General features: G+C 42.6%; 3 protein-coding genes across 8 annotated transcripts; 2 read left to right on the top strand and 1 right to left on the bottom strand.

Annotated features, from left to right (window-relative positions):
- Window positions 1-10,167: 10,167 nt before the first annotated feature.
- tprg1 (tumor protein p63 regulated 1) lies at window positions 10,168-41,057 on the top strand. The gene is made up of 6 exons (XM_082523229.1): window positions 10,168-10,347; window positions 10,480-10,739; window positions 11,569-11,660; window positions 15,004-15,180; window positions 30,610-30,763; window positions 40,044-41,057. Exons 2-6 carry the CDS (start codon window positions 10,500-10,502, stop codon window positions 40,236-40,238), a joined length of 858 nt encoding a protein of 285 aa, XP_082379355.1. The 5' UTR covers window positions 10,168-10,347; window positions 10,480-10,499; the 3' UTR covers window positions 40,239-41,057.
- A 13,270-nt stretch (window positions 41,058-54,327) lies between these two features.
- On the top strand, window positions 54,328-115,916 carry tp63 (tumor protein p63). Of its 6 annotated transcripts, XM_082523206.1 has the most exons (15): window positions 54,328-54,430; window positions 55,030-55,092; window positions 55,195-55,325; window positions 90,215-90,344; window positions 100,554-100,811; window positions 108,236-108,422; window positions 108,511-108,626; window positions 108,919-109,028; window positions 109,111-109,247; window positions 109,435-109,517; window positions 109,600-109,724; window positions 112,950-113,095; window positions 113,349-113,496; window positions 114,369-114,462; window positions 114,561-115,916. In XM_082523206.1, the coding sequence occupies exons 4-15, from the start codon at window positions 90,303-90,305 to the stop codon at window positions 114,855-114,857; spliced, it is 1,743 nt and encodes a 580-aa protein (XP_082379332.1). In that variant the 5' UTR covers window positions 54,328-54,430; window positions 55,030-55,092; window positions 55,195-55,325; window positions 90,215-90,302; the 3' UTR covers window positions 114,858-115,916. The 6 variants fall into 6 exon arrangements, with proteins under 6 accessions (XP_082379332.1, XP_082379331.1, XP_082379330.1 ...); XM_082523205.1 differs by lacking the exons at window positions 54,328-54,430; window positions 55,030-55,092; window positions 55,195-55,325 and adding exons at window positions 80,255-80,322; window positions 85,585-85,719 and having other exon boundaries at window positions 109,111-109,235; XM_082523204.1 differs by lacking the exons at window positions 54,328-54,430; window positions 55,030-55,092; window positions 55,195-55,325 and adding exons at window positions 80,255-80,322; window positions 85,585-85,719.
- A 1,320-nt stretch (window positions 115,917-117,236) lies between these two features.
- On the bottom strand, window positions 117,237-129,408 carry zbtb11 (zinc finger and BTB domain containing 11). The gene is made up of 10 exons (XM_082523194.1): window positions 128,615-129,408; window positions 127,619-127,866; window positions 126,459-126,690; window positions 125,354-126,375; window positions 123,206-123,523; window positions 122,703-123,123; window positions 119,161-119,278; window positions 118,922-119,080; window positions 118,202-118,377; window positions 117,237-118,006 (listed from the first exon to the last, which is right to left on the bottom strand). The coding sequence occupies exons 1-10, from the start codon at window positions 128,922-128,924 to the stop codon at window positions 117,465-117,467; spliced, it is 3,546 nt and encodes a 1,181-aa protein (XP_082379320.1). The 5' UTR covers window positions 128,925-129,408; the 3' UTR covers window positions 117,237-117,464.
- Between the last annotated feature and the right edge of the window lie 14,771 nt (window positions 129,409-144,179).

The following is a 144,179-nucleotide window of genomic DNA, read 5'->3' as shown; positions in this document are numbered from 1 at the left end:
GCAAACAAGCCATACTTGTTTAGTCTGTTATGTGCGGACATGAACTTGCTACCTGAGGCCTGCAGAGGATGGTGACTGACTTGAATTCTTTCTAGTTTGTGAATAATCTTTGTCAGTGTGAAGTAGCAGACTGCAAATGGTTTAGAGAAATGGCCTTATAGACCTTCTGCAAGATTATTGCTGATGTCTTTTTGGTTCCTAGGGACCACCAAACTGTCAAAAAATCTGCTTTTATAGAGGTGCTCACACTTGCTGATGATCACTTAATCAAGTGCATCCGATCAGCAGCGCCTGGCTGCTACTTATCCTTTTGATTCCTACAGAAGCAGTTAAGGTGTACCTTGTTTTTCACACACTGCTTCTGCATTTTAGCCTAGTTTAAAAACATGGTGTAATGTCATACTGTATGGTATTGTTCACCTCAGGTTTTCCAGGCTGATGTGTTTCTGACGCTATCACCTTGCTTATAGTGTCAAACTCTGAAGCTGACCTGTTTCTGAATAATACCACCAAATGGTGCCAAAACAAAGAAAAAATGAATGCTGTTCCATTGGTGGGAAGCTGTTTTGCACTATTTTGCTGTCACAAACATGTCTACGCTAACTTTTAAGACTCTCCTTACAGTAAATTGAAGTAATCATGGCTTATATCCAATAAATAACAAGATTAAGACATTGTCTTAGGTCCAGACTAGGCCGAATCTGTTTCTTGGCTCTGATGTCAAACCCAGGAACAGTTCCCAAACTGTAACAACAGAAACATGTAGAGCTGTCGAACATGCTTCCATAGGCTTGTCTTGTGTGTTGATTACCAAATGATAACCACATTTATGGAGCACAGTGAGACTTTGAACTAACAGACCTGCTTTCAAGTCAATGCTTTGACAGGACAGTTCATTGTAAACATTATATAGAACTACTACAGCTTCTAATCTGTTCCCACATTGTTCATTCACCTAAGAATATCTAATAATAAATACATTAGCGCAAAAAAAAATAATCCAAAAAACAATTAGGTTAAAAACCAACTTTTGTTAATGTATTTTGAAGGTTTGTTAAGTAAAAGAAGAAGAAAGAATAGAAAACAAGAAGAGTAATGGCATGTCTTTTATAAATAAGACATTGTAGTCTTGTAAATATGTTTAATTATTGAGTAATTTGCTGTCACTGTGTTTTGGTGACCAGTAGCATAACAGCATGGCGGGTAACATCTGAACCCGTCCAAATTCTCAGATTATAAAACTGCTGTTTCACAATACCACAGGGTGTCCTCTGGTGTTAACAGGCCATCTGTTTTGCTAATACACGAGAGGAAAAGGTGAATTATAGTTTCTTTTGGTCCAAGTGGTGTAAACTTTGCAACTAGATGGAGAGCACGAGGCCCTGCTTAGATGTGTTTGAGGTAACATGGACATAACCCTTACAATGCACTACACATACGCACTCTAAAGAAGTATAACAGGAATGGCTACTCTGCAGTAGACTACGATTGCTGCTTAAGTTATCCACCTCTGCTGTAGCGTCAGACTAGGACAGACTGAACTCTCACAAACAAAGATAATATACAAATTTCACGAAATTGTTCTGTCAAATAAAATAAACTCATAACATACAGTTTTATTTTCTCAGTGAAAGTATTTCTACTCTGAGCTGAACACGGCAGTAGTGTTGCATGCTACTTCTTAACCCGAAATGTGAGCCTGTGACCCATGTGAAACTTTGTTTTAGATCTGGACTGAGAAGGTCGGGGCATTGAAGCTTTTATCTCTGAGAAATAACAGCCACCTGTCACTCTGATTTGTGTGTGTAATATCTCTTCTTGCTTGCCAGACAACAAACACACCTCCTGAAACGCTACATCGTTGACCTACAACTTCTTCTTGACCCATACAATTGGAGCCTCTAAGACGTAAACACCGTGGTCACAATGTGCTACACCTTCAACATACAACAATCCTCAACCGCGTTATTTACTGCAAAGCCAGGAAGTGTTCCCTACATAAGGCAGAAAGTAACCCGATGCCGCTTTGCATAGTATTCAAATCGTATGTTTGCACTGACTAAAAGGCACCTTTATTTTTGGTGTGTTTCCTATTATCTGTTTACCAGTGGTTGAAAAAGAAGTCAGGCCGTTTACCATGCCATGTGAAATTATAGTCCCTTAGTGGAGCTTTTGCTGGGCTAAAACATTTGAGGTTAGGAGTTTTCCACTTCATCAGGCTTCAGCTGAGTTAATGAACCCTCATGTCCCAGCCTCCGCGCTCTGGTCTGAACATTACTCACAGGCTAAGCAGGGGAAAAAAAGCTGCCACTGATTCTACGCCTCAGCAAGCCACCACACACACACACACACACACACACACACACAGATCATGACTTTGGAACTTACGGGGTCGTGGAGGTCTATGCAACATCTGCTTATCCCGTGTGATATCTCAGGGGAGCGAAATCAGGTTTTGCTGCGACATGGATAAACAAACACAAACGTGCTGGGACATAATTGAATTACTTCCATGCACATAAAGCACTGAAGATGAAGGGTGGGTTCCCGTGGACATCTTTGTGTGTCTTGTTCAAGCTGTAAGGTGATCTAATGTCATCTCACTGACAACTCTGTGGAAGCGTGTGCTGTCACATACGTAGCATTTTTGTTTCAAACACATGTAACGAGGCAATCATTGAGATATATAATTAATTCACTGTCTTTGTCGTGTCTGTTAATATTTTATATTGGATGCAAAGATGCAACTCAGAAGACAAAAAAACAACTAATTAAGACATTAAATTTAAATAAACCCATCCACTCATAAGTCCGCTCATTTAGTCACAGTATTATTTTTGCAGAGACTGGAAACAGGAAGAACGACCGCAGGCCTGATGCTGTCCTGAGAAACCTCACTTACTGACAGGTTACACTGTCCACTGCAGTTTGTACACTGTTAATACTGATAAAACAGCGTTTTTAGTTACATCATTTGCTTACACACTGCAAAAAAAAAGAAAAAGAAGAAGAAGCATTTCATTTTTACACATCCTATTTGAGAGCACTGTGGTTTGCACTTTGTTTGCTTTAATTTTGTATTGTATGCACTGTGTTTTTGCCCAAAGACTACTTGGTAAGGTTTAGAAAGAGGTTAAAACAAGTCCCAGCGCGTAAATACAATTTGCTGAAAAATAGTGCTGACCCAGAGCTTTTAAATGTAACAGCATCTCTATCTGACAAAGTGGGAGTTGGAAACTGTCTCACAGGACTTACACTTGTCTTTTGGCCAGTTTTAAGAGCCCAGTAGCTTTGACATAACAGCAGCATTTGATGCTCTGTGAATAAGAGCAGCTTGAGTCTTGGTCTCTGTAAATCTTTGCGGGAACTTGAACCTCTCATACGTGTTTTAAACATGTTGGTGACATATAAAGCTGATGCGGTGAACTGAATTTTTTCTGTTCTATGTTTGGTTAACAACTGTAGCACAAAGTGTTTTGAAATTCTTATCATACTGATTTGCATCAGTGACAGGCTGCTTCTCCACAGAGCTGCACTCGGGCTTGTGGGTACTGTAGTACTGTGGTATCTGCCATGGCAAAACAACACAGAACAAAACTTGTAGTATTTTTCCAACTAAACTGGTGACTACACCTTAAACCTGCGGGGTATTATTTCATTTCATTTCTATCTCTCTGTATAGGCCCCTCCCATCAGCTGCGCTTTCATGCAGTGTGTCATGATTTGACAAAAAATTAAACATATCTACTTGAAATGATGATAAAATGTCACCATCTCCCTTTGAGCTGAACACGGTGCATCCTCTGCAACAGTAAACACATAAAAGCATCTGAAAAATGCTACATACTCAAATCATTGGTGAACATAGCTACAAAGGTATGGAACGCCAGGACTGCCATAATGAATTAATTAAATACACCATTAAATAATTAATTAAATGTGGCAATAATTAATTAAAATTGGAATTAATTAATTAAATAAATAGTTATGACACATGTAATTAATTAATTATTGACACATTTAATTAATTATTTATGTATTTCACATTTTAATTAATTATTGACACATTTCATTAATTATTGACACATTTAATTAATTATTTAATGATATATTTATTTATTTCATTTTGGCAGTCCTGACGCCTGGCTCTCATCATGAAATAATTTTATCTGTCAGCCTCACCCATCAAACTCAGGGGGCGGGGTTAACGCTGATCGAGTCAAAACCATTGCTTTGGCCTGGTGGCCATTGTTTCTAGCACACAACAACCGGCATGTGGAAGCTAACAGAACTGAGCTTTGAAAAACCCTGTTTGTGTGTTACCAAATACCGTTTTAATATTTTTTTAGCCGAGAATGTAGTGGTTTAATCTTCATGTGTCTGGTCGGTTTGTCAAGATACAGCCTCTTTGCAAAAGTGTTTCGATGATTTCGGAGATGTCTGCCCAGTCTCACGGCAAAGCGTGGGATAGACCCGCTCGCCTCGCAAGCAATCCCACCGACAAAGCGCAGGCCCCGGTACACAGCTGTAGTAACCCCCGCTGACTTCTTTTACTGAGGTTATATTTATCGATGTTTTATTTCCTGATGTTCTTATGTGTCCTACGTGTTTCAGTCGCCAATTCTGAATTATAACTAACATTAAAAACATGTTTAAGGAGGAGAGAGAGCAAATAAATCTGTTTAACATCTGATCTTTGGGTTTTTGTTCAGTAATCAGCGTGACCTGTGTATAAACACATAAAAGAGATAACGTTGGTGTTTCCGTCATGTAGTAACTGCTGGCTTTAACTGTACAAAGGTTGTTCGACACTATGAAACACATACAGACTTCATGATGTTCGGCTAATATTTTTATTGTGAATATTAATCATGCTGACCTCGCTCTGTACACCACGCAGCGAGGTCAGCATATCCACGATATCCTCAGCTCCATGAGTTAACACAAAGTTTCCCAGCTGACTATCTAACTGCCAACTATTCCAGAGACGTGAAAATATACAGCATAAAGAAAAGTGTAAGAGACTCAGCAGCAGATTAGAATAACAGTTATACATTTAATAAATCACCAAATGAATCCAAGAAACGAGCAAACCTGTTCCGACAATTTGAATTTGTATTCCCTCAGCTGCAGACTCGCTGCTGTTTAAATGTTTGAAAAGGAAGATTAGATATAAACAAACGTCAAACATAGACTCAGTCTGCCTTCACATTTGATATGAGGCCAGCACGTATAGTGGCCTCAGCAGGCTATTACTGAAATACACGTGCTATATCATAAACTATGATATAAACAGGGAGGTCCTATTAACATGTTTAGTTTTAAAGGACACCTTCCTGCCTTTAGTCTCATTCATGAGCAGTATTAGTTTTCTTCTAACATCCAGAAGTCTGCACAATGTGTTTCATAGTTTGTAACAAGCCTTTGACAGGTAAACATAACATGACCGAAAAAGCAAAAAAAAAGAAAAAAAAAAGAGAGAGAGAGAGAGAGTGTTGACATAAGAAGAGAAAATTCTCTCAATTATGGAGACAGACAAATGGTTCATTTATGTTTGATGTGTGTTTATTCCTCCCTAAATATCGTCGGTGAAGTTCGCCATGCACGTCAGATTTTCCTGCGCATTTTTATACCTCTGCCAACAGAGAGAGAAAAAAAATCACATTCTAACAGACAGCTGGTGCTTAGAATACAGTTGAATAACTATTAAAAAACAGATGATATTTAGATGATAGTTCAGTCTAACACATGTGCCAGTGAACCATTAAACGTCTGTGAAACTATGCAGTTATGAAACGTAACTTTAACCTCAGCCAAACCGATTTGCTCAGTTGTAAATAAAACAGCGAAGTAAACGTGACCCGACAGACAGAACCTGAGTGAATGAAGTCCAGCGTTTAACCACTGAGAGCTAAAACTCAGCTGAGGTTTGAAAGCTGTGTGCCGGTGATTGGACATCAGCCGCTGATAAAGCTGTTCGCCTATAAAGTGCTCTGTAAGGAAACGAGCTCCAGCAGCTCAGCGCTCGGGGAAAACACTATATTTACTTATCTTGTGCAGAAAAATGCGCTGACATTGCTTTATATCGAGCACCGGCTGCCCAGTTAAACTGTGACTATCACCAGGTAACTAGGCGTGTTTCTTGAATTAGCAGCAGGTGTTAAACAGCTGACAGATGAGGAGGAGGATGCATGCAGGTAAACTGAGGGTCTGTTGAGCTGATCGCTGGTTTCGTGAGAAAAATGTCAGCTCGTTCTTTATGTTACAGAAACACAAGACCAGGCGGAAAGAGACGATCGTTCGGTGAAAATGAGAATCTGCGAATGCAACATGTGGAACACGGAGAGTGGAATATGTAAACAAACCGGTTAACGTAACCCCCTCGGTGCACTCTGCATGCTAACTGTTAGCAGAGCTAGTGAAATCTCTGAAAACATCTGAGCACTTTTGAAAACATGTTCTATGTTGACAACCTGACCAGACATACGTCGCGACATTCGCGGCTAAAACACTGTTAAAAGTGTAGCTGGTGACAGAAAAACGGGGTATTTTAAAACTACACCACCACCATTGCTGCCTGTGATTTGATCTGCATTCTGGGATAACTGGCTGCCCCAAGTCTACACAAGCAATCGATTTTCTAGGATCGACCTGTTTTGACTTACTTTGCACGGCAACCAATCAAATGTTAGAGAAGCTGCATGGGCAGCGTTAACCCCGCCCCTGAGTTTGATGGGTGAGGCTGACAGATAAAATTATTTCATGACGAGAGCCAGGCGTCAGGACTGCCAAAATGAAATAAATAAATATATCATTAAATAATTAATTAAATGTGTCAATAATTAATTAAATGTGTCAATAATTAATTAAAATGTGAAATACATAAATAATTAATTAAATGTGTCAATAATTAATTAATTACATGTGTCAATAATTAATTAAAATGTGAAATACATAAATAATTAATTAAATGTGTCAATAATTAATTAATTACATGTGTCAATAATTAATTAAAATGTGAAATACATAAATAATTAATTAAATGTGTCAATAATTAATTAATTACATGTGTCATAACTATTTATTTAATTAATTAATTCCAATTTTAATTAATTATTGCCACATTTAATTAATTATTTAATGGTGTATTTAATTAATTCATTATGGCAGTCCTGGCGTTCCATACAAAGGAGCACACGTGCTATGCAACTCACCATGCCATTATAGTGCATTTTAATGCGGCAATGTTTTAACTAAAACATTCACTAAAATATGGCATGTATTATTTAACTTATTATTAATTCATGGTCAGTTCCAGCACTGATAAACATGTGCGTCTTTGGAGAGCCCTGAAGAAGTGTACGTACAGGCTGAATCCGAAACTTAAAGAGACGTATGGTGCTGCCAAGTGGAATGCTTACAGCTTGGCACCAGTGAGCATTTCCTTATATGCAGTGTTGATTACTTGGCCTAGATACAACAATATGGATTATTCTTATCTTCACTCCTCCGAATGATGTGATGCATCGGGGGCACGGGGTTTCTAAGTTCACCGTTTTACGTAAAGCGTTTTAAAGAAGAATTGATATGTAGTGATATATTTCCTTAAGCCTGACACCAGCTCAGTGATTCAGTTATGCTCTGGTCTTTAGGTTATCTGTGAGATCAAGATTTACAATGAATACTGAATGTAGACTCTTACACCACACTTTTTTATTCTTTTCTTTTTTTTATTTTTTAGAAACTGATTATTAAACCATTGCTGAAAAGGGAGCTATGGATTGATTAGAGGTAATTACTTAACTGCAGGCCAGAAAAAGAAAAAAAAAGAGCTTTGGATTGAAAGCTACCGGCCATTCACTCGACACTAAAGAGCATGAAAATCTCAGCTGCAGTCTGTGGGAGTATATAAGCAGCCATGCAGAAAGGACGCCTTTAGAAATCTGTCTGCATTCCTTTGACGGCTGCAGATTATGACTGGATTGGTTTTAAACTCCTGACAAGGCGTTGGAAAAGCTCCCTGACAGAGTTATGATTGGGGCTGAGTGGCCTTAACAGTATGCTTTGTCAGAAAACATTAGCACACACGCAGACTGATGTTTAAATGGTGATGCTATTCAAGGATTTGTGGGAGGAAAAAGTCGTATTCGCTTTCAGTGATCTGGTTCATCCCACAATTGCTTGATTGTGTTATTGTCCAGCCAAATCACGAATGCCATTCACTGGTATTTTAGGAAAATGTCAAGACGGGAACATAAGCTCAGGAGAGGAAATTCAAAGCAATCTAACGCTTTTTTAAGCAGCAGAAAAACACAGTTTGACAAAAGAGCGGAGAGCCTAATCTAATCAGAAATCAACTTTTCCCACCAAGCTGCCTTTAAATACAACCAAAGCAACAATTCTGCAGTTTTCATCCTGCGATAGAAATATTGAGCAAACTAAAAGGATCGTGTTGAGCCTAACTGGTAGCTTCTTCACTTCTACGTTGTTCCTGATTGTAAACTTCAACAGGATTGTGATGATTACAATAACAAAACCTCCTTCCTCCACAGAACCAGCTCTTGGTTGCCTTTTTGTTCAGTACTCCTAGCTAAAACTAATGCAGTCTAATACACCAGTCCAATCATTGTGCATTGTATACTTGCATCCCCTTTATCAGACACACCTGTAAAGTCAAATATCACACCCCTGCATTATGGTTCATATTTACATACCACATACACTATGGTTCAGATATGTACAGTGCAGACTGAGCTGATTACACAAAGTACAGCAGTGTCAGCAAACCTTAAAGTTTTAACAGTAATTAAACATCCTTAAGCACATTAATGTGAAATGAATGTGTGTGTTTGTGTGCACTGTAGTTTCTGATAGCCAGGAGTGTCAGAAATGTCTATCAGAAATGAATACCAGCCCTAATCCCTCGAAACCTGGTTAGAGGTTCAGTGTGTTGTAATGACTTAAAGGCAGACCTCCTGTATAATAAATATGAAAACAGTACAGTCTAGTTTCAGCTGAGTTTCTACACTTGAAACAGGTCAAAGTAAAGACCAGTGTTTCACAGATCCCTGGTAAAAGACTGTTAAATAAAAGGGTCAGGAAACGGTTTGCATCTCTAATTAGAACTAAAACTTTCAGTGCACATTAATATCATTTTTCAATATTATGTTACATTTCAGCCCATTCTCACGGCAAATAAATTAGTCACGAAAAGTTATTCATGTTCAGGAACACAAACTGTCCCATTTTTTCATAACAGTTGGCACAACTGGAAAGGCAGGTACAGTAAACGAGGCTGCAATGCCGATACATCACCCTAGCAACCAAGAAAATTGAGCTGCTGAGGTTTTAAAGTGAAAGCCAGCCTCTTCAGTTTCGAAACATGTATTTTTTTACACCATTTAAAGCTGAAAACATTTCATTTTGTGTAGATGGACAAGAATCAGTATATATCAGACTGGTCCAAAACTCAAACCAGCTGTTTAAAAGCTGGGTCTATTTCACAAACCAACCAGCAAACAGTACCATGTAATTTATGGTGATGCACTGAGGAGGACAAAGTTTTCTTCAGAAAAATTACATCAATATAATTTTCATGTCAGTTATGCTGCCTCACTCCAGGGAGCACAACAAGCTAAGTGAATGGGGTGCCAAAATATTTGCTCTATGGACTCCTTAATTAAATCTGTCCATGCAATTTGTAAGTGAAGTCAGTCTGAGTTACAACAACAGGGGCGTGTCCAGGGGGGACACATGGGGTGACACCAGTCCCACTAATGCCACTGAGTTCGTTGACTACTGTTAATCTTTGGATGGATGAGTGCGTGGAACAACCAGTACAGCTGTATTTAGACTTATTTAATATTAATATTGCTTATTTAAAAATAGTTGGTTATTTAATCACAGTATATTTATATTTTAAAAGTTTTCAGATTTTAAAATATAAATAGACCGTTTTATAATGCTATATTATAAAAATAAAGCTACCTAGCTGTATATAAGCAATTTAAAGCATCTGCAGAGGATAAAATTATATATAATGAGTGAGCCATAACTTTGATCCAGTAATATCACACATATTATTGCGGATAATGAACTTCCATCTGATTTCCACTGGTCATTCTGTGCACTGCAGTTATAAATTATAAGATGAATTTGACTTTCCAGTGAGCTGCTGTCAGAAGCGCAGACCATGCGCCGTCTGTGTAAATCGGATGTGCGCAAACGTGAGCGCTGCTGTCCGCCGCCATTCAAAACAAACACTGGGCCCGGAACAAGGAAGTCGTGCACCTGTTGCTCCTGCCTTACTGTACCTTTCCACACGTACTGCGCTTTCTACAATCTAAGGTAAGAAACCTGTATTACCAGCTTCTAAGAATAACTCGACTTAAGTATCGATTCGGAAAAACTGCGTGCAGGAACCCGTCGCTGGGACAGAATCAGATCCAGACACATCAGTATTCTGACTTCTTTTAACAGAAGAGTTGTGAAGCCTCATCATGGCAGACGCGGAGGATGAAGTAGTTAAAGGAAGTGAAGAGCAGCAGCAGCAGGCGGAGGAGGAGGTTGATCTCAGCTCCTCTCCGACCCCTCCGGAGGACTCTCAGACAGCTGCTGGCCGCAAAGGGGACGCGCAGGAGCGGCCAGCGGAGAGCGTGGCCACCTCGACCCAGGGCCGTCACCTACTGGTGGAGCCCACTCTGGACCAGTTTAAACTAAGGAAGTTCTTCGTGTTAAGGGTAAAATATCATCAGCGTTTCCTCTTGACGCAAAGTGCTCCCAGTAATATGTCACACATTTCTGTAAGCGCACTGACGCCTGGGTTAGACTTTTATTTAGAATACTTTCATTTTTTTAATACACTATCTTCTTTATTTACTATATTTAAGAGACACAACATATAATTTGTCATTTCATAGGACTCCATATGAGAAAGTAGCTCATCTGGCTCGAAGGAGCAAACTTCTTCTTTATGTTAGAAAAAAATGAGTATATAGGTTGGAATACCTTTTTTTACTTAAAAAAAAGTACCAACAACAAGCTGAACGTTATCAGGATCGCTAAGATTCTGTTCATTGGAGGCCTGTTGTTTTGGATTTTGATGGGAAATCAGTCATACCTGCTATGTTGCCAGGCCAGCTCAGCACCATCCTCAGATTACAGAATGACTGTCAAGAGCACCTCAATATGAACTCCTAATCTTTTCACTCGCTCCAGCTTGGCATTGAAATAATAAAACATAAAGTGCAAGACTGGCAGAGCATTCAAAACCAGAAATGCTCACAGATGACAGTGTGTTCTGCGCTGGAGTGTTCCCTTGTGTGTTCAAATACCTGACTTACTCACATTTCTACACGCTCGGCTCTCTTCGTTCGCAGACATTTTCACACGCCCGGGCTTCATGCTTATGTTTATTGTGATTTCGTTTGACACGCACACACGCTGACATTTTACTAGTCCCAGCTGCACATCTGCCTCAAAGATTACCCCTTAAGCTTTCTGTGCACACGTTGTGATTGTCACAATGGAAAATTAGAAAGTGACACCCGTGCATTTCTGTCTCCTCAGCCTGGCACTCTGAATCAGGCCATCAAAGACGTTGAAGCTCTGGTGAATGAGGAGGTAGATGGCAGCGTTCTCAGCGTTTGGCTGATGGCAGAGTGAGTTCATGAGATCATGTTCTGTTATACACCTCCATGTTTGAGTGCGCGGCGCCTTGTGCGCCAAGTGAAAACCTTTTACCTTTACCCTCAACCCCACACCATCACCCACATTTAGCATTTAGAAACACTATTAAACATTGAATAAAAGGCTAATAATTCATTATAATATAGTAGTACACTTGTACCAAAAGAATTTAAAAGTCTTTTTTTGAATGCATTTGTTTTGTTATAACCAGACTGGACAAAAGAGGTGGCACTAAATGAGTTGTGACTAAACATAAGTTTGTTTCCCTGGACTAAAAGGGAAATAAACCCACAGTAGAAACCAAGTCAAACAAAGTAAAAGAGGTCATACATTAAAGAGCAGAAAGGAAACATGACACCCAAAGTGCTGCAACATGTATAAAAGGATGAGTTCTGCTAGTCAGGGCTGTTTGCTTTAACCTAAGCCTAAGTCATTTGTAAAATCCATTTAAATGTTGTATCAGCTTTTACGTTTGAGTTGTTTTTATATATCGAGGTCAGTCGTTCATTTTCCCAAGGGGCCCGTGAGAAGCTGGGGCTGTTGTGGAGGGCCGCACAAATAATCTAAACTCGATTCTGCTCAATATTCATTTTATTTATTGATAAGCTTCTTGGTCTTTGCTCTCTACTTTGTGAAAATTAATTAATTAATCGATGACTGAAAACCACTAGAATAAATGAGCAATTTCATATTGTGTTCATTCATATGAATTAATTCAAATCATATTCTGTTCTGTCCTGACCTAGCTAACTCAAACTTGAACACAGGTGTATTCCAGTTACCGTAAGTTTTTCATGTCTTTGAGAGAACGATGTGATCGATTTACTAGTGGATAGTCCATTTGCACTTATTTTGAAAGTTCAGTTGCTGCTAATTCGCTAGCCTTTCCTGTCTCACCACACGCAGGTTGATCAGCTAATAGGTGGCTGTGGCTCAGGAAGTAATGCGGGATTGAAGGATGGTGGTTTGATCCCCGGCTCCTCCAATCTGCATGCCAAAGTAGCCTCAGGCGAGATACTGAACCCCGAGTTGCTCCTAATGCGCTCATCAGAATGTGAATGTGTGGGGTTTTTACATCTAAAACACTTAGATGTAGGAAAAAGTGTTTGTATGAATGTGTGTGTGAATTGTGGAGTTTGTGTGCATCCGCAGGATAAAATGGAAAGACAGCTGATATTTTATTTTTGCTATATTTCCAAATGTTTCTGTTCTCATCAAAGCCAAGAAAAAAAACCCTCCTCGAATACCTCTTAATCTCAAGCAGAGATAGTGATTGAACACAGAGCAACACAAAGTGACTGCAAGACATTTACAAAGTGCACTCGATGTGATGTCAGGTTGCATCACTCCTGCACAAGCTTTCAGGAAACATTTAAAAGGCTGGCCATGTGAGAATGAATAATGCATCCCAGTTTATGCGGTTCTGGGTACATACACACACACACACATGCACGTTAACGCCTGTCCTACATCTGGCCCGCTGTTATCATGGCCATAGAAGCCAGCGTAGGACTTCAAGCAACAGAAAGAGTGCATCATGTGGTAATTTTGCGACTCTGCTGCAGAATTTGCCCCAAGGGAGGCCGAAGACTTATGTCAGCAAAGCATGAGAAATTCCTCAAATTTGGCTTAGCTGAAGGTTGTCATTTGCTTTACAAAAAGTCGTCTCAATTGCTGTACATTTCTTATAATAGGGCCATCTTTTAAAAATACACTAGGTGGTGTTTTTTATGTAGGAAAAATGAGAGAAATAATGTTAGTTACACTATTTTCCATCAGTTAATTTTCAGAAAAGCCCCGGAAGATTCTTTAAGTTACTTAAAGACATACTTTACATACTTTGGGTAAATCTGGGCAATTAAATGCTTCTTTTGATTGTCCAGAGATAAAACCTGGTCTGTCCTGTTTTCTAGCTGGCTTTACTTTTAGCATACATAGATCTCATTGTCTCAGGATAGACTTGTGTCTTTTTACAATCTTCATGACAAGCCAAGCCATTTAGAAGCCACTGTGCCTTCATATTTAGCTTAGAGTTGCATGCAACCATATTTCTAAAGGGGCGGCAGCAATGTGGCAACCAGAGATAAAGACATGTCTGGGAAATTGTGTGAATTGTGGTAATGATAGATAGATATTTATCTCAGTTTTAAGCAACGCAGTTGAGCTCATTGATCAGCCGCCGCTCACCAACTCCTTTGAGATTTTAAGCTATGCTAACAGTCTGCTAGCTGTAGCAAAAGCTAGCGGAAAGAAAACAAACAATTTTTCAAAATGTACCCTACCAAACAGTGTGCAGGGTCCTGCAGAGGTACTTCCTGTCGGTTTCTGTCCTGACCAACAGTTTGTTTTGTCAGGCTCGAGTGCTTAACAGCATGTCAGCCCACCCACAGTGTGCATCACATCTGTAGCATGCTTGCTGCCCCGTGCCCAGTCAAGGTTAACTCATTTCATCAGCACAGTCACAGCTCTTCACCCACACCTTTCTATAAAGCTTTGACTGTTCAGTGAACTGTCTTCTCTGGCTTACGGATGCCAGCAGCAATCAGGAGTGCTTCACTCTGAGGTGACCAAGTGCGCCCAGCTCAGTGGGCTGTAAGAAAGGGAGCTTCTCCAAGAGAATCCATGCCACCACGAATTAGCTGTTCGCACAGCGGTGAGGGATGGAGTGTGTGGATGAATGTGTGTTTAATGATGGTTTTTTTGTGATTTCAATTAGTACTGCAAACATTTTTGGAGACATTTTGAGGGCATAAAAGAAAGCCCATTTTTCCAGTAAAAATGTAGGGCTTCAGAAATGCTTACATCCATATTGTATGATCTTTGCCCAGGGCATTTTTATTTTACTTCGTGAACTGTAAGAGTACATAATTGAGCAGCTCTACAATATGTGTGCGTGTGTGTTAACTTTATATGACCTCCAGAATTCCAATCATTTTTGGCTATTTTTGCTTATTTTTTAAACTTGCTGATGAAAAATGTAAAACATTTCATTAAGTGTTTTGTTTTGAAAGGTTTTTAGTGAAGTAATAAATGAGTGAGGTTGATTTTCTTGTTGCTGTTTCCTAATACCGCAATGCTGCTAATCCATCTTTATAGCAGGTGAATAAACAAGTTAGTTTACTTGAAGAAGACTATGACGAGTCAGTGAAAGCAAAATAACTTAAGAATACCTTTTGTTGGAAGCGGTTTGAGTGCTGACATTGTAATATTTGAATACTGAAGCTGAAATATTTTTTTATTTAACATTTAAAAACCTGCTTTTTTCTGTTCTGTTTTTCTTTTTGTTCTTGCTCACACACTGTTTGGTTGTTTCAGAGTGGATCACTGGAACAATGAAAAGGAGCGCATTGTTCTCATCACAGAATTCTCTCTCCTGGTCTTCAAGTACGACTTCATGATGTTCAACTGTGACCAGATGCAGAGGATCCCGCTTAACTTTGTGGACCGCATCTCCCACGGCACCTTCAGCTTCCCAAAGCGCTCCCTGCTGGAGTAAGTCCGCTCATTTTGTCCAACAGTAAAACGTGCCTTCTAAGCTTTAAGCTTTAAGATTCGAGTTACTGAGTAGGGTTAGTGGACTGTAAAAATGACATTCAAAAACAATACGACTGTCAGTTGATTACTAATGCTTATCATCTACAGTCCTGTGCATTTCTTTGCATTTTTCTGGAAAATTTAAATTAGGTGCAGGAATTAATTGAAATGTGCAAACATACATGGAAATACTTTACATAAGGCAAAGACGGTGTTTGTACTATCCTGCCAAGCTTGAAAGTCAATATTTAGTCTGACTTTTATTCGTCAACACAGGCTGAACTTTGTTATTCAGCTTTTTTGTCATTTCTTTAGGTAGTCTTCTTTTAGGTAGGCTTCTTAAAGGACAATCAAAGCTCCTTTTTGGATGTTGGCTGCCTTTTGTTTTTTTCTCTATCATGGTGATTCCACACTGCTAAAACAATGTTGAGGTCTGGGCTCTGTGGAGGCCAGTCCATGACTGTTAGTGCTCCATTGTGTGTTTTTTCTATTCAGGTATGTCTTACTGCATTGGTAGTGTGTTTAAGATCATTTTCATGCTAAAAATTAAGCTGTTGCCAATCAGATGTTTTGCAGATGATGTTATCTGTCCATCCATTTGCTTCCGATTATCCTTTTCAGGGTCTTGGGGGGCGCTGGAGCCTATCCCAGCTGTCTTAGGGCGCGAGTCGGGGTACATACTGGACAGGTCACCAGTCTGTTGCATGGCTAACACATAGAGACAGACAACCATTTGCACTCACATTCACACCTATGGGCAATTTAGGGTTTCCAATTAGCCTATCCCCACTAAGTGCTTGTCTTTGGACTGTGGGAGGAAGCCGGTGTTTCTGGAGAGAACCCACGCAAACACGGGGAGAACATGCAAACTGCACACAGAAAGACCTCGGCCTGATAGTGGAATTGAACTCAGGACCTTCTTGCTATGAGGCAACAGTGCTATGGTGGATCAAAATCAAATCATACTTTTCAGCTGTTGTAATTTCATCAGTTTTGACAAGATTGATCTGAAACACAACCCAAACCACGACAGACCATGTTTTACAGATGGCTCTCTGTACATGCCTACTATGATTTGAACCGAAAATGTCAAATTTGGCTTTATCTCTCCATCAGACCTGTTGTTACTGGCTTTCAGTCCAGTTCTTGTGTCATTTGGCATTCCTCAGCCTTTCCTTCCTCTTTCCCTTCCTTAGGAATGACAGCTGTAAATTCTGCTGAGACCATTCCTGATTAGGCTTCTGTGAACCGTTGCTTCCTGTTTCTTAAGGACATGACTCTACGATACTGTGTGCTAGAGATAGTTTCTTAGGCCTGAAACTTCTTCTTTTGTCCTCCACTTGCCCAGTTTTCTTTTTTTATCGATTCAGCTAAATTAGAAATTAAAACATAAAGTAGTGGTTCTGTTGTTTAGTGGTTTACACGTTTGCCTAACAAGTGAAAGACCTTGAATCTAATGTTAACAAGGCCATTTCATGTAAAACAAATTTGCCAAATCATACAGAGCTACCTGCTGTGGTGAGCCTTTGTGAATAACAGATCAGCCAAAGTAGCTTTTTGCTATTAACGAATGCCCAAGGATGCAATTTAAAATCGTTTTTTGCTAAGTTGTCTGATTTGTTTGGGTTAGTTCAGAGAAAAAAGATCAAATAAAACCTCTGAAAATTGTCAGATGCAAGGACTGGACTGAAAATGGGAGAATAAGCAGCTAATGTCCATAGAGTAACTGAAAAAACAGAAGAACTATTGCTCAAGACCATTTTAAAAATGACTCCTTGTCTTGGTCCTAGGAAGCAAAATAAAAAGAGAAGGGGGAGCTCGAGAAATGTCCTGTATGCCTACAAATGTTTGCAGGAATTTCACATTGGTATTTAAACTGAGCAAACAGGGGTGTTAATTAAAGAAAAAAGCTTTTACTGTACAAAATTGAATGGGATTATGACGGTCATTTTAGTCCCTAAACTAGTTTGCTGACTTCAGGGTTAAATGCAGAAGTTTAGAGTGTCGTGGCTCTGAATCATAACCACGAAAGCTTCCTGACACTACATTAAACTACTCTTTGTGGGGTTTAGTCGGTCATTAACAAACGAAAATGTCTACCTGGAGAATTATAAATATTAGCTCCAATTATCTTCACTCTGCTCTAATTTGTTTCACAAAGCTCAATTCCCCGTGAAGAATAAGTCCCTTTGCTTCATCATTAACCGTTACGCCTTAACGTTAAACATGCCCGGTCACATTTGTGGCCGGTCTGTAATCATCTCACAGCTGATTTTAATCTAGTATCATATAACACGGTGTCAAATTTAAAGAAACATTAGAAGATGTAGGAGAAAGTGTGAAATGTGTGCGGCGGATCGGTGCAAGGAGCAAATGGGGACAGCATGGATGGCGAGAGTGTTTGCAGCAAGGTTTTTGAGGGTAAGGAGTGCAGAGCTGTCACTTGGAGCTGTCACTTAACTGATTAGTGGCAAAATTAATGCAGTCCTTTCATCTAAACCTTTTAAAGACGGCTCAGGGGATACCAAACCAACTAAAACTAATTTGATGAATAAAACGTAATGTGCTGTGAAGAGCTTAGAGAGCACGGCCTTTATTGGAGGTTTTATCTCCGCGCATTACATTAAATTATACATAAAATGCTCGTGGAAGCCACCCGGGAGTCCGGCAGTAAAGAGACGGTTTCAAATGAGAAAGACTGGAGCCTCAAACATTTCCTCTTTCTGTCTTCATCTTCAGCACTCCTTCCCTTTCATTCCCCGTCTTCCTCTTCGTCTCTCCCCCAGGAAGTGTCTTCTTTTTTTTTTGTCTAGGTCGTTCCTATTTTGAGAGAAGCCGATCTACAGTAATGTTCATGTATATATGGAAATGAATCTTCCTGCTTCGCTCCTCTTTTGACGCTTCACGAAAACTTTGTTTCCACACGACACCTTAATACGAGGCCAGCTGGGGAGATGAGCTGCAGTGTTAATGATTCGTTTCTGAGTGATGGAGGAGCTCAGTGGCGAACAGAGAGAAGACAGAGCCAAAGTCATGACGTCATGTCCCCATAGCTCCTCTATGAGTTTCTGTTCACTCGAAACATGTGTCTCGCTAACACCCCAGGGCTTATGGGAAATGGTGTTCACTTAAGGTTGCATAAAACATGAATTTATAAAAAATAAACAACAATCTTAGGCGACTACAGTCGTATTGCGAAAGTCTTTATTGCAGTGCTGTACTTTGAGCTACCAATGTAAAAGTCAGAGAATCTTCTGTGTGGAGCCGATGTCCAGAGGAACACATCCATGTGACCTGCAGTACATATTTGGCTTAAGCCATGTGTTTTTGAATTGTGTCGTGACTTCACATCTTTGGACACAAAACAAAGCTGTGAAACTATTTAACTGTGATCTGCTGCTGGCAAATTTAATGCAGGTGTTCTAGTTACTTCCTGTGTATTTAAAATAGGGCTGCCACGATTTGTCGACTAGTCACGATTACGTCGACTATCAAAATCGTCGACGACTGATTTAATAGTCGACGCGTCGTTTGAAGCTTTGTAAGATCCCAAAAGACGCAGGAATAAGTAGCAGGATTTAAGAGTGTAATAACGGACTGAAACAGAAGATGGCAGCACTGCATGTACAAGGATGCCAGCTGCCGTTAAACCCCGAAGAAGAAGAAGAAGCAGCTGTGTCCCAGAAATCATAGCGCGGCCCAGCTTAGTTTCCAACAATGGCGGCAGCTAGTTAGTTTTAATATTACTCTTATTATTCTTTCTGGGTCAGAAAATAAACGTTTAACGTATTTTCAGGCGAGAATGTAGCTGTGTAAACCTCAAATATCGGCTCAGTTTATCAGGACACCACATATTTTCAAAAGCGCTCCTACGTTTTCGGAGACGTCTGTTACCCACTAGCTCGATAGCTAGCCGGGGGCTAGGTCACTAGCGCCGTGAGAACACCGGACTCCCGGCAAATTGTTTTCAAACCCACCGCCGTCTTTCGCTACTCAGGTTAAATATATATGAGTCACTTAGATAAATTAAAAATGTTGTTGTTTGGCTTTTTTTTTTTTGTATTTTATTTGTTCCTGAGTAAATCGGTTTGTCTGAGATTAAAGTTATAGTTTTTACACAGCTGAATAAACGTCAAGCAGACAGCTGATTATCAAAAGTGTGAGATGCTGGAGAATATACTCCGTTGTCCTGTTATATTTTAGATAGCAAGGAGTTCATTAAACTTCACTGAAACAATCTGCAAATTTCATTAAAATTGAATAAACTATCATCTTGTCTTTATTTTTAGTTAGCACCTTAAACACTTAAAGCTGTAAGCTAATGATAGTTATATAAGAGCAGATGCTGCTGGTGCAATAAGCTGTAGTTTTACGTCCAGTGGATGATGATCTGATTAGTCGACTAATCGCATAAATAATCGGTGACTAGTCGACTATCAAAATAATCGTTTGTGGCAGCCCTAATTTAAAAACACAAACAATAATGCGGGGAAGTAATGATGGTGCAGTTTGCAGCGTTGTCGCCTTGCGTCTTACATCAGGAAGGTTCCTAGTTGGAATGTCTCTGCTCTCCCTGTAACAGACTAACCCAGGGGCCCCCAATCTCAGTCCACAAGGGCCGGTGTCCCTGCAGGTTTTAGATCTCACCTTGAGTCAACACACCTGAATCACATGATTAGTTCATTACCAGGCCTCTGGAGAACTTTAAGACATGTTGAGAAGGTAATTTATCCATTTAAATCAGCTGTGATGGATCAAGGACACATCTAAAAACTGCAGGGACACCAGCCCTCGTGTACTGGGGATTGGGGACCCCTGGACTAACCCAAAGTCAGCTGGGATTGTTTCCAGCACCTTTCTAGAAACCTTTGAATATACAGGTGGTCCAGAAAGTACTATATGTGTGGGTGAATTAGGGTGACCAGATTAAAAAATGCTGTAGTCATCGTTCCATCCACTGGGATACAAAGTGCTCGCCGTATGTTCACTGCATTTACTTAACGCAGGAGCTGGGAAAATTACATTCAAATACCTGCACCTATTTGTTTGCATTGTCTGTTGGGATCTGCTCACTATAGTGTAAACGAGCTTTGGATGGTCAGTATGACTGGAAAAGCACCCTTTAAATGCCTGTTGGTTCACATTCCCTTATCAGGAATATGCAATGCTCCACCTCCGTCTGCAATGTTGATCCCACCCAGCGGGGCTGCATTAATCAAATACAAAGGCTTCTTCTTCCTTTATAAATCAAAAAGCTCACAGAGTGATGAAACAATTCTTTTACTGACCTAGAGCAGAGAAATTCTGCTACCTGTGTGATTTTGTGCTGTTGTTCTTCGAGGCAGCCGCAGCGTGATTTGAATGCTGACAGTTGTCATATGACCACTTGATGTCAGTGTGCACCCTTGGTGAAGGGAAGGTTCAAGTCAGGAGCACGCCACATCACATTTCTTCATGTCATGTCATCATGGATGATGATAGGATCACGTCCAAACCCCTTTCATGGTATGGGATACGGCTCTGGCAAAAAATCAGCACATTGTCTGACCGCAGTGAGGCAGTTTGTGGCATTAAATGTACTACTGTTGGCTACATTTCTATATCAAAGGCACGGTATCAGAGAGATGACATCAAAGGATGACTCTTTAATTTGATTATTTCCATTTTTAGTCTGATTGCCTAAAAGTAATAATACAATTAAAGTTCCTGAGTGAAAGCACTTCTCTTAACAATTGACCTCAAGTGTTCCCAACCTCCTCAGAAATAAGCACATTGTGTGTGTGTGTGTGTGTGTGTGTGTGTGTGTGTGTGTGTGTGTGTGTGTGTGCACCCCACCAGTCTCCCGAAACCTTGATGATGTCACTGGAAACCGTGGAGGGAGTGTCAGTATTTTTAGTCCTGATTATTGTGTTTTCTTCACACATTCTCCAGGTGCACCCGTGAAGAAAAAGCACAGTTTCTTCTGCATCTGTGGGGAAAGATGTGTTTTAAGTGCCTTCTTTCCAAACTGTCTAGACAATCTAATTACCCAGCACATCATCTATTTTTTTTATTCCCGTCTGAGAGAGCTGGGTGTGGAGGTTTAAAGAAGCCCCGCTAGAGGTTGCTTCAGTAACTGTTGTAAGAAAAAATATATATTTAAGAGGGCTAGAAGTAATCCCAGCTCTGCTCTCCTTTGCTTCTCATCTGGTCGGATACTTTTCTCTCTATAAGGCTTCAGAATGTGTGTAGCCAACTATTATTTAGCCCCCATCTTCATCTGCTCAAGTTAGTTTTAATAAATAAAATGCTTCCTCATTAATACATGCGAGGTAATTAACTTGTTACAGATGAATGGTGTGTCAAACGTCTTTCTTCTGCTTTTAGGCTGTAGTGAAGTCATTCGACCACACCTATACAAACTAAAGCAGCATATACATTCAGACAGCAGGTGGCAGGCAGTACAAAGTAGGTACTTAATGTATCATCAGCAAAACACACAGTTGCAGACCTCATGAGATGAGCATTAAGTGAAAGCAGCTGCAGCTGTTGTAAACCAAAGCAGGCTAATTCCATATATTTGTATTATAACTCAGCTAGATTTTTCAATCTGTACATTTATCATAAAGAAAAATAAGAAAGTCTTTTGAACGTTACCTTTTGAACTCAAACTTGATGGGCAAATGTTCTATAGTTAGTCACATAAATACAAATTTGCAAAAATTGGAAGAGGAGGGAGGTTTTTCACATTTGTATCAGTAAAATTATGGAGAAAAGTGTTAAATAAATTTGTGCAAGTGCCACAGTCAACATCAAGTATGCAGTAAATGTTTGCTGAGCTTGCATGGTCCACCAGTGGATCCTTTATTTCCATTAAGGTGAAGTTACGGTGCTGCAGACATCTTTTTTTTGGTCTATGGTGTTGATGCTATGAATAGGTAGAATTTGGATTCATTGAAAAGTGAACAGGAAAGAAAACAGAAGCAGAGTTCACCACAGACACAAGAGAAGCACTAAAAATATCATGAGATGGACTATCAACTCATTACCAGGACCAGGACTTAGGAATGTGTTCAGTCTGTAGTCTTTTTAGATCAAGCTAAACAGTAAACCTGAAACACGTGCAAAAAAGGTTCAGTGGGCTTTGCCATAATTGCACTTTTAAAAACGCAAACTGTCCTCTGCATAAAATGCAAAATTAAAAAACAATCAGATTTGAATTTGCACAAGTGAAACAAAGCCCAGCAAAATCACATACGTAACTGTAAGAATATAATGCCTAGCTTTGTAGCTCTACCTGTACTGCAAGTCTTGTTCCAACTGTAAATACAACAGGAAACAAACAAGCTAAGAAGCCCAAAGCATAAATGAGGAGCAGAGTGTGTACGCAGGTTGCACCCGTGGTGTACAGTATGAATTAATAAACGGCAGTAGACTCAGACTCATGGTTTGGGGCAGGCCGCTGTAAATTCAAACACCTGGGGAGCAGCTTTCAGCCTGTGGACTCTGCTTTTTCACGGTGGAAACATCATTGCCAACAGCCTGCAGCTATGATATCGCAGCGTATGCACGACTGTATGTACAGTATCACGGCTGTGTGTTTTAGGCTTCAGAGGTTGCATAAGCAGTCTGATCATGTGTGCAGCTCAATTCCCCATCTTCTCTTTGTTTTTCTACGTACCAATCCACCTTTGCTTTTCATCTGTTTTTAGTCCTTTCAGTGCAACCTTGTTTGATGGATACATCTATGGATGGCTGACAAACCCGCAGGCTGTGTTGAGCAATCAGACCAGATTTGTTTATGTGCTCTTAGACAATGTGGGACACTTGCCATGATAACTGGAGCTGGGATTGATATTTATCTTGCATGTTGACTTATGAGTCCGAAGCGCTTGAAAGCCCAGTGAGGAATTTATCGTCACCTGCCCTAAAGCTCAGAAAACACATGCGTCTCTTAGGCATGTGTGCATTTTGTATAAACACTGTGTATTAAGTGGAACTGCAATGGGAAGGTGGATTTCCCCAGTTTGACCTTTTTCTCGCCTTTATTTTGGTGCAAACCTTGAATCGGCCCTGATTGCCTGTTTTTCCAGTTGTGTGATTCGGTGGCTGTAACGAAATGAGGTGCAGTGAAAGTCCAACCCCAGCTCTGCCAAATAAACACAGTGAAAACTTCCAAGGCCTCTGGCTGGAAAGCCCAGCCCTGCTCTGCCTGTTTGGGCTGGTCCCTCTCACAGTGATAACTTACCTGTGGAATTCTCCAAAGCTTTTTTATATCCTCATTGATACTCGGGCAATAGGTGCGCACTTTTACAAAGGGCAGTGTGTACAAACCTAACTCCACCATCCTCACCCTTGGAGCTGAAATATAATCAGTCTTTTAGGCTGGGCTTTGCCTTTGTGCCATTTTTTCTTTTTCTACCTGCACAACATTTGCTCAGGAGGAGGCACAAAGTGTTCAGCAGCCACATTGTCATTTTGAAAGCACTTGTGTAAACAGGGCTAGATGATTGCATTATGATGCAGCCCCTCCCTGGGACCGTGACATATCAACAGCTACACCACTATTGTTTAGCCTCAGGTGTTTAATTCTGGTTGGCAGGAAGTGCTCTGTTGCACAAGGCATGTGGTAAAATGAGCACATAGGCATGACAGGTCATTAAGGAAACGAGAACACTGTTGGGAAATCATCTCCATCCTGATTTATTTCTCCTCTTTGTCGCCTTTTATTATATGCAAACCAGCAGGTACGTTTGCCACCAAAAACTGCGACCACTCACGCCACCTTGAGCCGTGACAGCCGCTGACAGAATCGCAGGATCCGTCTCAGGCTGCGTTCTACAGTTGCACTTTGCAAGCGACAGTTTGCAGTTTTTATTTAGTAAATTGCGCAAGTTGCCTCTTGAAATCTGTCTTCACTTCAGGGTCTCTGCATGGTGTTGAACACTGAAAAAACCTGAGTGTTTGTGCTTCCACGCATCCGTGCTACTTAAGCAGCGATCAGTAATGTGTGGGTTCAGTGTTATTTCATACCTGATTGTCAGTGTTAAAAATGTGCAGAAGGTTAATGAGTTAAATCCACAGTGTGGTGCAAATCGTCACGGGAATCTGTGATAGCGGGGGTGGTGTGTGGGCATTTGTCTTATCTCCAGTGATCATATCTGCCTTCCAAGAAAAAGTGAAAAACGCATCAGCTGCATATAAACAACATTACAAAAAAGCGTATAACTATAGAGGGGTGTTTAACAAAGAAACGCTAAAAGTTGGACTTGGAAAAATTTAATACAATGGGGTTTTTTTCAGGAATATATTCCGTCATCATAAAAGAAATCTTTAAACCACAGTAGACCAGCCATTGCATTAGACACTAACCCCAACAGTTATACAAATAATCAAGCCATTAAATGTTTTACTTTCAGATTCAAAATGATAACTAAATTTCCATTCAGTTCAATTTTATTTATATCATAGACCTTACAAAATTAGAGGGAAAACGCCCAAACCTCCCTCAGACAATATCAGTTTCATTTATTCCAGCATCAGCTTGAAAACAGATTTTGTTTTTTTTTTGACAAAAACCCTAAAAACTGTAACGAGATCTCACATTTTACACAAAATAACTTCACACTATACCTTCAAATGACTCAGATCCAAAAGTACTTGGGGCAGCATCTCTCCCCCACCCAAGAGTGAGCAATCCAGTGGTTTCCAGCAGAAAACCTTGGTGCTGACATGGGTGATTGGGACCAACAGATGGGTCAACGGGAATGCAAGCATTGTACTAGGAGGAAGAGAAAGATTAGTCTTAAGCTTTCACAGTCTTACACAGTCTTATCTATTTTCCAACTCTGAGATCATGAGATCTGGATGAAGACCAATAGAATAAGGCCACAGGTACAGCGCCGTAATGAGGTGGGGCTCAACCTTGGAAATAGAACGAGGTGGAAAATCATAGTAAATTTACTGCTTCCTCTTGTTTAGTGGAGCTAGTTGTTTTTCGGGTATTTGACAAGGATTTCTGCTGCACACCTACCTTCGGAGGTTATCCAGGCGGGGAGGTTATATATCATCTGGCCTAGGAACGCCTCAGGATCCCCGAGGAGGAACTGTCAAATGTTACTGGGAAAAGGACGGCTGGAATGCTACCATGACGTGTCTTTGGTTCAGGGGAAGATGAATGAATGTATGGATGATTGGATGATTGGTAGTAACTTCTTTCATACATTTCCAACAGGCAAACTGAGCATAGCTTTAGTTCTGTATGGTCACAGAGTTAATCCAAGCCTGCAATCCCCACCAATCATCTGATGGATCCTCTCATGTCCTTTTGAAAAATGCAATACAGGATGCACTATGCAAGTTGTCTTAGCCTGCCTACAATTTTTGGTGGCCCTGCAAACAGGTTTGCAACCCACCCCAACCTCAGCTCCTCTGTTTCATTTCTTATTTGTGCCATTTTGACTTACTTATTTACTCTGTGTTATGAGGGTCTTAATGCTGTTCACGGTGCTTTAGGCTTTCAGTGGGTGTTTGTGTGAAAGTGCAGTTAATCCCAGAAATGAAACCACCAAACATGAATGACTGCAAGTAAAGACTGTGATATCGTTTTGACTAAAGCAGTCTTCACAGAGCTTCTGGTCTTCTTTCACTTTTGGTTGCCTTCACTGTGTAGCTGTTTATGTCTTGCTTTCATGATTTATTGTGTAATGCTTTATGTGTAGTGTTTCTAACTTGCATGTCCTGCAGAACAGGAACCTTCTGCAAACTAGTTTAAACTCAGTCAGTTGACTTAAATGTTCAATGTTACCTGAACTTCTCCTGACATAAAAATGGTGATGCCACCATTTTTGCTTTTGTTCTACTGACGAAATGTTCTGAAGAAAAAGCAAAACATATACAGCAGTTAATTCCCCGCTGCTTTTCTTCTTAATTATCTTTAGAAGGATAATGAAGCTGCTGCAACAGTATTCTTTTTGTTGTTCAACCGCAGATGCAATGGACGGAGTAGTCAAACCTGTTGCAGCAAGTTTGTCAAGCCGCTGTTTTGAGTAAATGTTTATTTGGTACCTGCTGTGTTAAACAGACACTACAAAAAAACAGGGATGGTTGTGTAGCTGGTTTTGTATGTATGGTTATGTAAATCCCTCAACTGTGTTCTAGTTCAGTAGGTCAAATAAGCTCAAAACAACTCTGTTGCAATTACTGCGCAAGTAGATCAGACTTTAAAAAATAAATGTTCATGCCTTCATTTTTTTATTATGTAGCCCCAGTGTTAACTCCAGTACCTCCTCTCTAAAGCTGCAGTCCTGCCCACCTACAACACCATCCGATTTTTACATTTTTAAACCTTTCTTTATCAGACTGCATACATTCTGCTCTGAATCAATTATCTGGGCTTTCACAGTGTGATGGTCTCGCCTCACTTTTCAGCAGATATTGGGGATCTTATGCCTCCTGTTTATCTGCTAAATGATCTTTCTTCCTCCTCACACTGCAAGAAAACACTTTAACTCGCTCGTTAAAGTGGAAGAACATCTGTAAGTAATGTTTCCTTTAAATAAACCATCACTTACCAGAGACTGAGACTCAGTGTATCAACCTGCATAATAATCCGAAACACATTGTTTTACTTATTACACCGCAGTAATCACATTATTGGCAAATTCAGCCGCCACAAATACTGTTGCTTTACATCTATTCTTCTGCTCTTTAAAGCTCTCTGCAAGTAGTCGTGCATTTTTCCAAGCAACGCGCCATCAGAGAGATTTTAGTGCTGCGGGGAACACTGTTACTCCTCCGTGTTCGCTGAGGTAACATCAGGGGTTAAAGTGGGATTTGGCAGGTTGGAGCCACCTGGGTGCAGCAGGGAAACAAAACATACACCCAAAATAACTCCAAATTATTTTGTACTGTGACATCCAGTAGAGTTTTTCTTGGAGCAGCGCCTTTAACAATAATCAGGTGTTTAATTTGTTCTCCTGTCTCACCTCTCGTCTTGGCAAAGCAGCAAATTAATTTCTTTACTAATTAAATACTTAGGAGAGAAGGAAATGTCCCTGGATATTTGTTTTTTACTCCTAGATGTGAAGAAAGGAGAACAAATGTAGGTGTCGGATCTGTACAAAGGAGAAGATCTCAAAGAGTAACATGCAGCATCCTTGTTAATTGCCTTAGCTCTGCTGTATCGATGTTCAGTTTCTAAAAGATATGTGTAAGCTTTTTGCTATTGATGTTGTTTTTTTAAGCTTGCACTTAAATTTTCATTTCCATGGATACCTCAAAACGTTACCAGGTGTTTTTCACAGAGGTTTTGAAATGAATGAAGTCATGTGTAAATTTTCTTAGATATATTTATGATTTGATTTGACTTTCTGAAAGGTGCAGAGGGGCTGCGTGGGACTCTCTTTGACCTTGTTCCTTTTGAGTAGTAGCAGCAGTACTATTAGTGAGTCCTCTGTAGCAGAGTAAACAGAGAATTATAGCGATCTTTGCAAAATGTGGAGCAACACTACCATCATTTCAAAGACGGGATCTGTGAGTGTTTAGACGCCTGTTTGCTCTCAGTCTTCTGAGGTTTCATTAAACAGAAAATATATGACTAGAGGGCTTTTTCATTAAAACCTACAGTATTTACTTTAGAAGGACTAAAGAAAGAACAGCAGAATAAAGAGAATATGATGAGCACGCTGTGGATTACCTCTGAGCGTGGCAAACATGAGATTGCCCTCACATTAAGTATTTACCCCGAGGACAGATCAGTGCAGATTTGTATTATTCTAACGTTGTTAATACGAAACCAGCAGGTCTGCTTGTCCCCTTTAGGGACATAAGTGAAACAAAATGATACACGAATATGTAGGAATTAAATATCAGAAGGTTGCTGTGTGTTTTATTTGTGCATGTAAAATGTTTACTGTACAGTGTTTGGCAGGTTTTTTTGGGTACACCTCAGAGCTTTATTTGTTTTTTGAGGCAGATTATTCATCAGCTAAAAATCACTGCAGTAGATAAAATCTAATCAGAACAAAAAATGTTTTGTTTTTTTTCAGTTTAACAGGCTAATTTCTTAAGAAAATAACTTTTTAATGCTTGATAATAATCTAATTTACGGATTAATACAACCCACTTCCTCTATAACACTTGATATCCTGTTTGTTTGCTTTTAATTGAAGGAGTAAAAAACTGGCGATATAATAAAAACAGAACTTTAATCTATATTACTTTAAACCTTTTTACATTGTTTCAGAGCTAACCAGTTAGCTTAGTTGTAGATTATGTTATAATATATCTTATTAACAGCAATTTTGATTTTGATCTCAGCGTGTCACAGATTTCTTTTTTATGGTCATCTTCTACACAAAGAACCTCTAATATGATGGAGAACTCCAACCCTCTGGACTTCCTGTTTCACTGATCTAACCTGTGACCACGAAGACAACAGCCTGCTGTACAGCAGTCCAAATTAGTTTAGCCTAAACTAAACTACTGTACACTTCCTAGTAGGGCTGTGCGATATGACCAAACTCTCATATCCCGATATAAGAATTCTATCGTCCGATAACGATATAAATCACAAAAATGTAACAAAATCTGTAAATTCTGTGAATCTCGGGCAGCTCGACTTGCGGGAAGTGTTTCCAGCTGCGCGTCATGTAGCTGGAGTCGAGTGTTTTAACCGATGCATGAAACTATACATTTTTAGACATAAGTTGTAACGGCCGCCGTTTTATTTGTGAGTATTTATTACACGGCGGGAAAAGCCTGTTCTAACGTTTGAGTCTAAGGTTTATTTTTTAGCACCTGGCGGCTCTTTTTTACTTCTCATCCGTAAACAATCTGCTCTTTCACGTGATCCAGTTTATTTTGAAAAGTCTGAACAGGATCTTGAGCTTTATTGTGAAAGGTTTATGTGGAACATAAACAAGCGGACACGCGATGCTGTTACCATCGTTGTTGCTAACCACAAGCATAAAAACAGGCACTTGTCCATCCACAGTGTGGTTATATAAGATAAAAGAGAAAGAGAGAACTTTAAGAAATTTATATAGCCACTACAGTGACCATCAAAACGATTAAAAAATATTGCCGTAAACTGTTTATTTTGCGACACCACGAAACAAACAATAGCGTAAAATGAAACAATAGACGTTTTTACATCGTCATCCGATACATATCGTTATATCGAACAGCCCTAATTCCTAGCATTTTCATTGGATTGTTGTCATTGTTTGAAGCACCGCACTGGAGATTACCTGCCACTCTGCACAGAGCTATTCCATTTATGCTCCTTCCACTTTCATTTTTTATGTTTTAGTAAACTAAAATTTTGAAACATTTGGGTTAACATGCAAAAAAACCCCAAACATTTGTTTATTTTCCATAAATTTTTAAACTGTAACTGAGATTTAATACAAACTCCACTAGGTTTACTAGAAACTGCCAGTTGATCGCTAATAGAACAGAATTAATTGGCTGACTGACAGATCAAACCCCACCCCCCAGGTGTGTGAGGCTGCACTGAGCTGAGGATTTCCCCTCACAGCTGACAGGTTTACTGGATGATGATTTTGGATAAAATTTATGCTGTTTATTTGCATCTTATGCAAGAGAAATGTGTGATAAACATTTTTCAGATACAGTTCTGAGAGATATTTGCAGACAGTGAAGCTAAGATAACAAACATTGGAAATATTGGAAAGTCCAGTTGTTCTTGATGGCGTCAGTGCTCGGCTGTTTTTGTGTGTAGCCGGGATTCGTCACATATGCTGAATTTCCACAACTTTATTGACATCTGCGTGCATGAATGCGTTGCAGGGATGAGAAAGAAACACTGTATATGGTATAAGCGGGACTGTGGGATGAGGGTAGCAAGTGTCTCCACACCATGAAAAATAAACCTGCTTGACATTATTTTGTATTTAACTGACCATCAGATTTGACTGACGGTGCTGGAACACAATTCTGGATCATTCTCTCTCACTTTGTCCTCGGGCTGTGTGCCTATGAAAAAGAGTAATCGAGAAAGTGTGACTGAGGGTTCTGGTCCACCGATTGCTGAGTAAAAACACCACTACGGCTGACACGATTCAGTATTACCCAGCCCGAATGCAGTTAATGCTCATTTGGCTTGATTAGGAACTTTAACACTATTTACCTCAGTTAAAACCTGTAAGCAAAAAAATGAGTCAGTGTTTTTTAAGTGTCACCTGTAATTGTCACCTGTAAGCATCTATGGTATCTGTCTCTGTTTGTGCAGTGAGGCAGCGAAGCATGGCTCCCAGCGCAAAATAACACAAGGACTTGTTTGTTTGAACGCAGCCCTTTTATCACTCATCTGATGAAGGTTCAGTCGGTTGTCACTGGCAGAGGAGAACACTTTTTCATGTTTGCGTTTTGGTGCGTTTTCAGGAGAAACGGAGAAGGGGTGCGAGTCTTCTGGGACCGGCTGAGAGAGCCTTCCTTTACCTCCAGGTGGAACCCCTTCGCCACTGACTTCCCCTTCATCACATTCACGTACCACCCCGTGAGAAAGATCAGCGATGTCTTCACTGCTCTCACTGATGTAAGTTGATTAAGCATGCATGGATCTCTATAGATCACACACAAAACATTTTCCAGTTTATCTCGTGATGTAAGTAGATGTGGTTTATTTGGAGTTTATTTCCAGTAGCAGTGTCCTGGTTCTATGCAGTGCTTTGCATGCTTTTTGAAGTATCCCCCTGTGTAGGTTTCAGTCTGTACCCTATAGACGTGGGTCCAAGCACTGCACCTTCAATTCCACGTAATCTTCTTTAATCTTAATGTAAACATTTTCCAATAGGAGCTTTTCCTGTGAAGGCTGGCACAGGGTGAGGACTCAGATTTCTCAAAACAGTTCAAGTGTGCAGCTGCATGACTCCCTTCTGTGAGTGCAACATACCTATTTGTAATTTGGATGAATTGATCCATCAAGTGAACAAAAATGAAACCGTGTGCTGGGAGTCCCTGTCTGGCGAAATGAGTCAGCACTGCGAAATAACTAGCTGGAATTAGCCATCAGATAACACCTGATGTGTAATTCATCATTTTCAACACCTAATGAGCTACTGAAGATAAACACCCATCTGAATCTATGCAGCGGTTAAAGTTGAATTTGGCAGGTGGAAGAATCCTAACCCTCACCCCTAGTTAATAGAAAGCAGTGGAATTTGTCAAGTGAGGCAAAACTGATCTAATCTAAGAGTGAGCACAGACACCACAACCGGTTCTTCACCACTCCAACACATTGCATTACTGCAGATTACAGTACCATGCAAGGGTCTGAAGTCATCCCTCATTTCTATGTATTTTACTTCCAATCAGCCATACTTACTCTTTTAATTTAAAAGTGGTCCAGAGCAATCGTTCTTCAGGCTTTCTAATGGTCCTTCTTTGGACACTGGCTGCTTTTTCACTCATTTTGGTTCCAATCCTTGTCCCTTGTCCCTTTTAAAAGCGACAAATCAAAGAACAGTTTTTAGAAAACGTTGTTAATCCACCTTGACACTGACCTATGAATTATTCAAACACAAAAAAGCCGACACATAACAAACAGCTTGGCAGTTTTAAATTGTAAAAACGGTCTCCTAACAGCAGTTTGTTGTGAATTACATTTGATGGTATGAAATCACCAGATAATACCAGCAGCACATCGTGTCCTGATGCGCTGTCTGATTAATAAAGATCTGTAAAAGGAATCGCTTTAAATTTACAGCTCATAAAATGTGAGTTCTTAACTTGTGCAACTAATCTCACAGGTCTCTCCCGCGTCCTTTCACTCTTGCATCTTTCCCCATCTCTGAGTTGCATTATCATACATTAACATTTTATTTATCAAATACAGCCTCTGTACTTTCAGCTCACTGACAGGCTGTATATAAAAGTACACAGAAACATTTGTTGAGCTTCATGAAACGTTGCATTTGAAATTCCGTTCCACTTCAAAACAAGCTGCTTGGTTTTATTTTCACTTCTGCATAGATTAAGAGTTACAAAAAATAGTGTCGTGACACAAGGTTATTGACTTCTGCGTGGATGAACACATGACGGATGGAAAGGAGGGAAAGCATCGTTTAAAGGTGTTGGAACAGCAACTTAAACGACTGGATTTTAGGTTTCAGGTTAGGGAGACTCTTCGCGATGACACTGAAGACCATTAAGGGGAAATTTGTGCAGAACTTCAGTATAAGATGTTTATGGGCAGATACTACAGACGATGTAATGTGTGGCGGAAATTAGAGGATGGGTTTTTTCTCAGCATATGTCCCATATTGTGTTGAGTTGTCGTGTCAATACAGTCAATGGATGCGATTTAGAGTCTTTAATATTTTATATCGCTGACAAATCCAGCCTTTTCACAAACGTGAGTATATTTCGGATTAAACATCTCACTCTTTATTAAGATTCTGCCATACAATGTCATTCTAGCTAAATCAATTGATAGATTTTCTTTCAGTTAGCATCAAAACAGTCCTTTTATTAGCACCATCTGGCCTTTAACCTCCTAGGACCTGGCGTCCACATATGTGGACATCACATTTTTGGTTATTTAGCCCAAAATACTCAATTTTGCTCCACAAGGGCCTGATATCCACTTACGAGGACATTATGCTGCTACTGTTCTATCAAAATTTAAACGAATATCCTCATATGTGGCTCTTATTTGTCTTAGAAACAAAAATAAGGTAAAAAAAAAATCTGGTAATTCTTTGTTTTTACATTCATCGGGTCCCAATCAGCCCAAATATCAAAGAGAAATTAAAAATGCATGCCGTGGAAGAGTTCAGGTCTTAGGAGGTTAAACTAATTAAAACACATCTTCCAGGTTGGAACATTGTGTTCTCAGCATGTTTTCACTGTCTGGTATTTTAGATCACTTGATTTCATTTATTTATTCTTGTCTTATTTGTTTTAATGCTCTTAGACACTTGGGTTTAATCTCAAGAGATTGCTGTTTAAATCAACGTTTAAAAAAGAAGTTCAGAGAATACGATAGAGTGAGATGCAGAAAGGTTTAGATGTTAATAAGACATCAGTTCTTTTACTTCTTTCACCCCAGGGTGAAAAGCATCAAAGGGAAATTGCTGCACCCACATATTGCGCTATTACTCACGCATTTACTCAGGTAGGAGTCATCAGTGCAGTCACAGACACAGCCAGGAGTTAGACCCAGCCTTCACAACTGGTTTGCTTAACAGTAAACCTGTTGCAAACAAGCTCCACCTAATTAAAATAAGTCTAGTTTAATTTTTTTCTGAGATATTCAAGCACAGATTATCTTGTGCCTTCAAACTAAAGGAGTCTGAGCCTATAGTAGGACAACTAAGGGATGGTTCTCCTGAATCCAGACTGGATAGTAATAATGTTCTACATGATCATTCAGGACTTTGTATCTAAGGAGAAGGCTTTGTGATTAAACTTTGGATTTTAAAGGAAACCAATGAACAGAAACTAATATTATGTGGTCTGTCTTTCTTACCCCTGTTACTTGTCTCACTGCAGCATTTAAAATCAACCGAAGTCTTTTTAGAGAGCTTGTACAACAACCTGATAATGAATAACAATAGTTCCCTTTCAGTCGATTCACTCGGTACAACACATAAGTATGGGATATCACGCCCTCGCGTGTCCTGGCTGAAGAAACCTTTATTCACGCCTTTACGGCAGATGACGTGTGATGACACGCGCAAGGCCCCGCCCGCACATATAGCCGCTGCCATCACCGTCATCCCTCAGTTCTTACGCTCTTCACCTCGCTGAGAACACCTCTGCTGAGTTGGGCTAGCTAGCTACTGCTAGTTAGCTCCGTTGTCTGCCAACTTGAACCTAGCTTAACTGCCCCTGTTGGTGTTAGCCTCCACCGCCCAGCTGGTGCGTAGGCTGCCCGCGGAGCGCTATTTTCAAGTTTTTCTTGTGCAGCGTTTCGCTTTGCGTTTTGGGAATGGACTCCAAACCGAAGCGAGCAAAGCAGAAATCTTCTGTTCGCCCCTGTCCTCAGGGATGTGGTTTCTCTTTGCACGACAGCGACCAGCACGATGCCTGCCCTGTCTGCCTGGGGATCGTCCACGCTAGGAGAGCGTTGACGGAGCCCGAAGCTTGTGCGTTTTGTCGCCAGCTCCGACGCTCGACCCTGGAAAGACGGGTGACGTTTGTGGAAAGAGTGCTGGGACGCTCGGCTGTCGCACGGCATGACCCTCTTCTTTCCGAGTCTGGAGCCCCGGCTTCGTCCGAGTCCGAAGACGAAAATTTTCAGGTCGATGTCCCCGCGATTAGCTGGGCTGACCACATGGAATACGTTGACGGGTTAGCCGATGACGGACCGGAACCATGCAGGAGCGCTGACGGGCTTCAGCCTGGGTTGAAGCCCGCCAGCGCTCCCCAGGAAGACGATGACGTGCTGGACATCGGCCTGGACATCCATGGTTTGTCGGAGGATGAGCAGGAGAGCTCATTGTCGACCCAATATGCCGCCGCTGCTGCGCCGGTCGGCCACGATGACACCTCTCTTTTCTCCCTGTTTCGCCGTGCCGCTGAGAAGCTGCAGGTGGACTGGCCCTCTCCTCCACCAGCTCGGAAGCCGTCGCGGTTTGCGGGTTTTTTCCTTCCACCGGAGCCCGCAACGGCCAAAAACTGCCTCCCCATGTTCCCAGACTTTCTCTGCGAGCTAACAGCGTCATGGGACAAACCTCTGTCTACCCGCGTCACTGTGCCCGGCTATGGACAGTACATGGAATTGGACGGCGCCGAGGGAGCTGGTTTAGCTAACCCACCCCCTATGGAGCCGTCTCTGGCTGCTTATCTGGCCCCGTCCCATAACCATGGTGTCGGTGGCCCCGCAACTCTGCCGTCCAAGCACTGCAGATTCTCGGCCTCGCAGCTGGAGAAGATTTATCGGGCTCAGGCCGGCACCGCTCGAGCCATGAGCTCCGTCACCATGCTCCAGACGTACCAAGCAATGTGCCTGGCGGAGCTTGGATCGCTGGTTCCGGAGGACAGCCCGCTGTCACCTCTTCTTAACGAGGTTAGAGTCACCACGGATTACATCCTCCGTGCGTCTCGCTGTGCAGCGCTCTCCCTGGGCAGAGGGATGGCTTCGACAGTGGTGGCGCAGAGGCACCTGTGGCTGACCCTCTCCGACGTCCCTGATAGAGACAGAGCTGTGTATCTGGACGCACCAGTGTCTGCGGCTGGGTTATTCGGACATTCACTTGAAGCCATTCAGGCTAGATTCGATCTGAGGAAGAAGCAGACGGAAGCTCTGCGCGACATCATCCCCAGACGCCAGCCCCAGCCCAAGCCCACTGCTAGCTCTCACAGGCCCGCCGCTCCTCTGACAGCTGGCAAGAGACCGGCGCCCACTGCTGGAGTGGGAGGGCCGCCGGCGAGAGCACGTACTCCGGCCCGAGCTCCACGCCAGTCGGCCTGGGGCAAAGGCCCTCCCCCGGGCCCCCGACGGGACCCGACGCCCAGGAGGAAGAAGCCTCAGCCCTCCTAGCTGTGATTGCGAGTGGGGAAGGGATCCGGCAGCAGGGAGACGCTGCTCTTACCCCTCTGTTGCCGCACAAGAGGTGCCGCTTAAGTTCTGTACAGGTTGTCAGCCCCAGAAGGCGCTGCACTTCCCTATCGCGGTCTCCCAAGCACATAACCCCTGCACACGGTTCAGATGTGTTGAATGTTCAAGCGACCACATCGAGTGTTCCCGCTGTTTTTCATTGTTATGCCCCGGAAAAGGTGCACCCAACAAAATGTATAAATGTACATGTTCCCATGTTGCAATCAATAAAGAGTGTGGTTTACTCTCAAACAATCTCAAATGCTCAACCTGCAGGCGAAATGAGCCAGGTCAGGCAGGGGATGCAGTCCCCTGCAGACACACTGGGGGGCGACGGCGCCCCGCCGTCAGTGCTGCAGGCCAGCCGGCTGGCTGCTCACTTCCCTCAGTGGCGCGCTTGCGCCCCCTCTCCGTGGGTGCTGCAAACCGTTGCCATGGGTTACCGGTTGCAGTTCCGGGTCAAGCCGCCTCGTTTCCAAAGAGTCGTGAACACGATTGTCAACCCCGAGGCAGCCTTGGTACTCAGAGAGGAAATACAGGCGCTATTACAGAAGAGAGCAATACGGGTGGTCCCCGCTTCGGAGACGGACAAAGGTTGGTACAGCCGTTATTTTGTCATTCCGAAGAAAGGGGGAGGGCTTCGTCCCATCCTCGACCTGCGAGTCTTGAACACGTACCTGCGAACGTACAGGTTCAAGATGCTAACACTCAGACAGCTCCTGAGTGCAGTCGGCCCGGGAGATTGGTTTGCGACAATCGATCTAACAGATGCTTATTTTCATGTCGCTATACACCCGAAACACAGGCAGTTTCTGAGGTTTGCATTCGAGGGCGTAGCCTACGAATACCTAGTGCTGCCGTTCGGGCTGTCGCTCGCTCCCCGCACCTTTACGAAATGTGCCGAGGCAGCGCTAGCGCCCCTCAGGAAGAGGGGCATCCGCATCTTGGCCTACCTGGACGACTGGGCTCTCGTGGCTTGCTCCAGAGAACAGGCGGAGACGCAGCTGTCGCGGGTTCTGTCACACATTCAGACACTGGGGTTCTCTGTGAACTTTCAGAAGAGCTCGCTAATCCCAGGTCAACAGATCGCTTTTCTCGGTCTGGAAATATGCTCTCTTTCCAGCCGCGCACGGTTGTCAGAGCACAGAGTGGCCGCGTTTCATCGCTGCCTCGCTCAATTTCAGCTGGGACGCAGACTGCGTTTCCAGACGATATTGCGCTTGTTGGGCATGATGGCATCTATGATCGCCGTAGTGCCGCTTGGGCTGTTGAAAATGAGAGCGTTTCAACGCTGGACTCTCTCTCACCGTTTGTGTGCTTCGCGTCACCTCCGGAGGAGGCTGCCGGTGACTGCGTCTTGCATGCTAGCTCTCCGTCCTTGGAGGGAGCCCGGGCTACTGCACCAGGGCTCTCGGATTGGGAGGGTGTTGTTTCGCAAGGTGGTGTCCACAGATGCTTCCCTAAGTGGGTGGGGAGCGCTGTGCGAGGGTGCGTCAGTGAGAGGGATCTGGTCCGCGGCTCAGCGCCAGCTGCACATCAACCACTTAGAGCTGTTAGCAGTGTTCTTAGCTCTAAAGCGTTTCCGTCCAGTCCTGCAGGGCCAGCATGTCTTAGTCAGGACGGACAATTCAACAGTGGTGTCTTATATAAACAGGCAGGGAGGAACACGCTCTCTTCCCCTGTTGCAGCTGTCTCGCTCTCTGCTGTTATGGTGCAGTGTTCATTTTCTGACTCTAAGAGCCACCCATGTCCCGGGCCACCTGAACCTGGGGCCGGACCTTCTCTCCAGGGGGGGTCCTCTGGTGAGAGAATGGAGGTTACACCCTTCAATAGTGGCTCAGATTTGGGATCTATTTGGCGAGGCGCAAATAGATCTTTTTGCTTCCAGGGTGAATGCTCACTGCCCCCTGTACTTCTCCATAATCGACCACGATGCACCCTTGGGCTTGGACGCGCTAGCGCACCAATGGCCAGACGTGCTCCTGTATGCATTTCCCCCAGTGGAAATGATATCTCCAATTCTGGAGAGGGTGCGTCGGCATTCCCTCTCTCTGATCCTGGTGGCCCCTTGGTGGCCCGCGAAGTCGTGGTATGCAGAAATAATCAGCCTGCTTGCAGCAAGTCCTTGGCAGCTTCCTCTCCGCAGGGATCTCCTCTCTCAGGCGGGGGGGAAGTGTTTCATCCGCGCCCGGATCTGTGGCACCTTCATGCTTACCTGCTGAGAGGTTAAACTTGGTTGCTAAGGGTCTGCCACCTAGTGTGGTAGCGACGATTCAGAGCGCCAGGGCCTCGTCTACTAGAGGCTTGTACGCTTACAAATGGCGAGCCTTCGAGCGATGGTGCCAGGACCGCCACACTCTCCCATTTCAGTGCTCTATTGTGGATGTTTTGACATTCCTGCAGGAGCTGTTGGATAAAGGCCTTTCGTTTTCGACGATCAAGGTTTATTTAGCGGCTATATCTGCTTGTCATATCGGTTTTGACGGGGTGACACCAGGTGCGCATCCCCTCGCCGTGCGTTTTCTGAAAGGGGTTCGCCGGCTGAGGCCCGTGCTTAAGTCCAGTGTCCCGGCTTGGGACTTGTCTTTGGTGCTGGAGGCCCTTTGTGGCCCTCCGTTTGAACCCGTTGAGTCGGTAGATATGAAACTTCTTTCGTATAAGACCGCATTACTTCTCGCTTTGGCCTCGGCGAAGCGAGTGGGGGACCTTCATGCGCTGTCTGTGCATCCTGCCTGCACACAGTTTTCTCCTGATGGCCGCAAGGTCGTATTGCGTCCGAATGCCGCCTATCTTCCCAAGGTCATGCCTGCATCTTATAGTTCAATGGAGTTTGAGTTGCTGAGCTTTTGCTCCCCTCCTTTTGAATCTGAGGAGCAGAGGAGGGTGCATTCTCTTTGTCCGGTGCGTGCGCTACGCACCTACATTGAGCGCACTCGGGATGTGCGTTTGTGTGACCAGTTGTTTGTCTGCTTCGCTAATCCGAATAGGGGTAGAGCTCTGTCCAGACAGAGGCTGTCCCACTGGATTGTAGAAGCTATCTCGCTGGCATACAGCACCGGAGGTTTTGCGTTGCCCCACGGGGTGGGAGCTCATTCCACCAGGGGGATGGCGACCTCATGGGCTCTTTTTAGAGGGGTGCCTGTGGCTGATATTTGTGCAGCGGCTAATTGGGCGTCGCCGCACACTTTTGTGCGGTTTTATCGGTTGGACGTTACAGCCCCTTCGGTGGCTCATGCTGTCCTTTCTGCTGGGTCTACCACTCACTAAGGATGTGGTGGTCCCGTTCCGGTTCGGTGGCTGCTCTGCGGGGCGTGTATATAGGTCCCATACTTATGTGTTGTACCGAGTGAATCGACTGAAAGGGAACGATTAGTTATGTCTATAACTTCTGTTCCCTGAAGGAGAGGAACGAGGTACAACACAGGGTGGCCCCACTGAGCAGTTGGCTCGGTGAAGAGCGGCTATCGAACTGAGGGATGACGGTGATGGCAGCGGCTATATGTGCGGGCGGGGCCTTGCGCGTGTCATCACACGTCATCTGCCGTAAAGGCGTGAATAAAGGTTTCTTCAGCCAGGACACGCGAGGGCGTGATATCCCATACTTATGTGTTGTACCTCGTTCCTCTCCTTCAGGGAACAGAAGTTATAGACATAACTAATCGTTCAGCCTAGAAGTAACAAATACATGAGCTAGTTAGTCCCAGTGTCACTCTGAGATAGGATATGTAACAGGATCAGTATTGATACTGGTCAGATAAAAAGAAAGCAGGGATTATGTTCCTGAGGGTTTCTTTTTAGGGAGAAATAGAAGAAGCTTAGTTTAGAAAATTCATTAAGACATGTCCAGAGTTTAATCAATTGATTTGTCATCTGGCTTAATTTCTAAACATAACTGGATATTATCTGCATAGCTTTGACAATTTATGATACATTTTGTAATATTATCTTAGAGAAGCATGTATATTGTAAAAACGCATGAGTCTCAGCATTGAACCCTGTGGAACTCCATGACCAACCTTTATGTGTAAGGAAGACTCCTGATTTACAGGAACAAACTGAAATCTATTAGGCAAGTTTTCAGCATCTTTCAATCTAATAAATGACTTTTTTCTGTCCTTAAAAAGCTACATATAGTCCTTTGTAGTAAAAAAAAAAAAAGCAGGATTTGGGTGTTTGGTGATATAAACGAAAAACCACAAAGCAAAAAAGTGTGCAGACAGCAAAGTGCTCTGAATTCTCTGTATTTCTGATTTTCCTGTTCTCTGGTCCACAGGTCGAAAAGTTTCGTGAACAGCTGAAGGATGCAGCACAGAAAGTCCACACCTTGAAGCCGATTCCCGGGAAAGCCAATGGCGTGCTGGTCCTTAACCAGCCCATTCAAATCGAGGCCTATGTGGGCTTCATGTCTTTCCTGGGGAACGAAAACAAACTGGGCTACTGTATGGCTCGAGGAAACTTGGGCTTCTAATCTCTTTAGCATTTAATAGAATCATACTGTTTGCTCTCATTTATAAGCCTTTAATTCATGTTAATTTGTTTACAGGCAGCTCATATTTTACAAAGATTGGCAAGAAAATTCTTTTTTTTTCTTCGTTTCACATGTTTTTTAGTATGTTTAATGTGAGCTTCAAACAACTGCGTGATCACCCCCACTGCTTATTACCAGTGTATGGTGTCTGAGCGCTCAGAAATATCCACATTTCAACACCGCTCTTCACTGGATGATGGATCCCCCGCTGCTCTCAAGGAGCTTTGTATTTGCTCCTCAGTGATATGGTAATTCAACTCTTTTGCAATGAGACTCCTTTCTTCCACCCCCGGTGTCTCTGCTAAAAGCTCATTCCCATGCCATTCAGCCCCTTAGAGATTCACTGGAGCATTGGGCCGCATTTGTCAGCTTAGTTTTATCATTCACATGTATTTTTGCAGTGCATACAGTCCTGGAATTTCCCCTTGATTTGTGTGTTTACCGTACGCTCTGCCTTGATTGGCATTATGTGTTTGTCAGGATGGAACAGAAATAAAACAAAAGTGGTATGAAGCATGCAGCTCTCTTTATGCAAATTCCTGTACACTGCTTGTGTTTTTGTTTTTTTGTTTTTAAATCATGCAGTTGGCTTTACCTGTTTAAGGGGAGTTAAGTTCCAGTGGGTTTAGGAACAGCAACACTACAGCAAACAACTACTGAGAACTTACATGAACTCCTTCCACCTCATCCTCTGAGATTCAGGGAGTTGTTTGTTTGTTTTAAACACCTGTAGTATATTAATAAAGGCCTGCAACATTCTATTTTCAATGTTAATGACTCCATATTGTAAAGTATGACTTGCATTAGCATGTGAACTAAAGGTATATTATACTTCTCTGCAGTTGCTGTGTTTTCCACTAGTGGGTGATGTCATGTGTAGTACATTAGTTGCTAGCCTCACCTCTTAGCTATAGACGTTCTTCTTTTTCATGAATCTCATTGACTAAGTTGACTCTGGTCTGGCCCATCACTTAATTTTAGATAAGACACAACATGTAAATAAGGCCACTTTAGGGGCACTTGTGGGGGGGGGTGACTACACGCCACCGCATGATTGGTCTGCATATAGTTATGGCAATGAGTTTCTATAAATGTTTTGCTGTTATTTTGATTTTTGCAAGTAAATTAAACCCCTTAATAAATAATAAAAATATTTTAATAAAATCTTGGTCATTTTCCTTTTGGGGGAAAAGTTGAAACCCTTTTTAGGGGTTGCGTTAACCTTGATATTTCTTAATTCTGGAAATTTTAACTCCTTTTTAGTTGAGACTTTCTTTCTAAGAAACTAATCCCATTAGTAAACTGTTACAGTTAATGCATGACTGTCTAACCCCTTTGAATTTCTCATGCATATGTGTGCACTTTAAGTCATTAAAGAAATAATAGTTCTTCCCAATAATGATGGCAGATACCATATAGAAAGGTAATCATCATAGCAATAGGAATAATTATACTTACATTAAATGGCTATAGGGGTATGTCTCACATTTTTGTTAGATAGGACTAGAGATGTAACGATCCGATATTACGTATCGGTATCGGTCTGATACTGACCTAAATTACTGGATCAGATATCGGAGAGAAATAAAAAATGTAATGATCCGAAGCATCACAAAATCACCTCACAAAACGCGCTACTTGGCGTAACCCAGCTCGGCGCATCGGAGCAGTATGTGTCAGGTGATAGAGTGGCTGTTGTCTGCAGGACCTGTCCACGGTCTGTTGGAGCATTTGGAGCCTCGCTACATGCTTCCTAACCGCGGCATTTTATCTCGGCGAAAACTCTCCCAGAGAAGTAAAGCAAGTGTCTAAGTTCATCCCTGGATGTTTGCATAGTATTTCCACGTTAAGCTTAACAACTGATATATTGAGCCACAGCTGGACTGGCCATCAGAGTTCCATATTGAGGTGAAAAGGAAGCAATTTGTCCCGGACTTCAACTAGAATTAAAAAATAGACACAAAGCTGGAGTTATTTTTGTCTTTGCTGCGCAGTTGCATCTACTTCTCTCATTCACTCCCCCTTCCTCTCCTGTTATTACTTCAAACATGAAACTGATCAACGATCAGCTGATCGGCTTTTCTGCTGCAAGTCCCGTCTTTCTTGTTTGTTTATCGCCCAGTTTACGCTAGAAAGAGAAGACCATCGGATAAACAACAGCAGCACGTTTAAGCGTGATAAGCTGTTGTTAGAATGTATTTAATATTACTTTCTAGTATCAGCTGAGGTTTGCTGGAGCCACAGCTGTAAAAGCTGCTGGTCATGATGTCCGTTTGGACATCTGGTGAGAGGGAAACATGAAGATGAAACCAGGAGATGTCCTTACTGAATCATCAGAGCTGAACAGGTGATGGAGAAACAGGTTTACCTTTTAGGTGACACGAATGAGTTGAATGGAACTTATGAACTGTTTCTGAGAGACAAATAACACCAGGATCCTTTTCTACATAGCTGACAGCTGGTAACTGTGCAGGGGCGGGTCTAGCAAAGTTTTGTGGGGGCCAGGGTGGGCATTAACAGGGAAAGGGGGGCACAAAGAAATACTTTTCTTTGTTATGTCATTTAAAAAATTTGAATAAATAATTATCTGAATCTTACAACAAAAGTGGCCACCTGATTAAATGTATAGAAATCCATTATTGTATATAGTAACTAATAAGTGTAATATACACCCTAGTAAACTATAGTACTTTTTCCTTTGGGAAGGTACCATCTGTGCAGTCTGCAATTCTGTTGAAGAAAGATGTTGAATCTATTTAAATATTGTAGAAAAATAATTGATTTATGTGCATTTGTTTTACACTTGCATTAAATTAAAGTTGATTACATCGATTAAGGGTGGGGGGTGGTTCCCTAATATTTTTGCTGGGAGTTTGCAACCCTATTAGTTAGGTAGGTAAGTACTCTTTAAAATACCAGAATAGGGAGGATGGTGTAGGTTTAAATTTATTAGATTGATCAATGTTGCTGAACTATAAAATGTTTTGGGTGGAGTGCATTTTTCGCATACAGGTATAACAGAATAGCTTCAGTCTCTTGTTTTTTAAAACTTGAGTATGAACTTATACAAAATGCAGCAAGATATTTATAAAAACAGTTTTATTGATTACAAAATACGCTATATCGGATTCATATCGGTATCAGCAGATATCCAAATTTATAATATTGGAATCGGTATCGTACATTAAAAAGTGGTATCGTGCCATCTCTAGTTAGGACCAAATATAAGTGAATACAGACAACCTGACCAAGCGGTATTTAGTCTCTCTTAACGCATTCTCATCAGGAAACAAGGTTAAGTAGAAAGTGTCCGAGGAATACTCACCACCGTCACTCTGCAAGTGAAAGTCTAAGTTCAGCACCTTCAGTATCACGTATCATTACCTTAGGGTTCGAAGGGGTTAACACGTTTCCTCCCAGGACGAAAACGTGTCTCTTATCCTGGATCAAGCACTCCTCTGGCCTGAAGCGAAGCACCTCATCCATATTTCTGCTCCTTAAGTTGTAAAAGACGTTCAGAAAACAGGATTAACTGCCAAAGGAGCTCCTCGGCCCCTCGAGAGTTTTACGTTTGGCCAGTCAAAGTGGAAACATTAAGTGAAGAACATTCAAATGAGTGCCTTTGTTTTGTTTTGTTTTGTTACCATGGACTACATTGGCACTTGTAATCTTTTTATTCCTAAAATGCCATTACTCTGCCTTAGCTTCAGGTAAAGAAGCTCCTGTCACAAATCATTTGAAATAATGACTTCCCAGTTTCATGCTTGTGATCGTGTTGTTTGCTGCAGTAGTTTAGATATTATGTTTGAACAGAGCTTCAAATTCCCCTTTTCTCTTCTCTCAGCATTTGTTTTTGTAAAAGTTCAGGTCACCACTGCTCTTGGCTGATGTGTAGATGTGATGTGACTTGTTCTTAATGCCAGCATATAGATTAAACATGTGCCTGTGTGTGTGCAGAGGTGCGTGCGGGAGATAGGAGGGTGTGTTGCCGTGTATGATCCACTTTTGTCCTTAGATGATCCTTTTCTTTTCTTTTTCTTTTTTTTTTCATTAGGAATAATTATGTTCAGCCCTCAAGGTACACCAACTGAAATAAGACTCTTATTTGTGCTCACGATTTGTATGTATGCACTACTGTGACAGGACTGCAAAGGACCATAAATCAATAAAAAAAAGTCGAAGTGCATAAAAATGAAAAGACACAAAATCACCACAAAAAAAGGGAGATAGGCCGCATGGAAATGCAAGGTGGCAAAAAGAGGGAAGTTTGTCTGCTCCTGCATCCGTGGGTTTGAATCTGCAGGTCCTGAAAAATAAACACATAAACATTTGCGAAGTATTCAGCTGTAATTTTTTGGGGTCTTTTGCATGTGGTTTTTGGATGCGCTGCACATCCACAAACTAAAATGAAGGCAGCAGTCATGACTTTTTTTATTGACTTTCAGCCGCTGGGTCTTTTTTTTTTTTTTTTCCCAACGCTGTTGCTACAACAGCCCCAAGATCATCATCACATCATCAGACCCAAGATTTGCTCCAAAATGCAAATGAAATTTACTGTCATGGTCCTGAGTCTGAGGACTCAGTGTTTGTGTTTCCTTATGCTTTTGTTCATTCCGAGTGTGTATTCTGTTGTTATTTTGCCATTTGTTAGGTTTCTGTTCTTTGCCTGCCTGCTCCCACTTCTCTGTGTTCCCTCTGTCTGTCCATGGTGTTATTGTGTCTGCTCATGAGTCTGCCTGTCAAGTTCAGTGTCCTGTCTGGTTCTCTGTCTGTTAATTTCCTGTTTTATTCTGAAGGTTCATGTCTGATGTGAGTGTGTTCAGTTTACATTTCCCCTGTCCCGTCAGCTCTGATTTCTCCCAGCTGTGTTGCCCTCCTGTCTCTTATCCCCTGATTACTGGTGTGTGTATTTAAGCCCTGTGTGTTCTCCTGCCTGTTGCCGGTTCGTCTGTATTACTCCATGTAAGTCCGCGCTTTTCTGCATTCATCTGTGTGTCTCTGCGTTTTTGTATCCTCCGTCAGTCTGCGTCTCTCTGCCTTTCACCCCGTGTCCTGTGGATTTCTAGTTGCTCTTTAGTTTTCCCAGTTTAGGTTTCCGTTAGTTTGTCTCATTATTCGTTTTCTGTTCCTGCCACTGACACTTTGTAAATAAACTCCACTAATCTTTTCATACACTGCTTGCTCTTGGGTCCTTTTTCCAACTCCACACGGCTCGCCTCGGCAGCCGTGACAGTACGAACCGGCCACTATGGACCCAGCAGCAGTCAACCCGCCCGAGGAGCTCCGGGAGGACATTATGTACTCAGTGGACAAATTAATTAACCTATGGCTGGAGCATGAGGGGAGAGAATTCCGCCAAAGCATAGCTGTTCGGCTACAGCGCTTACTTTCTGGTCTCCCCTGGTTGCTCAGCTCACTTCACCCGCTCACACAGAATTTTGTTCTGAACGAGCTTCATCTTCTCCCCCTTGCTACCACCCACCCTGCAACTCATGCTTCACTCCCCGACCCGACGGAGAGTGTCCTGCCCGGCCCGTCGATCCAGCCTTCAAATGGGGATCAGCACTCACGCCGTCGACGCCCCTCGCCACAGTCGGACCCCAGGATATCAGAGCGGCCGACTGAGGTGAGTAGGAAGGATAACAGTTCCAATTCGGACCTTAAGACTTTTTCTTCCGGGATTGTTCGGGGTGTGTCAGTGGGAGCTAATTCGCTAAGCCTACCTACAGTGGGGCAAAAAAGTATTTAGTCAGCCACCGATTGTGCAAGTTCCCCCACTTAAAATGATGACAGAGGTCAGTAATTTGCACCAGAGGTACACTTCAACTGTGAGAGACAGAATGTGAAAAAAAAAATCCATGAATTCACATGGTAGGATTTGTAAAGAATTTATTCGTAAATCAGGGTGGAAAATAAGTATTTGGTCACCTCAAACAAGGAAAATCTCTGGCTCTCACAGACCTGTAACGTCTTCTGTAAGAAGCTTTTCTGTCCCCCACTCGTTACCTGTATGAATGGCACCTGTTTGAACTCATCATCTGTATAAAAGACACCTGTCCACAGCCTCAAACAGTCAGACTCCAAACTCCGCCATGGCCAAGACCAAAGAGCTTTCGAAGGACACCAGGAAAAGTATTGTAGACCTGCACCAGACTGGGAAGAGTGAATCTACAATAGGCAAGCAGCTTGGTGTGAAAAAATCAACTGTGGGAGCAATCATCAGAAAATGGAAGACATACAAGACCACTGATAATCTCCCTCGATCTGGGGCTCCACGCAAGATCTCATCCCGTGGGGTCAAAATGATCATGAGAACGGTGAGCAAAGATCCCAGAACCACACGGGGGGACCTGGTGAATGACCTGCAGAGAGCTGGGACCAAAGTAACAAAGGTCACCATCAGTAACACACTACAACGGCAGGGAATCAAATCCCGCAGTGCCAGACGTGTTCCGCTGCTGAAGCCAGTGCATGTCCAGGCCCGTCTGAAGTTTGCCAGAGAGCACATGGATGATACAGCAGAGGATTGGGAGAATGTCATGTGGTCAGATGAAACCAAAGTAGAACTTTTTGGTATAAACTCAACTCGTCGTGTTTGGAGGAAGACGAATACTGAGTTGCATCCCAAGAACACCATACCTACTGTGAAGCATGGGGGTGGAAACATCATGCTATGGGGCTGTTTTTCTGCCAAGGGGACAGGACGACTGATCCGTGTTAAGGACAGAATGAATGGGGCCATGTATCGTGAGATTTTGAGCCAAAACCTCCTTCCATCAGTGAGAACTTTGAAGATGAAACGAGGCTGGGTCTTCCAACATGACAATGATCCAAAACACACCGCCCGGGCAACAAAGGAGTGGCTCCGTAAGAAGCATTTGAAAGTCCTGGAGTGGCCTAGCCAGTCTCCAGACCTCAACCCCATAGAAAATCTGTGGCGGGAGTTGAAAGTCCGTGTTGCTCGGCGACAGCCCCAAAACATCACTGCTCTCGAGAAGATCTGCATGGAGGAATGGGCCAAAATACCAGCTACTGTGTGTGCAAACCTGGTAAAGACCTATAGTAAACGTTTGACCTCTGTTATTGCCAACAAAGGTTATGTTACAAAGTATTGGGTTGTATTTTTGTTATTGACCAAATACTTATTTTCCACCCTGATTTACGAATAAATTCTTTACAAATCCTACCATGTGGATTCATGGATTTTTTTTTTTTTTTTCACATTCTGTCTCTCACAGTTGAAGTGTACCTCTGGTGCAAATTACTGACCTCTGTCATCATTTTAGGTGGGGGAACTTGCACAATCGGTGGCTGACTAAATACTTTTTTGCCCCACTGTACCTTCGTGGTAACCGATCTCTCCCAGGTTGGCATTTTTAAGACTTCAGTGAAAGCAAAGGGCTGTTGTTCTTCTGAAACTGTTAAACCCGTGTCAGCCAACCCAGGGTCTGCTAAAACTGTGACATATAACCCAGAGACCATTAACACCAGCTCTGATAATACTAGGACTGTTTATTCATTTGAACCGCGGCCTCAAGCTCAGTTAGCCCCGCGGCCTCAAGCTCAGTTAGCCCCGCGGCCTCAAGCTCAGTTAGCCCCGCGGCCTCAAGCTCAGTTAGCCCCGCGGCCTCAAGCTCAGTCTCTAATTCCACCACCGTTGTCATCACAACCACTATGTCAGTCACCCTCAGTTCAGCCTCCTGTTCAGCAGCCACCAGCCCTGCATCCTGTGTCAGTTGTTCCACCTGTAAAACCATACAAGTCAATTCTACCCGAAAGACACTGCTCCTCGCCCATCCACTACAAGCAGAGAGACAAATCTAACAATACTGTCAACAGTCCTCAAAAGCTGGCCAGTTCTGAGACTGCGACACACTCCAGGGCCTCCCCAGAGGCCGGGGTTCAGCCCCCAGCTGATTCTGGATCCCTGGAGGTCAAGAAGCCAGCTGAGGACTGCACCCAGCTGTCACTGCCTGAGCAGAGTCAACGCTCTGGGCAGCTGAAGTCTGCTATGTGTTTGCCAGGGGCCACTGTGCCTGCTGGTTCTGTTCTGTTTCTGCCAGAGGTCCCTGCGCCTGCTGGTTCTGTTCTGTCTCTGCCAGAGGTCTCCGCACCTGCTGGTCCTGTCCTGTGCCTGCCAGAGGCCCGTGTGCCTGCTGGTCCTGTCCTGTGCCTGCCAGAGGCCCGTGTGCCTGCTGGTCCTGTTGCGTTCCTGCCAGAGGCCCGGGTGCCTGCTGGTTCTGTTGTGTTCCTGCCAGAGGTCTCCGCACCTGCTGGTTCTGTTCTGTGTGTGCCAGGGGCTCCAGTGCCCACTGGTTCTGAGACTGTTTTTGCTGGGGGGCCCGAGGAGCCCGTCCAGCCATCTGCCTCGTCAGCTGGGGGGCCCGAGGAGCCCGTCCAGCCACCAGCTGCAGTCTCATCACCAGCTGCAGTCTCATCACCAGCTGCAGTCTCATCACCCTCGCCTGCTGCGGCCTCAGAGTCTTCGGCCTCGCCTGGTCCGGTTTCAGCATCTGCTTTGGCTTCATCCTCGTCGCCTGGTCCAGCGTCTGCTTTGGCTTCATCCGGTCCAGCCTCTGCTTCATCTTCGTCGTCTGGTCCAGCCTCTGCTTCATCTTCGTCGTCTGGTCCAGCCTCTGCTTCATCTTCGTCGTCTGGTCCAGCCTCTGCTTCATCTTCGTCGTCTGGTCCAGCCTCCGCGTCTTCATCCTCGTCGTCTGGTCCGGCTTCGTCTGGTCCGGCTTCTGCTTCAGCGTCCTCATCCTCGTCGTCTGGTCCGGCTTCGTCTGGTCCGGCTTCTGCTTCAGCGTCCTCATCGGCTTCGTCTGGTCCGGCTTCTGCTTCAGCGTCCTCATCGGCTTCGTCTGGTCCGGCTTCCGCTTCGCCTGGGGCTGCAGGGGCCACGCAGCCTTCAGGTCCCCTACTACCACCTCCACATCGTCGGTCATCTGCCAGGCCGCTTGTTGGGCATCTCCGCCACCGTGGACGCCCTCCTGAACGCCGCCACTACCTTCCACGTGGCCGGCCTCCGGACTTGTTTCCACGCCGCTGTTGCCGTCCTCACGGTCGGCCCCCAGAGCTGTTTCCACGCCGCTGTTGCCGTCTGCACGGTCGGCCCCCAGAACTGTTTCCACACCACTGCCTACTGCGTGGCCGGCCTCCGGACCTGCCCCACTGCCGCTGCCTTTCACACAGTCGGCCCCCGGAACTGAACTGTTTTGGCCTCCGGGTCGGCCCCCTGACCTTGTCCGTCTGGGCCTTTTCGGACTGTCAAGTTCAGTGTCCTGTCTGGTTCTCTGTCTGTTAATTTCCTGTTTTATTCTGAAGGTTCATGTCTGATGTGAGTGTGTTCAGTTTACATTTCCCCTGTCCCGTCAGCTCTGATTTCTCCCAGCTGTGTTGCCCTCCTGTCTCTTATCCCCTGATTACTGGTGTGTGTGTATTTAAGCCCTGTGTGTTCTCCTGCCTGTTGCCGGTTCGTCTGTATTACTCCATGTAAGTCCGCGCTTTTCTGCATTCATCTGTGTCTCTCTGCGTTTTTGTATCCTCCGTCAGTCTGCGTCTCTCTGCCTTTCACCCCGTGTCCTGTGGATTTCTAGTTGCTCTTTAGTTTTCCCAGTTTAGGTTTCCGTTAGTTTGTCTCATTATTCGTTTTCTGTTCCTGCCACTGACACCTTGTAAATAAACTCCACTAATCTTTTCATACACTGCTTGCTCTTGGGTCCTTTTTCCAACTCCACACGGCTCACCTCGGCAGCCGTGACATTTACTTCAAAATTCAAATTGTTGCTACTGGATGTGCAAAGCTGCGTTGGACATAGTCAAGATTAATCTTTACAGTTCACGGAATTTCAATATTAGACCTTCCTGATTGAATGGGGGTCGGTTCTTAGCTTGAATCCATTCAGGTTTTACTGTAAATGTAGACCCTACTACGACATATGAAAAGAAAAGATATTTGACTTGTTATTATTGCTTTCACGTTTTACCAAAGGGGACATCCATGATGAATTATCAATAACACAAAGCAGCCTCCACTTTGTAACATGATTAACTCTAACTAAATATTTGCTCATTTTTTACACACAAAAGTTAGCCGGAACACATTTTGGTTCCTGCTCGCAAAATAAAGTAACATCTTTCATATAATCTACTACTGACATGAAATATCGATCAATGTGATTTTTGGGGTTGATAAAACCTGAGTAGCTGATATAAACTGAATTCTGCTTGAACGACAGTGTGATTTATTCACAACCTTTTACATTAAACAAGAGGTTTACGTTGGGAGTGTTAGCGATTAAACTGTTTTTCTTCTCACTTTTCTTTCCGCACACAGCGCAGTGCAGTGTAGTAAGAGTACATCATTACTTTGTCAGAGCGAAGCACATGGATTCACAAGATAAATGACTTTCAAAGCTAATGATTGCATTCCTTTCTGGAAAGGTAAGCCTGTGCCTGGGGCTAGAAAATATGACTTGTGCTCACTCCAATTATTTTCCACCAGTAAAACATCAAACTAATCAACTGGCAGTTTGCAGCCATGGTCTCCTGACAGTGTGTTTAGCTTTGGCACACAAAGAGTGATGAGGTCTATAAAAAAGTCCCTTGCTCTGTGGCATATGTTTGAGTCTTATTATGGAAAATAAAGATGCATGACGAGTATAGGAACAAAATGAAATCAGTGACTACTATATTAGCTTGTTATCGTGATCCTTGTTGAAGGGTTGGTTGGGTATAACTTGTTTTGTTGGAGGTCAAGGTCACTGTAATCCAGAGCGGAAGTCCCCATGTCTGGCTCGACAGGTCCAAGTGGTTATTTTGCTTGATTGTGATGCGAGACGATTTTTCCTTCTGCCCTGAAGTGGAATGTAGTCGTCAAAGTGAGAAGCTTAAAAACTGCCCATCAGCGCCTGTGACCCCGGATGGCCCCGGAGCTGCCTGGGATGCTTGAGGCCAGTAACATAAGACAAATTCTGCGAGACACTCTTGCAATCCTGGTGTGGCACGCAGTCTTCTCATCTCTCTGAAATACCATCAAAGCTCTCATACATATGCCAGCATGGATACCAGGCTTCTTTTCACAGGTCATGCAACCTCAAGTCACCATTTTCATTTCTCTGACATGCGCGCTGCTTGTTTGTTTGGTAAACATGTTACACCTGTCAGAGGAATGCCGGTTGCTAACGGGCCAAGTCCAACAGCATTTATTATCTTCTGTGGCGCTTTCCCCTTCTTCTCGCCTCTCTCGTTTGTCCATCTGTTGCCCTCGCAGCGGTGAATTCAGTAAGTGTGAAGGAGCGAACGTGTGAGGGGAGGCGCGTGCGTGTCTGTTCACGCATGTCCGGCGCTGTGTGCGGATGTGTCCGCGCGCACACACACAGGCTACCGGGCTGTTTGTCTGGACTGCCGTCTTGTAACGGAGCTAGAGACACTGTTTTTATTTATCCCTCCCCCAGCTGTCACTGTTGTGTCTGGAGTGTGTTCGCTGAACTCAGGGCCATGGGACACTTGGAGAACTGTCAAATCCACTAACACTCCCAACTATGCAGAATGTTGCAGCTCCGAACACACCCTGGATTCCTGTTATGGAAAACAAAAGCTGAGCTGGACATTCAAGAAATGTGCAACCTCTATTTGACTCTCCTACCTATAAATTTGTCTTTATTCTTTGCGCATTCAAAACTCTAAAGAAGTGAAAAACATCACTTAACTCACAGCCCTGTGCTGTGCTGTTGACCTCAGGGCTGCCGAATTTCTTAGAAGCTTTTAATCATGTCACAAGTGCCTGATTGAAGGATAACTGCTAAATCATAACGAATAAACTTCCACACGTCCTTTTTTTTACTGTGTGATTTCCTTCAGAGACAGACTGAGCAGCTTCATTTGAAACATTTAAAAGACAGTTTTCTTTTTGGATTAATACTGAATGTTAAAGTCAACCTACTTTTTTTTTTATAACAATTTCATTTCCAACTTTTTTTTTCTCTCTAAGATGTAATTGCCTCCCACTTGAGCTCCTCAGAATCAGCTAAAGCATTTGTGTAAAATAACGTGATCATATTTAGTGAAGCTATTTCCCTTCAGACTATCACCATTTTCACTGACTGGCCTTCAAAGTCAAAATAAATAAAACAAAAACTTTAGCTTTGGAAAAAGTTGTTTAATCAGTTACCTAACTATAGCATGTAAATACCAATGTGTCTTTCCATTTTGCAGCCATGAAAGTGTTAAAAAATGACAGTATTAGAAAATTGTTGTGACATAGAAGAGAAAGCAGCTAGAAGATGGGCCTTGTATCACCCGTAGGTAAAAATGAAACCTTTCACATGCTCCAACTTGTTCTGATCAGCCACCTATCCCACAGGGTGATATGAGCCGTGAAAGTTTTCCCAGAATGTACCTTTTTGAAGTTTTCTCCAGTGAATTCTCAGGAAACAGATCAAACATTCAGTGTACCAACACTTTTCCCCCCTTCATTTTAGACATTAAATAGGAATTGCTGCAATTTATTCACAATCTCTCTCTCGTTCCATATATATATACATGCAGTCAGTACTGTGGCCTCCAAGTTGGGCGAGTGTTGCTCTAGCAGATCCCAGGAATAACATCCGAGATGCAGTCATAGGAACAGCAAAGATACTGTGCACTTTTTAAAAACTAGTTCTTATATGGATTGACTCAAATCTAAATGTTCTTTGGTAATTATGGGACATTTTCTTCAGAAAGAATTTTTTTAATGTCGCTGGTGCTGACAGATTAACTGGTTATACTCAATATACAGAAATGGAATGGGATTTGAGTGTCAAAGAAATTCTTGGCTGGACACAATAATTTTTAATAATGTTTTTAACATTCTTGTTTACTCACTATGGAAAACTGGATATTGGTTATTATATATATATATTTTTTTCAGATTTACCTCTTAGATGACTTCTATAATGACTCTGACTGTCAGCTGTTCTTATATTTTTTCCATTGTCCAGTAATTGTAACACATGCTAGCACAATGCTCTTAATTTTTAAGCTTGTCTTTAAAGCTTCCAAGGGTTTTTGTCCTTACTGACATGCCTGCTGATTCTACAGTTTTGATAATGAGTCTTCCACATCACATGCTGCTCCTGCGTGAACCCAACCTTCTATGCGCATATTGCATAACTATAGCCAAGGAACTTTAAATACTAAAAGCCTCTACTCTCTGGATATCTGCTTTCATAGTGAGTGGTCATAAGATGTAGAACAAAATACAGATTTCACGTGGAAAGACATTTTTCTTCTGCAATCTTTGATCATGTTATGAATTCTTCTTCATTTATTTCTTTTTGTAGGTTCGGATTGTCGTGAAATAATTTTCTGATGCCACAACACAAGGGAGATACTTTATTGCATCCGGCAACGGCCACTGCTAATCTGTCATGTTTCTTACATGTGTGAGTTTCTGTTGCAGTTTTACAGCAGTACAAAAGTTGCAGGTGGCTTTTGGGTCTGATAAATGAAACCAACATGGAAATACTGTAGACTTGTGTGCATTGCACTTGCCAGCAGGGGGCGACACTCCAAATGTCTCGTATGTACTTGACCTCTGACCTCAGTAAACACTTTCCTGATGAGTTAGTGATCAGAGAAGAAATTTCTGGTTGTCTTAAATGTTTCCCTTATATTTTGCATGTTTTAACTCACCTCCAATTTCATTTTGTGAGGCATCTTGTGCGAAGGTGTATAAGGCCAATTTTCATTTGAATAATTCCTGGGGTTTTTGTTTTTGTTTGTTTTGGTTTTTTTTACGACAAAGTTAAAGTAGTATTTTGATTTTTATCTCAAAATCCTTTATCAAAAAATTAATTGATAAAAAAATCCTTTTATATTTCTTTTGTCAATGTGACATTGTATTGATGTCGTAAAGCATACGACATTAATACGCTTTATTATTATTCATGTAGGACCATCTTTTAAGCGCCCCCTGTTGCAACTCTGGTTGAACTGCAGCCCGTTTCTGTGCGGTTGGATAAACAGGAAGTGGAATGGCTCTCCCGGATCTTGGGAACGCCTGATGCTCTAACCGGAAGCTGCAGGATATCATGTTCGTTGAGCGCAGAGGGAACAGCAGGTGTGTCTGCAGGCTTTTGGAGGTGGTAGGTATTTGTTTAGGAAAGAATCATGCTGGTTCCAGTTTTCAACACACAAGTGTGAGGCTAGAGTCAGCTAAATTATTTTCTTTAATTTTTTAAAGGGTGGAAACAGAAATGTGTTAAAACACTTTCCAGTTTGCGGCTGAGTTAAAGTGGCTCCCGGCTTCTGCTTTCTTTGAAAGTATCAAATGTGAGAGTTTCATCCGTCTTCTTATACAGTTTTGCCTGAAAAACAACTCATATATAGCATTTATTTTTAAACGAAATAGTGATATTTTTGTCATGTCATCGCGTGGGGTTGTTTGAGAAGAGAAAAAAAGAAAAGAAACTGTGATATCTGATTTCTGATTTGACTTTAAAGCTGACTGGAGAAATGTGGGCTGAGGGTTGATGAAATGAGTCAACACAACACAGAAGCTGATGAGATATTTGTCAGACAGTCCTGTGTAAATTATGTCCAGATGATGGAAAGAATAATTTGAAACATAAATGCTGATTGTTAGCTTGTCATTATTACTTAATTCAGCCTCGCCACAGTGTACTGATATGATTTATGTTTCAAAATGTCAAGTGAAAGTGTGCTGACTGAGCTCTATTTCCAGTCTGTACTTGCAGCTTGTGCAATACATGAAAATCACCACACTGGCTGTTGTTCACTGGCTGAGGTGGGTTGATGAGGACTGCATTCCCTTCCATATTTCGCATGTCAGACAGGGTATGAGAGTGAGTCTGTGTTGCCGTGTCAGTCATCCCGCCTCTTGTTTTAGGATGCCCCCATTAGACGCAGGGCAGACGGTCAGCGGTGGTGGGACTAAGCACCGATGACAAGCTCCTGGAAAGGCTGCAGTTGAGGAGAATGAGCAGAGCCTGCACAGGGACCGGCCCGAGCCTCAGACATGTACACACACACACACACACACACACACACACACACACACACACACACACACACACACACACACTGAACCCACATTCGTATTTAAGTCCTCATACACATGCATGTCATAGCTGTCTGCAATCTGACGCTCACTATAATATTTTATTGCTGCAATGGAAAACATTGTGTTTGATTTATGTTGTCTGAGTTATTATTTACATTAGTTTATCGTTAGCTTTAATTAATGTTGGATTCCATTCATTTTTGCTTTTAACGATCACCTGCTCGCCAACATGGGCAAACAGCCACCTGCTGCCTTGTGCATACTGTACATGCTGTACATAGAGACGATGGATGTCACGATCCCTAATGTATATTTGTTGATACGTGATAGTAAGTTTTATTTTCACGTTGCCTTTTGTGTGGCTGTTAGCTATTTGGAAGTCCAATTATGTGCTGTGGGCATCAGTAAAATTATCAGTGATCACATCTGAGGCCTCTCATGTGAGTTTATGTTTTACAGTTTTAAATGCCTCCACATTTTTTGATGTATGTTCAAAGTGCTTCAGTGCCACCAACCCTTAGTTTACTTTCTAGTGGACCTGTGAAAGCGTCCAACAATAGCAGATACACGTCAAGCAGATAACCATACTGTACAGCTAACTGAAGAGTGGGAACCATTATTTATAAGATTAATTCAAATATTAACCTATCAGGCACCATATTATGACCACCTGCCTAATATTGTGTTGGTCCCTCTTTTACTGCCTAAACAGCCATTGAGGCATGGACTCTACTCCTCCCCTCAAGGTGTGCTGTGGTATCTGCACCAAGATGTTAGCAACAGAGCCTTTAAGTCCTGTAAGCCGCGAGGTGGGGCATCTATGGATTGGATTTGTTTGCACATCCCACAGATGCTCGTTTGGATTGAGATTTGGGGAATTTGGGGGCCAAGTCAACACCTCAAACTCGCTGATGTGCTCGTCAAACCAGTTGTTGGTCTGCAACAATCTCAAAGCCACCTTCTTCCATTGCTCTTTGGTCTAGTTTTCATGCTCATGTGTCCATTGTTGCTTCTTTCAGTGGTTGACCGAGGTCAGCATGGTCTGGCCTGCTTCTCTACGGCCCCATACGCAACAAACTGCAATGCGCTGTGTATTCTGACAACTTTCTGTCAGAATACACAGCGTGAACTGTTTTTGGTAATTTAAGCTACAGTAGCACATCTGATGGATCGGACCACAAAGGTCAGCCTTCGCTCCCACATTCATCAGTGAGCCTCGGCCGCCTTTTACCTGTCGCTGATCCGCCACTGTTTCTTCTTTGGACCGCTCTTGATAGATACTGACACCTGTAGACCGAGAACATCCCACAAGAGCTGCAGTTGTGGAGATGCTGTGAACCAGTTGTCTAGCCATCACAATTTGGCACTTATCAAATCCTCATGCTTGCCCATTTTTCCTGCTTCGAACACATCAACTTTGAGGACAAAATGTTCACTTCCTACCTAATATTATCCTACCCACTAACAGGTGGCATAAAGAAGAGATAATCAGTGTTATTCACTTCACCTGTCAGTGGTTGTTATGTTATTCATGATTAGTGTAAATAGAGTTGATCTCTGTGGATGAAATAGTGTGAGAGACTAATTAGGATAATTTGCTAGCCTGATGTTGGACACAATTGTCAACTTGCCGATCTTCAAATCCATGTTTAGTCTGAACATGGAAATCACTGATTTCTCTTTGGGCATCAGTTTGTTTTCCCCCCGGTCAGTCAGGTGCTTGTGTCAAAGTCCATCCAGATGTTTGGCTTTGCTGACCTTTAAATGCTCCATTTCGCGGACATGTACTAAGATCCTTTTTAAATGGAGAGCTACACTGAGTTTTCCTTTAGGTGTGGGAGAATTAATGCGTGTTCAGGGTTGCAGAAAAGCAACAGTCACTGTTGGTTTACACTGTGGTTTACACTGAGCTTAACACTTTACAGCAGCTTCTTAACCACAGTGAACCCACCCATTCTACTGATACAGGTTGTTTTTTTGTTTTGTTTTTTTCATTTTGGCTGGTAGTAGTGGATATATCTATCTATCTATCTATCTATCTATTAGGGGTGCAACGATACACAAAATTCACGGTTCGGTTCGGTTCGATACTTTGGTGTCACGGTTCGATATTTTTTCGATACAAAAAAAATGTTCATGCATTTTTAATTTGTCATTTATTAAAATTATAAATATATATTTTAACTCAAAAGTACAGTTTTTAAATTTAACCCTAACCCTTGTGCGTGTTTTTTATTTTGACAGCGAATGCGCACCTGCGGACCACTTATGTGCAGCCCTGGTTATTTAGCTCGTCATATTGCAGCCACAGAAATTATTTTGTCCATGAAACCATAAAGCTGCACTTTCTTTTTGCCTTATAGTCTGATTTGTCATAACTTTTCCGTTTTGTGGTAAGCTTTTCTTTGGCTGTCACTTCTTCACCCTGACCTGTCTTATTTGGCTCAGCAGAACTGAAATGCTTTTACACACGCACTCACATAAGCTCAGCGATTCTCTGCGCGATCAACCTCTCGCATGTTTAAGCTTGCTGCGGGAGATTTCACTTGTCATGTTTGCAGAGTAAGCTAACGATTAATAAGACGATGTCAGAGGAATTGGTGCGCAAATTATCATCACTCACAGATCAGTGCTGTCGCTCTCTATACACAGTTCGCACGATTGCAAAGTGAAAGCAAAAGAACAAGCGCAAATTCAAACGCGACTTCAATATGTCACATATTGACAGTGGCTCACCGATGCCAATGACATAATTACCCAGCTACATTTCTGAAAGAATGCAAAAGCATTGACATATATTTTTCCTACAATAGCCCGACGGGCAGGGAAGAGATAGATTTTGGTAGCCCGACTGAAAAAATCGCTAGCTCCGGGACGTCGGGCTAGCGATATTGCAAGCCCTGTATCTGATTGAGGAATCACTCATCTTTGGAAAAGAGAGTTTATTACAGAGAAATGGCTCTTTCCAAAATAAAAGCTATACTATCCGCTTCTTCTGGGCTATATTCTCAGCAGCATAAGGAGAATCATGTGCTAACAGCTGTCTAAATGACTCGGCTAAAGTTAGTAGCATGCTTGCTTTTTTTTGTCTGCTTCCACTTGTCTTTGCACTAGGATGATGTCGGCGTAAATGTGCAGTCATATTCGTTGTGTTCCCACTAGTGCTTTCAGGTTAATCTCGTTGAAATGACCTTAACGCCACAACACGGCAAATCTCCGTTAACGAGCTACCGCCGATCGCTCCGTGCATGGGGCTAGACGGCCAACACGTTAACGAGCTAACTGCGCTAACACACTAGTTCACACCAATGTAATTGAGCATTGCATGGCACATCCAACATACTGTTTTACTTTAGTCCATGACTCGCTTACCTTCAGGGTCATACGTCACATGAAAACCAAAATAATTCCAAACGCCAGATCTGAATGAGGTTCAATTTGCCTGTTGCAGGGAGAGCTTACTTCTGTCTCGCTAGCTTGCCCTGTGCTCTTCCTTCTGACTATGCTGTCTGTGTGGAGCGCTCAGTGGATCTGCGCTCGACAGTGCAGCCTAGGCAGAGTAGTCGAACACAGATTCACTGAGCGCTCAACACAGACAGCATCGTCAGAAGGAAAATAGTTGGGTTGCGGTCACGTGGTTCTGATGACGTGCGGAGGCAGCGCGATTTTTGAGTGGAGGGCGGAAGTAAACATGGAGGACACTGTGGAGAGTCAGGAGAGCAGCTATTGTGCAACTTTAGACCCCGTTTCTCGGGAGAGATATAAACAGATAGTTAAAAAATATATCGGACGTGATCCGTATTCTTTGAAAATGTCCGAATACACCACAGAAGTAAAGGATTTGCCTACTATCGAGGCTGTGGATATCACCAACTACTTGGTCCTCCAGACTTCTTACTACACTAGGCAGCAAATGAAAGCTTTCAAGAGTCTGGAGGCGTACAATTTTTTTGTCAGCGGGTGGGTCCACAACCTTGGAACAAAACGTCTCCGTGATGGATACAGTTTGGTGTTTGCAAGGGTGAGTGTTTGTTCTTATATTGCTTTATCTTAAACACGCTAACAGTTAGCGGTAGCGGCTTTAACGTCAACAAACATGCCACATCCTTAGGACTTCGTTAGAGTGACAGTTGTTTGTTTCAAGGTAAACCATTCTCAGCGGTCTAACGAGACACCTCTGAAGACTTGGGTAATTGCAAAGGAGGATGGAGAAGTGATTGCAGCTCATTGCAATTGTATGGCAGGGTTAGTAGCCTGTTCTCCACCGTCACTAGGCTCAAATCCGGGCTCTCAGCCGTCTGTTGCATATCCAAAATCGCCTCTGCACATCGATGCTGTTCTGCCTTAAGCTTCATTCTTTTCTCTCGTTTGAGAACTGATTCCGATCTGGGTTTTCGTTCGTAGCCGAGATTGACCGTCGGAGCCCAGTCCTCCGACTCTGCGTCATCCAAAGCACTTGGGCAGCCTATAGTCCCAATCAAGTCAATATTAGACTACTAACTTAAAAGCACTAAGTAAACGAGAATTTAACGACTACCTAATGCTAATAAGTTCGTTTGCAAACATAACATTACCTCTGACGAAGTGGTCGCTGCAGACACGGGCATTGGCAGACTCTGCTCCTCCCGACTGTAAACGTAAATTTAAAATCCATTTTTTCCTACGTTTTTCGGTTAGAATTTTCCATTTTTCTCCTCTTCGTTGGGCTATTTTTGGTACCCTAAAATACCGTTTATCAGTTTCTCTGGTCGACCTACTGGAGCATCCGTAAACACAACAGGACATAGGCATTTTGCGTACTGTCTGTCTGTGATTTTGCGCTTATCTTTTTCACTTCCGCCGCCAGTCAAATTTCGCGCTTTACGTCGACGTCACGTCTACGTCAAATGAAACCTAGCTATTGATAAAATAAATTACAAATGTTGTATTGTTCGATACATATGCGTACCGAACCGAAAGCACTGTATCGAACGGTTCAATATCGATACGAATATCGTTGCACCCCTACTAACTAACTATCTATCTATCTATCTATCTATCTATCTATCTATCTATCTATCTATCTATGTGTGTGTGTGTATATATATATATATATATATATATATATATATATATATATATATACACATATATATATATACACACACACACGATTAATCGTTAGAAAATCGCGATCTCGATTCATACTTATGTGCGATCTCATTTCCAAATGACAACGATTTAAAAAAAAAAAAAAAAAAAAAGACGACGACGATTGTACCACATTTTGATCTGGGACAATCTGCATGAAAACAAGCGCTCACTCTTCCTGCTCAACAAATGACAAGGGCGGAGCCTTATACCACGTGATACAGAAGTTGTGCCGTGTGATGCTAAAATTAGCAGGGAAAAAACAACGGAGAGCACGTCAGGGATGACGAGAAAGTGACAGGAGAAAATCCGTCCCGGTCAACCACCCAAACATCAATAACGGGAACCTTATACAGCGCTTCCCTATACACGCCGAACTCCCGCAGGCACAAAGAAATTACGGAGGCTATCACTTATCACCTGACCAAAGATATGGCTCCCATCAACACTGTGCAAAACGAGGGATTTAGGAAAATGATCAACACCCTAGACAAACGCTACACAGTGCCGTCCCGCAACTATTTTTCTATTGTTGCACTACCTGCTCTATACACGCAGTGTCGAGCAACGGTGGAGACGGAATTTCAAGCAGTACAACATTTTGCGGCAACGACAAAATGTGAGATGTTTGTTGTTTTTATGTTTATTTATTGTTTTTATGTTCAGTCTCAACTGTTACGAAGTTGATGTGCAGTTAATAAGTGCAATAAATATTTATACTGGAAAAGAAAATCGTGAGAGAATCGTGATCTCAATTCTAAGCCAAAAAATCGTGATTCTCATTTTATGCAAAATCGTGCAGCCCTAATAGATAGATAGATAGATATATGGAGAGAGAGAGAGAGATCATCTTTATTTGGCCAAGTTTGTACACACAAACAAGGAATTTCACTCCAACCTACTTTTCTCTCTGCATGCAAAGAAAATAAATGCTTTTTCAATAGACAAGTTAGTATATAATTAATAATGATAACTGCATACACCTTGTCTAAACTAACTAAAACACTAGAGGAAGTGTAACAAAAACTGCTTTTTGCTCTGCATCTATAAATGTTTGTGTATGTGTTTACATTTATTTCACATTCATTTATATTTTATTTTATGTTGTGGTTATTGTGATGATTAATGTTTTTCAGTATTTCCATTTCACTTCATACTCCTATGTCATATCAGTGTGAAGTTGTGTATTTTATTCCCAAAGATGAACTTTGTCAAAGTAAATGTTTGGACTGTATAATTTGGTGGTGCACTGTTATAATATAAGATGCATATAAAGTAATTAAATTGGCCATATCCTTCTCAACTACGACCCTGATGTAATGCTATAGTTGTACTTTATCTCCTCTTCCAGTTGTGGCGTGTTTTAAGGATTTTTAAAGCACTTTCAGGCGTTTTTCAGTTAGGCTTAAAGAAATAAAAAACCCCTCAGAAATACAAAACTGTTCAGCGCATCAGTGTGAAAACACACCTCACATGACCCATGTGTCAAAATAGTGTTATTATCCTCTAAGAATGTTAACCGCACTGGTCTGAGCCAGTGGCTGTTTCTGCCCCGTGGGCCTGTTTCCTCACCAAGTGGAGCAGTTTACGAGTGAGGTTAAGATGTCAGTCTCAGCCCTCCTTTATCTGTCCCCCAGCCTGACCTCCGGCACAGGAGGGAAGAATGCGAAGGCTTGACCCTAAGTGAGCACTCCGCCTCTCTCTCCCTCCTCCCCGACCCACCTCCACCCAAGCAGCAGGAGCAGCAGCCTGTGGGCTCCTCCTGTCAGCCACTGTGTCCCCAGCAACCTCCTCGCGGTTTGCAAATATGCCCTCGATATGGCTGGCATGTCGTACGCACATGTCCCAGCGGTGGGAGATAAATTTGAGAGCAAGGAGATGTCAGGCTGGCGACAGCTGTGGGCTACAATTTCACCAGATGTCTGCCGTTGCTAACCTTCAGCAGACATGAACTGGCCGCCCCCTGCACGCACTTTACATGCACAGTAAATATTTTCTCAACACGAAGCTCAAAGAAAGCGCAAACCAGAATTTGTTTGTCACAGCTCGCATAGCCAGAGCCTTCTGGGCCATGATTTATAAGACGCGCAGGCACGTACTGATGAAATGCAGCCGGTGTTTGATTTGAAGAGAATCACAGCTGGAGCTGTGACGGGAGTCTCGGTATGGATCTGTGCTCCTGGTGCTCACCGGATCACATTAGGGATGAAATTCCTGCTGGAGGGGAGTTTTGTTGTCCACTCTTCAAAAACCTGCTGGTGGCACTGTGATGCTGGATGGTGGATGAAAAGCTTCAATCTTTAGCTTAAGTAAAAGCTTGAATTCCTATTGCATATGTTAAACTCATACACAGTGAACACAGACAATTTAGTGTCATAACAGACCAACAGCCAGTTATAAATAACATCAGAATATAAACACATCACATCTCAGAGAAATGTGCAGTTAAGAATTTGATTTCCTGCTAAATCTGAAGTTCAATCTGTGTCTCCCTGTGGTCAAAATGACCCTCAGCACCACCCAGTCCTTGTCAATGAAGTCATTTTCATGTGTTCAAGCATCATAAACAGCTGAAGGAGCATGCAGCACTAGCAGTAGATGTGGACAGATGTGGCTAACAGCTGCCTCCATAGTTCAGGTTGCACATCTTGATGCTTGCAGCAGAATCCTTACTGCTTATGCTATTTTGCTCTGTTTTACAAAGCCTAAAAACTGAGCAGTAGCTTTGGTTTGCTTAGTCTTAACCTACTAATTTCCTCACTAGCACTCGTGAATTCTGAAGGCCAACGCTGCCAAAGTGGCGATTAGGCATCAAAAATGTTTGTGTGCCTGTTTGCCTACATGCAAAAATGCTTTTTTTAAACACATTAACCATTTCAAGAATTCAGGAAGCACCTGCTGTTAAAACTGCGTCAGCTGTGTTTTCAACATCGTGTGAAAAAGAAACATCTGAATAAAATGCACACACAGGATCACAGCTGCTCAGGTCCACCTGTTAAGGTGAATGTGAATGAGTGCGATCTTGTCCCACTGTGCTGGTATAAATACTGACGCTTCATGATGGAAGTGGGAAATCACCTCCCTGGTGTGTGTGTGTGTCTGTGTGTTGACACCCGATGTACTGCTGGTGTCAACACACAGATCTATACAGCTGAAAATGTAACAGTATCCCATAGGGCTGTGCGATATGACCAAAATCTCATATCCCGATATAAGAATTCTATCGTCGGATAACGATATAAATCACAGAAATGTAACAAAATCTGTAAATTCTGTGAATCTCGGGCAGCTCGACTTGCGTGAAGTGTTTCCAGCTGCGCGTCATGTAGCTGGAGTCGAGTGTTTTAACCGATGCATGAAACTATACATTTTTAGACATAAGTTGTAAAGGCCGTCGTTTTCTTTGTGAGTATTTATTAAACGGCGTGCTGCGGGGAAAAGCCTGTTCTAACGTTTGAGTCTAAGGTTTATTTTTTAGCACCTGGCGGCTCTTTTTTTTTAAAATTCTCATCCGTAAATAATCTGCTCTTTCACGTGATTCAGTTTATTTTGAAAAGTCTGAACAGGATCTTGAGCTTTATTGTGAAAGGTTTATGTGGAACATAAACAAGCGGACACGCAATGCTGTTACCGTCGTTGTTGCTAACCACAAAGCATAAAAACAGGCACTTGTCCGTCTGTAGTGTGGTTATATAAAATAAAAGAGAAAGAGAGAACTTTAAGAAATTTATATAGCCACTACAGTGACCATCAAAACGATGAAAAAATATTTCCGTAAACAGTTTATTTTGCGACACCACGAAACAAACGATAGCGTAAAATGAAACGATAGACGTTTTTATATCATCATCCGATATATATCGCTATATCGAACAGCCCTAGTATCCCAACTGAATGTAAAATAGAGCATTTAAATGAATAGTTTGTACTGAGGCTTGATATTAAGGATTGCCGTTGTCCATCATCACTTCAGTTAATAATTGATTTTTCCAAGTATGAAACACTTGGACCGTGGCAAAGACTTGATTTCGTAGAGTTGTGATGATGAATTGAGACGTGCTGTGTTTAGACTTTGATTCATGATTCATTACTTCGAGTCAGGTTTGTTCTCAGGGTTACTTTTGAATAAGCCAGCCTGTGAAGTGGAACGGGCAGCAAAGTGTGAAAACTAGGACCTCGGTCTCTTCAAACATAATGGAAAAATCTTTGTACAACTTTTGAAAAATAATCCAGGGCGTCCTTAGTGGCATGTTCTAAGATTATAAATTGTAAACTTTGCTAAATTAAGGTCATATAAAGATTTCAACTTAAAATTTAGCAGATCTGTTTTACTTTGATGTTCAACATGACGTTTCCTACAACTCAGAACATGAAATGAAATTTGAACCATTCTGTAATATTCTTGAAACAGTTTGTAAGCTGAAACTGAAGCAAACTGTAAGCGAGAGTACGCAATAAAAATAAACAGTTAAAAAGTAGATGAAATATTAATGCAATAACATATAAAGTTTAAATTAAATAATGCAACATTAAGATGAAATACAGAAAAAAGTACATTAAAAAATAAAATCTCTTAAAATGAAATTAAGTGCAATTAAGTGAATAACTACAGATAAATAATGTCTGTAAAGCAAATGCTTTCAGGTCTTCCAGCAGGAGGACAAAAGGTAAAAGCTGCAGTTTTAACAACCAGCAGACCTCCTGCCAGCCAGTTTATGAAGTATATACTCTGTACTGATTGACTAAAATGATGTGGAGACTTAAAAATAGAAGGACAGAACACATTACACCTATCAGCAGAGCTCTGAATGAATTGTAGTACATTAAAATGTTTTTAATTAGCAGAGAGTTACAGCAGTCGAGTTTGGCAGATAAGAAAGCAAGCATCAGTTTCCTTGAGTCACTCGTAGAGAGCGGAGGCCGTGCTTCAGTTAAATTCTGAGTCAAAGCTCATTCTTGGGTGTCTTGCTTTACGGCTTCTAAGTAAATCATTTCTGTGATGAGTATCTCTCTATGCTTTAGAACCTGTTATTATAATTTCAGCTTTATTATTGGTTGAGATGTGAAAGTTTTTGTGACACTAATATCTAAAATGCATGTCAAGTTCTGTGAGACTTCTTAAACATCATAGCTGTCATCACTGCTTTATCTGTTGTGTGCTGGGATCTTCCTGCCACCCTCACAACAGAGTACAAGCATTAAATATAAATTCATGCAGATGGAAATTCTCTTTTAAGTGTAGCAGTCCTCACTGCATTGATACGCTCAAAAATCACGCTATTGTGTTTGAATAGTGAATAAATGGGATTCAGTTGCAACGTGTGCAGTTACCCACCTAAAAAGGTCTGCATTGCGGAGATTAATCACAGATATAAATTTGTACTTTTTGTAAAACAATTTCTTTTAGTACAACAGTATTTGTATAACTCGTCTGTGAGCTCCTTAGCGAACTTCTTATGGGGGCAGGATGGGGGGAGTTCTTCAGAAAGGTGCTCTGACTGATGAGTAATCTTGCTTGTCGAGTTTCAGAGAAGTGAAAAACGTTGGTCCTGACTGTTTTATGTCATTCTATAGAGACGCTTTTAGGATGACGAGATGTCTTCAAATTAAAATGTATTCATTTTCTTTGCACATGCTGTCTTTTTGTCACTGGTGTTGCTTCTTTGTCGCTCTTTGTGCAGTGTTAAAGGTTTTTATGACTGATTATTTCCCCGGTCTCTTCAGCACGTGTAGACAGTGAGGTAAAGTTATCGTGTCAAATATCACACATTTTATAAGATGTGACAAACAATAAGTAACATAAATGATGCGATGAACCATCTGAGGACATGATGATTAATAATGATGAAGAAAACACGATATTTGCCTAAAATATCAATAAGCTATGCAAAACAAACTTAATGAGCAGTTTTTGATAAGGCTTTTCTATACATGTGAGTCACTGGTGTTACCTACAGCCTCTAAGTAAGAGTAATGGCTCTGTTATCTACCTGTAAGGAAGATAACACTGGATCTGATAAATGAAAAGAGTCGCTGGATTTACTATGAGCAAGTCTTTCTAGAACTTCAGGAAATGATATATAAAGGGAAGTTAAGTGTTTTGTTTTTTCAAAATAATAACCTTTCTGACCTAATAACAGCCTTACTTTTTTATTTTTGCCAAATTTATTTTACATCCTATATCATATATTACATTTATCACATATTTGGTAGTTATAAGCATAAAATTACATTAACAGTGGTTAAAACAACACGTTTGTCATCAAAACGCTCAATACTGTGGGGACGAGCACGAGGATATGTTGTTTTATGTTCACATGGAAATAACTTAAGCCTAAAGTGTTTTTTGGGTGTAATATTTCTGTGAAAACAATCAATAGAATAACCTAGAGTACACTTTACAGAGAACAGCAGGGCAGTTGATCCTGAAATTGATGGAAAGATGGGCTGGTTCTGCAGTTCCAGAGAAAAAGCCAGGACTGGGGTGTGGGAATGGGTTTTTTTTTTTTTCTCAAATACACAATGAGAGACTGCGTTGGCAGCAAGGCTGAGAGGCGTTTGTGTACCTGGCTATCGTGGGTGCTGTTATCCACATTTCAACATCTGTAGTTTTGTGATGAATCTCAAAGTAACTTAGCTTGAGTCACTGTTCCAAATAATCCCTTTTTTTCATACTGAATGAATATTCTGTCTCACAGTTTTAGCCCCTGTTAAAGCTTCCTTCTCATAAAGCCTACTTTCCTTTGTCCTTTGAGCCTGTGAGCTGCACTCACTCAACTTTGTTGGCTCTAAGTAAGGAAGCTTGACAGCCTGAAGCATCAGGTCTTTAACTTTGCATACACTTAACGCATTATTCAAAACTAAATTATGTTAATTTTGTACAAATTAAATTTTTATAGGCTGACATGAATCATGATAGAGAGTAAAGATAAGCATAATAGCTCATTTTTTAATACATCAAAAGGGAGAGGCGAGATTGCATTAACAACTTGCTTCTGCAGCCCAAGGATGACAAAAAAATCTTAACAGCTTCAGTTTAACCACACAAAAGCGCTCATTATGCACAAGGTACTACAGATGCCAGCGCTTTAATCTTCCACCAAGCTAAAGTCCAGAGTTTCAAACATGACATAGATTAAATGCATTTTAAGTGTGTTTTAGTATTTTTTTAACTTGCAGATGTCAAACTGCGTTCGCTCTTTGAAATGTTGTGGTTTAGTAATGATGCTAATACACAAAGAGTCACTTGTAGCGCGTTCATGAGTATTTCACCTTCTGGAAAAAAAAACTCTACTCAGTTTACAAGAAACTCACTTGATCACAGTCCATACAGCGTAGGTTAAAGGCCAGCATCACTAACAGGCCGGGTCAAACAGATTTCAGTGAAGTCGTCATTGTCGGGTGTTTTGGGTTTTTTGTTTTGTTTTGTTTTCTCCAATTGTTACTTCCATCCATCTGATTTAAAATCAGACCAAACATCTGTTTTGGAGATGTTGGCAATATTTCAGATATTTGGGGGTGAAACACTTAAAAGTATTTGGAGCACTGTCAGAATGAGATGTCCTGTTATGGAATAGTTACCCATAAATTACAAATTGCAATAAAATAAAAGCCTTATAATCTGTTTCAAACAACTGTCCATAATTTGTGCCACACCTATGGAAGAATTCATGTAAGAAAAAAGGTTCTTGGTGAAGCAGAATGACAGATTCATGCTGGAAACATTATTCTGATAACAGTCTGCTTCATAAATGACCTTACTCAATGACTGGAAGGTTAATACACTGGAGTAAAAAGTGAACTATTTTCCTTTATTAATTGCAGTAGAGTCAACTTTTTAAAAACCGTACTCGAGCACAGTAAACGTAAAGTGATTTTTCAGCACTGCAGACAGGCTGATGGCAGTAATGTCAGCATGTGGACGGAGTTTACATTCCAGCAGCATTCAGTCTGCCATGAGGCAAAAGGTACCATCATTGGCATTTCCTGTTGTACGGAGGCGTCTAGAGCTCCGACTCTGGCACACGTGCGGCCGCCGACACTCCCCGGTCACTTCGACACCATTTGAACCAACACCAGAAATGATCTAAGCTACATTTCTGTACTTCCTGGCATTGCTGAAATCTGTGCAACCGCTTTTAAAAATTGTTTTGATAAGTGGGATAGTGCGGTGTTTTGAAAGGCCTTGCATGATGAAAGATAAGCTTCTTTTCTTTGCACGATGACTCGGTGTGAGTAATAGTAACAGAAGGTGCGATGACTCCTTCTGCGTGTGTGTGTCCATATGTGTTTGTGCTGTTGCCTTCACAGAGTCACCTTACAGTAAGTTTGGCACTTGAACTGTGTCCGAGTTCACTCAGCCGTTAATCTCTTTGCCATCCTCCTCTGCACTCTAAAAACAGGCCGTTCGGTTAAGTTTTGGTGGATTCATGTAGTTAAAAAAAAAAAAAGTTTTTTAACCTTTATTTTGGTTAACTTTTCAGAGAAAGTTGTATGTACTCTATGTATGAGATGGAGCAAGATAGGATTTTACCTGATAACAGCAGTAAATTTATAATGAATTTCATACAGAAAATCAAATGTTTTCAGCAGAATTTAATGCAAGGCATGTTGGGAAATATAAGCAAAGACGATCCCAATCTACTCTACATTATTATTCATAGCTGTAATTAATCATTTTTTCTAAAGGTACGCAGTTTTGTGGACAATGCTGAAATAGGTTTCTTACACGTCATCACATATCAATAAAATTGTATAAATCTACTGCATATAAAGAAATTATAAATGGGCTAAAAAGGCATATGCTTCTAAAATCTGGACCTGTGGATTATTTTAGAACATTGGATTTGAGAATTCCCATTAAACTAAAGTGTATTGCAATCTGAGCTCAGATAAGCTGCTGATGTCGCGAGTCTGACCTCTCTGTACTCTGCAAAGAGTTTAGTGTCTTCAAATTACTTGATTTGAAGCCTTGAACTGATGATTTTTTTTATCAATCAGTTTTGTTTTTATCTAATTTGTCAAATAAAGTCAGAAAATGCTCAAATACAAATAAACATGTGACAAAGAAAAGCTGCAAAACCGCACATTCGAAAAAGTTGAAGTGTTCAAATTTTGCATAATCATGTGATTATGAGCTCAAGTTCTAAAGGTAGTGATTTACTAATGCAGCACTGACAAATGTGTATTTAAGTTAATATTAAAAGAAATGGTTGCAGTGGAAGTGATTAAATAAATGCAGATCAGAGGTTTTCCTGCATTCAAGAAAAGGTGCCTCAGAACTTAGTGTTTTTACAGTGTATCAGCACAGAACACCTGAGGGTGTTAAACCGTGTGTGTGTGTGTGTTGCAACTGAGCACAGTCACTTGGCCATGACGGGATGGGGTGGGGCTGAAAAGGAGCAATCTGGCATTTGAAGATTACATGGAAAAGCTGACTGATGACATATTCATCACAGTTTCCAGTCTTCCATTTTTTCCTCCCTCCTAACAAAAACCAGGTGAATAATGTGTTCTTAAACACAAAAATGTGTATCGTGTAGCACCCAAAACAGCAGTGGACGCACACTTGTTTAAACTTACCTTCAGCTCGATGCGTTTGCTTTACAAGTGAAAGCTCAAGGATTTGTCATCACGTTGGGTTTTTTCTCTCTGGCTAGGTGAGAGTGACAGGGCTCTGGGATATGTTGGACGCCTGTCAGGATTGCACACATTTCACAGAGTTTATGTGCTTTATGTAGCAGTAACCGTCTGCGCTGTAGGAGCTGAGTGAGGAGAGAGCCCGATTGCAGAAGCTGAATGGGATCTGCAGGCCCCTGAGGCTCAACAAACCTGTCCTGCAACCTCCTCAGCCAGCCCTCTGTGGTCTTAAGAACAGATTTGTTTTTCAGACCTGTTATTTTCCTGCTTGGTTAATGCTGACTTCTTGTATTACAAACTGAAAACAAACAGAGAAGGCAGCTACAGTGGATTTCATGCAGACACGGCAACACAATTAGTGCTCCTTCTTAACCTCCTACACCCTGATTGGTCACAGTAATTGTGGCTTTGTGCCATTGTTGGCAAAGAGATATTTTCCTAGGAGTTTTACCATCTTCTTGTTTGGTATTACCAGATGAAAGCTTACTCTTTTGCTGTTGCAAATATGAGTAATTAAAGAAAAAAAAAAAATCAGATTCGCTTGTTTTGTTTAGCTGTGTTTAAGCAAAAATAATAGAAAACTGGAAATTATGTTTTGCTTCCACTCTTTTCAGTTTAATAGTGGTACTGTAGAAACAAAGTGGGCCATTCCTGTATTTTCAGTATATCATGTTACTCCACGCTCTTAAAAGATCAGGGCCTCCTGGTTACGTCTCATTAATCAGTGGAAAGTGCAAAGCGTCTAAAAACATTTTGTCTTGTTTTTTTTTGTTGTTGTTGTTTTTTGGACTGTTTAAAACCCGCACACACTGGAATGGGACCAGTAAACAAAACTACCATCGTCTATGGGGAGCAGTCAATGTTATGCAACATCTTCATTCAAAACAGTGACTCAGAATTTACCGTGTCCGCTGGTACAGTGTGTTGTCACACTTGCAGTGAGTAAGGTCGTATGTTGAGCAATGACGAGTTGTAGTGGATTAAAAAATAAGTTTGATCACACAACTTTACAATAACAAGAATGACATTCAACTCTGTCTTTTAGTTTATACGTTATTAAACAAAAACTTCAAAGATCTTTTGTTTTATACATTGTCACGCTGTGTTTTTTTTGTTTTTTTTTTTTAATCTCAGGTTACGTTTCTGAGATGGTTTTAAAGACCCCCAGAGATCTTCATGGCTGGGTTCATCACTGATTGGTTAAATGTACGGTTACATTAATAACCTGCATTGTTTTGTCAGAATCGCTCCAGACACCACTTACCAGTAGCCAGAATTCTAGATCAGATATATATGGGGGAGCAAGGTAATGAAGCGCTACTTATATCTACTCATAAGTAGCAGTGGTAGTGAATTCCAATTTCTGGAACTCTAGACAGAGATGCAGCTTGCAGCAAACTAAATGCTAACTTAAGCACTCTCACAGTAGCGAAGCTAAAGTAAATTTTATTTATATAGCACGTTTAAAAGAACAGCTGTTGACCAAGGTGCTGTACGTTTAAGATTATCAAATGATATAAAAACATAGGAAGACATAATAAAAGTTAAGAAAAAGAATCATAAAATTAGAAGATTTGAGTAAGAAATAAGACAAATAAAAGTAGTACAAAGTCATTCTGATTTAAAAGCCAAGGAGTGTGCCAATTTAAAAGATCAGAAGCTAGCATGTTGGTGTTTAGTATTTACCTTGTCTGTCACTTATCACATACTGTGTAGTGGACTTTACAATGAGTTTTAAGCCACTTTGTAGTGTCCTCCAAACTTATATTGTGTATTAATATATTATAGTCTATACAGTGCAATAAGAGTGCCTGCCTCACAAAAAACAGTACAGCAGTGTGAAAATGATGGGTCACTTCCCAAATATTTTATAGCATCATACATTATGTTAATGAAAAAAGTAAAGAAAGACAGCAGTGCAGCACACCATGAACTGGAGTTATTTTCTATTTAAGAATGTGAGAAATTGGCTGTATTTATTTATCTAGCCAACACCGATCGTCCTGTTTACACTACGTGACTGCAGTGACATTGCACTAAGAAAATAAACTAAGAAGTTAATTCTGTGTGCTGCAAAATGTATTTGGTTGCATGGCTCTGATCTCAGACCTTGCCGACAACATGAAAGGAAGAACTGGGACGAAGGTGGGTTGCAAAGTGACAAATGACCAACAACTGTAGGCAATGATTACAAAATACAACCGGAAGTTACCTGACATATCCCAAACCATGACCCAGGAATAGGTTTTAAACCAGTGGTAACCTCTGGAGCTGAAAAATCTGCTGTTCCTCCAGTGACCACATGCTGGCCCTAGAAGTGATGCAATCTGCACATCTTCAGCTCATAACATGATAACAGCCAGGTACAAAAACCTCATGGTGCTTTATACTGTGAGGTAAACACCCCACAATAATCGAGAGAATACCCTGACAACCAAAAGATCCCCAATGAGCAGTCACTTGGTAATAGTGAGAAGAAAAAACTACCTTTCAACAGGAAAAATGTCCGGCAGGTCTTTGTGTTATGATTTTTTTTTTCTTTATAAGAAGTTTGATTTTGAGTTGAAAGGTTTTGTAAACAAAAGGTTAAATGACCTTAAAATTTTTTTGCACTGTGTGTAAAAGCCTGCTAAGTGACTCAGACTCCACTTATGTGATGTGAAGCTGAAGGTCAACGCTGACTCCGCTGATTAACAGACGCCACTTATGAACTTATCAGATGTTCAGATCCGTTCTCCTTGATCAGCATCTGTATCCTGAGCGCTCTGCAATACATCACCTGCTGCAAAGGCTCTTTGCTGCCCTGGCATGATTTGGCAGCAGTTCGATACATCGTGTACGGCTATAGCAAGAGTAAGACGAGAAGAAGAAGAGCTGGGCTCTGCATGTCTGTTTCGCACAAGCTCGTACGACCATGCCATGACACCTTAACACATGTACAATTGCAAACCCTCTCACTGCCAGAGATTGACGTGACGTTATCTCGCTGGAACCTGGCATACCTGACACTGAAAACATTCCCTTCCCACTACCTCCTGCTGTCTGGGATCAACTTTCATATGTGGTCATAGCAGTGTAAGTTCTGTAAGCCTATCAATTAGCAAAGAGGATTACACGGTTCTTCACTCGGGCTGACCTCATGTCAGCAAAAGAAGAATGAAAAACTAATAAAAAATCAAGGTCATTGTTGAATGGCGAGCTCCGTGGTGTTTTACTGACTGTGACTCATGGAAGGAATTTAACAGTGAAGTCAACACTGACAGAATACTTGAGCCACAAAAATGACAAAATGAGAAATCACCTATAAAAAAAAAAACCCCAAGATGTCCCAGTTTATTTGGTGTACATAGTTTTTTACGACGTGATGAATGAGATGCACAGCATGTTAAACGTGTAATTGTTTGATGGTTTGGTATGTTACAGACAAACTATATCCATCCACTCATCAGAGTCTCGAAGAAATGCCTCTGAAATATCCACTTTCATTTAAGCGTCTCAGAACGTCGACAGCGTGTTTTATTTTTAAAGTGTATCCGGTGACAAAGGACACTTTAACCCCTCACTTAGATTACATGTGGACGGGTGGAAGCATCATTATGTTCTACCATACATGCTTTTTAATAGGTTGAGGGCCAGACCAATCACACTTGTCAACCTGTTGCCAGGATACCGGCGGTGTGGTTGCTAAACACCGGTCCACAACTTTTACATCATGGGCTATATTTCTGAAAGTTAGAGTATGAAAGTGTATTATATTACCTTACAGAAGTGCTGAAGCAGGTCCCGGCAGCACCTGCTCGTCCAGTGTAAAATATCATCACCCCGCTGCTCCTGAGGACGGACAATTTCCTCATTTAATTCCTGCTCTCAATTGAGGAGACGATCGCCATCTAATCCTCAAAAATGGTCTGCGCTGGAATGATTAGTGAGGCAGAGGAGCATGTTTAGAAGCAGGAAGCACCCTGTAATTCATCTCTGCGATAATGGTTCGGTTACATTTTATCTTTAGTTTGCTAATCATTAACCGCTTTTATTTTAATGTACTTCTTGAATGTCACGTTATAACAAGATTATTTGTGTAATTAGGCTGTAAGTCTCACTGTCAGCTTACTGCTACCAGTGTTTCTGCTCCTTTCTCCACTGTAAATGTAAAATTATTAGCACGGCTCTGTGCTAACAGCGCACCATGTGTGATGGTAACTGACTTCAAACGGCAGCAAAGACAGGTTTAGTGTTGGATTAGCTGTGATTGATGGTTTGTGGTTCACTGGTTGTCTGCCTCTCAGATCTGGGACCGGTTGTTGGAGAGCTTTGATTGTGTTTACCAGAAGTGCTCTGCGCCAGTCGGTGAAGGGATTCAGTCCCCTGGGAAAAAAAACAAAGCGATCCAGTCGTACTCGTCTGAACTGGAGCTGGTTCTAATCCACAGTTTCATGTTTTTGTTTAGTCTTCAGTCCCTTGTGGCCTGCTGCTTATCCATGTCTCTAAACTGTACATAAAGTACTGTTTGAGGAAACGCTGTGTGAAATGTGTCAGTCCCATTGCAAGTACTATTTATTTATACCTCCTGCATTGAGCGTTAATAAATGAACAATTGCAATTTAAGCAGGGATTTAGCTGCAAACAGTAAACCTCCACCGTGACGTATTTATATGTAAACAAAACAACAAAATGGACTCATTAGTCACATGTTCCTTCACTTTAAGAAGACTTCTAGGCATGTTTATACTTTCTGGGAGAAAAATGGATTTTAATAAGATCCAGTAAACCTGATGTCAGACAGTTTTGACAGTTTTTTGTTGCTCTTTAACGCACAGCTTACTTTCATTTTCACTCACTGTTTGTTTTTAGGAAAGATTGAGTGTGGGTTAGGAAAAGGCCATATTTTGGAATAAAATACACAGCATGCTTGAAGTAAACCCCAACAACAGTGAGATTAAATCATGTGGCTGTGAGTAAATTTAGATCAACTGGGATATTAAATCAATGACCAAAGAAATCATATGTATTGTGTCCCTTAAATGAGGGGAAAAAAAAAAAAAAAAAAAAAAAAAATATATATATATATATATATATATATATATATATATATATATATATATATATATATATATATATATATATATATATATATATATATATATATATATATATATATATATATATATATATAAGTTAAATGCATGCTGAAACATGCACAAACATTAGCTATGTTTCTTCAGAGAGACTCATGCTACCTTTCAAGTGCACTGTTTGCTAAAAGTTAATGATGGCTACTTCACACAAATGTTATTTGAACAATCTTACAGAAAATTATAAATGATCATAGTGGCTTTTTTTTCGTTCTATAGCAGATCTCAGCTAACGGGAAACTGCTTTTGACAACACCTCCAATCTCTTCAGCGACTTAGCACGGACGCCGTAGATCTGTTACATCGGTAATTACGATACCTCTGAAATTGCTATTCTCGGTATGCAGTTTCCCTGGTTTGTTTAACTTAGGAATCACATTTACTTGTTCTACCTTTACCTGCATGTTAGTGGTGTGTTTTGGTTTTTGTTTTGCCTCAACATACTAGTTAAACATTTAACTAGAGGGATGCTCTTTGCATCATCAAACAGATAAACGAAAACTTCTGGAATCTGCCTTGGTTTGAAAAATGAATGCCACTTTAACCGCAACAGCATTAAGAGTTCATTTCTCAGATATCCCTTCTTTACATTTCAACTCATCAGTCTGAGCATAACAAACATTTAACAAACAAATCTGGATTCCAGCTAAAAGCAGTCATACTGGATGTATTTTTCAACTCTGGCTCACTGTCTTTCAGTTGCCGCAGGCAAGGTTGATTTTCCCAACGTGGCAACAACCTGATCTCAGGTGTAAAAGTCACTGTGACAAAAGACGCATAAAGAAAAACTTGAATCATATCGTGGGAAAGCATCAATAATTGTCTGGGAGTCTGAATATTACTACAAATGAATCAGTGATTCAATAGAAATACAGGTTCTGTGGGTCACATGGGAAAGCTGGAGGCAGTTCACGGCTGTTTATCTTTTTTGTCGTTATGGAAGTACAGGACTGGTTGTCTGAGTGTCAAAATATTCCACCCTCCAGGAAGTGAATTTATGCTGGGAATGTTTTGATTCGTTTTCTTGTTTACTACGTTTTTCATCCCTTCCCTCAACGGTTCTTCACACTGCCCGAACACAAGACTTCCCTATAGAGGTGACAGGAACAATGCCAAGTTGCTGGGCAGTTTAGTGCATAGGCTGTAAATTAGCGCTTCTCAGACACTGCATCGGACACTGGTAGTTTTGACTCATCTGGATTTCCCCTGCATTAGTCACCAACTAGAATATACACACAGACGCACACAAGTATGCCCACATAACCCCCACACGGCGGGAGAGTGATTGGCCTCAGCCTGGTGTGTGTGACTGACACTGATAATGCAGCACTCCACAGTGCAGCGAGCGTCGCTGCTACCTCATCAGCTGCTCCACCAACTGCTCGTTGGCATCCTGTATGTAAACTCCTGACATTAATAAGGCTGTGTGAACCGGGTATATAATGCCTTCAGCACGATGAACACACCAGAATGAATTAAGCACACCGATCACTCAGGCTGGTTGCCATTTTTGGCTTGATCTGCAGATACAATTGCAGATTAATGCGGGATTAACGCTCTCTAACCAGAGGCCTGTGAGAATAATAACCACTTTAGACATATGTGCTCTCCCACTGATGACAGTACCAGAGATGTCCCTGACGTAGCTGCTAACCCATAAACACACACATACATCTCAAATGAAGTAATAGTGGCTCGGTGACTGGTTTCCAGTGCCTGGGCCTTAGAGTAATTAATGATGTAAGGGTTTCGTGTGTCAGTGTAAATATCAGATTTAATGATATCTTGAGGTCAGTTTGTCCTTGTTGTGCTGGGAGGTGGTCAAAGCTGCAGTGTGTGTGTGTGTGTGTTAGGTTTAGAGAGGCTTGTTGCTTAAATAACCTAATAATCACCATGGGATTTTACAAGTGGGTTTTTACGATAGTCGTGTTTATGTGAGCTGTGATTGGTTGTCATTTTTCAGCTGGGAACCATGTTTCACAGAGCAACCCAACAACGGTCGCTGGTATTTCCAGCAGTGACCTTGGGGGAATAGTTGCTCATACTTTCGCACGGTCGTTGGGTGTGACTCATTTCAGACTTTCACGTCTCTAAAAATTTCATAAAAATTGGCAGTTTGTGGACTTTTTTAAACCAAATTAGGACTCAATGTCATTCTAAAACTATGAGCAGTTAAGCCTAGCTTTACTCATTTTAGAAATCGGATCAGCAGACAAGCAGCAGAACGGCGGATCCTCTCAATGATTCGGTCATATCACAACACGGTCTCACATTTGATCATTTGGTGTTCACATCCGTTGGTGGTTTTTTGTAGAAGATCGTGCACAATGTAGCGCCACAACTAAGCGCAGTGTTTGTTGCTGGCTCTGATGAGGCACTGGGGTTAAATTTCCATCTAAAATTATTTTTCAGCTTGTTTTCAGCTTCTTTTTTTTATTTTTAAAATTATTTTTGAAGAAGTGGCTGAAAGTCACAGCTCAGTCACATCTGATGTAACTTAGTGTGTGAGTGAGTTGCGCATATTGTTCTTTTATTTGCTTTCTGCTTGTGAACTTATGTTTTTCGGGTGTTTCTTGTTTACCCGCTTTTGTGGCAGGTTTAGATGTGAGCATCATTAGGAGCCTCCAAGGCTACACGTGAAAGTGTATTTATGTCGTGTCATTCATGTAGCGTTCATAAACTACACCCATAAATTGAAGTTTACGTTTTTTTACTCGTTCAAAATATGAAATGCAGTTAAGGAAAATATTAATAAGTATGTGTCAAAGCTTAGGTAAGTTAAACCCAACTTTAAAAATTACACTCCTGGTGATTTACCGTTGGGGAAGCCCAAAACCTCCTTTACTGGTGCGAGTTCTTTGTTACACACAGGAAATACCCTAAATATCCCGAATGTTAACACTGTCGTTTTAGGTATTTACCCCAGTTTGCACCTCAAAGACAACAACAGAAGTCAGGATAAGTAAACCTAATATATAGAATTAAAACTGTCACTTGGAGATGGCAGTGCTGCTCATCCACTGTCTCTTAGCTGGTTGCTCCAGACCGAAGTACATCAACACAGTTTGGATGGATTAGCAAGAAATGGTGTCTGGAAAGTCACTGGTCCATGACAGAGTAAGGCCATTTTGACAGCTATGAAATGTTTTGAAATATTGTTAATATGAGTGAATTATTTAATTGTTTTCATAGCTGCTAAACTTGCGATCGCTCTGTTTTCATCGATGTGAAGCGAGTGTTGTAGTTGCTTCCGTGAGTGCGTTGATGTCTTCATGCTTTCCAGTTTTTTTGTGACCACGCTGATTCATCAGCTCAGACCCTACACTGCAATGCATGTGTATTTTAGGTTTACTCCAAGCTTGCAGCAGTATAAAAGGAGTGGCTAATGGCAATCATGCAACTATTTATACAGGTGCACCTGTTCAGCCTTTCTAGGGTTGATGGGGCTCTTTTCCATAAACTAGTCAGTACAAAACAATACATAGCCTACAGTAGAATAAAAAAAATACTTCTTGGCTGTTCATTGAATTTGTCACATTTAGAAAGAGATGGTCATTCAGGCTTCAAAAGACTGGAGTGGGAGATTCATGAGTGGATATTTATTGGCGGGATTGTAATGTGACCAATTCTGGGTTTGTTTTTACAATAAACCACAAAATGTGGTCCTGAATGCTTGGGTTCAAGGTAGTTACAGGTCTCTCAGAAGTCCAGTTACCTTCAACTCAAATGCCCTGGATGACTGAGAAAGCACACAGTCCGTCACCAAAATGTGACATGCATCACAAAAGCGTACGGGTTTACTTGATGAGTGGACTGTCCAGATGTTCTTTACACTGAGAAGCAAACAAAGAGGGTGCTTCATTCATTACGAACTCAGCCGAGTGTGAAAATGCTGATATGAAACCTTCCAATACAGTATGTTAAAAATAGCGGCCGTGTGTCCACAGTGTCTCGTCACCAGGTTGGCACACAGTATCCGCTGTATCAGTGCCGTGTCTCACAGGTGCACCGCGGGCAGAGAGAGGCTCTATATCTTTATTAAAAGTACAAGAGAGCAGCATAAAGGTTTGTGTTCCCTGGATACACCACATCTATTTATTATCATTCCTCCTGCGGTGACCCTTCCTTTTATTTTAGCATACTGATTCATCTGCTGTTCATCTCTGAAAACCACACAACACCTCTAGGTTTACATTGCCATACTGCTTGGCTAAGAGGGTGGTTGAATTGGAAGTATGTGCCAGGATGTGGCACGATTTCAGCGTTTGCCTAAATATGAGTTTATGTAGGCTACTGTAATGATGAAGTATTTTTATCTGGTGTCTGTTTAGGTTTAAAGGGGATTCTCATTTTTAGTTTTTTCACGAGAACAGTCAGTTCTTGACCTAAGAGTTTGTTTCACTTCCTTAAAATTGCTGAATCGGCACACAGTGAACAGTTGCTGCTATTTGGGGCGCGTTTGTGGAAATATTCAGCGCGCCCGAAACCCTCTCAGTATTCGCTGAGAAGCGTGACGCAACAGACGAGCTCTCGGGCCGCAAAATCCGCTCGGGAGTCTGGGTGGAAATATCAGAACAAGGCCAGAGACATAGATGGAGGAGTGGGGTGTAAGTGGGGAGCTTTTCAGGATAGTGGCTTCCTGGTGTGTGGGTGTTTGTGTGTTGGGGTCAAATGTAGTTGCTTGATATCTATATCCTAGCAACTGAGAGTGAGTGATATCTTGTACAGCTGGAGCAGGGGATTGGTCAGAAAGAAGGCACAAGCCCCGCCTATTTTGGGTAGCCTAAGAAAAAATACCTAAATTCAAAACATCTCTCAAACTTTCTGCACTCTGCACTGTACCCTCCGGCACTTTAATCCAGGCCTGGTTGTGTTTTTAACTGTATTTTTTTTTTTATTGTACTTTAATTGATTCTCATAGCTCAAACACAGCTATTGATCCATTTATGACAAGCTGATCATTCTGAAGCTTTCAGCAAAGTGAACTCTGGCATGACAACATGAATTCACCTTACACAGCTGTGCAGTATTACCCTGAGTTTCCCTTTCGGCGGTAAGTACCTAAAGGTTGTTGAAATTGATGACCTATACTCACACGTACTTATAGGGTAGACTGTATTGAGGTCATGTTTTTTTGCCTAATTAGTTAAACAATATGTGTTGCGTGGATTCGAAGTGTAGCTATACTCCTTCATAATGAGCCTTACATTAAGTTTAAAAGAATGATGTAGGACTTGCTGGCTGGGAATCTCCCTGCTCCTGTTTGACCCGTGCTGCAGTTCACGCTGTCTGGAGGTCCAAAACGGCCTGAGAACAGTTGTGTCTGCCTGGATCCTCAGCTGCTGCTGCTTGGTCCTGATATATTTATAAGGGCAGCATACTTATGGCAGCAATGCATGTGTAAAGGGCAATCAGGGCTGAAGGCAGGCAGATTACATGACATCTGGAGGTCCTCTTCTGGAGATTTTTGAACCTCAATGGGAGTGCATGTGCTAGTACTGTAGCTCTATAGGCTTTGATAATTGCACATGTTTTGCACCAAAACTACCTACATGAGTGTTTCTTCTCTCATTCTAAAATATTTAAATTCTTTAAATTCTTTGCAGATTGGATGTGTTCTGTGTGCTTTTTGCCCCTTTAAATTTACCATCACAGCACTCTTGTAGTTGAGTTTAACAGTTACATTTGTAATTTTTTTTTTTTTAGTTTTTCTGTTTTGCTTGATGACATTTTTGACCGTTCTGGCTGTGGCACAAATTTGAAAACAATGTAACTGTTTTTGAAAAGGGATGAAAAGTATCTTCCTTGGCCTGTAAATCCCTCCACCTGTCTTGTATCCTTTGCCTTCTACGCCTTACCTTCCCTCTTGCACCAGATGATCAAAATAAAAGGAGGAGAAACTCTGGGGCTTTCTATTGTTTTTCACTCGTGTCCCTTTTCCAGCCTCGGCTGACGGATGAGGGGGAGAAGGTCTTAGGCCTTTGAAAAGTGATTAATAATGACACTGGAGAAGGACCCCGATCGGCTGGGCTGTTTGTTTTGATTGCATTTTCATCGGTCGGTGTGCACAACCTGCCAAGAGACAATAGCCATCCCTGTTTAGTGCTGACCTCTGCCCCAGTCTCGTCTGGAGGCGCTGCACTGTGTTTAAGTGGATGCTGAACAGCCTTTGCCTCGGGCTAACCGAAAACCTCTCAGAGTAACCAGACACCCAAACGCAGACAAAATGCAGCCAGAAAAGGGACAAAGCCCATCTTGAAACTTCGTTAATAAAATAAAACTGCTTTGAAATGATGATGAAAAAAGATAGAATATTGCATTTATGTGGTATGCATTTGAACGTGGACATGTGTGCCTTATTACAACAATGAAAATTATTTTCTTAAGCACAAAGTAGTGCAGGACATCAGCAGGGTTAGGCTGCAGATCTTCTATTTTATTCTTCCATTAAACTGTTTTAGTGTATTTATAGGCTTGGATGGCTGTACACGCAGAACCTGATAAACAGCTTTAGTTCTGGATGCTGACTGGTGATCAGACAATACCAAGAAGCAAAGCTCAAAAGTCTTTTGGACAAGTTAATGGGATGTCAGTTAAACTAGTTCTTCTGTATTTTAAAAGAAAATTAAAGAATGAAATGGAGTTAATGTGAGGCACAGGTCACGTGGATGACCACACCTAAATCCTTTCTCCTTGAACACAGATGACAACTCACCTGCTCTACCTGCCATTTACCTGTTTTTTTTTTGTTTTTTTTTAAAGTCATCCTTTGTGATTTTTTTCCCCCTCTTTGGCACGTTTCCTTCAAACTCCTCGTGTGCTCTTGTGCAGGCAGCTAAGCCACCAGGTTTTGATTTGTGTACTGCTGTAAATGCTTTCCTACAAAAGCGTGTTGGCGCTGTTCAAAGTAAAAAAAATAATAAAAATAAATCAATCACTATTTTGACATCTACTCTGAAGAGATACTGCTGTGATTTGGATGTATTCATAACAAAGCAACATGTTGATAAGGATGAAGAGATGGCTTTTATGAATCAGTAAGCCCTAACATAATGGATCATTTCAAGAATATCACAATTTATTTTACTATTATTCTTTACAAATTATTTATTTATTTATTTTTTGCTCTTTAATCTTCAGTGCTTCTGAAGAAACCGTATAAAATCCTGAATTTAAATGTATGGGACGATGTTGCAATTGCAAAAATAGTAGAAAAAAATAAGCATTTAAAACCTTATTCTGGGGCAAATTCTGCATTTTTAAAGCAGTTTATATTATATTATGAATTACTGTGAAAAATATTAATAACTCGGATGTCGATGTCACATGTTTTCTGTTGGCTGTACAACAATATGCACAAATAAGTTGATTAATTTTTTTTTAATTCGTAGATTTAAAAAACAAATAAATCTTGGCATCTATCTGTCGTCAGTTTAATTCCTTCTGTGACTTAATGCTTAGTCTTTAGCAGGAATGAGTTCTTAAGCAAAGGTACTAACAGCATATTGTCAAATAATGCCTTAAAAATTTGTTATGGAAGTACTGAAGGTATTTAGTGTTATACTTTTACACGTTTTATCCTTAGACTGTTAGTCTGGATGAACTGAAAGGATTTTACACTGTAATTGCAAACATGGATTTATTGGTACCTTCATTATGGCCATAGATGAATCTTTAGAAAGTCTTTATGCTCTTTATCTAGCGATCTTTAAACATTTAGCCTGCACAAAATTGATGTGACACAACAGATAAACAATCGCTGCCATCAGTAAATGTCATCTTAGTGTCTGTAGGCTGACGGCAGTCAACGAGGTGCACTCTTAGATATTCTTACTCATGCATTCATGTAAAAGGAGGATATCTGTGTTGCAGTTGGTTTGGGTGGGGCTTATTGCGTACAAGTTTGTAGCAGTTTTCATTTTTACATTAACGAAACGTTAATGTAACATCACATTTGCTCTCAAACATTTTCAACAGCTGCCAATTTGAGAGTGTACAGCTGTAAACCACTGGTCAGTTTGAGTTCTGCAAAACTCATATTTTAGGTTTTTGTTATATATAAAAATCAAATGCATTCGATTTGCGGTGAACTTATTTTGTAAATGTGCTAGGTTGCACTCACATGTGAGTAGTTGACAATATTTAGCCAGTCAGAGAGAGATATACAGTATGCTTTATTCTTTTTAACATTCATATCTTTAAAAAATATATATTTATATTTTCATTACAATTTAAACACAAATCATAAACAAAAAGACTTTTAAAAACTGTAAAACATGTAAATATATTAAATTTGTCTGTTCAGTGGGGTCCAGTTGGTGTGTGTGGGGTCTGTGTTAGCAGTGTAACATAAATTTAGGATCTAGATGGCAACTATGCACACTGTGACTTTTTACATAAAGTAAGAGTACATACAATGAAATTAAAAATTAACAAATTAATAGCAAAAAAAGCAGAGAAGAAAAATCTGCTGGATTTGCTTGAGCATTTTCATATATGCTCTGGATCATAAACCCATGTGTATGCATATAAATAACAATATGTGTATATCTATTTAAAGAGCCCTGTGACTTTTCATAAAGATTTGAATAGTTGTATATTTATTGTTATTTGTAGATTGAGCTCTGTCTGCTTTCCTCATCATAATAATGATAAGTATTACCCCTCTGAATAAACTCTAAATACATTTTGAACTTTTCAGCTTGACTCAAAATAATTCTGCTTCCTTAAAAGAGCACAGAATGTCCAATTAGAGGCAATAAATTAGGTTATAGACTATTAATGCAGATGTCAACTATAGCTGTGTGAACACCTGAAAAACACTTTCTATATTGTTTTATTAACAGTTTGTAGTTTTCCTTCCCAAATGTGTTTTATAGCCACACAAAGTTGCCACATACTTGAGTACTTTTTTTCTCATCATCATCGCATTTAGCAACATTATTTTGGCTGACTTTCCTCACGTAGTGTATATGGTTCCTTACTTCGTAACACCATCACTTAAATATTGTACAGAGGGGCACAGCGTGCTGGAGGCGCTCTGCTGCTGAAAGGGCAAATCGTTACCGAAAACTATCCGACATAGGATGCGAAAAGTTTTAAAAGTCCCAAAATGTAGTTTTAGTTTTCAAATCTTATGTTAAGGTCAGATGCCACGAATGGCTTACAGGCTTCCCCAAAAACTTATATATTTAGGTTGGTTACAAGTTTCAAACAAAAATCACAAAAACGCAGCTGTGTGAGGAACCGTCCTTGTTAGTAGACTGGTTTAAAGGGGTGCGTGCTATTTTTGCAGCGGATCGACTGACCTTGAGACATTTATTAAATTCTTTTCTGGCTTTATTAAATTATTTACGTTACATTTCAGGTGAAAGAGGTCAGATGAACGATTTCACTGAAGCATTTTGGAGTTTCGGTTTGCTGCATATCATGTCAGTTTAATTATTGTGCAGGTCTGATATACATGCAGCTTTTTATACAAGGCGAGCTGAAATACAGCTTCCTTGCAAGCCGCTGTAATTTATGATCAATCCAAGCTTTGTCGTGGTCCTAATGTTGCAGAAACATCTAACTTTACTCTATTAAATGTGTCTGGGCATGATTAATATGTAGGCCCTAATCTGTGACATCTTACCCATAATAATTCTTGAGCTTTGCAAAATAAATTCATCTCAGCTCTCAGCGCTCCCTCATATGAGCCTCCTGCATACGTGAAATTATTTGCTTCATTAGATATGCCTGTGTTTGTAAGACAGGTATTAATATCATTCATCACAGCGTTGGGGAATTCCAAAACCTAAAATAGTGCCAGCTTCAGATTATGGCCGCCCCATCGGCCTCCCTCCCGAGCTCGCCCAGCTGTACGCATACCACAAGTTTTAGCGGTGCTATCATATAGACGTTGGGGGGAATTCCGCCTGTCTCAGACTGCAGCGTGCGCCACTTCAGCAGGAACAATGGCGGGCAGAGCTCTGAAGCAGGTGTAATGTTTCAAGGCAGCAGGTCAAAGTGCCTCTGTCTGAATGGTACATAATCACCATTATGTGTAGTACAAATATTCAACATTATGTAGGCTGACTTCTTCACAATGGAAGTGCTCTTCATGAATGGCTGCCAGCAGGACTCCTCCTCCTCCTCCTTTATCTCCACTGGCTGGGTGGCCGCATCTTAGCACAGCACATCAGCTTTTATGTTCGCTGACTTTGCAACTATAAAACGCTTCCCTTTAAAATAGTTTTTCAGAAATGGCAGCTGTAAGTGAGCAGGAATGGGTGTAATAAAATGATTACAGCTGATTGATGGTGTCTTTCTGCAGACTCAGGGACCCTTCAGCTCGTCTGTCCTGGAGAGAGGGCTCATTCCTCACCACCATGTCCCAGAATCAGGCAGCACAGACAACTGACTTGTTCAGCCAAGATGTGTTCAACCAGCTGTTTGATATGCTCGACCAGTAAGTGAATACTGCCAAAAACAACAAAACAAGGGAAAAAAAAGGCCATAGTGAAATATTCATCTATGCACATATTTTAGATATTTGTGCGTTAGTTTTCACTTTGGGGATTTTTTTTCTTCTTTTATGTGGAAATTATAAACCATGTCAGCTTCTTTGCCTGACTTCCTTCTCACTTGCAGCAGTTATCCTCACACTTTAGTTTCTCTTTTTTTCTAGATTTGAATTTATCCATGTTTATGCCCCTGTGTAAAACTTGCCTATGGACACAACAACGTTATTTTCAGCCAGTGGGTAAAAGGTGGACTTAGCCACCGTGACGTCACTCACTTGTTTTTGGGTTAGGATAACCCCCCATTGTTTTGTTTTGTTTTGTTTTTTAAATCAGAAGTGATTGTATTTGGACAGGATGTAAAGCTAACAGTAACAAACTGCACAAATAAACTGTAAGAATGTGGGAGAGATACATAGATACCCTCTAATAAGCACTAATTAAGAGGCTACTAAAATACTAGAATTTCACCAAGCAGGACATAATTTCTTGTCAGTAAAGGCAGCAAAAGCAGTCCAGTTCATTAACTCTTTCAAAGTGGCCACATCCGTGGATAATTTATAAGAAAAAATTCACCCCCTCAGATTCATTATGGACTCAGACTGCAAGTTTCTACTGTAATGTTGGACTTTTTAACATGGGCGTCCATAGGGACTAACTCACCGACGGAGCCTCGAGTGGACATTAGAGGAACTGCAGTGTATGTTGACTTCATTTACCAGCTGCACTTCCATGCAGGCAACTATACACAATTTTGCTGAAAACTCCGAATGGTACTCGGTAGTTTTTATGACAACCGCGTGCTTCGCATCGACGGATGATGTCCTGGGAAATCTAATCTCAGATCTGGTCCAGGTCATCAATGAGCTCCAGGACAGTCTGGTGCAGCCTGACAGCATTGGATGGATCATCACATAAAGTCCCAGAGGTGTTCTACTGGATTTAGGTCAGATGAGCCTGGTCGATGGTATCAATTCCTTCGTTCTCCAAAAGCTGCCTATATGTACCGCATGAGGTTCAGCACTGTAGTGCACCAAGAGGACCCGAAGACACACTGCACACTGCGCCTCCTGCTACCAGCAGTGATACTGACCCTAGCCAAATGCAAAACTAGTGGAAAAAAACCATCAGAAAAGATGTGGAGGAAAAAAATGTCAGTGGGCTTCACCTGTAAAACCATTCCTATTTTGAAATGGTTGCCCCTGTAGTGTGCCTATTGTTCAATTTAATTTAATTCAGTTTTATTTATGCTCTGCTACTCTGCTACTTAACTGACCAGATCAGTATTCTGTCAGTATAACTTCTATACTGATATTATATCAATTTCAAGTTTAACTGACTTGATTCTGTATTCTGATTAAAAATTGTTCATTTACGGGTTTTTTTTTAGCAGTGTACTTTTTCTAAAAATGTTCATATCTGGAAACAAATTAGTTTCAATATTCATTTATTTGTCAATAATAACATCAACATTATTAAGGACTCTGTTATTAATTGTATAAATATACAGTTAACTTGTAAAAGAATTAATTAGGGCCCGAGCACTGAGAGTGCGAAGGCCCTATTGTATCTGCTCCGTTTCTTATTATTATTATTATTATTATTATTATTATTATTATTCACCCCAAACAAGGGCCTTTTTGAGGGCCTAAACATGCTCAAAAACTCATGAAATTTTGCACACATGCCAGGTCTGGTGAAAAATTTTGTATTTTAATGGTTTTACATATGAGCACTGGGAAATGGCTCTACAGCGCCACCTATGCCTTGTTAAATGCAGCCCTACGACCACATCGTTTGAGCTACATGTATGAAATTTGGCACACATGTGTATCATGCCAAGACGAACAAAAAAGTCTGTGGGCCCATTGACGCAAACCCAACAGGAAGTCCGCCATTTGGAAGAGAAGGTGACATTTTGGCTCTAATTTTGCCATTTCCATGCCTCGAACTTTTGCGAACTCCTCCTTGGGGTTTGATTTCATGACCTTCAAATTTGGACAGTGTCAACTACACCCTTGTGCCATGTTAAATTGCGGAGCTTTTGAGTTTTCACAATAGTATGAGGCCGTGGCGCCATGGCGAATTTTGATGACTCGCCATGAAAATCTTATTGCCTCTCATTCTGTCATACATGTTCCGATCTGGACCAAAGAGCACACATATGATAAGGCTCCACCCCTGAACATATTTCAACTGCCATATTTGACATCAAGGACAGCGCCACCTAGTGGGAACAGGAAATGTCATGTTTTACACTTTGGGGTACAGTATTGTGATGGGTGACATCTGCAGCCTCAAATTTCTCCAGGAAAGCCTTAAGGAGTTGGTCTTGGGTTACAGTGAAAACTGTGACTTTTCACGAAAGGGTGTGACCCCAGCAGCATGGCGAACTTTGATGTCACGCCATGAAGAAACAAATTAGTATAACTCAATGAAATCCAGTCTGATCAGTACCAGACTTTACAGGCATGATGTCAGACCCGCCCTGAACAGATTGATATGCCCATTGTCGGAAATACGGACAGCGCCACCTAGTGGCAACAGGAAATGTCATGGCTTTAACTTTGTTGTACTGATTTTCACAGGTTGATCGTGGCCACCTCAAAAGCGGTGAATATCACCATCAGTCCCTCGTGATGCTTCAGTGCAAAAATTGTGACTTTAAACTGAACGGCGCACCCTGGTGGCAACGCGGTTCATCATGAAAGATGATGTGGCTTTTGAGGGGCTTGGAAAGTTTATAGAGGCTTGAAATTTGGCACACACCTCCAAATGGATGAAGGCATTGTTGTTATGTAACCATTTTCCTTGAATAGCGCAAAATGGCTCCACAGCGCCCCCTACAATATTTCAAAACATCAGCCCCTGCTCTGTGTTTCATCTATGAGTCTGACACTTGGTAAACTTGTGTAAGATATCAAGGTGTACAAAAAAGTCTCTTGGAGCAATATCCCAAATCCAACAGGAAGTCAGCCATTTTAAAATTAATGTGTAATTTTGATGACATTTTCCCCCCTTTTCAGGCCTCATACTTTGACGAACTCCTCCAAGGGATTTCATCATATTGAAGCATTCTTCAGTGTGTAGAATCTAAAGACCTTTGTGATGTTAAATTGTGAAGCTTTTTCCGTTCAGGGAAACGGGGTGGTCATAGCGGCACGTAGAGTTTCAATCACTCGCAAAAAGCAGTAATCTGCTGTCACTAAAAAACACAATGTCCAATCTCTCCCAAAGGTCGCAGGTGTGATGAGACTCGAGCTTGGAAATGTTTGTTATGCTATTTGTCAATAATGGTTAGAGCGCCACCTAGTGGCATGACTATAATCCTGGTTGAATAAGATGAAATGTTAGCTGGTGATTAAAAGCATGAAATCCATCAATGTGACATCACATCGGACGTGCCGGTTTGAGGTGTTGGCAGTGGCTCGACGTGCCGGGGGTGCGAGGGCCCTCATAACGCTGCTTGCAGCTTTAATTTACAGTTGTATTTTAAAGTCTTGTTCTCTGGTGGCTCATTTGTCCCTGTGAGCTGGGTCAGTGTAGCTCTTATATATTTCAGTCAATAGCTAACATCCTGAATTCCTTTTGTATGTGTCAGTTTTATTCCTGTGTCATATTTCCTGAGCTATAGGTCGACTTAAGTAAAAAAAAAAAGTCTCACTTTCCTCTCTCCCCCTTGTCTTCTGTTAGCTCTGTCTGTCTCTGCTCTGTTCACTGGGTGAGCAAACAGTGAGACTTTGCAGAGAGGCAGAGGGCACCGGTGCAAGAACAAAAGTCAGAGAGCTTCTGCTGCTAACCCTAACTTTCTCCCAGAGTAATAATTTTACATGTATCACAGCATGAAATCACAGGACAGATGAGAGAGAGGAGGGAGAGAGACACATAAGCCTGATCAATTTCACGCCCACACCACAATCTAGCCAAACTATCCCACACGCTAACGACATGGTGAACCTTGAAAGTTTACCCAGAATTCATTTTTTGAAGTCTGCGCCAGTGATTTATCAGAAAACGGATAAAACATCCGGCATGCCAGTAATCGATTCTGTTCCTCTGCGTTACAGACAGTTTATTCACACCGATGCACGCAGCTACACACTGCTATAAACAAGAATTTAGATTTGGACTCTTGGAGTGGGTCCAAAATTGATTTGAAATCAGTTCTTAACAGAGCTTAAATGGGTTTAATATTTAATGTGAATATCTCCTGGACTGTAAGTTATGAAGGCTCAAGAATTCTAGAAAATGTAGCACAAGTTAAAAACAATCACTGTGTACTCCAAAAGCTAAAAATCTTCATAGTATGATGGGTCAATAAATTCATTAAAATCCCTGTAAATAAAAATCAGCAGATTCTGAGGGGGGGTGTATAGAAACGTTTCTCAGATTTGGTTTATTTTACATGGAACGACCCATTAATCTGTATTGTTGCTGTTTCAGATCTGCCATTCATTCAGTCCAGCCCATCGAGCTGAACTTCAGCGACAGTCCGGCCGACGGGTCGGCAGGAAACACCATTCAGATCAGCATGGACTGCATAACCATGCGTGAGCCGGATGAACCGCTTTCTGTAAGTACATGTGAGGTTTCAGTGGGAAAATAAATGATTTACTTTAAATTCTGCTGCCTGAGAACAAATAATTTATAAAAGGAACAATACAAGTAACCTATGACGTGCTCAGGATTGTTTGAGCCCATTATTTAATAATGCACAGTGCAACCAGTAAACTAAATAACCAGTTTTACTGCCTGTTTTTTGGTTCAATACTCACAGAAACAATCAAATATTTATTTTTGAGGGCTATTATTTTTTAACCAGTAAATTCCAAGGCCTTCATCTCATGCCCCAAAGCGGAAAACCATGCTTCTCCTTAAATGACTCACCATTATCTCGGTAGCTAATTATTTTGTGCATTTTTCATCATTTATGAGCTGTATGCCATCACTTTCATTCTGAGTTGATTGGATTCACAGTGTAAATTACATATGTTGTAAAACACAGAACCTCCTTTCAAATTACCAATGGAATTTCCCTGGGAAGGTTAAGAGAAGGTGGTGCAGAGTGGTTCCACACACCGGTGAAGAAAGGTCTGTTTTTTCCTGAGATGTTGTCTGTAAGCTGGCGATTTTATCTGATTTAGCCTGAGCTGTGCTTGACCTGGGTGGCTCCTCTGAGGCAGGTAGTGAGTTGATGGTAGCGCGCGCCTGTCACTGTCACATGACGCATCCCTCTTTGGACACAGAAGGAGTTCAAGCTTGCAACATCTTAGTACAGATAGTCTGATTTTTCCAGTTTCACCACATATAACAAGACGCAGCTGCAGTGGAAGGAAAATTATAGAAGAATTTTATATCAGGAAACGTGTGAAACCCACCTTTGCAAGTACTGCTTCTCTGCAGCTGCTTGGCTGTACGCTTTTCAGGCATCAACACAATCAGCTAACTGCTAATCAAAGCTCTGTAAGAAGTCCAGCATCCATGAGAAGAAGATTTAAAAAGAAGATTGGTGAAGTCAGGCTAGTTCAGGTGTAATGATTTGCTACCTGCTGGTTTGCCACAGAGAAGATAAAAAGATAAAAACCTCAATGCAGGAGATGTCAGGGCCGGAAACACGTTCGACACATGATTGGCTGTTGGCTCTGATGATTATACCAGCATATGCATACAGGTGAATGCTGCCGTTTTTATTTACAGTGTTTATATGTGACAACTATAAAGTGTTTCTACTCCCATTTTTCCCATTTCTAGGTTTTTCATGTACACTCTTACTTAGTTTTACTATGAAAAATTAAGGAATGATCTCAATTTTTGTTGTATCTTCCATATTTCTCATGCTTCTTTGCAGCTACGCAGCCGGTTCTGGTATTTTTCTTTACATTTGTGCAATGATGGCATCCTTAGCAGCGACGCTTTCATTGCACATCCAGCCTGCACTGATGGGGGATAGTGTGTGAAGGCTTTAACAAGGAAACTCATTCCTAAATCATCTCTCTTGCTCTAGATCAGTGGTTTTCAAACTTTTTCTGGTATGCCCCACTTTAGAAGCCCCAAAAAGTTCACATCCCACACCTCACCATATTTTTTGGTGAAAGAAACGATCGGGGCTGAGTTTTAGTTAAACAAAGTTCAGCTCAGTTGTGTCAGTTTCACCCATCTTTTCACCTCGGTCTTCTCTGCGTCTCACAGAGAAAACGCTGAGTTAAAACACAGGTTTGTAAATCCATGTTTGACCTGTAGCACGGGGCATGTCCTTGTCAGCTCTGCTGCTCAGCGATGATGTGCACGCTCCCCTCCCAGTGCAGGAATGCTGTTGTCCAGCCAGGGCGGGAAAAAAATAGCAAATAAAAATTTTGTTCGGGGAGCTGAGTAACGTTACACTGCGCATCCCCCAAGGGGGCCTGTGCTCTCTTGAACTGATGATTAACGGCTCTACCCCCACCACCCACTTTCCACTTTGTGCACCAGAGAGGGGCGTGGTGCAGCGATTGGCACAGCAGCAGATCTGGCAGCATCGCTGTGGGCTAAAAGCTCGCCCCGGTGGCTGCTTGCCAATCACCAAGCCCCAGCCGTTATTACAGAGTCATACCTCTGTTTTGATGAAAAGCTGCGGTGGGCGAACCCACCCTCAACTTGCCCCCCTTCCTCTTCCACCCATGTGGAGGTGTGCCTCTTTCATGAGTCATTAGAATGCAGCTCGCTGTTTAGTGCCCCGGGGGACTTATTTGTATTGTGTGGGCTTTACGTTTAATGTGAAATTCCTTTTTATTCTACTTTTTTTTTCTTTCTTTCTTTCTTTTTTTTTGCACTGTAGCTGCAGGGCAACAATTTAACGCAGCACCTGCCTCTGTTGTAGAGGTCCCAGGTCTCATCTATCAGTACGTGTCTTCTCCATGTAAAGGTTGTGGAGGTGGGGTGGCAACGAAGGGGGAAGGAGAGGGTAGAATAACATGAAGGAATGTAGCGGGGATCGTGGCAAGAGAAACGCTATATCCTACCCCAAACAGCTGATTTTACAGCCAGATAAAGCTGTGATCAGCTGTGCGTGGAAGATGCAGTTGTCGAGCAGAGGCACCGAGGTGCTTTTCAGTCGCAGGTTAGAGTTTAAACAACTTTACAGAGGAGTAGCTCAATCAACACGAGGCTCCTTCGAGATCTAATTACATGTTTGTGTTTGGATTTTTTTCCCCTCACCTACTGTGTGTCTCGGCGTGAGTGCCCCTGTGTTCAGTGTTTGTGCAGACGAGGGGTTTTCTCTTTTGTTTCCCACATTTAACAGAGCTGAAATTAATGCTTTTTAATGCAGACTTTAGCACATGTGGTGCGCTTGTTACCACAGCGTTTGAGCCCTTTCCTCCAGCCTTTACCTCCCAACGTTATTTTTTTTTCTCTTTCTAAGCAGCGAGAGGCTTGGCGTCAAACTTTATTCGTCAGGACATCACACTTTATTTAATCCGAAGCAAACTGGTGCATGAAGTAGACAGCCATAAAGCGCTCCTTTATTTTGTTTTAATGCTCCACCAGTTTGCCTCCAGCACTTAAAGGTGAAGACCAAAGAACGGTTGCTTGCCACGGTCCACTTGAATGACTGTTGATTTGGTAAGAAGTCAGAGTTTAGATGTGGGGATGTGGGGCCCCTGTTACTTTCTTTGTTGGTCATGGTGAGCTGTGTTTTTACGCCGCAGTTTCATATGGTGCCGGGTTCAACAAAAAAACATGCAGGTTGTGACCAGGTGAAAACATCTTTCAGTAATAATGTTTTCTACTGTTTGATAATATTTTATCTGTCTCAGAATGAGACTTTAGAGCCGACTGTGCACTCGAGTGTGGCTGGTCCAGATGTGGTGAGGACACAGGCTTAACTGAAGTCTGTGCATATCTCATAAAGATGTGCTTTTTTTTTTTTTTTTTTATAAACAAGGGTGTGAAGAATATTTTTCCAGTCCAGGTGATTTTCTTAAGAGGAAAAGTTAGAGGCTCTTCAGGGATGCCAGCAGGAAAAACCTGTTATGGATATTATTTTAAGAAATATCATGTTTGAAACCAGGTTTTTCAGCAGTATTGTGAGAGCTGGGGCAGAAAAAACAGGGTTTTACTGCTCAGTGGTTTAAAATCTTTAACTAGTTTATATGTTTTTATTCAGTAAAAGAAACTTTGAAATTTCCTTCTGCACGACGTCTGTGGTGATCAGATAAATGAAAAAGCAGCGATTCTGTTTGAAATAAGCGGCTGAGTCTCTGTGCTCATTGTTGGTGATACTGGAGGATATTGAAAAGCGGGCCGTGCGAGTGATCATGTTTTCAGAGCCGTGATCTACATTTCATTTTCTAGTGCCAGAGTTTTTCCTGAGTAGAAACATTTTTGGCATTCTCCAAAATGATTTTAACTGTTTCATATATGCAAACAAAATGAGCGTTTTTCTTTATCAGATTGTCAGAAATAGCACAACGGAGAGATTTCTGTTAAAGTAGGTAATAAAGATCAACTCCAGTAGGCCCATTTTGAACCAGGACTCGACAGAGCGTATAAATATAGAAAAAGAACACTTTTGAAACAGATGCAAAGTGCTTTACAGAAACATTTAAATAGATTCACACGGAAAACTCAAAAAGAACAGGTTACACATTTAAACCCGACCAAAGAGTGCGAATACTCGGGGCTCATGCTTGACCCGCTCATGGACCTTGAGGCGTTCAGTACTTGAACCTCCAGAAGCTTCAGCTCGGAAACTAAAACTAAAAGTGGGTTTCCGTGGTTGCAGGTGAAGTTGAAAAGTTAAAATACTTTCCATCTTCTCAGTGTGTGAAGTTTCGATTTTAACGGAGTCTGCAGCACTGAATTTGAGCCCTTTTACTTACCAGTATGTATGTGACACAGTGCTAAAACAGGTGTAAAAACATCCCGGCTGCTCTGTTAATGCAAAGATGAAGGTAAGATGCCCAGCACATTGTTTTACAGTGTCGTCACTTGTCTGATTATTTGTATTTAAATAAAAGAATTGAATTAGCGTGCAAAAGTGTGACTCTGCAGCCATTTGGTCAGTGAAGGTCGTAAAAATCATTGCTGAAAATGTTCCCAGTTTCTCTTTCACTTATAAAATGTGTCTGTGGATAAATTAGCTTCCCTAAAAGCAGCTTCAGTGATTCAGGATTTGGTGGCAGTTGATTGTGAGGATTTTGGGATTTGCCACCCAAGTGATGCTTTCTGCTGCTCGGTCGACCATCTGCGTCTGTCAGTGAGGACGGCAGCTTACTCTGTTTTAGGTCAGGTGTCTGTGCCTTTGCAGCCTCTGCAGCCCGACACCCGATACTAAACTAATCTAGCGGACTTTAGGACTAGCCTCTTTAAAAGGAAAAACTTTAGCAAAGCCTCTTTTGTCTGAGCCTCTGGATCTGCAGATCTTTAGTCGCCGCTTGCTCCAACTCAGTTTCTCACCGCTGTAGCAGCCGAGGTGACGCAGTTAACCTTCAAGTGACCGACTGGGGTCTTTGAAGAACCCAGCTGTTTATTTCATGACATTTTTAGTCATAATGTTACCCATCACGAATCTAATGTTTACGCTTATCAGTACGTTGCTGTAGAAATGGATCTGTTTTGGAGTTCAGCTCCTGCCTTCGTTGCATTAGCCACAAACTGAGGACTCTAACCTCTTTCGCAGGTCACTGTTGTTTTAACATAATTAGAAGTTTGTTTTGCCAAACAAATGATCACCCTCAGAAGCTGCAGGTTGGCCCGTGTTTGTGGCCGGGAGTCTTAGGAGGCCACTGGCTTGAGCTCTTTAAAGTGTTGATTTGCCTTTTGTGACAGGCTGACCTGCAGGCCTGAAACCCCGGGGCCTGAGCGGGGTGTGGTTGATGATTGGAGACACTGACTGCACGTCACAGTTGTGCTTTAGATTTCAGACAACTTTCAAATCATTCTGACCACAGGGCAAGATTTTCATCCCCCCGTCACCAAAGGAGTGATGTGTGCCCTGCTGACTGGCCTCCTCCTCCTCCTCCTCTACCTCTGTCATGGAGCAGATCAGCTGGCCATATCTAAATATCATTATATCTGCAGTATGCCCTCTTAAGTCAAAATAATTCTCATTTTATGTGATTATATAAAGACACACATGCTCTTTTAGATGTTCATCTGAGCCTATATTGTCAATTTTCTGTGAATTTTTATTTATTTATTTATTTTTTACATCTGCGTTGTGCATGTTTTTAGTTCATATTAATCAAAACAATTCATTAAAAAATGTCTCAGCATCACCCAACAGTTGTAAGAAGCTTCTCTGCACAAACTGTATGATTCCCAATTAAATTGAATCCCACTCACTAGGCCACTCTTATTGGAGCTGCTGGAGTCACAGGAGAGCGAGCGGCTCAGTCCCACCGTCATTACACAGGCCGAGAAACAATGCATGTTTCCAAAACAGATCTACAGCAGTCATCTCTGATAGATACAAGTAATCTACGGGAGTCCCTTTGTTTTCCTGCAGGCCTCTCCATTCAGAGTGCTCTGGGGCTTCAGAGGGGAGCCATTCTTATGCTAACAAGCAACTGTGTATCTGTCCCGAGCCCAGACCGCAGCTCCCACTCAGCGGCCTGCACTGTAGGAATTAATCGTCTCTCTCATCTCTTTTTTTCTAATTTGGAAAATTATTTTAAACCACCCGAGGCGTTTCTTTTTTTTGTTAAAAACTCATTTAAAATGTTTTAGTTTTAATTCGTCTGAGAACAGCGCTGTTTTTTGAAAATTCAAGACAAAAACATACTTTTTTCTCCATTTTCTGTCGCTTTGCCTTCTGCGTTGTCACGTCGTTGCATATAAAAATTAATAAAACGTCTGAAATGCTTTATTTTGGTTGCAGTTCATTATAAACAAAGCTGCCAAGTCGACAAAGTCATTCGTTTTCTCTGCAGAGTTTTCTCTGCAGAGCAAGGCCTCTTCTTCTGGGTGTGGACAGGTAAAGCTCCTCAGGCCCACCCCCTTTTCTTCCAAGGTATATATGACCATCCCATAGATTCTTATAGGAGCTTCTGCTTGTCCACTTTGCATCTGTAGTCCACATCACTCCTTTTAGAGTGAGGAAAAGAGATTTGTGGAATCCTGGAGCCAGTGGAGCAAACAGCAGCAGCTCTGCTCAATCTCAGTGCCAACATGTTGTACCTGGAGACGGGGACCACAACTTCTTACAACGAGGTAAGAGCAGTGCGGGAAACAGGGCATCAGCCTTCGCTTCCATTCTTTGGTCCCCCAGCCTCCCTGGCGTGAAGGACACATCAGAGAAAAAGGCCTCGTAGTTTGAAGCGTAGATTTTATGCCACTATTTAACGTTCCGTAGATTGGATTTGTGTATTCGTCTAACTGAGACATAAACTGCAGATGTGACAGTCCAGAGAGCAGGGGAATGTAAACACAAATCTGGATATTTCCTTCTTGTGAAATGGCTGCTGTGTGTGTGTGTGTGTGTGTGTGTGTGTGTGTGTGTGTGTGTGTGTGTGTGTGGCGGGAAAGGATTTAATCTGTTTCTATGTCTCAGAGTTTGTTTCTTGGTAAAAGTTGGAAAATTTGGGGGGACAAAACTGAAAATGGTTTTGATTTAACGTGGCGCCACGTTTCTCTTTCCATTAAATCTTCTGTTCTGTTGAAACCAAAGACAACAAAAGTTTAAAGAGTAAAATGTGAGGAAAAAGTTTTTAATAGATACATATTCTTTAAAAAAAAATGAAAAAAAAATCTGTTCCTGTAGATTCATATTTTACCCTAAGAGGGAAACCATAATTGTTGCCTTATCTGTGTTTGCCGAGCTCGATGGCAAACATATCATCTTAGCTTTATTTTCTTCTTTTTCAAATATGATTGACAACCCGAACTCTAAGTTAAACAATTCAATCTCAGCTCTTTTCCTTGGATCGTGCTTTTGCTTTTCCATATATATGTCTGTTATTTCTTTTTCTTTCTTTCTTTTTTTTCCCACTAACTGAATTCCAAACCAAAGCTAACGCCGAGCGGTGATAGATTCTCAGATTGCAGGTTGCGGATAGCAGGTGTGTCAGTTCGCTGTCTTTTTAAGTTGTTGAGCAGGGGGTCTTTAAGTGGTGTCCAGGTCAGTGTGTGTGTCTGAGTGTGAGTGCGTGCGTGTGCGGGGTATCGGGTTCCCCCCGGTCCCCAGTCTCCTGGGAGCCGCTGCAGCCATTAGATGGTGGCCGGCCAGGCATTGCTGTTTTGTCCGGGGTTGTAATTGCTTTAATGGTATGTTGATGTAGATACAATCACCTGCTCTGCCCACCCCAGCAGGTATGAGGTGCCGATAGACCCCCACCCACCCAGCCCCACCTCACCTCCCCCCTCTCGGCCTTGTTGAGCCTTTAATGTCTCCCTCCCCAGATGGTCTCATACGCTGGTCCAACGATGAGCGGGTCAGCGGAGAGCCTGGAATGAGCTCTTTCCCCCTCAGGCTGGGTCTGATCTGGCTCCTGCTGTCTCTCAAGATTTGGCGTTATCAGTGTTTGCGCTCTGCGGCTACACAAAGCAGCAGCAACAGGAGGATTTTAGAAGCTCTAGATAGAAACTGTGGAGCTTTCAGTTGGTCAGTATAAGTGCTGAAAGAGTGTGGCGCTTCTGCTCCGCGTAGGGGACTGCTGTTACGTCTGTGGAATTTTCTGGGTTTATCAGAGACTGTGATCTGTGTTCTCACAAAGAAAACAATCTCTGCTGCCTCGCGATGCTGCTGATAATGACACTCGCGCTATTAAACTGATGAGAAACGAGTCAAAAGCACCGAACCGACTCTTTAGACAAGAGTTTTGGCGGGAGTGCAGAGAGCATTTTCACCATTAACATTTCATATTTATTCAGTGAATTCATTTGGTCGCATACCCAGCGAGGAATGCATTGATTTGAATGCATGCACGCGCCGAACCCAACGCCGCAGCAGCAACTTCTAAATGAGCCCTGCCACGTGTATTTAAAATATCCCTGCTATGTGTTGTGGGTAATTCAGGCAATCGCTGTGAAGGTCAACAGTGTCCTTTTGCCGCTGGTCTGAAGCGTTAGCCCAGCATTTTCTCTCAGACAAAGAAATGAGCTCTCAGGCCTCGAACAGAAAGCGCAGCTTTTTGTAAACTTTATTAAAGGCTGCTGCTGATTTACTGCGCTTCTGCTTTGCACAGCCGTGGCATCCCAGAGGCCTGAACACAGCGTCAGCTATAAACAGAAGGAATTTTTAAGAGCTGCTAAAGTGGTTATTAAATGCTGGCTGTATTATAGTGGAATAAGATCTGATTAAAGGAAATGAAGAGAAGGCCTGAAAGTCCCTCACGCTGCCCTTTCTAAAAGCTGATATCCTGCTTCCAGCCAATTAAACATTAAAACGCGATGAGTTCAGGTGAAACCTCGCTATCTGGTCAATTACAGCTTTATCCTCAAATCCTCATCTTTGATCCTGATTTTCACTTACACCACGAGAAGCATTATCTCAGGCCCTGTATTTAATGTATAGTCTACGTCAGCCTGTCTGCTTTATGCTTCTGCTTTTATCTATGTTTGGTCTGAGGCCACCATCAGCCTTTTCTTTAGAATAATCATTTGGCATTGATAATTGGTGCCTGTCAGATCCACCATAGCAGCTGCCAGCATCAGGTACTGGGGGAGGCTGTGTCATCTCTCAATGGCTGAGTGCCTCAGTGGAATTGCACCATAGTTCAAAAGAATCACTCTGATATCACCATCGCTCGCGCTTCATTTACGGGAAAACGGTGTACAAACAGGAAATAAATCCACCGAGCTCGTTCCCATGGGAAACGGGGATTATTTTCATTTTTAAAATATGCGTAGGTGGGGAAAAAAAGAACTTTGTTTTTCTTACCATCCATTTTTCCCCCTGATTAGATCCACAGAGCCACTCTTAGACCTGTAATACGTGCGTATAATCAGTCATTTGTGTGAGAGCGTGTGTGTCCCCACTAAAAGCTGCAGGGGCTCCCCCAGGAAGGACTTTCTTTCTTTCTGTGCGTGCGTGTGTGCTCCATTCACAAAACACTTGTCTCTTAACACCTGCATGCCCGGCATAATTGTTTCACGCAGCCTCCTTATAAGCTCCGGTGTCATTGTTTCTGAGGGGCTTAAGCCCCCCTTCCTCTGCCAAACAGCCGCTCCCCTGTGGCGCTGCTGCACAGGTATGCCGAGGTTGACTCCAGTGACCTCTCTCAGGTGTGTCTATGGATCTGTGTGTAATAAAGCGGCATCGTTGATTCATAAGTCACTCCCTTGACTAATAGTTATCTAACCTACCAACCTAGTGTTTTGTTGATCATCTGGAGCAACACTAACACCTGGCAGGGCAGTGGGTGTGAGTCGGACAGCTGTGGCCAGCCGTGCTCGAAATAAACGAGAGGCCCTGGAAAGATTGATGGCCGTCTAAAGAGCACGAGCGATGGCACCTCTTCCAGGAATGTGCTGTTTATAAATGGAAAGGAATGAGGTGAATTGCAAGGAGAGCAAGCAAGAAGGGGCTGGCTACCACCCAGGAGTACTCTCCATCCTCTCTAAAGGGGACATATTTTAATTCCACTCGTCCTGTCTGAATATATGTGGGAAAAGAAATGGCTTTGTAGGGAGAACGTGTTTATTTCATGTGTTGTCTTAATCTTCTACCTTAATCACTGATGTTTGGATGAGGCTAACTGTTTTTATTTCTTTATTACAAAATTTGCACAAAACATTTCGTCTGAAGCATCTGTGACTGAACACCTTTGTCGCTCTTCCCCCTCCCCCTCCTCTCCATCTTCAGTCACAGTACACAAACCTGGGGCTCCTGAATGGCATGGATCAGAACATTCAGAACGGCGGCTCGACCTCCACCAGCCCCTACAACAACGACCACGCGCAGAACAACGTGACCGCCCCGTCGCCCTACGCCCAGCCCAGCTCCACCTTCGATGCCCTTTCCCCCTCACCGGCCATCCCATCCAACACAGATTACGCAGGCCCACACACCTTTGACGTGTCCTTCCAGCAGTCCAGCACAGCAAAGTCTGCCACCTGGACGGTAAGACCCGTGTTCGCTCAGTGTTTGTGGAGTCCTGCATAAAGTTAGCGGGGTTCCACTTCCTTTTCTGCAAGAGGTCTCGCATTAATGTCGTGCAGACCCCACTGGTCACAAATTTGACCAGTGGGGTCAAATTTGACCAGAGTGAGAAAAGACTCGGACTAAGAACATTTACCGAATATTTAATTGAAGTTAATTTTGTAATATTGATCAGATAAATGTGTTTATGGTTTAGTTTGCATTAACTAGAATAACTTTGCGCTTCACTTCTGATCAACAGGTGAGTACTGGAGGTTAAGAGAGTACACTAAGTAACACATGAACTTTTTGATTTAAATAAGATATACAGGAAGCTGGAATTTTACTTAAGTATAAAGACGGAAAATAGGGAGAAGAAGAAGAAAGACTCTGTTACACCATCTCCCATCGTTCCTGTCCTGCTGGACAGAGGCTGCATTCATGTTTTCTTTATCTTATGTTCCATAAATTATGTTTTTAATTACACATCATAACAATCAGCACTCAAGATAAAGATATGACTTTTATAGCTACAAAAGAATGAAAGCTTTTGTCATTTTTTTATTGTGTAATAAATTTAAATGTGCTGCCTGTCAGCCTAACCCATCATTGTAGGAGGTGATGATTTATCGGGGTGGAGGTTAAAGAGACACTTTCACCTATGAACTTCTTATCTGACTTCTGGCTGGGAAGAATGTCACCTGAGATATTTTTACATCAGGACTGAACCTCAGGGTTTTTAAGTTAACTTCTCACTGACAGGGGGAAGAGTGCATACACTGTCAAAATCATGGATGCACTCATTCATGTGATAGGAAATGTGTTAGCTTGAGTAAGTAAGGCTTGAGTTGTCTCACTTGACAGAAAATGTGCTATTTTCTCATATTTCGACCATTTTAGATACAAAAATGTCTGGGAATTGTTAATTTTAGCTAACCAAACTGCTAACAGTGCAGGTCATTTAGTGTTAAAACTTCTTGACAAAGCACCAAAAACAACTTTCTACAGGAAACCAGAGCCCTGCATGTGTGGCAGGTTAAAGTGAAAATGAAGAAGCTTAAACCTTTATTAGTCTCACAGTGACCTCACTCAAGTGAAATGTCCCTTTTCCTCAGAAGTCGGGTAAAGTTTACTGATGCTTTGTTGATGACAGAGGTAAACAGGTTGAATCGTTGCTCCTTTCCCGTGCAGCTAGATGTCACCATCGTCGACTCATTAAACAGACTCAACCGGCTCCTCTCGCTCTGTCATTACGCATCACAGGGCTGAGGGACAGCTGTTGCATCAGTGCCCCGCCTGCTCGGTTGTTAATGTGTGCGATCTGCGGCGATGCGGGAACAGAGGCGCAAGGTCGGTGCACTAATGCACTCTAGCGGACGAAATTGGCGGCGGCTTTTTGTCCCTGCGTCATAATTTGGGACAGCTGTCACATCATCTAGTGACGGCGTGGGCGTCAAAGGAAACCCCGTCTGTTCACATACAGAATCTGGGTGACGTAACTTTGTGACATGTCAGTTATTACATAACGGAGCAGAAAACGCTTAATACAGAAACATATTTATTAAAAATTTCCAATTAACAGTCAAAAATGCGGGCCGTTTGAGGAAAACCTGCTGAGCGCATTGATGCGCCGAATTTAACGTGCTGTAGCTTCCAGGCAAACTCAGGGAGTGCTGGGCGATCTCGCCTTACTCCTTGGCCACGCCGAGTGTGGGATCGTCACATTTGCCCAGTTCCCACAGTGCCTCAGTCATCCCTCTCATTTTCAGTCCAAAAACAAAAGTGTTTGTCTGATGTGCAACCGTGAGGTGGCTCACACTGTGGTTTGTGAGCGGCACGCCCCAGGCGCAGTCGTCCCGTCGTAGACACATGCAGGGAACCAACGATGTGTCCCACAGTCATAACATGATGCAAGACTGGTTTGATTGGTCTGGCTTAACATGGAAAAGTCAGGGATTGCTACTTACAATCATTGCACTGATTAAAGACTTAACTTTATTTAGTAGTTCAGAGTTTAAAAAAACATTAAAAATATTTTTAAAAACTCATTTTTTTGGTATAAATTCTATTTTTTAAAGTGCAGTCGCCCAAAGTCTCCACAAGGATAAGAAACGGGCACGAGCGCTAAAATATGAGAGCAGTAAACACAAACAAGTGCTGTTGTGCAACATCGTCTCGTACAGTTAACCAATCGAAATAAAGTTTGTTCTCCTAGCGAAGGATGGGTAGCATTACAAAATCAGAGCCATTAAAAAGTAATTAGCATCACCTTTTGTGCAAAGCACCTCCTTACGATGACTTTTACATTAGCAAGAATAACAACTTTGCACACCTGTGGATAACCAGTCTGTGCACAGAGGCTGTGGAGCCAGTTGGACATTTACATCAGCAGCACCACATAATCGACAACAAGCTTGTTCACTTCCCTCGGTGACAGCTAAACTCTAAGCTGTTCCTGTTTCAGAGCTGAAGCACCACCATCATTATCCTCCTCAACTGGCCACCAGTGTTGGTGGAGATTGCAAATGTGCTGCTGATATAAAGCTATTGCACTGGGAACAAGTAACTGAGCCCATTTGAGAAGTTAAAATACACGTCTGACTTAAATGTCAATTTATTTCCCTGTGGTAACAGAGGCGGGGAGGTTTCCTTGGTTCCTTTATTTACTGCAGACATGACACGTACTTCCTGTTGTTACGATCTATGTCCATGAAAACAAACACACAGACTGCTTTTTAATGACTGTTTTTAATTGGAGTTTGATTTTGACCATACATAAATAAGAGCCAGGAAGTGGATGCACTGCACTGCTTAGAGTTTAGAGCCTGTTTAGAGCGCTCATCTGGAGTTGGCCTTGAAAACAATAATGCACAAATAAATGATGACCAGCACGTGACTGATTGCTTGTAATGTTTTCTGTGAGGTCGGGCTGGTTCCACATGCTCCGTTGTTGTTTTTGTACCTCGCAGCCAGGTTAAATGTCACTCAACTCTGAAATGCAGTTGATCCTGTCAGAGAGGATTCGTTACAGCGTTTCCCCGCCGAACATCGTTTTGTTGATTTCCAGATTGGCTCATAGAGAGAGTCATTTTCGCTGGCTGCAGCTTCCAGTCTGATTCTAAAGAAGAGTGATTACAGCGTCGGTTCCCATCTCAAAGGAGGCTCCCTCTCCTGATCTCAGGAGATCTTTCGTAAAGCTCCCATAATCTCAGCCCAATAAGCTCAACTGCTGGACTGATGGACTGATGGCAGAGAGCCACCGTAGATGTCACTGCAGCTTTGCTCTGTGCATAGATCCACTAATGCCCCCTTTTTGAAGGCCTGTGGGATCTTCCACGGGGACTTAGTGGACTGTGTACTGTACTGTTTGATGACTGTTCTGATGGAGACACACCTAATCCCTAACCCACACCTTAACCTCTTCCTGTCTAGGATGAGGCACACAGCAAAAGGTGCAACACGTCAGTGTTTCTCAGAAACTGCTCCCACACGGTTTTCCTGCCGGCACTCCTGCAGCCTGCACGGCGTTCCCTCCCCCAGCGCTCGGTTAGAGAAAAACAATCGCCGGGTCAAATGAATACACAAGTTTAGAGATGTTTCATCTTCTTTGCGCCGCTAAAGGAGGCAGCCATTGTTGTCAGGGTAAAGACTAGTTGTGTTTGCGGTGTGTATTAACTGCCACCATATTTAGTCAAAGGAGAGGAATGTCATGGTTCGGGCTATCACTGGGACGCTGTTGAGCCCAGGGGGATTACAGTAATGGATTGAGGGCCTGTAGATAATACTTGTGTAAATACCGTGTGCCTCTTTCCTGAACCCTGTGCTCTTGGAGTGGGCTCTGTCTTTTTTTGAGAGAGTTAAGCTTGATGGTTGCATCTCACATTGCGCCGGAGGAGGAGGAGGAATGCTCAAAGAGAAGAGTGTTCTAGCGAAAGGCGGCAAGACGCAACTTGCCCATGGAACATCTGCGGGCCCGTCCCACGCCTCACGAGATGGGGCTGAGACTTGTTTGTGTCAAGAAGCTTGTCACGACTCGCCCGTCGCAGAGAGACAAACCCTGAAAGCTACAGATGGGAAAAGGTGGAGGGGAAAATTTTTAAAAAGGCAGAGTTGAAAAGGTTTTTATGATATGGGCTATGGGATTTCTCCATAATCTTCTCGGAAAAGCCCTTTCTCTTACAGTTTAAGTTACAAGATTCCTTTTTTTTCCGCTTTCTGACAGAGTACCTGCAGCAGTGATTTACAGCAACAGAAAGCAGGCTCATGCTGTGGCGGTATAAATATAAAAGGCAGATATTAGTCTGTCATCAGGGGGAAAAGGAGGAATTTAAATCAGACCTCACCAAACTGAGTTTGTTGGAGTGCTCTCAACACAGAAATCATTGTTGTGTTATAATTGAAGGTTGGAACGACAAAAAAGTGCTGGCAGCTCAAACGCTTCCTTCAAGGATAAGCAGATCAAACAGTTTTTGAAAATAATTTTAAGCATGTTTAGCAAACTTTGGCTGCTCTCCATCTGAAAAGAAAAGGAGAAAATCCTCGATTGCTTTTTTTTCCCCTAAACCTCTTCCCACCTGCTGTGCTTTCAGTTTTAAAGTTGAAGTTACAGTTGTTCTGCTGAAGACATTTGATTGGCAAATCCCAAGAGGGACAGATACATGTTTGACTCTTTCAACACCGGCTACGTGATGCTGCTTGCCCGGGGGCAGGTGTCATCCCTAAGATTGGGTGGTCGAGATTGGTGCTGATAGCTTCGGCCGAGCAGATTGTCCGCTAAAATGTTCAACTTTTCCCCCTGTTTTAGATTTAAGAAGCAGGTGCTTTGCTTCAGTTTCAGAGAAAAGTAGAGCGAGGGAGGAAAAGAACTCTTTGGATTATTGTTGAATTAAACAGGTTTGGGAGACGCTGTAGGCATGACATGACATGTCAGGTATGAAGAAGACAAGACCAGAGGCGCCAAACGTTGCTTGTTTAAGGCCTGATGTTTGTCAGGACTTGACTTCTGCATGCGCCCGCAGCGCCTGTCAGGTAGAAAGGAACGCTACAACTGTGGGCCTGCCCCAACCTGCGCAACACAGGAAGTGTGTGTCTCTGTGTTCCTGTGCTGTGTGTTTGTGTGCATTAGCTGCATGTGTGCAATTACTTTCTATGTCCGAGTATCAGGACAAATTGCATGTTGCGCGTAGTCAGATTATCCCAGAGACGCATTTTCGTTGTAGCTTGAAAGCTGCAGTGCTGTGTCCGCACGGTTTCCAGCCGAGCTTTCCAGATGTGCACGTAGAATTTAAAAGTCCAGCCACTTTAGGTCATTTATTACTTTTGCCCCGTGCCAGCTGAACAATGCATCACGTGTGTTTCCTGCAAACACTCGCAGAAGTTTTCTTTCAAATGATTGTGATTAAGCGGCTCTGCATTGTGCGCCTTGTGTTCCTCGGCCGTGTAATTCACATTGTGACCAATGAAAGGCTCATAATTACATGTTAACACCTGAGCGCCGCACCCTGTGTGAGCCACTGAATCCCCATCAGTCAACTGGCTGTCCTCCACCCTGAACAGTGTTGGCTTTAACCGCATGCTGCTTTCAGCAATCAGCAGCTCCTGCTCTCACTGCTGAGCAAACATAGCAGCAGCACAGAGCTGTGCACTCAAAGTTTGTAGCTTCAGGGCTGGGGTGGGCCACTCGTGTGTGTGTGTGTGTGTGCATGTGTGTGTGTTTGAAACTGTAGGATATCATCTAAACAAACTTTGTGTTTCTGGCCTAACATTCGCGATTAGATCTTTAGGCTCAGATTTGTGCAGACCCTTTACACACCACCTCTCTCTTTCTCTTTTGCTCTTCTTCCACACCCTCGCCCCCCTTCCTCCATCTCTCTGCTTGGCTTCTCCACCTCATTTAGCTGACTGACAGAGGCGTACGGGGAGTATCAGGTTAGGAGCGAGGGGGCAACTACAGCCATTCATCTTGGAGGCATTTTTTTTTTTAAAGCTACTAGAAAGCTGCTTTGATTTTAAGGAAGAGTCAGTTCAGTTGCCGTGTTGAGCTTAAACTGCCCTCATCAGTCAATCTATCGTGTCCTTGTGCACGAATCAAAACGCAGTTTTATTGTTAAAATTTTCTGCTTTGCATTCGTATTTCCCAGCAGTGAGCATCAGCGCTGCAGCGTTGGCGTTGGGTCACTATAAGAGGGTCACTTGAGGAAAGCAGCACATGTGAAAAGTTGCGTTTAATAGCAGACTGCATCAGTGGGCGAAACGCAGGCATAAGGCAGAGACGGGGAGGTGCACTTTTAGGTTTGTCCTGATGAAAGGAGAGGTTGCGCCTGAGGAGAAGAGCAGAAAATGTCCGTGCCAAGCTTGTGTAATATTTAAAGTGAGCACAGACGGTTCCTGGGATGTGCTTCTTTTCATTGGAAGCAAACTTAATAGAGGTGCAATTTTATGTTGCATTGTTCCCGAACACAGCCCCGAGCAGTTTTCACAATGTTCACTTTTCATCACTCAGAAATGAAACTGACAGGAAAATTTCCCCTCCGCCCCTCCACCCTCAGCTCTGTGCACATAGAGGATTTAAAGCTCTGCTTGCACAGCAGTGATTTGAATGGCTTGTGTACACAGTTGGGTTGTGCCTATTAGTAAGAACTCGGTCTTTCTGATGCCTTTACTGGTTATCGCTTCTAACAGTGCCAAGGATCAAGGTGCATCCATTATTCAAGACTCCTGGCTTGCACACTTGAGCCTGAGCCAGTTTGTGTGATCAACCATCACATTTTGGCTCGTCGCTGATGAATCTTTTGTGACTGCCGCGATTAGCCCTCCGCTCCTTCACTCGGAGTCGTTGTCATCCACCTGCACTCAGCCTAATGCAGCTCCAGCCTGCCAGGCGCTTCAGAAGCTGCTCTGTGTGATGAGTGGCCATCAGATGCTTTAACAGAGATGAAAGCCAAGCCCTGTTTAATTGCCCCTGGAGGGGTCCATTTTATGGTGCTCCTCGGAAGTCCCAGAGGCTGTCTGTGAGACATCTTTGAGGTTGGCCAATAGTCACTTGTAGGGCCGAGTGCTGTGTGTGTTTATTTAAGTGGGTCATAATCACAGTCTTCAGTTTAACCCTTTTTGCTTCAGGGGAGCCAGAAGTGCACAGCTGAGGCAGCAGGTGTTACCAAAGTCCTTCAAACACCGCTGTGCACTTATTTTTAAGCTAAATTAGTTTAATTAAATTTTACTGGTCACCAGGAATCTGAGAGTTTCCACCAAAATAAGGTTTCCAAAAGCCTTTCCCCCCTGACTTTATCCATTTACTATCACGTCTCGGGTGTTTCTGTGATCAATCTGTGCTTTTAAAATTTAAGTCAATCCCCCATCAAAACTTTTCTGTAATCTTTTGTGTTTTCTCTCGTTTTGTTTTGCAGTATTCGACCGAACTGAAGAAGTTATACTGCCAGATCGCCAAGACATGTCCCATTCAGATCAAAGTCCTCACCACTCCTCCCCAGGGTGCCGTGATCAGAGCCATGCCTGTTTACAAAAAAGCTGAACACGTGACCGAGGTGGTGAAACGCTGCCCGAACCACGAGCTCAGCCGCGAATTCAACGACGGTCAGTCGAAATCCCACCGCCTCGTGTTTCACTTCGGCCGTCTTTGTTTGTTGTTGGCGTTTGACCATACGACTCGCGTTGCTTCCAGGTCAGATAGCGCCGCCGAGCCACCTGATCCGCGTGGAGGGAAACAGCCACGCCCAGTACGTGGAGGACACCATCACTGGGAGACAGAGCGTCCTGGTTCCTTATGAGCCTCCCCAGGTGAGCTGTCCATCAACCTACAGGGTATCCAAGCGACAAACGACTCGGATGGCGACAGACAGCGAGTTCGCTGTCATGTTCAGCTGCTCGACACTTCGCCAACCTCTCCGTCAAAGCTTTCAGTGCCGCCATGAAAGCTTCAAAGACGCACATTTTTCAAATACTGGTTAAACATTTGGATTCTGCATAATTAAACCAATTTAAATGACCCGAACCTGAAATATGTCCAAATACGACCTCTGTTTTTGCGCCTGCCGCCGTCACTCACCTGCAGTCTCATTCTCCTCCTCAGGTGGGGACCGAATTCACCACCATTCTGTACAATTTCATGTGCAACTCGAGCTGCGTGGGCGGAATGAACAGACGCCCGATTCTCATCATCGTCACCCTGGAAACCAGAGAGTAAGCCGTGCCGCCGCCACCTCCGTCGCCCCCCCTCGTTGGCCGTGCTTTGTTTCTGACAGAGGATGTCTTTGTCTCCCAGCGGTCAGGTTTTAGGGCGCCGTTGCTTCGAAGCCAGGATCTGCGCCTGCCCGGGCCGCGACCGCAAGGCCGACGAGGACAGCATCCGGAAGCAGCACGTAACGGACGCCACAAAGAGCAGTGAGGGTACGAAACGCCGTAAGTAGGGCCGGGGCTGGTGACGGGCTGACGTGCTTTTGGTCTTCCTCGACATGCAGCTGGCGTCGAGGACTCTCACTAACCCGCCTTTCCCCTCGCTTCTTCCCCCTCCTGCTCTGTCTTAGGTCGACTTGTTCTCTTTAGCACGGCGGCCGCTGTATTCACGCTCTCCTCTTCTCTTTTTCAGCCTTCCGACAGGTTTCCCACGGCATACAGATGTCCGCCATCAAGAAGAGAAGATCCACAGATGAGGAAGTTTTTTGTTTGCCTGTAAGTGTGGCTCCGCTGTCTCACACGGCTTGGGGTGCGTCTGAGCTGCTCACTGACCTCTCGTCTTATCTGTTCCCCTCAGATTAAAGGACGCGAAATCTATGAGATTTTGGTAAAAATCAAAGAGTCGCTGGAACTCATGCAGTTCCTGCCGCAGCACACAATAGAGTCATACAGACAGCAGCAGCAGAACCTCCTGCAGAAACAGTGAGTACCAGAACAGATTCTTGGTGGAGTGAAACACAGATGTGCAGAACGGGCAAGCTTCACCGTTGAATTCAACTGTTTCTTTGCATGCAGCTGCACTCTCTGCCTCAGTAAACGTCTTCTTTGCTTGTGCGGAGGTTTGTTTGTCTTTCGAACGCAGGGCACTGATGACTAACTGACTGAACATGGCTCACTTGTTGCTTGAATTGTGGATTGCACTGATAAATGAGATTTCTTGATTGTATTTACTGCCGCCGCTGAAGCGTTGCAGCTAGAAGAGCTGATAATAAACGCTCTGGAGTAGGTGTTAGCCAGCGTTTCCCAGAATTTACTCCGAATCAGCTCAGCCTCGCGTCCAAGCAAAAGCTGTTTTTTGTTGGGGTTTTTTTTGTCATTTTCTTTCCTCCTTCTTGCTCTCTCTCATGGGACACGAGCCAACACTGATGAATCGTGACAAATGTACCTGGCTGCGCTTTGTTAGGGAGACGCTTCCAGAAGGTTCCCGGTAACGCCTTTGGGTGCTTTGCCAAGTTTTTACACAACAGCAGCAAACAGAATCCGTGCCTCGGCCTCATCTATCGGCTTCGGCGTAATTAAAAGTGTCTCAAACGCACACGTCCTCGTCCCGCCTCCCTTCTTTCACTGTAAGCTATGGAAACGAGGAGATGGGAGTAAGTGATAGTTTGACAGCGCTGTGATGATAATTACTGCTTATGTTCTAGTTTCCCATTAAGAGAAGGCAGACAGCCTCGCAGTGACGTAGTGCTTGCACTCGCTGTTTTTCTTTGACTTTATTTCTGTTTTTGCTGCCCGTCCGCCCTTCAGTACTAACAAGAGCTTAAAAAGCAGACGTTTAATTTCAGACAGAGAGTGCAGAATTTTTGAAGAGTTTTTCAAATTCGACACTATCAGATTTTGATGCCAACCCCCAGAATCTTGGGATTTGGTGTTTATCCTTCTCCCGTTTGTCCATTTTTGCATGCTTTTCCCAGTTTTCTTTGTAAAACCTTTGACCTGTTGGAGTTTATTACTGTATTCAGCATTGGAAATAAAAGGTTCTGTCAACAGCAGTGTTTCAGACCTTTCCTTCTTTCCCTTTAAATGTCAAATAACACCATTCTGTAAAAAGGCTGTGATCTGTGTGTGCATACTGCCATCTTCTGGACACACATGTTACTGCAGTACAGTAGGAGTTTCCTGAATCTCAAACTTGAACATTTGTAGAGTTTTCTGAACATCTGGACCTCTCTGGGGTCCCTCGCTCCTTCCTCCTCCTCCTCCTTCTCTGTCAGTGAGCCCTTATTTCTGCTCTTCTCTCTCTCTCTTTCTCTTCTTTCTGGTTCCTTCCTGCAGCCTGATAAAAACCCGTCTCGGTAGCCAGCTCCTGGAACCTGCATTAGAGCAGAGACGGCGGTGCAGCTCCTCCTGAAATCCACATTCCTCCTCTTCTTCCTCCTCCCTCGACTTAAACGGACCTCCTCTCCGCCTCCTTTTCATCAACTCTGATTTCTGTGACCTGCTTCCTCCTGTGCGTCCCGGGACTCTACACCGAGGATGTGAACTTTCTGTTTCTCTCTCTGCTGCTGCTGTAAATGCTGGATGATCACGTCTTGTTTTTATTCAGCCGCGACAGACGGTGTGAGGGTTTCGGTAGGCTGCGGGCCTGCGTGATCCCCCTCCTAATCTGAACTGAACTGTAAATGAACATGTGAATTGCATGCATTATTTTTATCCACAAAGACTGTACTTTGTGGACAGGAATCATTTTAGATTTCTTATTTCTTACTAAGTGTGTTGCGTCTTTGCATTGTTGCGAGAGCTGGACTCAAATCTCTAGATTTTAATTTTGAGTTGGTTTTTTTTTTGCTGATGCTGGTCATGTTTTCTAAAGTCACTGCGGGACAGTTTGTGTGCTTGTTTTTTCATTTTCCTCAATAAAAGATCTCCTTAAACGGAGGAAGATGTGAACCGTTCTGTTTAAAACAGATGATTTTACTCGGCTGCTGCACTTTGTCTGTCAGATTCTAATAAATGGGGTTTTTCGGCTTGAATTTTTCTCCGTTTATAAGTTTGCGTTTGCTGATTTTTGTCGAAACATAGAAAGTTAATGCTGCAGTTAATATTAAGAGTTTCACTTTCAGGTTTGATAAATGCAGTGATTGTGACGCCCACTGCTGATTTTCCCTGTTGTTCTGTTGGAAAATGTGCCTGTTAAGAGATGAAATTGGGGCTAAAGCCTTTTTATTGTTGGAGACTCGAGTAGTCCTGTGCTGTGTGCTCTCACTGGAGTCTCACTGGTCATTAGCAAGACTCTAATGACCTACTACATTTATTCAGGTGTGTTGCAACAGGGACACGTGCAAAAGTTTCAGGACACTGGCCTTCGAGGACTGGAGTTTGACACCTGTGTTATAGACTGTGTAAAGCAGGGGAAGGTGGGGAACTCAAGGCCTCGAGGGCCAGTGTCCTGCAGGTTTTAGATGCGTCTTTGATCCAACGCAGCTGATTTAAATGCCTAAATTACCACCTCAACATGTCCTGAAGTTTTCCAGAGGCCTGGTAATGAACTAATCATTTGATTCAGGTGTGTTGACCCAGAGTGAGATCTAAAACCTGCAGGACACCCAGCCCTGGTGTAAAAGATGGATGTAGCTCCTGGATCAGAACGGTGAAGCCAGCGTAGCAGTTTCATAAACCTGTCCAGCAGGAGGCGACTCCTCTGCAGGAGATTAAGTCTGCTGGGAAAAATCCCTCAGCTTTTTGATGGCGTGATGATCTCAGGCACTACTTTCAGCTCACACTGAAAATTATGATCGTTATTAGAGTCAGAGGATTATTCAGCACTTATTATTAGAGTGCTAATAGCCAGCTAGTGAATCAGTGTGCAGTTTCCATCTGGTTTTTACTCTGATCAGCCCCCTTCGCCTGTTACATCTGGTTTGAGAGCTTTAGAACAGATTCTACGTCCATCTTTTATATCCCGTGTGGTCGAAGGAGAAATTCTGGGAGAAAGTAGTGAAACGATAAAAAACTAAGTTGCAGTAGAGATGCGTAAAATATTTGTAATATTTCCATCTCCTTGGCTTCCTGGGGCGAGGGTCTGGTGACAGTAGCAGGGAAGACACTGATTGTTTTTTTTCTGTATCACTAGAATAAAAATGTTTCCATGTTGTTTTCTGCTGAATGCTGTCAGTAACCGTCACCTCCTCCTCTCTCCCACCCCAGAACCTCCATGTCATCTCAGCCCTCCTTCGGCTCCACCTCGCCCACTCCCGGAAAGGTCAACAAGCTGCCCTCCGTCAGCCAGCTCATCAACCCCCAGCAGCGTAACACGCTCACTCCGTCAAGCATGTCTGGAGGCCTCACTGACAGTAAGTGCGCCACCTTCTTTCTCCTCCCATCTCTCTCGGGTCGTAGACGCCCCGCGCTCCCCTAAATCCCGTGTTTCCGGGTTTTTTGTAAAGATGGCGGGTCGAGGCAGGCGGGAGGGGACCTGAACGCTTCACTTCCCCTCCCCCAGTGCAGCTTCCTCACCTGTTATGATGCATTATTAGTCAAGTACAGAGTGACCTCTGCACGCCCCCGCACCCCAAAGGCTCACAGTAGCTCCTCTTGTCTCTGCAGTGACTCCCATGATGGGCACTCACATCCCCATGAATGCCGACATGAGTTCACTGAGCCCCACACACGCCCTGCAGCCACAGCTGCCCCTGGTGCCCTCCTCCCACTGTACCCCCCCTCCTCCATACCCCATGGACAGCAGCATCTCCAGGTACCTCACCAAACCACAGCGCCACACATCCACTCATCACCTTTAGTCCTTTCTGAAGACTCTGTGCTCGTCTTCAAAGCGTGCGGAGGCTCAACAACACACAGCGAGCTGATCACGTGACCAAACGCATCTAAGACCGCTTTGTTTTCACACTTTTTCATTTTTTAGTTCATTTTTTTTTTCTGACAGTGGTTTCACCAAGCACAGCCCCCTCACTTTTCAGCCAGTCACACTCCCTCGCCATCGCTACAAAACTGTAGATTTATGGCTGCACTGATCAGACAACACGATCACTGATTGGACACAATTCTGTGCGTTTTGCTGTAATTTCGGACTATTTGTACGCTCGAGTAAATTAAACCCCAAACACAACAAAAAAAATTCTTTGGAAGGAGGCGGGAGGAACGAAGCAGCTCGCAGAGGCGGGTTTAAACCTCGAGCTGCGTGTGACGTCCGTTCCCACTTTCTGGTTTTAATGCCAGCGTGGTGAGAGGGGGGCACCGGGAAAGTCCACTGTCAGAAACAAACACGACACCTGAGAACGATCAGTGACGCTTCACCTCTCGTTAAATGGAATTTATTTGAAATGACAGTGTCATTATAGTTACCTACAAATACTTAACGGTAGATTTATTAGAATAAGGGAACAGTCGAGTCATAATTACGGCAACAGAATAGAAAACAATAGAAACTAAACATAACCGTGCAGATTGTAAAGGTGACCTCACTGGACTATTTAAAGAATTACACTGAGCATCAACAGAGCGACCTTTAAGCTTTATTCCAAACATACCGAGTAATTCCGTACGTATTTCTGGTGAGAACCTCTAAAAATGTCAAACTCTAACACGCTCCTCCTCTTCCCCCTGCAGCTTCCTTATTCGGTTGGGCTGCGCCGGCTGCTTGGACTACTTCACAGCACAGGGCCTAACCAACATCTACCAGATTGAGAACTATAACATGGAGGTGAGCCCTTCCCTATCCAACACGAGTCATTTGATGGGTTAGAGAGAAGATTGGCTCCCCCTGCGAATACTAACGCTCCCCTGTGTAATGACCATTAGGACCTGTCCAGGCTGAAGATCCCTGCCGAGTTCCAGCACATCATCTGGAAGGGCATCATGGAGCACCGACAGGCTATGGATTTTTCCCCTCCTCCCCACATAGTGCGCACCACCGGCAGCGCCTCCACCGTCAGCGTGGGCTCCTCCGAGGCGCGGGGCGAGCGCGTCATCGACGCCGTGCGCTTCACCCTGCGCCAGACCATCTCCTTCCCACCCCGCGACGAGTGGTCCGACTTCTCCTTCGACCTGGATTCGCGCCGCAACAAACAGCAGCGCATCAAGGAGGAGGGAGAGTAAGACGCAGCCACCGCCGCCGCTGCGTCCCCACTTGTCATTTCACGCCTGCTGATGAACATTTCATTTGAAAACCTGCTGTTTAGTGCAAAGCCTGCTGAGAACAAACACACAGACGCACTTACTTTCATTTTGTCCCGCCAAGTTATTTTAAAGGTGTTGAGCAAAAGGTGCATTTTTTTGTTTTTGTTTCTTTTACATTTTATTGTTATGTTGTAATTTCTTGAGAGCACTTAAGAAATGCTGAGGACTTCCCAGATTGCTTTGAGGTTTCAAGTGTTCACGATTCATTCCTGAGTCAAAGCGTGAATGGAACCGCGTAAGAGGGCTTTTATTAGGGCTGTGTTTCTGCTATGGGCCGTAGCAAAAGTGTATTTTAGTTTGTAACCCTTTTTTAGTCGAGTACACTGGTTTTCGCTCGTGGCAGGAGTCATTTCAAACATTTCTTCTCAGAAGTATTACGTCAGCTGATGGGCGATTTGTTTTTCTGCTGTAGCTTCCGTATTTTGCTTTTTAAAAAAATGTTTTTTCATGTGTTGTGAGACCAACGCATCGCCTTGAAAGGTCTGTTTGTGAAGTGTTTGAGTGCGTGCGTGTTTAAATGATGGTATTTCATTTGATGTAGCCACATATAGGCCTAACACTCCACCCAGTGTTTCACAGTTATGACTGATGTCGTTTTATTCTCGTTTATTGCAGAGCAAAAGTATTTTTTTGATCTTTTGGTAGAGGAAACTGGAGTTAAATGTATATAAATTTGTATAGTTCTGTTTTTTTAACTTGCTCTAAGGGAACTGCATGATTTCCTTCATGAACCAAACTGTTTGGTAGCTTTATCACTAAGAACAATGTATTAATCAGTTCACAGGAGTACATGCAGTGTGTCTGTGTGGACACAGGATTTAGCCCAGCTTTCTCTCCAGTAGTCTGCATTTGTTAGAAGCAGAAACCGACTGCAGTTTCATATTTTTGTACAATGTATTGTAAATATGTCTCATTATATCGAGGGTATTTTGATATAAATCTGAAATAAATATCCATACTTGCTGTATTGCATGTTAACACTCCTGTGTGTCAGTTTATTTCTGCGTTGAACAAACTCAAAGATATCTCGAACTTATGTGGCTGACGTCATTTCAAGAAGTCACACGAAGCTGTTTAAGCGTCGGAGCACTGCTGCATGTTCTTTTTATTCTTTGAGCAGAAAGGACAAACACAAAAGCAGGACTGAAACCAGCGAGGAGGTTGAGCCTCTGAAGTCGACAACTAAAAGGTTTCTGTGTAAAGAAAAAAGAAGCTTTAAAGTTGTTTGCAAAAAGCAACAAAGTGCTTCTAAGAATCTGCACAAAGAAGTGAAAGAGACTCTTACCTGTCTTACCAGAAAAATACAACCTAAGATGAACTAAGGACATTTTGCACCATGTCATTAATGAGAAATAACCAAGTCAAAACACAGAAGCAAAACAAAAAGCCTTGGAACTGCGAGATGGCGAGCTTTCTGTTTACCACGAATCTACACGTTACTGAGACGCTCTTAAAAAAAATTAAATAGACTCTTTGTTATCTGCATGTGGAGGTCTGAGGGATCTTCCAGGAATGGTGAGGACATTTTCCAGAGATCTGATTGTGTACATTTTTTTTTTTAAATTGGAAAGAACTACAGTTACCTAACAAAGGGTAACTAACTCCTGCTACAGAGTCCAATTCTCAGAAGAACCACCTTCTGTGTTGGTCTACAAAGAAAAAGAAAACAGCTGTCAACAGCTGGGAACGAAATTACTGGGAACACGATGCCTTCACTGCACACCCAAAAACAGGAAAAGCTGCAATTGCCTTTCTTTGTAGCTGAAATGTTTGGTTTTGAAAAAAACCTGCAGTAACTTTATAAGCTACCTGACAAAAAGAAGGAGGCCAGCTGTTTGGCAAGAGACAAAGAAAAACAGAAAAGGCTCCCAGGATGACAGGACTCACAAACAAGTTTCAACAAGAGCTTTACCTTCCACACAAGTAATCAAACAATATCGGGCAAACCAATAAATTACAAGCTGCTTCCAAACAGCTCAATGTTTTACTGAGATGAGGAGACTTGGTCCTGAAGGAGGTCCAAGCTGTGCCTTTTTAGTGGTGCTACTGTGACACTGAGAAGTATGTGAAAAATCAAATTCAACAAAAATATATCATCTACTGTACCTTTTACACATAAAAACACCATCTGCAAATCTACAGAAGACATTTATGTCTTTTTGATGACCTGCAGGACGCCGGTGCAGTGACAGAACCACAAACTATACAGAACACAAGGACAAAGGCTTGAGCTGTCATCATCATCTTGGTATTAGCTAAAAAAACAAAACAAACAACAACAAAAACAGACCAGAGGAAAACGTTTGAGCCAAAGCTTTAATTCTGCCTGCATTCCTCCTGAGCGACGACACTTACTGTTTGTTTAGCTATTTACAGACAATGCACACAGTGAAAACCTCGAGTCTGAGATCATTACACTATTTACAAGTTCAGAAAAATAGGATCTGAATGTTGTTTTTTACATTTTATATAGACTGAAGCAACGTGATCAGTCTATGTGGGGAGTCCCCGTCCTCCGGCCCACAGCTATTCTACCTCGGCGACGTGAGCCACCTCCACCTCCATCGTCTGAATCACCTCAGGGTTTTCCTCGAGCTTCCCCCCCGTCAGCGCCTGCTGGGCCAAGACGTAGTTCACGACCTGCATGATGCCCTGATCCGAGAGCGTCGCCACCGAGCCGTCGCTCACCGCCTGCACAGCCTGGACGGCCTCCATGGCCTCCACCGTCTCCTCCGTGATCAGCACCGTCTCGATCTCCTCCGAGGACGGCTGCTGCGCAGGCCGTAGCTCGGGGGGCAGGTCGGACGCCAGGATGCTGACTGCGTGCTCCACCTGTGTGCCCTGGTTGTGAAACTGGAGGGTGTCCTTCTCCAGCATGATCTTCCCAGGCAGGCTGTCCACGTGGTACTTGGCCATGTGCTTGCGTAGAGTGCGTGCGTCGATGTGGGCCTCCTGGCACATGGGGCACACGTATGGACGCTCTCCTGTGTGAGTGCGGACATGGCGCTTGAGAGAGCGTGCATCAGCCCAGGCGACACCGCAAGTCAGACATTCGAAAGGCTTCACTCCTTCAAGAGAAAAAAAAAAGATGAAGGGGTGTTAATGATCGCATTTATAGCACAGAAAACTAATTCGCCGCCCTCACAGGACAGCAGAGTCAACAAGAGTGACGGGAGGTCTCATTTTAGGTTACGTTGTTATACGTTCGTACTTTAGCGATAAAAAGCATCTTCTACATGAGAAAAGCTGCATGACGGACTTACCCTGGTGGTTGTTGATGTGGCGTCGGTACTCCCGGAGCTGCGTGAACTTCCTGCCACAGTGCTCGCACTCTCTCTCCAAATTCTGCTTCACTCGGCCCTTCTTCCCGTGCGTGGCTTTCTTCACGTGCCTCCTGAACAGAGCCTTCTCGAAGAACTCCTTTCCACAGACGTTACATCTGACGACACAAACAAAGGGCGTCACTGTAAAGCGCACGATGCAAAAACCGAACGGAGATCAAAGCCAGCCAATCGTGTTGTTGCAACAACCATAGCATTTGTAACTGTCCCCACCTCCCAATTTACATCACTCATTAACCGTGAAGGAGTTTAAGTGAAATAACGGTACCGCTTACTTTCCTTTACATGTTTCCATGGCAGCGAGTTTGGTTTTATTTCAGCTGGTATGAAATCATTGATAATCGGCACCAAGAAAAGCAGAACATGAAGTTCTGAAGGATGGTAAAAATGTTTTATAATCAGCAGAAAGCTTCATTTTGTTTTTCAGTGTCACAGCAGGAGTGAAAGCAAAAAATGTGGCTGTTTGGAGAAGTTTTGGGGAGGGGCCACCATTACGTATCAAGTTCGTCTCAGAGGACTGAAGTTGCATGGTGATAGGTGTCTCAGGGCGCTCCTGTTGTGTTGTAGGAGTAAATTCCCTGAAGCTATTCTACTTCTGATTTCTGGGATGTGACTGGTGCACATCACCCCTGTCACACTTACTTATAAGGCTCGGCGACGCTGTGGGACTTGACGTGCGAGTACCAGTCCTTCTTCCAGCTGTAACATTTCCCGCACACCTGGCACTGGAAAGGCTTCAGGCCCATGTGCTTGTTCATGTGCTGCTGCAGATCTTTGGCTTCGTAGAACCTCTTATCACAACTGTGGAAGAGAGGAAGCAGACTGAGACCGCAGCTCGGGCTCTGAAGCAAAGAGGACGGTGTTGATGAAGAGTTACTCACTGTTCACAGGCGAACGGCCGGACGTCGGGTTTGGGTTGGTGCTTCTTCAGGTGTTTGCTGAGAGCGGAGGCTCGGTGGAAGGTGGCTCCACACGTGGTGCAGAGGTACTTCGATTCACCTGATAAGGAAATGGGGATGTTGTCATAAAGGCCACTGCAAACGACTGAGCCAAGATTTTTTTATATAACACTATAGACACTTTGTCAGAGCGGTAATCAGCTGCCTCTCCTGACAGCTCCGCAGCCTCAGAGCATAGCGGCACATGAACCCAAGAGCTCTACTGCAAAGATAAAACTCAAGTTCAATTCAATTGAACAACAGGGGCCTCAAGACACTTTCTATTGTAAGTTAAAGACCCAAAATAATACAAATAAAACAGAAAACCACCAACAATCAAAGTTAAGCGTTTTCTCCATCGTGAAAGAGGCTCTTTTTCTCCTGGCTAAATCACCGTGGTAACTGATGCTGAACACATAACCTGGTCGACTACCACCATCATGACAGTCATCATCTCTGTTTAAGGTTTTGTTGAGCCAACCAATGTAAAGAAAGCCTGTTTTGAACTCAAGTTTGACCCTCCAGTCTCCACCTGCTGAGCGTTTGTTCAGTTCACAGAGGGTCTCAAAAGCCAGTGTTGGGCAAGTTACTTTGAAAAAGTAATTAATTATAGTTACTAGTAGAGCTGGGCGATATGAGATTTTTTCATATCACGATATGTTTTTTTCATTTCAGGCGATAACGATATCTATCACGATATAAGCCAAATAACTATATTTGTAAGATTTAAATGTGCCGTTGCTCACAAGTAAAATGTGAAATAATCAGCAGCTTGTTTTTATTTAAATATTTATTTCCCATAATAAGTTCAACAGGGTAGATGTAGTTAAGGAACATGAGACTTTTTCAGATAAATAAAGGCAAATATTGCAAACTACACAAAAGGCAGCCGCTAAAGCGTTTAAGTTTCAAAATAGAACAAACGAAACAGACTAAATTGTCAATTCCACTTAGAAACAAAATATTAATTCTAAAAATAAATCTTAGTTTGTTTTACAGAAGAACAGACAAAACTGACTAACCTTTGTTAATATCAAATAAACTGAGAACTAAAAGGAAATTCTCAATCTCTCCTTGTTGTATAGCTTAGCTTTTCAAACAGTTGTAACAGTTACTTTAGTCTGACAAAAGCCGAATGACGAATTAGCGCTTCCAGTCAGAGACTGAGGCTACGTCCACACGTACACGGGTACTTTTGAAAACGGAGATTTTCCGTTTTCGTTTTAAAAAATAATCCCGTCCACACATAAAGGCAGAAATGAAGGAAAACGCTGCTATGAACATGCCAAAGCAGCAGGTGGCGCTAGATTCCTAACCGTGCAGAAATGTTGGCCAATCAGAAGTCTAGAAGCCTCGGTGGGAAAAAGTAAACAAAGCTGGGGCATAGAAGCAGAACCGAGTCGTATGTGTGGAGGGACAGTAACTGTGTGTATATGTAAGCATTTAAACACTGCAGAGAGTAGAATTAACAGTATTGTAGAAATTCATTTCACCGAAACAATAACGTGGCGCACAGTGTGACGCATGCACCAGTTCATTGTATTTCCAGACTTGCTTTCGGCACAATTTACAGTGCACGCTACTCTGTTTTTTGTCAGACTTGAAATAGCCGAAATACCTTCACACTACGGAACTTCTATGGCTCTTCCGTTCGACAATCTCTCCGGCATTGGAACCATCATCTGTTTTCTCTTCGGTCACGCTCGGTTGATTTTTCTAGTCGGCACACTCATTTCCTCCATTACGCGCTGGCTCCATTACCCGCTGGCTGCTTCCCAAACAAACACACGTGCGGCTTGGCACTTGTGCTGTACGTAACAAGTCACGCGACGTGACGCTGCGGCTGTGATTGGTTCGGCTCTGCGCTACTTAGTTTGGATTGGCTAAACTTTTATTTATTTATTTTTATTTTATTTTAAGAGGACAAGAGCGGCGAGGTCTATCGCGATAGCTTAATTTCTCTATCGAGTAAAAGTTATATCGCGATACATATCGTTATCGTTCTATCGCCCAGCTCTAGTTACTAGTTACTTCTTCAAAAAAGTAACTGAGTTGCAATATTCTAAAAGTAATTAATTACTTGAAAAGTAACTATTGCGTTACTTTAAAAAATGGTTTAACCCTCTGGGGTCCAGAGTATAATGGGCCATTTTTACCTACCGTACTTTTGATTTTCCCTCCACATTTTACCTTTAAAAACTATTTACTTTGTCTTTTCTGGTATCATCAACACAACCTCACGTGTCTGAATTTACAGTCATGTTTTCATTTTGACATATTGTATTAACACAACTGATCTAAAATCAGACAAAAAACATAAAATCCGAGTAGAAAAAGTTATATTTTTTACTGTAATAACCACAAACATGTTTATTGAATCATATTTCATAACTTTAAATGCAAATGTAAATTGTCAATTTTAAAATCCTATGCACAAGTTTTGCAAACAACAAAGTTAGTTGCATCCATTTACCTTTTACCTTGATTTTTTAAAAAAAACATTTCAAACGATTTACAGAACAATCAGCTGTTCTGCCTCCAATACGATGCCGCACAAATTATTTGTGCAACTCCAAATATTTCTGTCCACTATAAAGGAGAACATCACAGCCTGATACCTGCAGGTCTGACAGCAGCAGGTGTCAGACCCTCTCCTGTTTTCTACCTTGAGACAGCAGTCGCCTCATTGTTCTGACACACAACACAAAACTATCCACAACACTACACACCAACTACACAAGACAACACATTAACTACACACTCCAAACACGCTAAACGTCACAAATCTCTCACATCTCAAAACTCGCTCTCTCGCCGTCACTCCTAAAACTTCCAGTTTTTTTGTTTGTTTTTTTTGCTCATAAGCAGCGAGTGCTTGCTGCGCTGTCCTTAGACAGCAAACGTAACGAAACTATTGAGGAAAAAACGCCGCGTATATATTGTTTATCATGACTCTGGTTTTACGTGGCCTATCAGCACAATTTAAAAACTGGTATATATCACCTTGTTGCTTTGTCTTGAAGTTGTCGTGTGATTGGCTTACCACGACTACTTTATTCTTCCTCAGTCAAACAGCAGCCCTCATGTGATTGTTTTGCCCCCTGAGCTCCAGGTGTTGTGCTAGACAGTGATCGTGATTACCGTCCGCGGGAGCGCGCAGCTGCTTAAAGCTGTAGCGTCCAGATTACTTATGTAGTCAGCTACTTCCGTGCGATTGATATAAGATGCGTAAGCTGAACACAGCTTCAACCGTCTGTTTGTTGAAAAATAGTAACAGACCGCATTTTCATGTTAGTAACTGTAACGGCGTTGTAACGATAGGAACAGTAATTAGTTAGATTACTCGTTAATGAAAAAAGTAACGCCGTTATTCCCATCACTGCTCAAAGCAGAACAAGAAGTACAGTCAGGTAGATCCTGACCAGAAAGAAGAATTTTCAGAAATCCTGGATTAAAGAGAAGAAAGCTGACGTCCTGTGACTGACCTGTGTGGAGGCTGGTGTGCTCCTCCATGCTCCGCTTGCTCACAAACGACTTCTTGCAGAATTCGCACTGGAACTGTTTGGTGACGTCGTGCAGCGCTCGGTGCATCTTCAGGCTGTGTTTGTGGGCGAACGTCTTCCCGCAGACCTTGCAGGAATGAGGCCGCACACCAGTGTGATTCAGCATGTGGATCCGCAGGGAGTAGAGCTTCGGTAAGGTCTTCCCGCAAATGTCACACACAAATTCTCTCTTGGTGAGCGAGGACGATGACGACGTTTTCTCGTCCACCTCGCTGTCCGCTCTCCCCTCGGAGCCCTGCTCCACTGAGGGTTTGGCGACGGGGGCTCGCTGGCTGCTCTGCTGCTTGTGTCGGGCCAGGTGGGCGCGGAGAGAGGCGGCGTACTGGAACTCCTTACTGCACAGCTGCAAGGAAACAGAAACATCACGGTGAGAGCGGGCAGCATTAACAATTCAACACCACGCAGTGACACGCGCCAACACTTACGCTGCACTTGTACCCTCGAGCTTTCTCGTGCTTTAACGTGTGCATGATGAGAGAGTAACGTCTCTGGAAGGACATGCCGCACTCGGAGCACGTGTGCTCGCCGTCTACGGTGCTCTCTGCCTGGATTTTCTCCGGACTGGCTGTGGTCTCTGGCTCCGAAACCTTCAGAGCCCCGGCCTCCTCAGTAGCGACTTCCTCAGTCGTAACACTCTCCGCAGCACTGACCGCCGGATCTGTTGCAGACTCAGGCAGTGCTTCCACCTGACTTTCCACAGGCTGCTTGGGCGGCCTGCCTCTCTTCCCGGGCCTCGACCCAACCTAGAACACAAGTACCAACACCACAAATATTTGAACATGTGCCATATCTTGTTATTTTTAATAAAAACAACGGTTTAATGTCACAAGTAGGGATGGGTACCAGTATCTGACATAAACGGTAGTAACCAGACCGAAAAGCAGCGCACATTTCAGTGCTTTATTTCCTGAGCTGTGATACACTTTAGATTTTAGCCAATCATTTTACGTTTCCGAGGATAGTAGGCGGGTCCAGGTACGTACGTTCTTTTAGAGCAGAGCTACAAATTAAAAATGTCCAAGGCGAAGCGGTCAAAAGTCTGGCTGTACTTCACAGCAAAATATGCAAACTCAGCAGCCTGCAACAAGTGCTTTAAGCTGATACTGTGATACTGTCAAAGGAGGTAACACCTCAAATCCGATGAAACACCTGGCGACGCATAGCATTTTTTTTAAAAGCCCAGAAATGCGCTGTATTTGATAGCTTGCTGCGAGACATCACACCGAGCACATCTACTGCGGGTGGGTTGCCTGTTATCAGACCCGGAGTTAGCAACATCCCCCAAAAACACGAAGAGGAGAGTCCTGGCCCCTAGCCCTGTCAGTGTAGCAGAAATGATGACGGATGATGATGGCAGCAGCAGCCGTTCTTCTCTGCGTGAGTAGCTTAATGTTGTTCCAGTGTAATTTACGTTGAGTAGGCTAACCACGTTATTACATTAATGCATGTAAGGTGAACTAGCAAACATCATCATAGCTACATGCGGCTGTCTTCTTGTTTGATGGCAGATACTCCCTTCACCCTGGCCAAAAAGGCTAAAATGACCAAAGAAAAAGTGGAAAACGGTTAAACATGAGAGGTTTTGGACAAAGTTTGTGTTTTTTCCATTGTTTAAGCACTGCTTCCAGCCAAGAGTGATACCATATATGCCCCATAGCTGCAGAAAAGGCTAACATTGTTATCTTTTTACAAAAAAAAAAAAAAAAAAACCAGCTAAACATGAGAGGTTTTTGGACCAATTTTGTGTTCTCCATTCTTTAAGCACCGGTTCAGCACCGTTTGAGCACCGGCACCGTTTCAAAAGTACCGGTTTGGCACCGGTATCGGATAAAACCTAAACGATACCCATCCCTAGTCACAAGCACTTCTTGTTTGGCTCTCACGGAGCTTAAAGAAAACCAGTTTGCATTTTCAGTGGGGGGGGGTTCAGTATCTTTCTCTACAAGAAATCAGTTTTAGAGCAAAGCTGTTTTTTACTTTCCAAGTAGATTTTATTTTGAGCTTTTTAATTATTTTTTCACTATTAAACTCCGTTTCAGTTCATTATTAGAATGGATTTGCAGAGTTTCAGTTTATATTGTTCAAGTTCATTTAGTTTTATTTCGGGGTTGGTTTTAGTCTTCTTAATTATTGTAACATGGAGGGTATTTTTTGTATCATAGGGACACTTTACAAAAAGACGTGAGGTTGAGAGTTTTGTTGAAGAGGTGAGTTTTGGGAAGAGTAGATCTTATAACACAAAACGCTTGAAGGCAGCCAACTCGGAGTCATGTGAACATCCTAAGTCTGGACAAACAAAGCCTCGTGAGGCAGGAAGTGTTGAGAAAAGCAATCAAAATGATAAAGACAAAAACTACGAATATTTCTTGCTTTTAAATTGATTTCAGTTAACTGAAATCTTCTTTCACTGAGTAAATATGTTCTTCAGCCCCAGGCCTGAGCTCAGGCTTTAGACACACCCCTGTGAACTTTTTCATGTCTTTGTTAAATCTACATTGTTTAATGCTGTAAACATGGTTTCTGAGGAAGCATTGAAGCAGTGCCGAATTTTTTATGGGATGACTGTTTTGTACCTTCGGGGTGGCAACACGCGGTGAGACTGAACCTTTCTTTGCAGCCTCCTCCTCCTCTTCCAGCCCCATATGCAGACGAGCGTAACCGCCCTCTGCGATGGAGCGCTGCCGGAGTCGCCTCCTGTTGGGGTCATCTGACGTGAACTCCTGCTTGTCTGAGGGACTTTCATCTGCAGAAGGTTCCTCGTCCTCCAGCGGCAGGAACTCGTCTATCTCCACCTCCTTCCTCACCTTTGCTGGACGTCCTCGTTTGCGTTTCTGCGGCAGTGGTGCTGGTTCGACCCTCTGCTCCTCTGTAGTGGCCTCCTGAGTTGGCGTCACCGCTGCAGGAGCCAGCTGGGTGACCTCCAAGGGGCTCTCTTTGTTCAGTTCCACGTTTATGACAAATGTTTCTGCCTCTGCGACTTGTGGCTCTTCCATCGCCAAACATGCAGACACCACGGCGAGGGATTCGCTGGCCCCGGCCTGCCCACTGTGGGTGACCACAGTCATCGTCTCCCCCTCCAAACCTTCAGCATCCCCTGAAATAAGAGTGACGGTCTCACCCGGTTCCACCTGCCCGGTGTGTGCAATCAGGGCCACAGTCTCGCTCTGTCCAGCCTCCCCTTCGTGTACTTCCTCTCCTTCTACTGTCTGCGTAATGACCGCCACCGGTTGCTGGATGCAGCCGTCTTCAGAGGGTGTAACAAAAGTCAATGTCTCGCCTGACACGGTGACGCCGCTGTGCGTGACTAATGCCTGTCCGTCACTCTCTATGGTCACCATGTAGGTTTCAGAGTCATTCTTCGGCTCTTCCTGAGTGGCCGGCTTGCTCGACAACACCGTGTGAACGTCTCCCCTCTGATACACCGTCAGCTTCTGTTCTTCCACCTGCTTATGTACCGACTCACAGATCTGCAGCACCTCGGTCATCAGCAGGTGTCGGGCGAGGTTTGCGATGTCCGCCATGATGCAGAAGTTAAACGTAAGCGTGGATGTGTATGCAAAGTCCAGCAGTGGGAGGAAGCTGGCTTTGGTGAACCCTGCAGGAAGAAGGAGGAATGTTAAAGCTGGGCAAAGGAGGAAAACATCCAGCAAGGAATAAAAAAAAACCCAAAGTGCTCACCAGAGAGGTCGACGACCGCTTCGTGCGTGGACGCAGCGCCTTTCTCAAAGAAGAGCTCGTTGAAGTACTCGCTGCACGCTGCCAGCACAGCTTTGTGCGCACGGTACTCCTCGCCTTCGATCAGCAGCGTGATGTCACAGAACTGATTGTTGAGACGCTGCTCGTTGAGTTTGTCCAACATGGTCTGGCTGTGTTTGGACAGGAACTGATTGACCACGCCTTTACTGTCAACCTGAAAAATAAAACACATTTTAGGGAAAAGCATCAGTTTTATTCAGAAAAAAAAAAAACAACCTCTCCCACATGCAAACTTCAACTTTTATTCTCTCCTCCCTCCCACACCAAGCATGATCAATTTACTACCGAGTGGTCAGCTCTTATTTTGAAAGTCCAGCCAATGCTAACCAGATGAGCCAGGCCCTTCCTGCCTCCTGTTTTTTGCTGGTTGGCAGTCTCAGATGTTGGACGGCTGCTTCCAAAGGCAGGAATCTATCCAAGCTAGCAGGATCCTTTCAGTCATGGATTCAGGTGTGCTACAGATGATGATAACACCTCCCAGACTTGTCTTCACAGTGAAAGATTACAATTTATTAATCTATCACTGGTATCAGATCTGTTTTCACTGTCTGCAGAATCCTGAAGCGCGATGGCGGTCCTGGTTCTGTTCTTAAGATCATCTCTCAGCTAGAGGGTCACTCTAGCCTGAGCCTGCAACAGGTGGTTCTGCTGCAGAACCAGAACTACAAACTGCAGTTCAAGATGGAGGAGATTGAGCTGAACCGCAGCCATTTGTCATTTTGGGACACACACACCCATTCCTGCCCGTCGTCACCCCTCCCTACAAGCTCATTTAACTTAGCTTGAGCCAAGATGGCTGGAAATGAGCGTCTGCTCAACAAGATCTAAGCAGAGGAGGTAAGAGTCGCATTAATGAGGGTGAACCTGTGAAAGCGACTCATGTCTTCAAACGCACCACAAACACGCCCTAATCCAGAGCCAAATTCTAGGGACCACCCCTGATGTCTTTGGAAAGTCAAAGAAAAGCATCAGTAACACCGTGACTTTTGTTTCATCAATGATGAGTCATGTCAAATAATCAACATGCAGCACAAACAACCATAAATGTGTGGGAAACACTGAACGAGACCTCTGATACTCACAAACACCAGCTCATGCTTCGGCGTCCCCTTCGCCATCTTGGACCTCTGTTGCTGAGAAGAATCTGTGAAAAATACATTTTCCTCTCCCTCTTCTTCTTCCTCCTCCTCCTCTTCTTCGTTGGAGTTGGCAGCAGTCTTGCGTCTGCCCGGTCGGGAGAACGATCGCTGCCCCGAGCCGTCATCTGTGCCCCGCTTGCTCTGACAGTGAGCACACTCCCTGATGTGGTCTTTCACGTGCTTCAGGATCCCTAAGGGGGATGCATGACAGCAGCTCTCTGATCAATACCAGAAACTGATTTGTTCTACACACGTGCGAAAATTAAAGCATGTCCTGTCACGCCTGTAGCAATAAAAGGAATCATTTCCTGACTGGTGGTGGATTAAAATTAGGCAGGTTTAAGACAAGGGAGGCTTATTTTGAACACTGAATCATAAAAAGCTACTCCAAGAATAAAAAGATGGATCTGAAATGAGGACTAACCAATCCAGGGCACACAGCTGTTTGCAGCTGTGTGCCCTGAGCCATCTCGATCTGTCCAATAACCTCAGGGCATCGTTAGAAAGCGCTTAAATTTGCCTTTCTGCAGTTTCATCGGTGTGTGCAGTAAACAGAGACCTCCTCACTGCATCTGTGCTTGTTTGTGCAAACGCTGGATCGCCTGTCCAGGATATCTGATCTCAATGTACACATTACGATTATTATCGGACAGTTTCAGAGCAGTACATTTTTGAGGTTCTCTTTGGTTCTACGCAGACATGTATCTGATATGTGTCCGAAGCAAGCACAAGAAGCGATTCGTTTTCTCCTTTATATTAATTTAATATTCCCTTCTAATAACATCCATCCGCTCGAAACCAATCTCCTCATTGGCCGCTAGATGGCGACAGGGAGCAGTAGTGAGCATGCGTTTCTGCAGGCAGGCTCATCGTATTTATTTCCACCGGCTCATTCACACTCCTCACACTAACTATGAGCCGCACCCCTCGCTCTCTCACCTCTCCACCAGTACTTCTGGGAGATGACTTCCCAGGTGAGCTGCTGGTTCAGGTGCTCTCCGCCCATCATAATGTGCGCCTCGTTGATAAGTTCCTTCCTGCGCTCGTCCTGCAGCACCACCTCCAGCTCCGTGAAGTCATTCTGGCCCTTCAACCTGCGCTGATAAAATAGGGTCCCATTCCGCACCACGTAGCAGGCGGCCGCCTTGCGGATCTTCCTCTTGGTGTTCCCGGGCGTCCCCGGCGCGTACGGCTCCCGCTCGTCGGTAAGGTAGCGTATGATGGCCAAGTAGCTTTCCTCACACGACATGTCCGAGCCGAGCCGCGCTTCTCAGGCTGAACTGTGGATTTTTCTGGAAGAGGAGGGCCCTCCTCAGCTTACCGAAATCGGACGGAAATTTTTCGACGTCGCTCGGATCGTTGCTAATGCGAAATAGAGCCGCTACAACCGCATTTCAAATTATTTGCGAAGGTGGAACTGCAGTTCGCAACTGACTGGGGAGAAATGCCCGAACAGACAAAATGGCTGCTGCACAACCGGATTTGGCGTAACAGGGGCGGAAGTACGCAAATGTTTTCCCTGCCACAAGAGGGCACAATGTGCAAAGCTTTAACGTCATGGAAAAGAACCCGAGCAATTTAAAAGTGTATTTATTTTTTATTTATAGATTAAATATTTGCACTTAAATAAATCTTTATTATTCTTTAGTGGGCGTAACAAAACCCACAGTCTCGCCTGACACTGAGTAAGGACATGTATTGATCTTAAATTGTATTTATTTAAAAATATAAATTAAATCCCACAAATAAATATTTAACCTAAATAATTATATGTATTTATCTTGAATTTATTTTGTATTTGTCTAACTAAATAACTTTAAGATGAATGTTTATAATTATAAGTAATATTTGAAAAAGAAAAAAGTATGTATGTATGTGTATATATATGTATGTGTGTGTGTATCTGAGGAATTGTGTGGTTCTTGAAGGACCAGCAGACCATAGGGGGGCGCTGTTGCACACTTTCGCTATTGCAAAAAGAAATTAATCATTCCAGGGCTTCACCACAGCGTCATATTTTCACAGAGTTACACTGGGCCGACGGGGAGGGGGGAGACAAAGTAACACTTGCAATCTCATCCTTGTTTCAGATCCAGAGCCTGATGTTTGGTCATTACATTTTTTACTGCTTCCTCTGCTGCTTTTCATAAAGAAAATGGAATCAATCTTGGATTTCTAGACTGTTTAAGTATCATAAAGCTTCAAATGAAGTGCTGCTGTTTCTTCTTTTGCCATTCCTATCTCGCTTAATTTCCCATGCAGAGTTGATCTGACGTATCCGGTTCCCTCTCCTGTGAGTCAGAGATTTAATATTGTTTATTCCCAGTTGCTGCTGGCAGACACCCCAACACGTGTTGCAGAGTGTTTGTGTGAGCGCTGGGGGAAAAAATAAGATCGTTTGCATCCTGTCAGTGTGTTTCTGTGTCACATGACGTTTGTCTGGTCTCTCCAGTAATAACTAGAGGATTAATAGCAGGTGAATCTAAAGTATGACACCTTCACAGGGAAACATGAGCTGCCTGTGTTTCCTTCATCACGTCACAGTTTGATGCCCACTTTGCACATCTTGTCACTTCCTCTTTGGCTTATTGGCGCCACCATTAATCTCCTTCTCCTTTGTACTATTGTTTAGCTTAATGCAGGTTTCCTGGTCTGAAGACAAAGGCACCTATTACTCAGAACAGGAAGGCTGGTGTAAAAAAACAATACAACACCAGCTAAGAGAGGTTCTTTGTTCAGTCAAACGTTTCAGGATCATACAAACAGGAAGCTTTCTTTTTATATATGTGTGTATATATACCCCCCAAAATCTACGAGGCAGCATTATGCTAAAGAAACTCATTGGGAGTGACATCTCCACTGATGATGCATGTCAGACAACTGGGAGGGTGTAGGCTCATTTAAATACTGACATTGCTTTAAAGGCTATTTTATTTTGTCTAAATTTTTATGTTTTCATTGTAATGTTTCTATAATGTCACCTTATCCATAAACAATATAGCATAAAGCCTCCACAGAGTTCCCAATTCTATAAAGCGAAGTCGCTTTAGAAGTGTCGTAAACCTGTTTATTCAATATCCAGCAGGGGCCGACTCCTGATTGGATAACGTGGCTCTTAGTGCAGTGGGTTACACTTTGCCTAATCAGCAAAATATTCCTGGGACATAAATCCTTCGTGGTTATTTCATGAAAGACTTATAAACTCTGTCAAATCAACCTGCTGTGGCGCTCCCTTGTGAGTAAGGGAGCAGCTGAAAGTAGGTCTAAAACGAGCATACTGCTGTTTTGATGCGTTTAAGGTCTCAGTCAGTAGTTTAACATCTTAATGCGTCAGATTAAGTTCATTTTAGAAATTTTTATGAACAACGTGTGGATAGCCACACCTTTAAAGCTCAAAGTGATATACTTTATGTGGTGCGATCATTCTGAATAAACAAAAAAAAACAGATTTTGTTGAATAACTGAGCGTTGATTCCAGGTGGATGGATTTTTGCTTTGGGATCACTTTTTTAGATCGCTACTTTAACCATAAAGCTGAAAACCAGGTCTTTTCTTACCACTTTACCCTGACAGCAGATAACAGCTTTAACTTCAGAGTCATTTATTTTGTACAAAAAGCTTCCATGGAATCTGTATGTCCTAATGGACCCTCTTCCTCTGTTTATTAGCCACTATCATCGATTTCCCCAGCTTCATAGTGAATCACAGAATGGAAGTTTATCAATAAAAGCCTCCCATACGAGCAATTTATGTGCTTTCTCACCGGAGTTGTACATTTGGACTAAAAAGCCTGCTCATTTATGGTCAGACATGCATTCAGAATTCAAAGATGTACTCATCCTCAGTGCACATGTTGTAACAAAGAAGTGCACATTGCATCATGTGATGCATAGATGTGCATGAGCCAAAAAATCTCAAGTTCAGAGCTTGAAATAAGAGAGAGAGTCAGCATAGCCTCGGGCATTTCCGAGGAGAAAAACAGCACCGATCGTTGCCCCTGTTACGCGCTGGAATGGCCATTTTGTGTTCGGTTGTGCGTTTGCTGTTAAACCACCAGTGGTTTTTTCCACTCACAGAAGAAATATCGACTGTAAACATTTCTTTACAGCATTCATTAAACTCTGCAGATTTCTCCAATGTCAGAAATTTGAGATGATATTTTTTGTTATTAACTAAAAAGCGTTCATTTGTGTGGACTCTGAAGTACTTGTGCATAATTAGAGTTTATTCAAAGCTGTATCTCTAAAATGTATAGTTATAATATGGTGTAAAAGGCACAAACAATTAGAGAAAACCTAAAGTACAAGAAAAAAAAGGGATTTTTTTGGAGGGAAAACACAAAAATATCCCCAGACAGCTGAATAAGCTTCACCACAAACATCAGTTTAATCTGTACCATAACTAGTTTATACTGAAAGTGCATCCTCATCCCCAATATTGTCTCGTCAGACAACTCTTTGTCTCGCAGTACTGCGCTCACCAGCTGCAGTAATACCTGCCACAAAGAGACAGAGGCCCCATTTTATAGACCTAAAAAATTCCACATTAGCAGCGGAGGCGTGGCCCCGGCGTAAGCTCCAGATTTATCAGGTCTTGTTTGTTTGTCTTGAGTTTTCCATGACCCCATTCTTTTGGTCATTACCCAGCGTTTGCAACCATAGGTGAGCGTTGGAATGCAGAGAGACTGGCAGAGTGGAAGCTTCACCTCCTGGCTCAGAGGTTCACTCCATCATGACAGTGATATTAGTCTTACCTAACTCCACACCACAAAACTGACTCAAATGTCAAACTTTTAACTAAAATAAGTCCTCACTTTATGCCCGTGGACTGGTAAATAAAACTGCTGCTGCTAAGTGAATGTCAAGAAAGACTTTTAGTTTTGTATATTTGCTTTCCTGCTGCACTAATAGATCTGAACTGCAGCTTTAAGCAGACGAGAAGATCTTGTGTGTGACTCAGTCTCCTGGGTGCGATAAAGGTGTTTGCCTGTCTAAGGACAAACTCAGCTGGAGACCCGAGAGAATGGAGACTGCCTTATCTGTCACTGTCTTGCTCATGCTGTGCCCAAGGCCAGGCACTGTGATAGAAAGCTTGCTACAGTCTCTGGCACTGGAGTACTTTTCCATTACACAGGACCAGAAAGGATCACAGTGCCAGCAGTAATTCTTCCAGACCGAGACAGGGAAGATATAGGAGCACCTGAAGATGAACATGTGGCTCACAGTTTTATTCAGAAAAGGGACAGAAAGCTCTAGAAAGCTATTCAGAGCTGCTGACGGAGGACGTCGCCACAGTTTGTCACCGTCACTGAGCTTCGCTGCACAGAGGTCACAAGCGGATGACGATGCTCACGGTCACGGCTCTGCTTATGTCATCGCTTTCACTCATTCTTCAGCGCTTTGTTGTCTGGCTGGCAAACAGACGGACATTTCACGGGTGTTTGCAGCAAACAGGCTGCAAAACAGCCGGCAACCTTCTGATGTTTGAATGGTTCATTCGGTCAGAATGTAATGTGTGAATTTCGAGGGAATACACTGAATATTTTCACTCCAAATTCATTATGAGTGCAATACCAGCGTGATATAATACAGTTAGCTGTTCCAGTAGATGAACCAGCAAAAGAATAACTGGTGAAGCCAGGAGACATAATGTAAAGACCAGCATGGACTTGAACTGCTTACTGGTGATCAATTTTCTGCCACATCTGCGTCACATTATTAGCTATATAGAAAAACACTGACCATAGATTTCTGGGCTAAAAGGTGAGCATCCGTTCAAACAGCCAGCAGGGGGCAACTCAGCTACAGCCACCTGTTGACTGTCCTCCCCATACAGTTATTATGGAAGGATATATTTGCTGTGGGCACTAAAACTGTTTTTGCAGCAGGCTGTAAACATGTTTATTCCTGCTGTAAAGTTTAACATACGAGTCTGTAGGAACTGACATGCCTCAGCTTCAAATGGCCATTTGAGGAACTGCAGTTTCTCACATTTCAGCAATGTCTTAACTATTTTTGTTTTTTTTCCTAACACAAAAGGCCTAAAGAGAGCAGAGATGAATAATAACTATAAAGTGTTGTATAAACACATAGAGAGTGAGGAGGGACAACCCAGTGCATCATGGGAAACCCCCAGGATCTTACACCTATTGCAGCATATCAAAGGAAGGACTCGGGGTCACCTGATCCAGCCCTAACTATGAGCTGTATTAAAAAATGACAAGTTCTTCAGTGATCAGATTTAAAAGACTAACTCAAGAGTTCATAGTGGTGTTAAGAAATGGGTCATGGCAAGGTGAGTACATCCATCTTTTATCATCCACCTTTTCTCCCACTGATGCTTGTTAAAGTGTATATTTGTATTAAATTATTAAAAGAGTCAAAGGATTTTAAAGATTTGATTCTGTCAGCTTGTGACATATGTTTACATATTTAATGGAAAAATACTAGAAAAGGTGCCATCTTCACCTGTGCTCTGTGAGCGCTGCTCTGTACCTTGTGCTGTATTTTCTATATCCTGAGAAACTCCTGGTGAGTGTGTAAACTCCGGCCCGCGGTCGGGTTCCGAACACCCGAGGCACAAGCACGTGCTCCATGGTGTGAGAAAAGCCTGTTTTGTGCAACCCAGTATGGTCAGAGTCCTCCTTTTCTCTCTTTCTGGGCCTCCAGGCAACAGACAGATTAATGCACTCGCATCTTTTACACCCACCGCTTTGACCTTTCACCTGCAGGGACGCGCAGTGAAAACACAGAATACGCTCCGACACCTCTTAAAAACAAAGACATCGCCATCCGTTTGGTTCTCGGCTTCCAGGGAGCGCAGTCACAAGCTCATTGCAGCTAATGAGTGAGACAAAACCACCCCTGGAAACATTGCGGTGTAACATTTCCCACCAAGAGTCCGAATTACTGTCAACATCAGATCCCCGGTTACTCATCGCGGAGCCGTTCGGCTGTTGACATCGCAGCCCGTAAAGCAGCTCATTAACTCTCTGTTTCACTAGCGAGAGAATCCAAGGGCAATAATGACGCTTTTGTCTGGAGGGGGGCTGCAAGCAGAGAAAGTGAGAAAACCAAAGGGAAGGCTGGGAGCCAGTAGGTCACTGAGCTCACCTTACACCTCGTGTTCCCACAATGCTTTGGCTGCATCGCACACTTTTTTTTGCTGTGCAGAGCCGGAGGGGAAAAAAGTGAGTAAGCTGTTATTCTTAACTTTAAATCCCAACCAGCTTTTATTATCCGACACTGGAATATTGTGATCATGAGCCGACTGAGTAAACACCAGCACAGAGCTCCCTCCTGAGTCCTCAATGCAAAGAATATTTCCCAAGAGCCAACGCGTTGGGAAGGGGAGGCTCACTCTTCATTTTCTTCCCACTAAGCCAATAGATGGTTGAAGGCGTTGGTTGAGGAATATGAGATGGCAGAGGACACACCTGGACACATCTGCCCAGGAAGCTGCAGGTTTACACATGCTTTTGTTTGTCCGTACAGCTTCTGTATTTGCTGATCTCACGACACCAAACTGAGATCTGCACAGTCTGTGCATTCTGCCACTTGTGTGCCACGTTATAGAAAGGTAACAAATATTAAAGTAAAACTAAGACTGACCTAAGCGTCCTTTTACAGGAATAGCAGATTTATGAGCAATTAAAACACATTTTGTCTTTTTCATACGGGCGGGGAGGCTTTCTGCTTCAGCCTCAGTTGGATAATTGAGTGCCCAAAACTGGAGCACCTCTAATGTCCACGTGAGTCTTCAGCAGTGAGTCGGCCCCTTCAGACTCCCATATTAAAAACAAAACAAAACAAGAATAAACATGTTTATTATGACAGTCCCTGAACTGAATTTCTGGACTATGTTTGTCATTTAATGCAATTATCTGACCAGTAATATGGAGTCTGTACAAACAGTCCATCCAAGCAGTCTGAGCTCCAGTTTGGTGAATGAAGTTCTAGGATTTTATTTGAATGTTACTCAGTATTAATTAGCAGGGATCTGTGTCTGAGTGGTGCACTCTTACAGTGTTTGGATGCAGTTTGTGTTAGCTGATAATTAAGCAGTCTGTCCTCCCGTTTATATACGGTCACTTCTGGCTCCAAAGAAATCTGGGATGCAATGGTCCTAAAGCTAAAGTCTGGCCAGTATTAGCCAAATGCATAACCAACATTAATGCTACTATCCACGTACTGCTAACCAAGGCTATGTACTTCTATTGTGATGTCTGACACACATAATGAACCTGCTATCTTGAGTACCCATTTACACTGACAGACACTGATTTCTTCTCAGTGTCTTAAATAACTAACCTGGTAATAACACATTTGTCTGAACGCACTTAACTTAACCCCGGTTTGATGATTCATAACCAATGTTCGACTCTCCTAAAGGAATACAGACTGTGCCGCTTCTTTTGTATTTAAACTTTTGTCAGCTTTTTGTTTACTCTGCACTTTGCAAACGTTCTTGCATAATTCACACTTTTCTTCTGTTTTGCCTTTTTCTTCTTTGTGCTGGAAATAACTCTGCAGAGCTGACAGGCTGCTGACAGGTCTGTCTTTACAGCACATCGCTCAAACTGTGACACCAATCCGACACAACATTAAAAATACGTGCCGAGAGTACCGTGCGCTGCAGCTAAAACAGACAGCTCTCAGCCTTTGGAAACGTGGACACTGCATGGATCGCTGTGGGTGTCCTGTGGTGTCTGGCCTGGGATGATGGCAGTGGATCCTTTGGGTCCTGTGGGCTGCTGGGTGGGGCCTTGGTGGATCAAACTTGTTCCGGGACGAATTGCAGATGCTCAGTTGGAATGGAACCTGGGGAATTTGGAGGTCAGATAGACACGTTGAGCTCTTTGTTGTATTCATTCATCTGTTCTGCTGAGGGAAACTGATGCTGTCGGCATGTGCCTTTGCAGTGAGGGCATCCTTGGTCTACAGCATAAGCTGTATGTATTATTCTCTGTCTGAAAAGCAAAACCAATGTATAAGTGCTTTTTGTAATGACCAGCAGGGTGTGTGCAGCAGGGTTGTGCTCTCTGGCTCTGCTGCAATGGTGGTGCGGTAAGGAGGATGGAGGGGACAGGTGAGAGGGATTACAACCAATGAACTCAGCCCCTTTTTAGGGCCTGGAGTCAGGGGAGCAGTGTGTGGTGTGGGAAGGAACTGGAAAGCTGGTTTCCCGGTGGAATATATACTGGGCCAAATCAGCAGGAAATGCTGTATTTAAAAATAAAGGTGCTCAGATTGACACTTGAACTCTGTGTGGGTCCTGATCATTTCACAGTGTGACTCCAAATTTACTTTCAATTCTATAGTCTATGGGAAAGCCTGATGGAAAACAAAGAGCTCTTCTATTGGACTCACACAGTTATTAGTATTTATTGCCGCTCTATTTTCTTTGTGAAGGTTCCATCACATTTTCTGAAATATGCAGTTTTGTGTACAGTGTGCAGGAGCAAAAAGAGGATTACATATCAACCTCCAAGTGACTGAGTGGGGGCGTTTATGAGACCAGCTGTATATTTCGATTCTATTTCTATTTTCCGTTTTGATCTTTTTCATCTCTTTTTAATCCCTATCTGTTTCTCCAACTTTTCAGGAATTAGCCCGTCGGTTTAGCAAGTATATATACATCACATCTCTTTTAAGCATTACAGAGTTCTGTTTTGCTGTAATATGTTGGCAGTTATTCAATAATTAGTCGACTTTTCTCTTGGACAGTAGATATTTTGCTCACATTTATTTAGAAAAAGAAAAAAATGCTTATCTGCTCCATATAAAATGGTACGATGAATCACAGATTCAAAATCAACTAGCTGGCTTTGAGAAAAGCTCTCAGCTCAACGGGACTTCGCTAAGCAGTTGGCGACAGCATGTTCATCTTCAATATACAGTTTGTGGTCTGCAGTGATATTGTGCCGGGTGACACAAATCAAAGTAACATCAACTGGTGTTTCCCAGCAAAACACAGCACTCTAGCAGCATTATCCACTTCACCATCATGTTGTGTCTGAGTCGTTGATGTGATGATTTTGTTTGGTTATTCTCTTGCTTTTCATGCGATATCCAACCCGGTGATTTTGGCCTGTATCGGTTTAAATTAAAAAAACAGGAAGTAAACATTTTTGTTGTTTATCCAGTTCCTTCCATAATCCTGCATATTTAAAGTCGCTGACTCTGACTGTGGTTCCTCTAAATTTCCACGGTCTCATTTCAGTGCGAACGAAAACAAATTAAACCTTTTAAAAAGGACCAAAATCCAGCATTTAACCAAACCAGAAAATACAGAAACCATGTGTCCTTACTCAGCCACAGTGGTATCTAGTTCTGCAGTGTTTGTGGTTAAAAAAGTTTTTCCTTCAGTGATTTCCTGAGAAAGAAATAGTCCCTATTAAAATTCCTAAAAGTCAGCTCTTTGGATTATCCAGACTAATGAGAATGTTTCTGCAAAAGATTCTTCCTGTTTAATTATTCTTTTAAATGCCATTTTTAATCCTCTGAGCACTGCATATAGAATTTACTCCACCACACGTTTTGGATTGAAGCTGAATTCACATGGATCAATATTTTTGATTGAACTGACCCTTTAAATGGCTTCCAACTGGCCCCTGCCCTGTACATACACACTAAACACCTTTACGATTTATGTGTTCTCAGAACACTGGTGCAGTTCTGTAATAAAGACTCGTTCAATATGAGTTGTGTTCAGACGGCGCTGTGGAACCTCTTATCGTCAGACGTGAATCCAGGCAGCTGTTTTTGCCCTCGAGTGAGAGCGGTGGGAGCGAGCAGAGGCTCCCTAAAGTAAACAGGCAAGCTGTGCAAGCCCTGGAGCTGGGTCAGGGTCGCGCTGCATGATACTCGCACACTTGGTCTATCCCTGAACAGCCAAACAAAGCCGCTCACTTCTTTGCTGCCTGAGAACATTTGATTTGAGTTAGTTTTAGAGGTACTGTGGGGTTTTTTCCCAGTGTGAGAAAAAATCCTGAGATGTCATAAACTCCTATTTTATTCACAGCAGAAAATAGAAAACATGTTCAACTTTGGGCTGTGACCTTTTACTGTTTTATTTAAAATATTAGCTCATTTTGAGTTTGATGGCAGTGACACGTCTCAAAAAAATCCAGGAGGGGGGAAATGAAAGGCTGGAAAAGTAAGCAGTACTGAAAAGAAACAGCTGGAGGAACATTTTGTACCTAATTAGGTTAATTAACAACAGTTCAGCAACATGACTGAGTATAAAAAGAGCATCTTATTGAGTCAGAGCGTGAAAACAAGGAGTTACAAATTGTGCAGCAGTTTCAGAATAATGTTCCTCAGCGTGAACTTGTGAAGACTGAGTATCTTATTGTCTTATTTAAAATGCACAACATAATATTGTCCAGATTCGGACAATTTAGAGAAATCTGTGAGCACAAAGGACAAGGCCAAACATCAGTATTTGATGCCTTGGATTTTCAGGCCTTCAGGCAGTGCTGCTTTAAAAACAGATGACAGATTCTGTGCATGGGCTCACGAACACTTCCAGAAATCAGTGTCTGTGAAACCAGCTCACCGTTGAGAAATGCAGGCTAAAGCTCTATCATGCAAAGAAGGAGGCCTATGTGAGCATGATCCAGAAAAACAGCAAAGTAAACACAGAAAGCAGAAACTCACTTTTTTCACTAGGAACCTGTTTTGGAATATTAATTCAGTCTCAGAACCCTGGACTGTAATGATATGAGAGGGAATTAAGTTGAAATGAGGTATATTTTCTCAGATTTTAGTTCATTGTCAGCTTTGATGGGTACCATAAACCTACGTACACCAATCAGTATTTAAGGTTTGACTCTCATCATCCACTGGAGCACAAACTGGGTGTCAATCAGGATCCTACAACACCAGGGAAGCAGACGAACATCCCATCAAGAAGGCCCTGAGTAAATGTGGTTATCCCAGCTGGACATTTGTCAAAGCTGAGAAGGCGCCTAAATAAAGCTGATCCAGGAGAGAAGGACAACTGCTGCCTAAGCGAAAACCAATAGTATACAGGGAGTGCAGAATTATTAGGCAAGTTGTATTTTTGAGGGATAATTTTATTATTGAACAACAACCATGTTCTCAATGAACCCAAAAAACTCATTAATATCAAAGCTGAATGTTTTTGGAAGTAGTTTTTAGTTTGTTTTTAGTTTTAGCTATTTTAGGGGGATATCTGTGTGTGCAGGTGACTATTACTGTGCATAATTATTAGGCAACTTAACAAAAAACAAATATATACCCATTTCAATTATTTATTTTTACCAGTGAAACCAATATAACATCTCCACATTCACAAATATACATTTCTGACATTCAAAAACAAAACAAAAACAAATCAGCGACCAATATAGCCACCTTTCTTTGCAAGGACACTCAAAAGCCTGCCATCCATGGATTCTGTCAGTGTTTTGATCTGTTCACCATCAACATTGCGTGCAGCAGCAACCACAGCCTCCCAGACACTGTTCAGAGAGGTGTACTGTTTTCCCTCCTTGTAAATCTCACATTTGATGATGGACCACAGGTTCTCAATGGGGTTCAGATCAGGTGAACAAGGTGGCCATGTCATTAGTTTTTCTTCTTTTATACCCTTTCTTGCCAGCCACGCTGTGGAGTACTTGGACCCGTGTGATGGAGCATTGTCCTGCATGAAAATCATGTTTTTCTTGAAGGATGCAGACTTCTTCCTGTACCACTGCTTGAAGAAGGTGTCTTCCAGAAACTGGCAGTAGGACTGGGAGTTGAGCTTGACTCCATCCTCAACCCGAAAAGACCCCACAAGCTCATCTTTGATGATACCAGCCCAAACCAGTACTCCACCTCCACTTGCTGGCGTCTGAGTCGGACTGGAGCTCTCTGCCCTTTACCAATCCAGCCACGGGCCCATCCATCTGGCCCATCAAGACTCACTCTCATTTCATCAGTCCATAAAACCTTAGAAAAACCAGTCTTGAGATATTTCTTGGCCCAGTCTTGACGTTTCAGCTTGTGTGTCTTGTTCAGTGGTGGTCGTCTTTCAGCCTTTCTTACCTTGGCCATGTCTCTGAGTATTGCACACCTTGTGCTTTTGGGCACTCCAGTGATGTTGCAGCTCTGAAATATGGCCAAACTGGTGGCAAGTGGCATCTTGGCAGCTGCACGCTTGACTTTTCTCAGTTCATGGGCAGTTATTTTGCGCCTTGGTTTTTCCACACGCTTCTTGCGACCCTGTTGACTATTTTGAATGAAACGCTCGATTGTTCGATGATCACGCTTCAGAAGCTTTGCAATTTTGAGACTGCAGCATCCCTCTGCAAGATATCTCACTATTTTTGACTTTTCTGAGCCTGTCAAGTCCTTCTTTTGACCCATTTTGCCAAAGGAAAGGACGTTGCCTAATAATTATGCACACCTGATATAGGGTGTTGATGTCATTAGACCACACCCCTTCTCATTACAGAGATGCACATCACCTAATATGCTTAATTGGTAGTAGGCTTTCGAGCCTATACAGCTTGGAGTACGACAACATGCATGAAGAGGATGATGTGGACAAAATAGTCATTTGCCTAATAATTCTGCACTCCCTGTATGTCAGGAGTATCGGAACAGTTCAGACCCTTTTTTCTAAACTCCGCGTCTCCGTGGCTTTTAAACCCCAAAACACGCTGCGCCAAAAATGGGTCAACCCCAAGGATCAGGTCCCCCGATACAAACAGAGTAACGTAGTGTTTGCTGTTAAGTGCCATGAGGATTGCCATGATCGGAGAAACCAAACAACCTCTGGCGAAGCGGATGGCACAACACAGAAGAGCTACATTGTCAGGCCAGGACTCTGCAGTCTATTTACACCTTCAGGCCAGTGGACACTCTTTCAGTGATGAGGATGTACACATCCTGGACAAGGAGGAATGCTGGTTTGAGCGCTGAGTCAAGGAGGCCATTTACGTGAAAAGGGACAGACCACCTCTGAATGGAGGAGGGGGCCTAAGGGTGCATCTTCCACCACATTAAAATGCTGTGATTGCAGCCGTTCCCCAACTCTCTGTGAATGGGACTCATGGTCACTGATCAGTGGTTGTTGATCAGTGGTCATAGCAATTTCCATATTAATGATCAAGGAACTATTTGTGCAAATGTAGTGTTTATAAGGTTGGGGAAACCTGCAGTCAGCTGAGACCGAAGAAGTGACTTGGATGGGTGACGAAACGTTTCTCCCAATGAAAACGCTACGTCCAGATGATCAGAATCAACCTTTTTGGTTTATTTACCTGCATGATTGAGCATGCATCAAGACATTGTCAGATGTCCTGCAACATGCTGGGCATCAGTCTAGGTGGTTTGCTCTGGAACATTTTAATTGGTCTTCATATGTATTAACACCAAACAACAGTCGAGACAATTAAGCCAGCTCTGAATAAGTGTTTACCCAGCTTTACACTCCGAGCACTGTTTGTGAAGACTGAGAACAATTTTCAAAAGGATTTCCAGCATGAATGCAGTAGCCACTCAGTCTGTTATTCAACTCTTTCAGCTTCACAGCTAATGAACTCCGGCACCAGTTGGCTTTAAATTCTGAGCAGAGAGAAAGAGGCACTCAGATTTGAGTACAATCATCCCATGCGCTCTTTTATTCACAGAAGTGTTTGGTGTTTGATGAAACAGGCATTATGGTTAAGTGCTCTTGTGATCGATCATTTTGAATACATGTGAGCGGCTCTCTTCATTCCAACAGTTACCGTTGACATTCGGCATAAAGGAAACTGTCCATTTTCTAACGCTAAGATTAGAAATAGGTTTACTTTATGCTTTATTGAATATTTGATTCAGACTGAGCGACCCCACACAGCCGGCCTCGAAAACTAATTTCAACTTTAAGGTGAACAACTGAAACAACATCAGTCTGAGAGACTGATCAGGAAACCTTCAAGTATTATACCAACTTTATTTGAACGCTATCAGTTTGCTTACAGGGAGATCAGGTGCACACAGCACTGAAGCACCTGGATCTTAAGAACACGTATGTCTGCATGCTTTCTATTGACTACAATCCTGCTTTTAATACAAGCCTCATCCCCAACATGGAGTCTGCTTATAAGAAGAGGGAAAGGAGAACAACTGTCCTGGGGCTCCAACACAACTTTGGCTGCTCAACAACACATCTTTTACTTCAGGAAACTGAGGGGAGAAAACCAATGTGCAATAAGAGTTCTGTTGTGCTTGTTCAGCTGCACAAAGGCAGAACAGGAAGCCGTCCAGAGGGTCATTACAACTGCTGAACAAAGCTGCCAGATATCAGCTCCACCTCTGCAGTTTGCAGTGATCAGTCTGTATCCTCACTAACCCTAACCCCGTTCCAGCTGCACCTGTCTGGCAAATGGTTCAAGACGTCCATTAAAACAAGTGTTCTGATTAGCTCCTGAACTCTCCCTGCTAGGCGCTATCGTCATTGTTTAAACTTTTCCGTTTACTTATTATTTATTCTTATTTTTCCTTCATATGGAGGTGCTGCACTGTCTCATTGTTCATCCATTTTCTTCCACTTATCTGGGGCCAGGTTGCAAAAGCGGCAAATGACATGACACACGACAAGTGCACAATATAATTTCAGTTTAGTTTTAGTTTTTTTGTCTTTTATTTCATTTTTTCCACACTTTAGTTTTAAGTTTAATGTTTAGGTGACTACACTAACTCTACCTACTGTTTTGTCATGCAAAGCTGTACAGCAGCTGTTTCCATTTATCTTTTATATAATGTTCTTCCATGTAATACATTACCATATTACATACCATAAATCCAGATTTACGCCCGCAAGTGTGGTCATAAAAGGGAGCAGAGATACAGTGTGATCGTTTTAAAATTGAGGGATTTGTCCAAAACAGAATCAGGTTTTCATCAGAATTAAAATTCTTTCTTGCTTTTCTGCCTCAAATGCATACTTAGTTCTTAATTATACAGTGTCTAACTATAGAGTATCCAAAAAGTGATTGCAGCAAGGAGACTTTAATAGCTTTGTGGCTCCTCCTATAAACTTTAATTATAGTCAGTGTGAGTATTGTTTTGAAAGAATCGTTTTTCATCTGCCCGTAATGAAAACGTGTTGGTGGGTGGAGAGGAGGAAGCTGGACAATATATCTCCCCATCTTTTTCAGTTCAGGAAGGAAACTTGCACCACAGAGACTTCAGGTCTCTGAGGGCGGGAGGCCGCTGCAGGCGTGTGGCTGTCTGCCGCCCGCTGCCTCAGGGGACAGCTGTGATCGGCTGCGGCGTTTGGCTCGTGCTCCGCGATAGCAGCTGCCATAAACAAATAGCTGCTGGCTCGAGCCCCAGCTCTTTTCAAGACACTCCAGTGACCCCAGTGACCTTCACCCGACTCATTCCATGAAGTTTGGACAGATTTTGAGAGTCAAGCTGGTAAAGAAATCCAAAACAAACTAGATGAGAACGAGGACAAAGTGGCTGCTAGATGCTTTATTAGGCCGTCGGGACCTGATGTGCTA

Source organism: Aulonocara stuartgranti, assembly GCF_965226115.1.
Source record: "Aulonocara stuartgranti genome assembly, chromosome: 23".
NCBI classification, from domain to species: domain Eukaryota; kingdom Metazoa; phylum Chordata; class Actinopteri; order Cichliformes; family Cichlidae; genus Aulonocara; species Aulonocara stuartgranti.
The sequence above is the reverse complement of the archived record's forward strand: the minus strand, read 5'-3'. Positions and strand labels throughout refer to the sequence as shown.

What these genes read in the sequence shown, in the direction of transcription:
- tprg1 (XM_082523229.1), top strand. Translation starts at nt 10,500, where the DNA reads ATGGCAGACGCGGAGGATGAAGTAGTTAAAGGAAGTGAAGAGCAGCAG. An exon ending in GGAAGTTCTTCGTGTTAAGG is followed by an intron (nt 10,740 to 11,568) that starts GTAAAATATCAT and finishes CTGTCTCCTCAG; the next exon opens with CCTGGCACTCTGAATCAGGC. An exon ending in CCAAAGCGCTCCCTGCTGGA is followed by an intron (nt 15,181 to 30,609) that starts GTAAGTCCGCTC and finishes GTGCGTTTTCAG; the next exon opens with GAGAAACGGAGAAGGGGTGC.
- tp63 (XM_082523204.1), top strand. Translation starts at nt 80,270, where the DNA reads ATGAATTCACCTTACACAGCTGTGCAGTATTACCCTGAGTTTCCCTTT. An exon ending in AGGAAGTTTTTTGTTTGCCT is followed by an intron (nt 109,518 to 109,599) that starts GTAAGTGTGGCT and finishes TGTTCCCCTCAG; the next exon opens with ATTAAAGGACGCGAAATCTA. An exon ending in CAGAACCTCCTGCAGAAACA is followed by an intron (nt 109,725 to 112,949) that starts GTGAGTACCAGA and finishes CTCCCACCCCAG; the next exon opens with AACCTCCATGTCATCTCAGC.
- zbtb11 (XM_082523194.1), bottom strand. Translation starts at nt 128,924, where the DNA reads ATGTCGTGTGAGGAAAGCTACTTGGCCATCATACGCTACCTTACCGAC. An exon ending in CGAAGCATGAGCTGGTGTTT is followed by an intron (nt 126,691 to 127,618) that starts GTGAGTATCAGA and finishes TTTATTTTTCAG; the next exon opens with GTTGACAGTAAAGGCGTGGT. An exon ending in AGCGGTCGTCGACCTCTCTG is followed by an intron (nt 126,376 to 126,458) that starts GTGAGCACTTTG and finishes TTCTTCCTGCAG; the next exon opens with GGTTCACCAAAGCCAGCTTC.